At 40.5% G+C, this 144,179-nt stretch overlaps 5 protein-coding genes, 1 long non-coding RNA gene and 1 other non-coding gene across 9 annotated transcripts; 3 read left to right on the forward strand and 4 right to left on the reverse strand.

The window, feature by feature from the left end:
- Window positions 1–5,735: 5,735 nt before the first annotated feature.
- Window positions 5,736–8,293, reverse strand: LOC147854155 (phenylcoumaran benzylic ether reductase IRL1-like). Its single transcript, XM_087332002.1, has 5 exons — window positions 8,078–8,293; window positions 7,436–7,570; window positions 6,834–7,071; window positions 6,210–6,413; window positions 5,736–6,104 (listed from the first exon to the last, which is right to left on the reverse strand). The coding sequence occupies exons 1-5, from the start codon at window positions 8,267–8,269 to the stop codon at window positions 5,941–5,943; spliced, it is 933 nt and encodes a 310-aa protein (XP_087188128.1). The 5' UTR covers window positions 8,270–8,293; the 3' UTR covers window positions 5,736–5,940.
- A 3,913-nt stretch (window positions 8,294–12,206) lies between these two features.
- LOC147854156 (ATP sulfurylase 1, chloroplastic-like) lies at window positions 12,207–15,955 on the reverse strand. The gene is made up of 5 exons (XM_087332068.1): window positions 15,319–15,955; window positions 14,407–14,812; window positions 13,820–14,080; window positions 12,909–12,995; window positions 12,207–12,765 (listed from the first exon to the last, which is right to left on the reverse strand). Exons 1-5 carry the CDS (start codon window positions 15,882–15,884, stop codon window positions 12,616–12,618), a joined length of 1,470 nt encoding a protein of 489 aa, XP_087188194.1. The 5' UTR covers window positions 15,885–15,955; the 3' UTR covers window positions 12,207–12,615.
- A 32,018-nt stretch (window positions 15,956–47,973) lies between these two features.
- Window positions 47,974–48,076, forward strand: LOC147854157 (U6 spliceosomal RNA). Its single transcript, XR_015531233.1, has one exon. It is a non-coding gene; the product is annotated as a U6 spliceosomal RNA (small nuclear RNA).
- Window positions 48,077–52,709: 4,633 nt separating this feature from the next.
- LOC147854158 (uncharacterized) lies at window positions 52,710–66,537 on the reverse strand. Of its 2 annotated transcripts, none has more exons than XM_087332618.1 (20): window positions 66,354–66,537; window positions 65,781–65,846; window positions 64,735–64,791; window positions 63,908–63,952; window positions 62,260–62,316; window positions 62,026–62,139; window positions 61,413–61,469; window positions 59,532–59,601; window positions 57,846–57,901; window positions 56,817–56,866; window positions 56,337–56,379; window positions 56,146–56,244; window positions 55,758–55,835; window positions 55,583–55,672; window positions 55,261–55,323; window positions 55,109–55,183; window positions 54,565–54,607; window positions 54,234–54,328; window positions 53,274–53,326; window positions 52,710–53,056 (listed from the first exon to the last, which is right to left on the reverse strand). In XM_087332618.1, exons 1-20 carry the CDS (start codon window positions 66,405–66,407, stop codon window positions 52,978–52,980), a joined length of 1,344 nt encoding a protein of 447 aa, XP_087188744.1. In that variant the 5' UTR covers window positions 66,408–66,537; the 3' UTR covers window positions 52,710–52,977. The 2 variants fall into 2 exon arrangements, with proteins under 2 accessions (XP_087188744.1, XP_087188743.1); XM_087332617.1 differs by having other exon boundaries at window positions 53,250–53,326; window positions 66,354–66,534.
- Window positions 66,538–67,226: 689 nt separating this feature from the next.
- LOC147854159 (uncharacterized) lies at window positions 67,227–68,700 on the forward strand. Its single transcript, XR_015531166.1, has 3 exons — window positions 67,227–67,341; window positions 67,841–67,906; window positions 68,645–68,700. It is a non-coding gene; the product is annotated as an uncharacterized LOC147854159 (long non-coding RNA).
- Window positions 68,701–73,225: 4,525 nt separating this feature from the next.
- LOC147854160 (uncharacterized) lies at window positions 73,226–75,126 on the reverse strand. Its single transcript, XM_087332391.1, has 7 exons — window positions 74,910–75,126; window positions 74,774–74,834; window positions 74,605–74,651; window positions 74,438–74,530; window positions 74,250–74,340; window positions 73,393–73,441; window positions 73,226–73,280 (listed from the first exon to the last, which is right to left on the reverse strand). Exons 1-7 carry the CDS (start codon window positions 74,997–74,999, stop codon window positions 73,256–73,258), a joined length of 456 nt encoding a protein of 151 aa, XP_087188517.1. The 5' UTR covers window positions 75,000–75,126; the 3' UTR covers window positions 73,226–73,255.
- Window positions 75,127–96,077: 20,951 nt separating this feature from the next.
- On the forward strand, window positions 96,078–105,198 carry LOC147854161 (uncharacterized). 2 transcript variants are annotated; one of them, XM_087332121.1, is made up of 16 exons: window positions 96,078–96,212; window positions 96,379–96,449; window positions 97,297–97,394; window positions 97,485–97,585; window positions 98,902–98,980; window positions 99,056–99,116; window positions 99,239–99,285; window positions 99,360–99,452; window positions 99,550–99,640; window positions 100,448–100,496; window positions 102,621–102,737; window positions 102,832–102,979; window positions 103,852–103,944; window positions 104,676–104,744; window positions 104,856–104,898; window positions 105,051–105,198. In XM_087332121.1, exons 2-16 carry the CDS (start codon window positions 96,392–96,394, stop codon window positions 105,149–105,151), a joined length of 1,248 nt encoding a protein of 415 aa, XP_087188247.1. In that variant the 5' UTR covers window positions 96,078–96,212; window positions 96,379–96,391; the 3' UTR covers window positions 105,152–105,198. The 2 variants fall into 2 exon arrangements, with proteins under 2 accessions (XP_087188247.1, XP_087188248.1); XM_087332122.1 differs by having other exon boundaries at window positions 96,102–96,212; window positions 96,382–96,449.
- Window positions 105,199–144,179: the final 38,981 nt, after the last annotated feature.

The raw sequence follows: 144,179 nt of genomic DNA on the forward strand, positions 1-144,179 counted from the left end.
GGTAAAATTCTAGAAGTGCTAATGCATGAAATAGAAAACATGATCAAGTCTATAAACGTTCATTGGTACAACTCTAGAAGTGCAAATGCTTTTATAGGTAAGTATACATTAGAGATGATTGAATGCACAACAAGAAGGGGAGGTAGGAAGAGGAAGCGAAACATTCGTAACACCTCGACCCTTGATATCTCTGATGTGGATATCATCATGTACGACTTCACACTTACAAAAGCCGGACCATTAAGGAAGTCAACAATAGATATAATAAAAGAAAAATTACCAGGTCTACAAGGTGGCTCCAGTCAAAGGCAAACGAGATCTGTTACATATAATCTAGAGTCAAACCATTTGGTTTATGACGAAGATAATGCACAGATTGGTACATCCAAGGATGACGAGGAGGAATCATCATTGTATATTAGTTATAATAGTGATTCTCCGTAAAGGAATGATCATGAATGTATTTTTGGCTATTAAGTGTAACTACATTCCGCTTGTAACAAATTGAGTAATATAAAAGCATGTGTTTTGAATTCTTATGATTTCTAAAAAATCATTTCTTATAAAATAACATTGGTTGTAAAGTTTGTGATATAAATTGAGAATGTAACTTTTTGAAATTCCTCTTTTTTTAGTTACTTCTAAATCACGAAAATAATGGATTTTTAACCTTTTTCATAGTATGTTTGAACATGTATGATACTGGTATCAATGTGTTTTGTAAAATCATTGAAAAAGCCCTAAAATCAACCAAAATTTTTCTTATCCTTCTATTTATGCGTGATCCTTGCACTTGTGAACGCGAACGTGTTAACAATTCTCTCTATGTTAGAAGCGATTCTGGAAGCTTGATTGTCATCATCCTATACATGGATGATCTAATCATTGGAGGTGAGCATCTAGTCGACATCAACAAGGTCAAGTCCCTCTTCTCTAGCAAATTCAAGATGACGAAAATGAAAGAGCTTCACTACTTCCTAGGTATGGAAGTAATTCGGACTCTAGTCGACATTATGATCTCCCAACGGCACTACATCCTCAACTTGTTATACAACTTCGGGATGACTAAGTGCAAATCTATGGCAACTCCTCTTGATCGAAACCTGAAACTAGATGTTGACTCCGGCATAGAAGAGTGTGAGCGAACTCACTATTGTCAGCTAGTCGGTAGCCTAATCTACCTCACCATTGCTCAACCCGACCTTAATTATTCGATCTAACATCTGAACCAATTCATGTACGCACCTCACGATATCCATCTGGACTGCTCGGAGCGAGTACTCAAGTATGTAAGTGGGACAATGGATTATGACATCCTCTACAAATCGGCCACACCAATTCGATTTGAGGGGTACACAGATGCCAACCGTGTCGGTTATAAGGCCTATAGACGATCGAACCCCGGATTTGTTTTCTCCCTCGGCAGTGGAGCAATATCGTGGAGCAGCAAAAAGCAGGTGACATTCACACTTTTTAAGCATTGAGGCCGAATACAAGGGGATACTTAAGAGGATGTGAAGTTGTATAGCTCAAGAGGATACTTACGGATCTGGACATCTCCATCAACAACCCAATCTTGCTCTATTGCGACAATCTCAATAGTGTCCATCTTGCTCGAAACCCCCTCTTCCATGCTCGGACAAACACATCGAGGTGCATTACCACTTCATAGAGGGTGTGTCCTTGTAGGGGATGTCGACCTTCAGCACATTAAGACCAATCTTCAGATAGCCAACATCTTCACGAACACTTTGGGTACCGACAAGCTTCGGCAATTTTCGACTGAGCTTGGTCTTTCGACCTATGCCTTGCCGAGCTTGAGGGGGAGTGATGGCCGACCTGACAACTGACTTAGTCATGACATGGTGGAGCTTGAAGGGGCAAGTTGAGAATCAAACTCAACCTAGTCTAATGTGTGAACAAACCCTTTGAGAATGTATGAGCATTTAAAGGTCAAAGGTCACCAGTGACCACTATGTGTCATAGAATCATATTCTATGACACATAATTAATGAGGTTCCACATTCCCCATGACACATGAGCTTCTATAGTTACTAGAGAGAGAGTGGTCGTTTTAATGTAGAGAGAGGGTGGATTTATATAAAGCACCCTCCTTCCTTTGTATTCGTTGGTTGTTTTCTATTGTATTTCTTCCTCCTTGTTAAAATTATTGTCAAAGTGAACGTGCGGAAGCGTTTGACAAACCGGCTCAACCGGATAGCAACAGAAGATGAAAGGAAAGCTCAATACACACAGAGAGTACGCGTACGCAAGAGAGACAAAGAGAGAGAGAGTAGAACATAAACTCAATTCAAAAAAATAACACTCTGAAAACTCTTTGTATATAGAATGTGCTCAAGGAGCACTTTTATACAAGTCCATAAAGGACTGACAGAAGTACTAGTAGGTACTTCAATGCTCATACGAGCGACTGTCACTGACTCCCAAAAATATGCCTACGTACTAGGCTGGATCTAACGGCCTACCGGTTTCATTCCGATCCGGATTCTAGTTCCGGATATCATCCGGACATCGATCCGGTTCTCAAATCCGGATACCGATCCAGCTCTGGCTTATTCAGCCGATCCGGATCCGGTTGACCTTGCTCGCTCAACAATTATACATTTGAGTTCTTTATTTCCTATCTGTCTTGTGTCTCTTCTCTCCTCTTTCACACACACATCTCTAATCTATTCCGCATAACATAATTACTCTAGCTACGCATTTACACATCTCAAGAGTTATTGATTTTGAAAATGATTGTGATTGATTGCAATAGTTCACCAACTTGCATGGAAGAGTCTATCACCTAAGCCTTAGTGCATCTTTTTGGTAAAAGATTCCACCTAGTCCCCCTTATGTATACTGCGCTAAAATTCCAACTTATAAATTGATTTGCTTCTATATTAAACAAATTAACAAAGAAATGTTTCTTTAGCCACGTCTTGTAAGAGGACTACCACAAATGAGACATGACTTGGTTGAACTTTCCAAAAGATGTCTAAGTTTAATGCATGATGATTATAAGCTAGATTCAATACATTTCAAAAACTAGCTAGATTCAATGTATTACAAATAGTACCTTGAGTCAACACATTTGAATAGTTACTGAGCATATGACACGTGCATCATGTTTAGTGATGACAAATATGTGATAATGACAAGAGACAAGAGGCACATTAAACAATAGGCATCTCATATATGTGTTCCCATCAACCAGAAATTATTTTAAGTCTTTTTATTGTCTTTGAAGTTTTGGTAGTGATATCAAAACATTGTGTGCACAACACGATGTTCAGTGTCAGTTTTCTAGATCTATGTGAATACCAAATATAATTCATCCAGTGATATGTAGTGTTTGTGTTTCATCAACCTCACTAATTTTAATATTCTTCAACTTTTGACATTCTTCAATAGCAAAGGGAAGATAAATAATTGTTATATTACATGGTAGGTGTCTTTTTATTGTAGAAACAACGAGAATATCAGTGTCTTGTTCATGACTTGCATTTTGTATCTACATGCAATAGTGAAAATATATGCTTCAAGAGAGAGGAAGGCTTGGGGGCGGGGGGAGGGGGGGGAGAGGAGAGCGAGATAAGTGGCAATTCCTTTTTAATGCATAGGAGGTTGCACATCATTGTCAAATTTTGTAAAACATTGAAAACAAATCCAACTCTTTCACTTTTTTATAAGGTAGATTGTGGACTCTCTTTTTTGGTCCTATGACATGCCCATCAAGAAGCACAATTTGAGTTTATTGCAAGAAACAAAATGCACAAGCAACTAAAAGAAATTGTATTGTTTAGGTAAATCACTCATTACTCATAACTTGCACAATGCTCTTATAGATGCAATAGAAATGCTCCTCCTTGCACATAATCTCTCAAATATCCGACAAGCTTATGAAAAAGGTCAACGCATGTCATGATACTTCAAAAATGCCATACAACATGGACTACCAATATTTGTTCTGACAAATGAAACCCACGAGCCAAGTAATTGTTCATCGTCTGGAAGTGTGTGCGGCATGCCTTAAAATGTGAGGATGCTATAGGTAGGCATGAACTTAGGGACAAATTCTAAAGGCTACTTTTGATGGTTTAAAGGGTGGGATATAAGAGGGAAACCAGATATCCAAATAAAACTTGGGACAAACCCATAGGAACCTATGAAACATGTGGCCATCTGTTGAGCCTAAAGAGTTGGGCAACATAATCAGTTTCTTGCTTTATAATTTGTCCATAAAGTTACGTTTATACTTCTTTTCATCTGACTCCTAATCCTCTCCTCTATAATCTTCATCAAAATCGTCTTTAAAGTCCCATTAGGTTGTTGTCTACGCCAACCCCTTGCCCTAAAAATAGTAGGTCTTACTTTCCTCGTTATGGCATGGTAGACTATTGCACTTGAGAAAAACTAGCATCATGTAGTTATCTAAGACTACTTAGATCTCTTCTATTTTGACCATCAATTTTGTGGCCATTTCCAATACTGTAAACATACTACATCACCTCACTTGACTAGCACACAAAGAATCTAAACCTCTCAATTTAGTTCATTCCGACTTTTGTGGACCCACGCCACATCAATGGTGCCTCATAATTCCTTACGTGTATCGATGATCTAACCTAGAAGGTGTTGGTCTACTTGATGAGGACCAAAGACAAAGCCTTTGCTTCTTCCTATATTATTTGCAATGGTTGAGAATCAGATAGACCGAAGTCTAAAATGCTTGCGATTTGATAATGGGGAAGAGTATAAATAAGATGGATCAATAGTTTTTTGCAAACAAAGAGGTACCCAATGTGAATTAACCACACCCTATAGTCCAAAGTAGAATGGCATCACTAAAAACATCAACCGAGTAATTCAAGAAAGAATTAAACATTGACATGATGAAGCACTTCAATCTATCTTATGTTTCTAGTATGAGGCTATACTCACTACAATGCACACAATTAACATCAAGATAACTTGCAAGAGCTCCAAACTAGTCTTAAGTACATGGCCATGTTAGACAGGAATACAACATCCATTTAACCATCAGTTTCATCTTTAGAAATTAGGAAGTCCTCACCGCTGAGAAAAAACCTGACTGACTACATGAAATTGTTTCTCTATGCGCCTACTTGAGGCCATTTAGACTCTTCTTGAGTTGGCAAACTAGATGTTCCTAGCAAGATGACGTGAAACCTTTTGGTGTGCACCTTATATATTTCTTTGTCTAGATCACCATAGAGGAAGGTCGTAGAAGAAGCTTCAAGTCCCCAACAACTAATAGCTCAATAAGAATCAACAGGTTGTCATTTTCACCACCTATGAAAAGATCTCCTCAAAATCGACTCTTGGGCATTGTGGTTCTAATTCCTTGCACCTTTGTTATGTACGTGTTAACTTATTATCTAATTGATGTCCCTTACCATTTTTAATGACTAGGATAAACAAGGTTGCATCTAACTTGTATAATGATTAAACTTGCATATGTGCAATGTGCAAAGAAGAGGTACACAATCTTCATATTATGAAGGCATAAATCTTGTGAAATTCGGAAGGTTAACACACTTTTGTACCTATGTAAAATGTAATACCTTTCGTATGCAACTCCCAACTTCACGATCGTACCATAATGAAAAAAGCTTTTGTGCCAACCCACAAATTAGGTCGTTCAACAATCAATGTCAATAAAGGTACAAGTAGGTTGTCCAAAATGGCTAGCATTGCTAAAGCACACAGACCAAATGATTGGGTATGTACCTTTATTTCATAAAGACTTCAAAAGTTCATTAAAAAGCTTTGAAACTACAAACATGGGGAACTAATCATTTATTCATAAGATGCGTACATGGATATATAGCATAATTGCACATGAGGGTGAGGCACATTTATATCTAGCAAGGAGCTTTAGAGAGGGATAAGGTATGAAATGTCTTGAAGATTTTAAACGAATCGGTCAAGATAGTCATCAGCAGAAGTATACTTGACATCAGGGTAGAGTGAGGTAGCCTCGACATCATTGGGTCCAAGATCGAAATTTGTTTGCTCCCCTTTGAAGACAATGCTATGCAAAATAGATGGAAAAATGTTCCCTGGGAATGGAGTACCTACAATGGGCCAACATCACGTCATTTGAACGTTTTACTAAACGGAAACACACAAAAGTGAGAGTAAAAAATTTAGAGAAAAAAAAAACGCGTTTAGGGGCATACCCTCGATCTTCTTCACATATTCTTCCTCAGTCACAGTTATTTTCTCCACGGTTTTTCCGATTTTCTTTTCCCACTTGTCAACCAGCTCGTTCAAGGTAACGATATTTGCCGATGGCCGAATGTGGAGGGTCTTATTCACGGCTCTCGGATCGAATGCAGCTTTGATTGTGTAGGTTCCGATGTCTTCCTCGTGGGCAGCAATAACTTGAAAAAGGAGTGAAGTAATAACATTGATATGAGATTTCTTACAAATAACATTGATATGCATGACATTTCTTAGGGCCATCCATGGATATTTCTTTCCTTCATACATACATATACATACATACATATAGATACATACATATACATACATACATACATACATACATACATACATATATATATATATATATATATATATATATATACATATTTCTCCATAGATATATGGAACTTCTTATTCAATAACATAGCTATCTATATGTATATGCCACTTTTTTGCCTCAGTTGATATGGGCATTTCTTCTTCTCTATGGATATAAAAGACAGATGGATTCTTTCTCTCTTAATAGGAGGTTGGATTTCCCATTTGTGGAAACAATTTTGACAATAAATGTGACATTTTTATTCTTTTGTTTTTACCTTTCACATCGCCACTTCCATAGATTGTAACTTTGTCTCTTGGAGGGGATGTATGGCCTTCCTGGAGGAGATTTGATAGGAAATAGCCGGCAAAGCCATTGGAAACAACATATGTGTAGGGTATGCCAGCATCCTCGATGCTCCTTCGGACTTCTACTTTCGCGTGGAACAGGCTTCGGGCAGGTTCCAAGGAATTTGTACGATCGACATCGTTGCCAAACTCCGATGGGAGAAACCTCTATGCCATCAATGTGAACCCCATTTAACAATGAAATTTGAGGACATCACATTTCCAGAATAAATGATACAATGGTAATCAAAGGCATAATGTTTAAAACCAATGTACAAACATTCAAGAGCACCAGAATTTCCAAATAGAATGGAGAGAAATCGCAATTCAAGCCCACACTGTAACAATATGTCATAAAAGCAATGCAATTCGAAGGCATAAAAGTTTTCCGAATGGGATTACAAGAAAGTGCAATTCAAAAAGTCCATACTTGCAATGCAATGCCACAAGTTTTCATAAAAGCAGTGTGATTCATAGGCATAAAATGTCTAGATATGACCACAAATAGCAATGAGCAATTCAAATTTCAGACCTTGATCGTGCCAGCTTCTTTGATGGCGTCAAGGACCTTGAGCTGATCCTTGAGCTGAGCTCCCCCAACAGCAGAGATGACCACATCCACTTGCTTAAATGCGGCTACAAGGCTCTCATGATCATCCAAAGAACCCTAAAAAACAAATCAGAGAAGAAAAAAGGGGAACATTAGGTGTTCTGTCTTAGGAACAACTCCGAAATAATGCTCAATTTTTGTCTTTACCCGACCATTTTTCACTGTTTCCACAAAATGCCTCAGGTCAAATCTCAAGAAGAAAGAAAGAAATGGAGATGATATTGTTTTCCATATGATTGCTTAGACAAGACAGGGGATTTAGCAAGACATGGTTAGGGGAATGTTGGGGAAGTAGATTCAATCTGTTCTATTAGATCTATGCGGAGCATGTTATGCCACAAAACCTTAAAGTACCAGAAAAGAAATGGAACCTATTTCCTCAGTTTGATCAAATATAAGAAACCTTAGGACCACAAAGGAACCCTCATGAAAGTAACCCTAGCTACCATCAGATTGGGATGGCATACTAGAAGAAAACAATCAAATGAAAAGAAAGAAGAGTGAGTGACTAACAATTAAAAGAAGGAATCAGAGATGCATGGTGAGAGGGAGGGGATTTGTTACCTGGAGGATGGTGATGCCTGCGGATTGGAGGGATTGGACAATGTCAGGTTTGGAGGCGATGGTGGAGGGTCTGATGAGGGCGAAGGTGGGATGGCCCAAGGATGCCCCTGCAAGGGCTATGAACTTCCCGATGTAGCCTGTGGCGCCCAGAACCAGGACTCTTTTGCTCTCCTCTGCTCCATCTCCTGCCATATCTCTCTGTCTCTCTCTGTCTCTGAGAAATCAAAGCTCAAGTCTCAGAATCAGAACACAGTGGGAGAAGAAGAAGGAGGGGGTATATATATATATATATGTATATATATGGGTATATATATATAATATATATATAAAGGCTAGATTTAGTTCTTACACAAATGAATGTATTTGTTTTAGTTTGTTGTGTGGAATACAAATGAATGAATGTATGTATCTGCTTTCTCCCCATGTTTTGTCTTTGTCTGAATGTTCGTCGAGGAATTGGGTTGTCTGCATTGGTTTCGGTTGTGTGCGTACGTACGTACGTGTGTCGGTTTAAGTTGTGTGTGTGTGTGTGTGGTCTCTGCGTCTCTTGGGTTCGGTCGGGTTTGGATCGGGCTGGTATACCATGTCTTCTTTCCCAAGTGCTCGTGTCTGACTTGCAATGAATCCACCTTTCTTTGTATGCTTATGGCAAACCTTTCCTCATCCAGTTCCGCCTTAAAATGTATCTACTTGGATGGGATCAGGGTGTTTGTACGCTAATTGGCTTGTCGTCATCACATTCGTGCTTGTTTGGAAGTGTGCGCGGCATGCCTTAAAAATGTGCGGATGTTATAGGTAAGCTTGAACTTAGGAACAAATTCTAAATGCTACTTTCGATGGGTTTAAAGGGCGTGATATAAGCGGGAAACCAGATATCATAATAAAACTTAGGACAAACCCATAAGAACCTATGAAACATGGCAACATACGGCCATCTGTTGAGCCAAAGGAGTTGGGCAGGAGGATAATCGGTTTCTTGCTTTACAAATTGTCCATGCAATTATGTCTGCAATGCTTGGATTGAGTTTATCATCCCGACTCCTAATTTGCTCCTCTATAATCTTCATCAAAATCATCTCTAAAGTCCCATTAGTTGTTGTCTACGCCAACCCCTTGGCCTGAAAATAGTAGGCTTACTTTCATCGTCTATAATGATTTCGTGTATGCTTGGTATCCCAAGTCTTTTTTATGTTCCCATAACTTCAAGAATGAGTTGGAAAAACCAAAGGGAAATTCTAGAGAGACAGAAAAAAGGGGAATCATACTATTGAATCAAAGAGAAACTCTTAGGAGCTTGTGAGGAGGAATTAGATATATGTGTAACCTAGCAAGGTGTCATGTCCATCATTTGCATTGGCGTTTTATCGCTTGGGACTATTTATCCCCATAATGCTAGATGCATCTAGATAGAGGTGAGGAGTGTCATGAGAACCCTCATCCCTCGTTGATTTTGCAGTGACCCCATAGTATATCATAGTCCATATGCTACTATATTCTGACTTTGTAATTATACATTACTATTTACGAAAAAAGAAAATGGTGACAATCTCATTTAAAGAGTAATCCTATTGTTCTGATTCTTTATTGGCGTGGATGTGTTAATGTCATGATCATAAAACAAATTTACAAGGAGCACATTCACATATGCATGACCACAAACAGTTACAATGAAGAGGTTTCATAATGAGCACAACATCAAACCAAGTGTTCAAGACTCAAATTCTATGAATGTTGTAAAGCACTCGGTTTGCCACTATGCCATCATGTATTTGAAACTTCATCATTTCAACATAGTCATCAAGGTGAATCCATATCACAATTTTAATTAAATGATCTGTTGGTTTCATAATGTGATTTGGAGTTGTTGTATTTGTTTTTTTTTTCCAAAAAAGGAGTTGCTTTCTCATTAGTTAGGAGAGATTTTTACAGAAAGACTATACAAGTATATAAATCAGGTAATCACCTCTCGATCAAGTTCAGAGAATATAAGACTACGTACATACTCTTACTTTCTACTTAATGTAAGTAGGTATCTAGAGCTGTAAACTAGTGGCAATCATTGTCGACTAGCACAAGCCAAATCCTCTGGCCTTCAACGAAGGGAGGGTTTACCTAAACCCTGCATTTGTTTTACTTCATGTCATGTCCCATAACTTTCTTCTTATATATTAACATGGTAATTCTACATCTCAAGAACTATTGATCCTGAAAATAATTTGTGATTGATTGCAATAGTTCACCCACTTGCATGGGAGATTCTATCACCTAAGCCTTAGTGAATCTTTTGGGTAAAAGATTCCAACCAGACCCCCTTATGTATATTGTGTGCGCGCTAAAATTCCAACTTATAAAATGAGTTGCTTTTATATTAAACAAATCAACAAAGAAATGTTGCTTTAGCCACATCTTGTAAGAGGACTACCGCGAAGGAGACACGACATAGTTGAACTTTCCAAAAGATGGCTAAGTGTAATGCATTACGATTATAGGCTAGATTCAATGTATTTCAAAAACTAGCCAGATTCAATGTATTAGAAATAGTACCTCGAGTCAACACATTTGAATAGTTAGTGAGCATACCACACATACTGCATGTTTCGTGATGACAAATATGTGATAATGACAAGAGACAAGAGGCACATTAAACATTACGTATCTCATATATGTGTTCCCATCAACTAGAAATTATTTTAAGTCTTTTTATTTGTCTTTGAAGTTTTGATACTAATTTCAAAACATTGTGTGCAACAACATGGTGTCAAATGCCAGTTTTCTAGCTCTAGGTGAATACCAAATATAATTCATTTAGTGATATGTAATATTTGAATAGTTAATGAGCATATTGCACATAGTCCATGTTTCGTGATGACAAATATGTGATAATAATGAGAGACAAGAGGCACATTAAACAATACGTATCTCATATGTGTTCCCATCAACTATAAATTATTTTAAGTCTTCTTATTAGTCGTTGAAGTTTTGATAGTGATTTCAAAACATTGTATGCAACAACATGGTGTCAAGTGCTAGTTTTCTAGCTCTATGTGAATACCGAATATAATTCATCTAGTGATGTGTATTGTTTGTGTTTCATCAACCTCACTAATTTTAATTTTCTTAAAAAATTGACATTCTTCAATAGCAAAGGGAATACAAATCATTGTTATATTAAAGCTTAGGTGACTTTTTAATGTAGAAGCTCGAACGAGAATATCCATGTCTTGCATTTTGTATCTACATGCAATAGTGAAAGTATATGCTTCAACAAAGAGGAAGGCGGGGGCAGGAGAGCGAGATAAGTGATAGTTCCTTTTTTGTGCATAGGAGGTTGCATCTCATTGTCAGATTTTGTAAAACATCGAAAACAAATCCAACTCTTTCACTTTTTTATAAGGTAGATCGTGGACGCTTTTTTTTAGTCCCATGACTTGCCCATCAAGAATCACAATTTGAGCTTAGTGCAAGAAATGAAGAGTGCAAGCAACTAAAAGAAATTGTATTTTTCAAGTAAATCGCTCGTTACTCATAACTTGCACAATGCTCTTATAGATGCAATAGAAATGCTTCTCCTTGCGCATAATCTCTCGAATATCCGACAAGCTTATGAAAAAGGTCAACACATGTCATGATACTTCAAAAAGGCCATACAACATGCACTACCAATATTTGTTCTAACAAATGAAACCCACAAGCCAAGTAACTGTTCATCCTAAATGTCTTTTACATGTTTCCACAAACATAATCATAGTTAAAACCCTCACCATATTTTGTTCCCATCTCTCTACTTCTCATTATCACACCATGTTATTACACATACACGCACCCAATCTTCCAAGTATCGTCCCTCGACTAGTAAATCTTAAAAATGGGGCCTTCCCATTCTACACATATTTAAATTTTGGTGATTTTAACACCATAACCATTCTATAGCACAACTACCAAGCATAACACCATTATAAGAGGAGTTAGCATTGGCACAGATATATGTATGTGGTTAAAATATTGACAATATTTGACCTCCAATGAATCATATCATCTACGGTGATACACATCCAAACATGTACACAAACACATACCTACACAAATGAAATGTAGAAATGGTTTCTTATTCAAATTATTGCTTGATCTGGTAAAATCCCATAAACTGTATCACAATATAAAAGCTATGATCTTTAACTCAGCAGGTACTTCGAAACCCGTGAGAAACATTGGCCTCACATGAAAAGCAAGTAGTAAAAGCCGGATTCATTCAATAGTTCACCCCTCTACAACGATTGGGAGATAATCAGCCTCTACTAATGAAAGGGGGGAAACGATAAGGCATATATATGAGGTCAGAAATAATTTTTACACCAGTGGGGCATAGCTTCCCTCGAATCTCGAATACAAGTTACTTTCGCAAGAACATGAGAAAAATATAAACGTTGCACATATATATATATATATATATATCTCTATCGTGCATTTCCACCATAGCATGAAACTAGGGCCTAAGTACTTCCATCCAATACTACATATATTGTAGACCCTTCCAGAGGCTACGCACTTATTGCTTCCTTTGGTTGGCTAGTGACACCACCATTGTTGCTTGTCGACAAGCTTTGGTAATAATCTACTAAGACCTTCCATCCACCGGGGCACATAAACCCATCCGGAGGTTTCTCCCCTGACTTCGCAAAATTGCGCATCTACACAAATCAAGGCAAAGTTGATTAGAGTACCTATCAAATACATTATAAATCATTATGTTATTCTTTACCCACATTGTCGTAAAAGATTCAGTTCATTCTTTCCCATTATTGAGTTATAGATTAAGATAAGTCATGTATACCTTAGTGCCTGAAATGAAGAGAAAATCATCAGCCCGAGATGGATCAAAAAATGCCATCTTCCCTTGAGATTTGTCATAAGCCGCAACCTATGTTCATCCAAGTGTGTGCTCAGTACATTTCAAAACGTGGGTTATTCACGAATTAAAAAATCTTTTGACTTGCGAGCAAATTTTAAATAAAAATCAAGACTAGTTGCTACTGTGGTGTTTTAAGAAAACACTCTACTTAATTCTTAAATAATGTTGTTCCTTTTTTTTTCAAACATCAAGACACAAATGAGTTGTCTGGATCTGCCCTATTCAGGAGTACCACAAACTTTTAAAACATTTTCTTTTAGCTTGAAGATATTAGGATTATATTTTAATGTGAAAAAAAGTACAGGAAATTCAAACTATCAAGGCCACGAAAGTCCAACTAGCAGGCCAGCAGGAATTGCATGTAAGACTTTGCCATCCATCGAACAGATCCTTTACTGTTTTCTTTCTTTCATTCATTTGAGCGTATATGAAAGAAATCCTCGGCGTTCATAATTTTCTAACAAAATAAATGGACGACTAGAAATCACTTTTGTTTCTGCTTTCTAGGAGGAGAGAATAGGAGTTTATAATTTTCAAATAATTTTTGTTAGAAACAACCAAACTCGTCCCTTTGCACCGTTCTCTATCTCTCTCTAAATTTTCTAGAGTTTCTCATTTACAATTTTCCTTGGTAAACCAGGAAGGGATGTTTTGGAAATTTAAAAATCGAAGGGATTTTTTAGGGAAATTTCCCTAGATTAATTTCGATATTGTTTTCCTGCAATGATGTAAAAAAACATGTGTAGTTTCAATTTATGCATGATTTGGCACAATCACTATAAACCTTAGGATTGAACTATATCAAACATGAATAATGGGTTTGAAAAGCATGCCCGAAATGGTAGAATGTTGAGACGGTCGAGACCAGGAGCCATGCTAAGAACCAGTTTTCCATGGTCGGGATCATAAAGGTCCCGCTTCTGTGTTGGATGGCCCATGCCGGCCGGATCACGACCAACAATGTAGAAATCTGCACCTGCATTGATCCGAGCTTTTGCATGCCATTGCACTTCTGTAGGACCTGCATAATGCATTGGCGAAGGGAAAATCGCCACGACTGTACTCTCTGGGTCCAAAACACCTTCTTCGAGTACCTGTGCGAATGCAAAAGATTCAAAAAAGCTTCTTCCTTCAGCATAGATGACCACTCCATTACTGGCCAAAGAATTAAAAAAAGATTTCGTTCTTTCGGGTTTGGAGATTCCCATCATGTAGGAGGAAAAAGAAAACAGGCGATTCTGGAAATGCCGCTCTATTCACCAACCCATTTGCGAGAATGCCCAATCAAATCATCACATCTCAATGCAGGTGATGCGGACATCAAAATTAGAAGTATGGTGAAACTCGCAAATCTGAGAAAATAGAGTGCAACCTTCTTCGAAAATTATGCCCCGAAAATCAAAGAGGAATCATCCATCACCTTCTCGTGTTGCTTCATGCGCCACTCCAATGGGACATCGTCCACCTTGGTATAACCACCGAGCGGATGTAGAAGCAAGATAGGGTTCTTATAACCCATTTCAAGCAACCGCTTCCTGGTATCTGTCATCAGGAGAGCGTGACCATTGTGTACAGGATTCCTCAATTGGAAAGCAAACACTGCATCCGCTTCTTTTTCTTCAAAGATTTTGCGGAGCTGGGCTGGCGAGAGGCGATATTGATCAAGGCCATCATTGTATTTGATGGGTTTTAGTACCTCTAAATCACCACCCACAAGCCAGTTCCCGGAATTTGTTATAGCTTCTTCAACATAAGGCAAGCCAGGGGCAGTGGTGCCCCACGTCCTCGCGATCCTCTCCTCCTTATTGTGCTTGTAGAACTCGATGCTTCATAGGACATAGTGCTCCATCAGATTTGAGATATACTGAAAGCAAAATCGGACCAAACATAACATCTACACACAGACATACATACACATAGGCGTACGTGCATACATACGTAAGTACATATAGACATACATACATTCTTCTACGAAACGTGTGAGCGTATATATACATGCCATCTTCTCACATACATCCCATAAGTATACAGGTATACATACATTTCAGACTGTCCGCGCATAACTCTGCGTACATTACATCCTTCTATACACATACCACAAAGAAATGTATACGTATATGCATATTACATAGACATATAAGTACACATGGACGGAACATATACATACATTACATGATGGTGTTCTATAGGATTGTTTGTTACCATCCAACAGATACCAAAAAATCAACCAAATTTTCCAAAGGGGGACCTTAATTATACATACATACTCTTAATCATACATAACAACCGGGAGAGAACAGAAGGAAAACAGTAGATAAGACATGGGACTTACTTGCGCAAGATGGCTATGATGTGGTCACCTGAGGGCGACTCGAGGGCCAAGGACGTAGAGGACCCAATGGCTTCCTTCTGATCCTCATGTACGGCTAGAACAATGGGTACGGACATGTTGACGATGGAGCCATCAGGCATTCGCAGGAAATTGAAATGCAAAGTCTGCAGGTACTCGGATTGCCTCATAAAGCCTCGCAGAGGGCTTGCCCAGCCTTCGGCCACCACGTGGACCCACTCCCGGTCGATGGGCGAGAGCTTGACACGTGGCAGGGATCTGGCCTCCTCCACACGTGCCTCCCGCAGAGGGGGTGGGACCACTAGATCCACTAGATGGCCGCCATCTGGCGCGATGAGGGCCCTGCAGCCCTTCAACTGCCCAGACTTGTAGACGGCATTAGGGCGAGGAGCCAAGGAGAGGAGATGGCTGCGCACGAGCTTTGATGATGGAGGGGTGAACAGCAAGGATTTCAGAGAATTAGGGTTAGGGTTAGGGTAAGGGTAGGAGAAGTTGTCGTTAGGGTAAGGGGAGATGAAATGAGACGTGGGCGAAAAGGCGAGAGCCATGGATCTTCTGAGATAGGGGGAGGGAGGGAGGAGACGGGGAGCGATGGCGACCTGCCTTCTTCTTGATTAGGGTTTTTCTTTTGGTTAGGGGGTTGGGGGGGAGGAAGCAGCAGCAGCAGCAGCACCAGAACCTCTCCACCCAACTACATAGAAGAATCCACAGAGAGAGAGAGAGAGAGAGAGAGAGAGAGAGAGAGAGAGGAAATGGAAGAGAGAGAGATAGGAGGAGATGGAAGAGAGAGAGAGAGAGAGACAGAGAGAGGAGATGGAAGAGAGAGAGAGAGAGAGAGAGAGAAAGAGAGAGGACATGGAAGAGAGAGAGAGAGAGAGAGAGAGAGGACATGGCTTGACTGGGTTCCGGTTCGGGGCCTGACTCAAGTCGGTCGGTTCTTATGGACATGGCCGGTTCGGGGCCTGACTTGGCCGGTCGGTCAGTCCTTCCGAATATGGCTTGACTTTGTCGATCTGTCAATCGGTCGGACATTCTAGGCATGACCTAATCGGATTCTGGTTCAATGCTTGAACCCCCCGCCCCCCCGGGGAAACGCCTCTCTCCGCTCCCCTGGGCCTTTTCTGATCTCATCATGCATTGTCTTCTCGTCTCCTCATTGTCGGTCTCTCTTTGTGTACTCGATTGATTGTATGCAGTACATATCTCTCGTGGCATTCATTCGTTGCCGACCCACTCACTACCTTGCCTTTTGTCGAGTACTACATATCTCATGTCTATGCGCTCCCAACGCATAATCCTTGTTTGCATTATGTGTTGTATTGCACACCTCCCACCAATGCACATATATCCTTGGCACCACCGTGTAGGGTAGTGTGGTGTAGCACAATGTTGTGTGTGTGTGTGTGTGTGTGTGTGTGTGTGTGTGTGTGTGTGTGGTTGTGCACTATTATGTATGCATTGCCAATTATGTTAGCCTCTTTTATATGGAAAGTTCTTCGAGATGTTATGCAAGGTCATCTTGTATTGTTGAATCGAGCACCCATATCACACAATTTAGGTATACATGCATTTCAATCCATTCTAATAGAAGGATGAGCCATTTGTTTGCATCCCATCAATTCGTGGGGGGGTTTAATGCAAATCTTGAAGGAGATCAAATGGTTGCTCTCTATATCTTGCCACAAAAGGAACTGTTGGTATGTTTGGCCGATTGACTGTCCTTTTCCCCTATGATTGTCATGCCATTGTTATGTATGCATTGTAAATAGTTAAAATTGAATAAACCCTAATCTTTTGTATGCTAACAAGGCATCATGGTTGGGGATCGGGCTTCCTCAATATATGTAACTCAAAACAACTACCTAAGGCTTGATTTAGATCGAGTGATTTAACATATCATGAAGCATACTATGCATGTAGGTAAACAATATCACTCAATGGGCACGAGAGAAAGGAGGTGGCGTATCAATATTTTTTCACAAGAAACTAATACTCTCTTTGGATGTAGTTGCTCCATGCTTGCCTCTAGTTGCTAAGTTCAGCCACATATAACTATTTTCTATGTTCAAACACTAGAAGTTTGGAGAATTGTCACAAATCTAGTTCTATCGATGTTCACAAGGTTTACAAATAAAATTGTGTAGCTTTGCAAGAATTCTAACCAGGGGATGACTCGTTACTTATACAACTAAACCAAACATCGGAAGGGAGGATTTGGAATTATAAAAGAAACGCTAATGTGAGGTTCATACACCTAAAGAGGATGCTTGATTTTAACGTGTGACGGGGATCATTTTAGTGGCTACCCATTGGACAAATAAATTTTCATTTTTAGTGAACATAGACACCCAATACTTGGATCCTATTAATTGCCGTTTCATACTCAAGGTCAAGTTTCTACCATGATCATATCGGTGGCTACCCATTGGAGAAATAACTTTTCCTTTTTAGTGAGCAACTCGGGATTGCACATACACCATGTACTTGGATCCTATTAATTGGCGTTTCATACTCAGGATCATAGAACTCTGGATATCTACAATGATTGCTCACCACAATTAGTAAATTTGGAACGATGGAGTGGGTCACCCAAGACTAGGGGAATTCCATTAAGTTCCCAATGGCATCACTAAATGTCAGTTCATCGAATTCGAGCAGACAACAACCTCTTGTTATTTGGATAGGCTTTTTTGATATAATTGCAACTTCTTCTACAACCATACGATTACTTATCTTAGTTTTTTGTTTCCCTTTTGCATCAATAATTCAAAACGTTTTCGACAACACCAAAATTTAAAAAGGTACGTGAACTGTGACAGCGCAAATAAATTAAAAACAATGTTTCATCAAGAACGTATTTTTCTTATCAAGGGTACCCCACGCCGAAGCTTTATGAATATCATTTGATCCTATAATAGATCAATGACTAGACGTATCAATCAATGGCATGCAATATAGGACATTTGGTGCATCATGCATATCATTTACAAAAATAAGAAATCATAGTAACACCACATTTCACAATCACTTACAAAAATAGTCAATGTAGTCTAAATTCTCAGTAAGAAAGGTATATGAGGCTTCATGTAAAACCCATTGTAATCTAATTTTGTTAATAGTGAAAATGACAAAATTGTACACCCATTTCAACCAAAATAACAAAAGGAAATCTATAGATTTTAACTACATCAATTACACGATTTATGAAATGAAAGAATTCGTATTTGTATGTGAAATGCAAAAGAAACACAAGTTTAGATAAGTACATCATCTCCCAAAACATAAGGGGATTCTTTGGGTACAACGTAAAAATTTGAGTTCGAGAGAGATACTAGATAGTCAATGTGTGTGGAAAGTATTACAATATCGATGGGTTAGTAAAGCACTGCTTGGTTCTAATTTTAACAAAAACTTGAATATGTACAGAATATATGCTAAGTTGTACATCACCTAGAATATTTAAGATGTGATTTTGTCATCAACAATAGTTCTCTCTTTTTTCTACATTCTCAGCATATTGGATATTCATTCATCCCATTTGCGTACTTCGTTGATAAAAAATATGCATGCATTAGGTGGATTTTACTCTTATTTATTTACTTATCCTTTGACTTGGCTTGGGCGACTAGGTTCAGATGGAGTTTAGAGTGATGCTGACAAGATAGATTGATAAAGAATGGAGTGAGAAGGGTGGCCATATCCGTATAAAATTCTTTACAATTCTATATATAGAACCATTTTTGCAATTTTCATTCACCATTCTCTTTAATCCTAGTATATCGTGGAAGAAATATTACCCCTAGAATCCTAATATTTTCACTCATTGTATGGTGAAAAATGTAACCTTAGTATAGAGACATCATGATCTCAAACTAAAGTTATGAAAATATTTTAAAATGAATAATAGTAGGCAATGTCTTGTTAACATTGTTTGCTAAAAGGAAATGCTCATTATTCTCACTTGTTATTGTTATCATGGTAGACAGGTGTTATTGTTATCATGCTAATGAGTTTCAAATGTGTATGTCTCTGGGTGGAAGCTCTAGGATTTTGGGCTAGGACATGGATGAAAATATATTAGGAATGAAAGGTGGTTACAACATCATGAAACATATGCACTACAATGGATTTGCAAGCTTAGAAAATTGTGGAAAACACATAAATAAAAACTTGAGTAGCACAAATTAGGTAAAACTGAACCTGTTCCATATTGCTTAGATTGAGTTACCTACAATAATAGAAAGCTTTCTTGACTTCCCCATCTCTTGATGACTTTATAATGAGGTCCCATATATAGGGTTTCTCATGCGACAATGATGTGAGGGCTTGTTGTCCATTCTACCGCTTTGAGCTCATGCTTCAAACTAGTTTAAGTGCATGTATGTGCTTTAATTATTTTCTAAATCCATTGAATAAATCTTTCATGTCTATGATTGCTATCTTAGTGGTAGTCACAATACTTGTAATATATAGGTTGAAGATTTTTCCTTACTGGAATAGTCTCCTTCATCATACCCCTTTTGCAACCATTAAGGATGCTTTGTTTAGAGGCGGTTCACATTGCGTGCCATAATCAACAGGACATTGTGGGTTCTAAAGGATGACTTTGAGTGTTGGCAATTCATCCAAACTAACTATAGGGCCACACTCCATTGACTATTTCCTATTTGTGAGAGCAACAACCAATTAGGAACTTGATAAGGAGGAAGATGCTCCTTAATTTCAATTCAACACTTTTGCTAGCTGAGTAGTTGTTGAGGTAACAAACTCAACCACAAACTCCTTGAGGTATATGGGTGAATTTAAACGCACCATTGACTTTATGAATAGGAAATGCCTTTTGTAAGAAGATTTGAGTAGAAGGAGATTTACTAATTCAATGGAAACACAATAAAACAAACATTTTACACTTAACAATGATCACTCTTCATGACAAATCATCATGATATGAGTATTGGTTGAATGATGGCCCGCACTAATATATGTTTTACTCTTTATTGTTTTCTCAAGTTACAACCCACATACATTGAAAGGCACAAACAAGTTTGCGTATAGTAAAGGTGAAAACAAATAGCTAAAAAGAGATGGCTAGAGGCATGGCATACTACATACAAAGTAGCTTTTACGAAAATGCTTGGCATGGAAATGTTCTTTTCCAAGGGGACGGGGACTCATTGATTCAATGCAAATACAACACAACACAACAAACATTTTACAAGTATTATTGCTCATTAGAAATCATCAACATGTTAATCACATGTATTTACACATCATTCTTTTATTTAATGTCCCCAACTCTACTAGTGAGTCCATGTATTTGTGGAACCTCGAAGAGATTTCCATGTACTTGTAAAATACACACTTGCCATTGAAGATCGATTTCCTTGTCAAGGTGCTACAAGATTCCCAAGACGTGTTGCTAATAGACCAACCACTGTTGATTTCCCTTATATATGTGTCATTGCATTCTAAAGTATATTTGGGCGTTTTACAGAAGATCCAAGCATCCAAGCATCCATTTACCATGCATTCATACACGAAGAGCTTGTTGCATGGTGCCTTTGAGGCAGAATCCAACCATGTGAACGAGTTGAAGGGGGTGAGTTCGGCCCAAAATTGAGACCTTAACCATGAACTCTTTATTGCCCTAGTGTTGACTTCCATCAATGAGTTGTTTTACCACTATGGGCATGCCATTGACCATAGCTCCATGGATGATGTCATTGAAACCCACCACCACCCCCAAGTGGCTCCGAGAAACCACATGTGTTTTCGTGCATCTCTTTCCATGTGAATCGTTAGGGCTGTTAGAATAATGTTAATGTAGAAAACATATTACTATTATCTTATTTTAGTATTTTATTGTTAGGAAATAAATGTACCGCTTCATATCACTTTACATGAAGAGGTGCACATTTTGTAACCTTCAATATAACACATAACAAATAGCATACATTACACATTTTTGTGCTCTCTGTCTTTTTATTATTATCATCATAATTAGCTTACCCTATCGGTAAGTTGTTACACTTCAATCCACTATGTCTTAGGTTTAAAACCCAATTTTACTCACCTCTCTATTATATACTTCATACATATATCTTAATTCATTAGATGCCACTTCCAATTCTATAGCTTCAATATGGAAGACAATCAATCAATTAAAGGAGAAGTCCCCAATGAAAGATCTTGTACCTTTAGAATATTATCTTGGAATCAAGGTAACTCGTAATTGTATAGAAAGAACTCTAACCTTGACACAATGAAAAGTTGGTGGGGGATATTCTTCAAAAGTTTGAGATGGTTGATTGCAAGCCAATCTCAACTCCTATGACCTTCCATGCAAACTTTCAACAAATGATAACCTGATGTCAATTAAAGATGGAAAAATGATGGAATCACTCCTTATTGCTAAATCTTAGGCAGTATAAGGTATCTTGTGAGTTACATTCATCTTGATATTTCTTATTGTGCATGTTTTCTTTCCAAGTTTATGCAAAATCTTGGACTTGCACATTCACAAGCTCTTAGACGTGTACTATGGTATTTCCAATATACCAAGGATATGGGTCTCACATATCAAAGCTTCTTATCCTAGAATTCGTCATAATCTAGTGGATGGCTCAATACTTCTATAGTTGGTTGGATGAGTTTTGATTGGGGGGAATCTTGATACCTCTCACTCAACATCAGGCATAGTCTTTATATTCGGAGGAGCTAAAATCTCTTGGAAAAGCAAACGACAAGTGTTTGTAGCCCTTTTAAGCACTAAAGCTAAGTAAGTGGCAACCACTATAACTACCAAAGAAGGATTATGGATCAAAACCATAATTGAAGAGTTTGACATCCTTAAGCCCACAGAAATAAAGATATTTTGTGACAACCAATCGTGTATAAAGTTAGCAATGAATGCTAAGATCACTAATAAGGAATCTCATGAGTTATACTTTTCAAAGAATGAGATAACTAACAACAAAAGTGGAGGGTTGGAGTCCAACTAATGTCTCCACAAATGTGATCATCACTCGAGGGATTGAAAATGATGAATCACAATTTGACAACCAATATACTTTGGCCTCATTGGCCACAAGCCACCATTGAGACTCCAATGAAAATTGAAGATGTCATGGAGCATGTGGTTATTCTAGTTGTCAAAGACTCCATGATGGATTTAATGTCAACGAAATTCTATTAGAGGGGGTAATGATTGATTAACACCGCACATGGATGGATGAATTGGGTGGCTATTAAGCCAATGAAGGACCTTTGTGGAGCTTGGACGAATGATAAAGTGATGATTAAGAGCAAGCAAGTGGGATCGAAAAACATCCAGGATTTGCCATCCCATGCAATAATATCCGATGACCACTACAATATAGTGATCCCAAGGTCCTTGAGAATAGGTCCTGCAGCCAAATTCAAACTCAATAGAAGCCAAAACTAAACGAGACTCTCACATTGTCCTAATTATGTGTAAATTTGTAAAAGCTTATTCATAGGACAATCAATCTATTGAATTGGCAGCCTATGCCCCTCTGTCTATCCCCAGTTTCTGTGGAAAATAATAATAATTATAAGCAAAAAATTACTTTAAATAAATATTAGTAATAGTTATTAGTTCTTAAGAATACGGTTTCCTTCTCATGAAGCCGTATTGGTGGTGGTCTTATAAAGCCACCACCAACGTTGTAACCATAATAGGGCGTAATAATACAATATTGTTCTGTTTTCCCTCTCTCTCTCTCTCTTTGGTGAAAACACACAATTATATTAATAACTGTGTGTAAAAAACACTACTTGCAATAGGTGTGACAATGAAGTATGGTCACCCATTAACTACACTACACGGGTAGTGGAACATGTTGAATTGCCAATAGGCAAAACGAACACTCCACCAAAGAAAGAATTTCCACATGCTCCAATAAAGAAAATTGCCACATTAGTACTCCCTTCAATTTTCGTAGATATGCTTTCACTCCATGTCTATCGTCAAATACAAAAGCGTTGCGCATATTCCAATTATGACGCAATCCCCAATATCTCAGAAATAGAAAAACGATCTCCATCTCTAATTTTGGGTTAACTTGTGCAAATGGTGCAAACATCCACTATCTAGGTGTCAAATAACACCGTGATAAAACTTGCCAAATTTGAGAAATGTAACTCCAAATCTGACAAGCAATCAGACATTGTATAAATCGATGAGTACTATCTTCCATTTGAACAATGCAAAAGAAATAATTACCCGTTGCTAATCCGTGATGCTTTAGAGCTAATCCCAAAGGCAATCCTCCAATCAAAACTCTCCAAATGAAGACCTTTGCTACAAGTGGCAATTTAGAATGCCAACTACGTTGTAAGATTTGCCACCACCCATGATCAGATTTGTGTAATCTCCATTCTTCTTCAACCTTAGATGATAACCATCCAAGAGACTCAACAGAGCAATGATACAAAAGATTAGTAGTCACTTGTAACAATGACGTTTGACCCTTTAAACATCAATCAAGCCATGGTTGTTCTCCTATTTGTAGAGGTAAGGGACCTTGCATCAATGCAATATTTTGTAGTTGTTTCCAAATAAACCCATAATTAGGCGGAATACGTAATAATTGTCGCGCATCAGCAAACTCCAAAATTCTTTGAGATGGAGCCTCAACTATATCTCCCACCTCTTTGACCCCCAAACGAAACAAACGATTAAATTGAGAGCACAATCTCTTCTTTCTTGGCCAACATAATAACCAAGAAGACACAAGTAACTCTTTTTGCAAAGAATTACAATGTTCTCTACTAGATGATGGTTTCCATACACATAACAAGAGTGCTTCTTGCCATGAGGTAACCAAGTGTTGAACACATTAGAGCCCGGAATCCTAAGTGAAATACATCCATTCAGTAATTGCCACCATGAAGCCTTAATCGTTGTCCTCCCATGTGTTAAACCCTTGTTCTCAATGAAATATTGAACAATAGATATCCATGGTTGTGAGTTTGAACACATATCTTTCCATACACATAACAAGAGTGCTTCTTGCCATGAGGTAACCAAGTGTTGAACACATTAGAGCCCGGAATCCTAAGTGAAATACATCCATTCAGTAATTGCCACCATGAAGCCTTAATCGTTGTCCTCCCATGTGTTAAACCCTTGTTCTCAATGAAATATTGAACAATAGATATCCATGGTTGTGAGTTTGAACACATATCTTTCCATACACATAACAAGAGTGCTTCTTGCCATGAGGTAACCAAGTGTTGAACACATTAGAGCCCGGAATCCTAAGTGAAATACATCCATTCAGTAATTGCCACCATGAAGCCTTAATCGTTGTCCTCCCATGTGTTAAACCCTTGTTCTCAATGAAATATTGAACAATAGATATCCATGGTTGTGAGTTTGAACACATATCTTGTAATAATGAAAATCTACGAGCCATCATGTGCTTAGATAAGTTCTATATTCCAGCCCCCCCCAAGTGCTTAGGGGTTGCTAGATGATTCCATGCAACCCAAGTGATTCCCATCTTATCCCTCTTCTTCCACAACAAATATCGAAGAGGTTGCAAAATAGAATGCAAAGCCTTCTTTGTCCATGGCAACAATGGCAAGTAATATAATATCATGGGTTCCATAATACATTGTACAACCTTCAAGCGTACATGAAATGCCCAAGATTGTGACTTCCAATACATGAACTTATCCCTCAACTTACTAGACATCCATTCAATCAATTGACCATTTGTAACATTCATTCCTAATGGATAACCCAAGTGTCGAAAAATAAAGCCTTTCTTCACCACGGATCCTTGCCATCCTAAACATTCCAAATCCCTTTCAGTACATGATATGAGACTAGACTTTTCCTCCAATTAATATGTAATCCGGAAGCCAATGCAAATTGGTTCCATACAAGCATCCCCTTCTCAAGATTCTCTCGTGAGGCTTGTAGAAACATGAAAGAATCATCAGGCAAAGCTTGTGCTACTAGTTGCCCTCCATACGGAAGGTGTAGACCCACAATATCACCATTTGTTGCAAGCTTGGATAGTATCACTAACAAGGGATGAGTAACAATAGCAAACAACAATGGACTAATGGGGCATCCTTGATGAATGGATCTTGGGAGGAAAATATCTTATGTAACTCCCCCATTAAGCATTACTTGAGACACTATATCTTGTCCTAATAAAAATATGAGGCGAAACATACGAGGTCCAAAGCCCATTGTATGCATTAACCCAGAAACAAAGGACCAATTAACAAGATCATAAGTTTTCTCCAAATCTAATTACACCATAATCAATTCTTGATGAGTGTTTCAAGCACAATCCATGGCCATTTGAACATTCAACACATTATGCAATATATTCCTACTTGGAATAAAACCATATTAGACGAGATGTATCAACTTTGGCAAATACTTTTGTAATCTATTTGCCAAGACCTTTGTAAATATCTTATACAACCCCCCCATCAAAGAAATAGGTCTCCATTCATGAAATGACTTTGGAGATGCCACGTTTGGAATTAATTTAATTAGACCAACCTTCCAAGCTTGAGGCATACGACCAGAATCCCAAGAATGTTGAAACATCAAAGGTAAGGGCCCCTTTAAAATGTTCGAATATCGCTTAAAAACTTCATTTGTCAAGCCATCCCAACTGGGGCTCTTACCACTAGGAAGATGCCTTAAAACTTTGTCCACCTCATCCTCAGTGAAATCTGCATCCAATTCATGACTAATGAGGCCATGCATAGTACATCCAACCACATCATAAAACTCATGACGTGCTCTACTCACCTCATTTGTCATTAACAATTGTGGGCCAATCAACTCCTTAAAGTAATGAACACATATGTCAATTATTGTAGTAGGATCCACTATCCATTCATCCCCTTGCTTCACATGTACCACATTAGATCGAGTATAAGTAGGATGTAATGCTTGGAAAAACAAATGAGATTGACATTGATGATCTATGAGCCCATCCCTCAATTGTCGCATCTTTGCATAACGATAACTTTGGCATTACAACTGAGAAATAATAACATGCAATTGACTTTGGATATCCAAAAGTTCCTCATCTAATGGTGTATGTATTAATAATGCATTACACTTGGAGAGAACTTGTGAGAATTGTTGAAGAAGACCTCTTCGTCGTTGAGCATTAGTTACTCCATACATACGATGAATGATCTTAATGTTTCGTAATGTGATATCCCATGCTTTAACTCCTTGATACCACATTAGATCGAGTATAAGTAGGATGTAATGCTTGGAAAAACAAATGAGATTGACATTGATGATCTATGAGCCCATCCCTCAATTGTCGCATCTTTGCATAACGATAACTTTGGCATTACAACTGAGAAATAATAACATGCAATTGACTTTGGATATCCAAAAGTTCCTCATCTAATGGTGTATGTATTAATAATGCATTACACTTGGAGAGAACTTGTGAGAATTGTTGAAGAAGACCTCTTCGTCGTTGAGCATTAGTTACTCCATACATACGATGAATGATCTTAATGTTTCGTAATGTGATATCCCATGCTTTAACTCCTTTAAGATTCACTTCTTGTGAAAAATTTACCAAAATTTGCTCCATGATAGAATCAAAGTGAGGTTGAAGCAAAAGAGAAGAGTTAAAGCGTAATGGAGGCTTTCCAAGTAAAGACTTATATATGTCAATTGCATGACCACAAACCTCCAAACAAATAGGAAAGTGATATGAAGTTCCTACATCTTGTAAAATTGTCATACGAAGTGATGTTGGTAAAAAAGAATCATTGTGCATCACATCCATTCTATCTAACCGATTCCATGTTTGTCTATGTTAAGTGGATTGGAAAGTAAAACTTGGATCATTCCCATGCAACCATGTCCAAACATCCAACTTCAGAATCTCCATAGCCAATGAATCCCAAGCAAGTTGCTCATGATCATCCATGATTGAATGTTCAGACATAGATTGGGATGCATCAACACACATGTTAAAATCACCCATAAGTAATCTTGGACGTCCCACACATAGAGTTTGACGGAGTGAGCCCTATAATGCAATACGTTCAGTGGCTTGGTTAGGGGCATAAATCCCAACCACCCACACAACCTCGCCAAAAAAGTGAATTCTAGAACCAAAACGTGACCATAAGGAAACACGTTCGCGTTCACAAGTGGAAGGATTGCGCATTCCACTTGTAGAATCTTCTTGAAACGAAGCAAATACACCCTCTCTACAAAAATTGGATGCACTAGTATCACATGTTCCTCAACTTGATTAGAATTTGCAAATATAAAAATACATGATAGGTCTACGAGTGGAGATCATTAGAAATCATGCAAGTTTGGACGTGTTGATAAGTTAATGTAGGCATAATAAAGTTCAACAATGGCTCAATATGTCACTAATGTGCGACAAGGGAAACACTAAGTTAAAGGCTTATATTAATTTGGTAAGTTTTACAAAAATATGAGGTGTACTTGTATCTATACTAATAAAATGAGTTTTAATTTATACTTTGATCCATATGTGCATGTATATAATTGTGGACAATGTAGGATAATGCACTTTAGGATAATGTGATTGGAATAACTAACTTATTAAAGTATTCAATACTTGTATTTAAAGTTGATCTAATCTATTCCTCAGTTTGTTCATATGGGATCAAACCATATGTATATAATTGTGGACAATGTAACGCAGTGAACTTTAGGATAATGTCGTGGAAATAACAAACCTCCTAAGGCTTTCATACCTGTATTTAAAATTGATCTACTCTATTGCTTAGGTGATTCACACATGATCAAACTCCGAACGATAACGCAAGTGGAACTACAGGCGTATAAAAACATGCGGATAACGCTAGTGGAACCATTATCAACACACTACACAATCTAAGCAGCAATGGAATAGAAACATAATAGTTTTAACAATAGAAGACAAAGATCCATAATAACAACATGGACAGTCATGGCAACAATTGTAGGACCATATTATGTTAAGGTTAGCTTGGACCAAAATCAACCTCAATTTAAACTAATTCATGTTTCTCCATAAATTTGGTAGTCAGCTATGCACGCGGTGAAATCAATGTCATAAGTCTACTAACCAAGTATATAAAAATAAAATTGAAACATATAGAAGATTAAAAAGAATAGAATCCACCAAGTAAAACCCAAAATTTGTATTAATAATGTGAAATCCAAACAAATCGTCAATGTCATTTTCTTCATAGAGTCTATTACATAGCAATCAATTCATCAATGTCATTTTCTTCATCATCTTGTGTAGAACTCTCTTCGGCTATACGTGCATTGGCTTCCCCTGTTAGCCGAGCCAACGAAATATCTTCTATAAGCTCATCATCAAGCTCTATTAGCTCCCCCGGTTCGCCGGCTAACGGAGGAATAGGCTCTTGCGAAGCAGGTTGAAACCTTTCTGTATTAGCGAGGTTCTTTGCACCGACCTCCTCATCCTGGTCTGGGCACTCCCACAAAGCCTTAATCCTCATATTTATAAATATAACCTGCTCCTCGTCCTTCTCCAATGCAACTGTATTTCTAAAGAGCTTCAATGCACATGCAGACGTCGTTCCTGTGAAGAAAGTAACAAGAAGAATTAGTTGTCAAACAAAAAAGATTCGGTATTGGTTATCTCAAGATCGTTACCCTAGTTCGAGGAATATCTGTGCCAGAAAAGAGATCTAATATCCAGTCTCCTTCGATAGAAAACATCTCGATCAAGCACATCATAAGTCGCGAAGGTTTTTGATATGGGTTGACAAGTCCCCGTTCTGTCATGGTGACATGTCGCAATTTCCGTGTCACTGCTGGATATACCAGCAGATTTGAACCTCCCACTTCATTAGAATGCTCCTTGATTCTTTGTTTCTTAATTTCATCGAAGTAGCTAACCATGATGTATTCAATGGCATTAACGAACCGAAAAGTTGGCCCTCTATTTACATTGGTTTTTATCCTATAAAAAATAATACATCGAGTTAAGAATAGATTGAACAACCTTAAGAAATGCAATATAGTGAATGACACCTATAAATAATCCTTACCATGCAAGGTTCTTGATGCCATGGCAACGAGATCTCAAAGCTTGATCTACCGAGTACCCTTGGTCCATACTATGAAAGACAACTATTCACCACAAGGATGCAGTTGTTAGCTCAGCAAAATCCTTGACCATCTTCTCCAACTGTTTAAACCTAAACGGTTCATCGTCGTATGATGACCCAACTATTCGAAATCCGTAAGGAATATCCGCAATCATTAGCGTATATTCCTTCTTTGGCACTTTTTGGATCAGGTCGACGACATTGTAGTAAAGATCTCTCGTAATATCTTTTTTGTGGCTAAATTTTTTAAAGGAGCCATCATCCTCCATTTCGTACGCCTTGACTAAGCGATGATCCTTTTCTTTTCTGGCTTGCTCGAGATGTGCAAGGAAGGATGTAGGGAAATCGTGTATATCCTTAACTTCTCCTTGTTTCTTGCCACGACACGGTTTCTAATAGAAGGAATAGGACATCAAGTATTATTATACAAGCTCTACATATGATGAAAGCGTAATGAAAAACCACCAATACTAACCCAATCCTTGAATGCAATAAAATACTCCGATAACGCCTTATATGAAGACGTTAGAGGATAATCCTCGGTCACTTGTTCCCAAGTTATACATCCAAGTTGTTTCATCATAACTTCTTGGATCTTCATGTACACCTTATGACTGTAAAATTAGAAATCAAGATTAGAACTTTGAATTACACCATATAGACTTCAATATCAGTATTTGAAAGACTTACTTATTGAACTCAGTGACCATTTCTTCAAGGCTTAAATCTTTCGCCACAACCCTTGACAAAACAGACACAAGAAGCTGCTCGTCCTTAATACCTTGCATTGCTCTCCATAGAGACAACTTCATGTCGTCAGCCGCTTCTTCAATTGTCAAGTCAATTTTCTTGGCCGCTTGTGACTTTAACTCTAGTCGAGGGTCAACCTTACATTTCTTTTGTCGTTGACCCTTTACCTCCTTATTCTCCCACATTGAGAAGATTTGATCCTATAGGTCCCATACTTCTCCATCTCTAAAGGCTAGTTGAAACCAAGACTCATATTTTCGAAGACCATCGGAGTTAACATTATCATCTACCACAATTCCGACTTCATGCAGACATTGACGTCGTAGACCTGGATGTAGCTTCACACCAAACTTTTGTTTCACGTCCAAATACTTGTGGTGGAAGAACCTTATACGCTCAATCGACGACATTTTTTGCCTATAGTCATTATCATTGTTATGGTCCCATGCCAACAGCTTTGCCTCTTCAGTTGTGAGCCCCACGTAAATTTTGCACTCGGCATACTTGAAGAAGAAAGTCGTTGGATGTTCTCTCACAAGTTGCCGATGTGCCTCCGCCGAATGCGATCCACCAATGACAAAGTAATTATATTGATCATGCTTTCTAATATCAAAATCTTCAATGGTTTCACATTCTTCAGGATCTACCATAACAATAAAAGGCACCACAATGGCATGAGGATTAATTTTCATTTATTTCTTGAGATTTTGAACATGCATTCGGTGTGGCTCTCTAATCTCAAGTGGTCTTCGACCTGTTTTTTCATCAATAGGGGGCCGATGGATGTGTGTTATAGGCAAATTAAACACTCTCCTTATCTTATTCTGCTCGGATGACAACACACCCGATGCCAGCTCAGCTCCTAGCGTCCCCTTAGTGTCCTCCTCTTCATTTTCACTTGTTGAATCGGAGTCCGACATTTTGGTTGTCTTCTTCTTTGCTGGTCTTGATTGTACTTTAGATACCCTTTTTATGGCCTTCATTGGGGAGGGCACTTCCTCCCTTAGAGTTACATGGCCTTGTATATAAGGCCTCAAGGTAATAATAAGGTTTTGTGAGCTTTCAAGATCTTTTTTGAACGCTTCTGGCCCACAAGATTCCTTTACTAGAAGATCTTCTAAAAGGAACACTTTACGTACCCCCTTGGAGCACTCTATCAATACAAGTATGTTGGCCGAATCTGCATCTTCGTAGTCAAATCGTAGAATACGGCCATACATAAATGGGGTTTCCTTTCCATGCTGCCCCTCCCCCTTCTTCTTTGCTGTATACAATACGACTTTTTTCTTTGAGTCGACGTACTGCACACACCATTCCTTGTCTGTTAGATCACGGTCAGGAAGGTCTTCACCTCCAATAACTGCTACAAGTTTCTTTTGGCTAACCTCAATGTGAGGTCACGTAGATTAAGGTTGTATATGAAAATACAAAAAAGTAGATGAAGAAATAAACTAGCAGGCGATTTGTGGTGAACTATAAATATCAATCATGCATTCATAGTACATGGTAGTCCTATATTCAAAAATCTATTCTAGTTAGGGCTATTCAACTTAGAAAATATATATCGTAATAAGTATACAAGGTTATATATTGTCTTGAAGGGCATGTATGACTTATATTGATTCCATAACCATATTGTAGATAATTTGCATGTGATAGACTTGAGATTGGTATCGTAAAGGTAATTTGTGGGTTATTTTCTATTATTTTAAGCTATAATAGGTCATAAAACCCCTATAATTATGGCCCTTTTTAAAAATAAAGTAAGGCAAGTCGACATAAAAAAGACTGATTTTGATAGACTATTTGATATCTTTTCTCACAATACTAAATTGTTGCCCCAAAAACACAATATTCTTCTTTCAGGGTTTTCTTTTAAACACGTATCGAGTTCCTCTGTGTTCTTTGCTTTTTAAAAAGGAACTTGATACGGCATATCGAGTTCCTCTTTAAAACCTAAACTTTAAACAGGAACTCGATATGCCGTATCGAGTTCCTGTTTAAAAAGCGAAGAACAAAGAGGAACTCGATACGACGTATCGAGTTCCTCTTTAAAACCTAAACTTTAAACAAGAACTTGTTACAACGTATCGAGTTCCTATTTAAAGTTTAGGTTTTAAAGAGGAACTTGATACGCTCTGTGTTCTTTGCTTTTCAAACAAGAACTCGATACGCCGTATCATGTTCCTCTTTAAAACCTAAACTTTAAATAGGAACTCGATACGCCGTATCGAGTTCCTGTTTAAAAAGCGAAGAACACAGAGGAACTTGATACGCCTACGCCGTATCATGTTCCTCTTTAAAACCTAAACTTTAAACAGGAACTCGATACGCCGTATCGAGTTCCTGTTTAAAAAGCGAAGAACACAGAGGAACTTGATACGCCGTATCGAGTTCCTGTTTAAAAAACAAAGAACACAGAGGAAATCGAGTTCCTGTTTAAAAAGCAAAGAACACAGAGGAACTCGATATGACGTATCGAGTTCCTCTTTAAAAAGCAAAGAACACAGAGGAACTCGATACAGCGTATTGAGTTCCTATTTAAAACCTAAACTTTAAACAGGAACTCGATACGCTGTATTGAGTTCTTGTTTAAAAAACAAAGAAAACAGAGGAACACAATACGGCGTATCGAGTTCCTGTTTAAAAAGCAAAGAGAAAATAGGAACTCGATACGCCGTATCGAGTTCCTGTATAAAGTTTGTATTTTATACAGGAACTCGATACGGCGTATCGAGTTCTTGAGTGACGAATCATATTTACAAAAATGTCCACAATGTCAGAGGCCTACCTCGAGTCCTGGCGCTCGATTCTCTTTGAAGACATGGTTGATCTTGTTGAAGTGGAGGCGGAGATCGCGCTTTCGTGCTTCGTGCTCTGTGTGCTCTTGTATGCTCTTGTGCACTATTGTGATTGAAATATGACGAGGTCTTCCTATTTATAGGGATGACCACAATGGTTAAAGTAACCACAATCACCTTAACCAGGGTTGGTAAGCTTGAGGTTAGTTAGTAACCACAATCACATTAACCAGAGTAACTTATGATTGCATTAATGATTACAATGTTAAACTAACATATTGATGAATCTTTTATAGTCATAATAACTTACAATGACTTTAAAGGTCATGAAGGACACAATGATAGAGGTTCATGAATGAACCAATGATTGATTACTAAAATCAACATTTTTATGACTCTCAATTGCTGTGTATTAAAGATGTGGGCATGAATGAACCCAATGATTGATAAGTCTAATATTTAAAATGGTGAGCATTAATTAACCAATGACTGAGAAGTTCTATATCAAATATGGGTGCCATTAATTAGCTAATGATTTTAACTTTAATCCAACATATTTATGGCTTGTTAATGATTGGAATTATATTATACTTGATTTAACTTCATATACACCTGGTATAAATAATTATTGTTATTTTAAATACAATTACTATATTAAAAATAATATTTTTATGTATTGTATTAATATAATATTAAATAATATCGACATTATATTGAGGGAGCTTTTGTTTAGAAAGGAGTTTATGTTTAGAGAGGAGTATATGTTTAGAGAGGAGCTTATTAGTTTTTTGACTTAGCCTAAGCACATAACTTAAAGAGCCCTATCTAGACCTTAAGCCATAAGTGAAGATTCACCGTTCTCGATTGAAGAATATTGTTTGTCATCAGACTCATCGTTTTCTACCGAAGAGTATTGTTTGTCGACAGACTCACCATTTTCTATTGAAGAATATTGTCTGTCGAAAGACTCACCATATTCTATCGAAGAATATTGTCTAAGCTCATCTTCACCTACAGGGAATGTAAATAATGACACATGTGAAGAGTTCTCTATTGAAGAATACGATATTAATAAAGATACGGAGAATGAAGGTAGTGCCAATGAAACATCGAATAACATTGGTGATGGTCACAACAAAGAATTAGATTGTAACAAGGTTACACCAACCTCTATATAGGAAGAGAAATCTGGAAGCCCTATGCATATTAGAAGAATCCCACGAAGAATTCGTCTGGCTAGATTTAGCTTGGTGACATTAGATAAACAAATTGGATTTGATCTCAAAAAAATATGTTGGGCCCGTGGTTGTATGTCTATGATTGGAAAATCAAAGTTGCGAGAATTAAGGCGATACTATTTTTCGATGACTGGTGATGAGCAAGACACTTACCTCGGGTCACATATGCAACTAGTGTCTGACAAATGTACGGGCATCAAAGTATCATTCGAGTATTATATCTTCCATGCGCAACAGCTATGTAGAGTTGCATTCAAAATTGCATTATGTGTTAGTAACATGCGGCTATATAGAATACAACAACGTCTACTTAGCGGGGATCAGATGCTCAATTGTAAAGAGGTTCCAAGTATGAAAGGTGCAATTGGAAGACATGCTATTGGTTGGATGAAAAGTTACTTTCAGTTAAATTGTGAAGTAATGCCCACTACAGGTAGGATGCACCTCTCTGATAATTACACACGTCGGGAAGTTTATGATGTCTCAGCATGATGCTTTCACTTTACCTAAACTATTTGATGTCATTTGTGATGCATATACACCACGCCCAAAAGTGTTACACTTGAAGGAGGTATATGACTTTAAGAGATATATATCAGATGGGGGTGGTGGGAATGTTAAAGTGCTTGCCTAGTTAAAAATGATAAGTTTCAATCACATTTTTATGATAAAGAAAAATGAAATAAGTGGTTGCCAGTTATTACTTTGTATGTCGAGTACAATTGTCCATGGAGCTAAGCAAATGCCAATTGAGAAGAAATGACAGTTGTAGAGTGTCTTAGTATCGGAACAAAAACGGTCATGGCTCCAAGCCTTAGAAGAAAAAAGAAAGCATATTGAGGCCGTGAAGAAATATGCCGCACAACAAGACACGTCATGGTGGGATGTATTTTATAGTGATCAGAAAGGAATTATAGACAATTGTGTATTTAGTGATAATTGGAATTTGGAAACGCCATTCACATGGTCGCTGCAACATGATCGTGTAAATAGAACTCCGGAGCAACCACCAAATACGATTAATGACAACTTGGTCTATCCACAACAAAGAGACATTTATGTGGGACCAAGGATGACCAAAGTAGCCGAAGCTAGATGGCAAGGCAATTTGCAAGAGCTCACGGCGGGGATGTTGATTGCAACGCCGACTGATGAGAACTCACATGGCCACCAATTTTGGGTGGGTAAAATTCTAGAAGTGCTAATGCATGAAATAGAAAACACGATCAAGTCTATAAACGTTCATTGGTACAACACTAGAAGTGCAAATGCTTTTACAGGTAAGTATACATTGGAGATGATTGAATGCGCAACAAGAAGGGGAGGTAGGAAGAAGAAGTGAAACATTCGTAACACCTCGACCCTTGATATCTCTGATGTGGATATCATCGTGTACGACTTCACACTTACAAAAGCCAGACGTTTAAGGAAGTCAACAATAGATATAATAAAAGAAAAATTACTAGGTCTACAAGGTGGCTCGAGTCAAAGGCAAACGAGATCTGCTACATATAATCTAGAGTCAAACCATTTGGTTTATGACGAAGATAATGCACTGATTGGTACATTAGAGGATGACGAGGAGGAATTGTCATTGTATATTAGTTATAGTAGTGATTCTCCATAAAGGAGTGATCACGAATGTATATTTGGCTATTAAGTGTAACTACATTCCGCTTGTAACAAATCGAGTAATATAAAAGCATTTGTTTTGAATTCTTATGATTTCTAAAAAATCGTTTCTTATAAAATAACATTGGTTGTAAAGTTTGTGATATAAATTGAGAATGTAACTTTTTGAAATTCCTCTTTTTTTAGTTACTTCTAAATCATGAAAATAGTGGATTTTTAACCTTTTTCATAGTAAGTTTGAACATGTATGATACTGGTATCAATGTGTTTTGTAAAATCATTGAAAAAGCCCTAAAATCAACCAAAATTTCCCTTATCCTTCCATTTATGCGTGATCCTTCCACTTGTGAACGCGAACGTGTTAGGATCATTATGCACCACCTAAGGATAAGATTTATCCCGCACGATTAATACCACACCTGAATAATGATGATTAAGATGTCCTACATAGAATGATGAATATCCATGCAAATGAACTGTGGATCCTGCTAACTCATGACACTTATGCTCAACTACACATAATACATCTCATTCTTTACTTAACAAAGTTTCTCTCTCTCTTTCTCTCTCTCTCTCTCTCTCTCTCTCTCCCCTTTTCTTTCTATCTCTCTTTCTCTTCTTTTCCTATGAGCCAAACGACCTATAACCTATAGTCTATGCCTTTGCAAAATTACAAAACCCATGCCCTTATCATAATTTAACTCTTATACCCATACAAAAGGAGTCATATTCGTAATGTCCAAAATCGTCAAATAACGAAAGAGAATTTTGTGTTTTGTCGTGCGCTTATTTGAACACTCTATCAAACCGATGGTGGTGGTGAGTATATGTCTCCTGAATTTCAGACACTCTATCAAAATGAAGGCATACATCATAGAATATGAACACCACACACACCACAACAAAATGGTGTATCTGAAAGGAAGAATAGAACACTTCTAAATATGGCTCGGAGTATGTTACAATTTGCTCAATTATCGCCTCAATTTTGGGAGGAAGCGGTTGGCACCGCTTGCTACATTCAAAATCAAGGATTTCATAGATCTTGGGGCTCCAAACCCCTTATGAATTATGGCATGGTCACAAACCTAACCTAAGTAACCTTCGTATTTTTTGTTGTGATGCTTATTCTTTTGTGCCAATTGTTCAAAGAACCAAGCTAGATCCAAGAGCTACAAAATCAATTTTCATCGGATCTGGAGAAGCTTCAGGATCATACAAGCTTTACGATCCACAAAAGCAAAGAATATTCTTTGGTCGCAATGTGATATTCCAAGAAAATGGGTTTTCTACAAACTTTCTTCTAATCTACGTCCATTATTACTTACACTCATATTGAAGGAGCCAACATTGGCTCATCCTCTACTTCCACTATTTGTGTTGCTCTTCCATCTAATCACAAGGCAAAGGTCAATCCTACTCAACCAACTAATTCTTCTTATAATCTTTCCTCACTCCAATCTCTAGATGATTCTCTTCCTCATACTCCTTTAATTACACATTGTTTAACTCCCTGTAACAATACGAATAATGTTATCTTCTCCACTCCCTCTCCTAATTCTTCATCCCAAGCTTCATCACCGACTTCCCCACCTCCAAAGTATAGATCTCTAAATAGTATTTATGAACAACTTGATCAAATGGAAGCATATTTTGTGGACTTGGACCATGAAGCTTATATACAAGAAGAAGATATTCCAACCCTTAGCGATGACACAAATCTATCGGCCAAAGAAGCACTTTCCGGATCGGATTCTATCAAATGGAGAAAGGCTATGGAAGAAGAAATGAAGGCTTTACTTAAAAATGGTAAGTGAACCCTCATTGAGCCTCCAAAAGATCATCAAATAATTGGTTCTAAATGGATCTTACACATAAAGTGAGATAGTAATGGTAATCCAATTCGCTTCAAGGCTCGTGTTGTTGCTCAAGGATTTTCTCAAGTACTAGGTATTGATTTTCAAGATAAATTTAGTCCAACACTAAAAATATGTGGTTTTTGAATGCTCGTTGCTCTTGCCGCTCAACATAATCTAGAGTTACATCACTTGGATGTACAAATGACTTTTCTTCATGGAGATTTAGATGAAGAACATTATTTACAACCATAATTTTTTGAAGATCCAAGTCATTCGACACATGTTTGTCGACTCCATAAATCTATTTACGACCTTATTAAGCAATCTCCACGCATATGGTATCGCAAACTACACTCTTTTCTTATAAAAGTTGGATATCATTGTCTAAACAATGAGCCAAATATCTATGTTAAAAAAGCCAAATCCAAATTTGTTATCATAGGTATCTATGTTGATGACTTGCCCTTGATCTCTAATTCCAAATCTTATCTAACTATTGCAAAGAGGGAACTTGCATATGTCTTTCCTGTCACTGATTTAGGCCCTATGACACATTTTCTAGGCATCAAAGTAATTGAAAATAGAACAAGTCATATTATCTCATTATCACAATAAAACTATATTAATTCTATTCTCCAAAGATTTGATATGCTCCATAGTAAACCCATTAATACTCCTCTTACCTCTCCATGTAAACTTTCAAATATTGATTCTCCCAAGAATGAACGAGAAATTTCTGAAATGAATGATGTACCCTATAAACAAATCGTTGGGTGTATAAGATATTTGGTAAGTTGCACACGTCCCGATATTTGCTTTGCCGCCGATTTTCTTTCTTGTTTCATGGCTAATCCAAGACAAAGCATTGGATCGCGCTCAAAAGATTACTATGATACTTGAAGCAGACTCAACATTATGCGTTGACTTACTTGGCCACACAATCTGAGTCAACCACACTTGTGCAAGGATGGACAAATCCCTCTAGCCAACTAATTGGTTGGTCGGATTGTGATTGGGGGGGAGATGTGGATGATCATAAGTCAATAGGTGGCTATGTTTACACACTAGCTCGCGCTGCAATTTCGTGGAAGTCGAAGAAACACACTATGCATTGTCATCCACCGAAGCCGAATATGTTACCTCGGTTTTAGCGGCCATCGGTGATGGTTTTATAAACTTGCCACCACCAATGTTGTAATCACAATAGGGCGTAATAATATAATATTGTTCTGTTTTTCCTCAATCTCTCTCTCTCTCTCTCTCTCTCTCTCTCTCTCTCTTTTTCATTCTATCTCATTATTTCTCTTCTTTTCCGATAGTTTCACATGGCCAGTGGACAGATGGGACATCGCTATTTGGAAGACAATAACAATATGCAGTATAGAAAATAATAAATAAATAAATCATTTAAGGGAAATAAAAATATTTAATAGAAATAATAATTACTTTTTTACGAGAATGAAACCGCCTTGGTGGTGGTCTTTTATAAAGCCACCACCACCCATTGTAAAATCAGGGTTTTTATTTGTAAGAAGAGTCTCCCTCACTTACTGTTGGGAGACAGGTCCCTACGGATGGGAAGGAAGAAGAACAGTGCCGACGAACAAACTCGGCCGAGGCCGAAACAGTATGAGGAGTACCCGGCTACGGAGAGCCGGATGGTGCAGGCCCGGTATGAACCGGATGAGGAGTACCCGGCTACGGAGAGCCGGATGGTGCAGGCCCGGTATGAACCGGAGGAAGAGACATATTCGTAAATATGTTTCTGAGAGCCCATCGAGGCTATATTTGTAAATAGCCGAAAAGTCATATTAGTATAAATATGACTTAGGGCAAACCGTAGTGGTTGTTGTCATTCTTCCTTGTTGGTGCAAGAAGAAGAGAGAGTGCGTAACTGTACAGAGAGAGAGAGAGAGACGAGGTCGTTGCCTCTGTTGTAACCGCCGCCTGTGGCGAAGATTTGTGAGCACGAGGTCGGTGCCTCAGTGAACTCACTGTTTTGTATATTCATACATAGTGACAGTTTGCAGCTTGTGGGCTGCCGTGGTTTTTCCCCTAGCTTGAGGTTTTCCACGTAAACCTCCTGTGTACCTCTTCTCTCCTTTTTTTTGTGTCGCGTGTTTTTTTTCATTTCCTGTTTTCTGTGTAAGTAAAGAATCTCGGTTGCAGCCGAGCGTTGGACATAAGGAACGACAAGTTCCCGTCAAGTGGTATCAGAGCGAATTCGACACAAAAAAATGGACGAATCATTAGGCGGCATGTTCAAGCTCACCGGCTCCAACTATTCAGTATGGAAGTCGAAGATGAGGGACATGCTCGTTGTTAAAGACCTCTGGCTGCCAGTTCAGTTCGGGGACAAGAGACCGGACAAAATCTACGCCGCGATATGGGAGGTGATGCACATGAAGACAACGGCGTACATACGGTGCTTCATCGACATGAGCCTATACAACAACTTCAATGAAGAGAGCAAGGCTCATGAGCTCTGGGAGAAGATCGACATAATGTTTCAGAACAAAAATGCTGTCAATCAGGTGTCGGTATTCCGGAAGCTAGTAAGACTCCGGTACCAAGATGGCTCCAGCATGGCAGAGCACATGAATGCCTTCCAGGGGCTGATCCACCAGGCAACTTCATTGGAAGTACCTCTCGCCAATGAGGTACTTGCGCTACTCCTGCTCGGTTCCCTCCCGGATAGCTGGGAGACGTTGGTTGTCACTTTGGGCAACGCCGGGCCAGAAGGAAAGCGGTTATCCCTAGCAAGAGTAAAGTCGAGCTTGTTAGATGAGGAGGCGCGTCGGAAAGACAAAGATACGAGCTCCGACTCCAAAGCGCTCCTTACCGAATCGGAACGCGGTAGACATAGAAACCGTAGTCCCCAGAACCGGGAGAAGTCGGGGACACGGTCAAAGTCAAGGGGAAGGCCTACTTGCTTCTATTGCGGCAAGACGGGACACTTCCAAAAGAACTGTCGGCATTTCCGTAAAGACAAGGAAACCGACGGTACCGATTCGAAGCAAACCCCGGACCGGACCGGTAAAGACCGAAACGGTAAAGACCAGAGGGGGCCGGACCGGAAGGGAACGACGGCAATCGCGGCAAGTGAAGAAGAGTTGATGCTCATCACCGAGGAGAGTGAGATAAACCTTGCCTGCGACGAGATGACCTGGGTGGTATACTCCGGAGCGTCGTTCCACCTTACCCCGGACGAGAAATGCTTCTCATCCTACTCAGCCGGTGACCACGGCTATGTTCGGATGGGGAATGAAGGTACATGCCGAATTATCGGCATAGGAGACGTGTGGCTGTGAACACCAACCAGATGCAAGTTGCTGCTGAAGGATGTTCGACACGTTCCGGAGGTTCGTCTGAACCTGATATCAGCCGGTCAGCTAGATGATGAAGGCTACACGGGTAGCATCCGGAACGGGGTCATGAAGTTCAGCAAAGGGAGCCTGATTGTGGCTCGGGCCCGGAAGGTCAACACGTTGTACCTGATCAATGCCCGGTTGTGTCCGGAAGAAGTGAACGTGGCATCCGACACTGCCGGTGAGTTGTGGCACAAGAGGTTGTGTCATATGAGCGAGAAGGGGATGAAGAGGCTTGCAGACGACAACCTCATTCCAGTGAAGAACGTGCACTTAGAGAAGTGCACTGATTGTCTGGCCGGTAAGCAGAACCAGACCTCCTTCCGACCAAGGCCACCGATGAGACGTAATGCACTACTGGAGTTGGTGCATACGGATGTGTGTCAAGTAGACACGAAGTCACATGCCGGAGCGTAGTACTTCGTGACGTTCATAGATGACCACAGCCGGAAGCTGTGAGCCACACCACTGAAGACGAAGGATCAGGTGCTATCTGTCTTCAAAGAGCTCGACGCGAGAGTGGAAAGAGAAACCGGCCGGAAGCTGAAGGCGGTTCGAGCAGACAACGGAGGAGAATACCGGGGGCAGTTCGAGGAGTACTGCCGCTCGAAGGGGATCCGGCTCGAATTTACCGTGGCGAAAACGCCGGAACTAAACGGACTGGCTGAGAGGATGAATCGGACCATAATGGAGAGGGTCCGGAGTATGCTAGCGCATGCAAAACTACCCAAGAATTTTTGGGCTGAGGCACTGTCGACGGCGACATATGTGATAAACAGATCACCCTTAGTACCCTTGGACGGAGACATGCCACAGAGAGTATGGACCGGTAAGGAAGTGTCCTACCGGCATTTGAGGGTGTTCGGGTGTCTCGCGTACGTGCATGTTGCAAAGGACCGGAGAGGAAAGTTAGATCCAAAGACCCGGCCATGCATATTCCTCGGTTACGGTGACGATGAGTTCGGCTACCGAGTGTGGGACCCGGTCGATAAGAAGGTATTCCGGAGTCGAGATATTATCTTCATGGAGGACAAGACGCTCGCCGACTGGGAGTCGGAGAAGAAGATAATGAACTCCGAGTCGACCGGTAAGGATGTTCTACTGATCGATGAGGGGGAGCCGGAAAGCTTCGAAGAAGCGAAGGAAGACACCCACAACCGAAAATGGTTAAGTGCCATGCAGGATGAGATGGATTCCCTGCATGAGAACCATACATATGAATTGGTGGAGTTGCCGAAAGGAAAGCAGGCACTCCGAAACAAGTGGGTGTACAAGTTGAAACCGGGAGATGCCGGCAACCCCCCGAGATACAAAGCCAGGATCATGGTGAAGGGGTTCCAGCAGAAGAAGGGCGTGGACTTCAACGAGATATTTGCCCCGGTAGTAAAGATGACCTCCATCCCGACGGTGCTGAGTATAGCAGTAAGCATGGACCTCGAGGTAGAGCAGCTGGACGTGAAGACGGCATTCCTTCACGGCGACCTCGAAGAGGAGATCTACATGCAGCAATCAGAAGGATTTGTGGAGAAAGGAAAGGAGCACCTGGTATGCCGGTTGAAGAAGAGCCTGTACGGACTGAAGTAAGCTCCTCGGCAATGGTACCGGAAGTTCCACTCCTTCATGACTGATCAAGGGTACCACAAGACACAGGCCGATCACTGTGTGTTTGTGAAGAAGTTCGAAGGAGGCGACTTCTTAATACTACTCCTATACGTGGATGACATGTTGATCGTCGGACGTGACCAAGTCAAAATACGGATGCTGAAGAAGGCTCTCAACCGGACCTTCTCAATGAAAGACTTGGGTCCGGCAAGACAGATGTTGGGGATGCACATCATTCAGGACTGGTTAAAGAAGCAACTATGGCTGTCATAGGAGAAGTATGTGACAAAGGTGCTTCACCGGTTCAACATGTCAGAAGCGAAGCCGGTCGGATCGACACTTCCGGCAAACTGCAAGCTATCCGGCAAGCAAAGCCCGAAGACAAAAGCAGAGAAGGCGGATATGATGAAGATTCCATATGCCTCTGCCGTCGGGAGCTTGATGTACGCTATGGTGTGTACCCGACCGGATATAGGATACGCAGTCGGAGTGGTGAGCTGGTTCATGAGTAATCCCGGCAAGGAGCACTGGAACGCAGTCAAATGGATACTCTGGTATTTGAAGGGCACTTCAAATATGTGTCTCCGATTCGGCTCCAGAAAACCTCAACTGGACGGTTTCACCGATTCGGACATGTCGGCTGATGTGGATACCAGCCGGTCTACATCCGGGTTTGTAATGACATATGCAGGGGGAGCTGTTTCATGGCAGTCGAGGCTACAGAAGACGGTTGCATTGTCAACCACGGAGGCGGAGTACATGGCAGCTGTGGAAGCCGGCAAGGAAATTTTATGGATGAAGGACTTCATCGGAGAGCTCGGTATACGGCAAGAGGAATACCGACTCTACTGCGACAGTCAAAGTGCCATCCACCTTGCTAAAAATGCGGCCTACCATTCCCGGACGAAGCATATCCAGCGGAGGTATCACTGGATCCGGGAAAGAGTAGATGACCAGGAGTTCGCACTGACGAAGATCCACACAGCCGAGAACGGGTCAGATATGTTGACCAAAGTGCTGACACCCGACAAGCTGGATGCATGCCGGAAGAGAATCGGACTGGTAAGACACCCCATGCCGGAGTGAAGGGGGAGTTTGTTGGGAGACAGGTCCCTCCAGATGGGAAGGAAGAAGAACAGTACCGACTATCGGCCGAGGCCGAACCGGTATGAGGAGTACCCGGCTACGGAGAGCCGGATGGTGCAGGCCCGGTATGAACCGGATGAGGAGTACCCGGCTACGGAGAGCCGGATGGTGCAGGCCCGGTATGAACCGGATGAGGGGTACCTGGCTACGGAGAGTCGGATGGTGCAAGCCCGGTATGAACCAGATGAGGAGTACCCGGCTACGGAGAGCCGGATGGTGCAGGCCCGGTATGAACCGGAGGAAGAGACATATTCGTAAATATGTTTCTGAGAGCCCATCGAGGCTATATTTGTAAATAGCCAAAAAGTCATATTAGTATAAATATGACTTAGGGCAAACCGTAGTGGTTGTTGTCATTCTTCCTTGTTGGTGCAAGAAGAAGAGAGAGTGCGTAACTGTACAGAGAGAGAGAGAGAGACGAGGTCGTTGCCTCTGTTGTAACCGCCGCCTGTGGCGAAGATTTGTGAGCACGAGGTCGGTGCCTTAGTGAACTCACTGTTTTGTACATTCATACATAGTGACAGTTTGCAGCCTGTGGGCTGCCGTGGTTTTTCCCCTAGCTTGGGGTTTTCCACGTAAACCTCCTGTGTACCTCTTCTCTCCTTTTTTTTGTGTCGCGTGTTTTTTTTCGTTTCCTGTTTTCTGTGTAAGTAAAGAATCTCGGTTGCAGCCGAGCGTTGGACATAAGGAACGACAAGTTCCCGTCACTTACATCTCTCTCTCTCTCTCTCTCTCTCTCTCTCTTGGAGCATATTATTCATATTATGCATTTGAGAACACATGCAATCTTGGAGATATTAAGTGTTGGGTCCTCAAGAAATATCTTTTTGACACTTTGGTGACCCCGGTTCTTCTCTATGGGGTGGAAGTATGGGGCGGTAGCATCCCTAAATCTACGTGGAAAGAGTTTGAAAATGTCCAAAAACATTTTCTTACAAAGTTTCTACAAGTTAAGAAACAAACGCCCTACACCCTCCTCCTCCTTGAGACAGTGTCATGAAGATCCGTCACTACGTGCGGATCGTGAGGCGGAACCGCCGGGGTTCTGGATTGGACGGACTCGAAGTTTGCATTAGCTTTAGCCAGAAAGGATTTTAGATAGATTGAGAGAGAGAGATTGAGATTAAGATTCCAATTTTGAAATAGATTGAGAACGATTGAAATAGAAAGAGAGATTAAGATTGAACTCTTGATTTTAGATTTGAAGAACAAGATTGATACATCAATTGGATAACGAGTTTCTTATTTTTTAATTTCTTGATTAATACATCACTCTCGTTTTTCTTCTTCATCCCCTCTTTTATAGACGCTCCCATGCATATGATGCATGTGAGGGTACAAGACATGCATACAATGCATGGAATGCATGTGATGCATGTTTGTCATTTGGCGCTCATGCATTACATATGATGCATGATAACCATGACACTCAATCAAGCTCTAATATAAGAATTTACATGTAAAAGAATAATGATAGGAAAAACATTTCTAAGGAAATCACTAAGCCTAGTGGTAAGTCTATTGCTTCCTATCTTGGAGGTTCGAGGTTCAAGCCTTGCTTGCATCCCTTTGATTACAAATTTCTAATAGGTTTTTTAGTCTAGATGATTTTGTTCGTTTCACACCGAAATCGTCGTGATCAACCTATCCGATCGATCCGTCTATTTGGTCCACTTCTGACCCGGTGATTCGGTTTATCCGTTCTGGTTCCAGCTCCGTCCGTCCGGTTCCGGCTCCGTCGTCGTCCAGTGTCAGTTTTGGCTCCGTCGTCGTCCGTTCGGTTCCGGTTCCGACTTCGTCACCGTCCAGTGACGGTGTCGGTTCCAGATCCGTCGTCGTCCGTCCATCCGGTTCCGGCTCCGTCCAAAACACTATTTTGAATAACTTGGTCGCATCCATATATCCAAGTTACACAACCCAACCCTTCTGTGCTCCTAGCACTTAGATAAAGTATAAAGAAATCTGGCTCTACTTATATACTCTTACATCCTAATGTTGTCCTATCTATGTGGGATATCTCAATTTAGTTTTTCTCTTCTTCTTCTCAAACTTCACATTCACATAACTTGACACTAACTTGTCCATTTCACATGTAGTAAAGTACATTCAGAATCTCTTGAAGACCTCCCTCTTCCCCTACCAAGATATTAAGCTAATCTAAAATATTATCTTCACTATCATTGTTTCATGTCTTGTGTGAAGAACCACACTCGATTTTGGACATTCCTCGCAATTTTCATACCATTGCCGAAAATCTTCACAACAACGGGATCGCTTCCCATTGAGATCATGGCCATGGAAAGGGTTGTTGAATACATGCTTAAGGTTCAAAGAAGCCCCTCACATCGACTTTCTAGAATTGCATGGGAAGCAAGAAAAAAGATCCAAAAGACGCATCAGAGCAAATTTTTGTGTTCCGGTTGGATGCAAGATTTAGAAAATTGGTTTGGTAGATGGGATGCAAGACACTTGCTTCATGATGCGTCACTAGATTCCTTTGTAAATGAGGCCTTTTTGAAATGTCAATGTATCATGACATGGGGAAAATGTGGTGGCTCATGCTTCACACATTATACTAAAAATGTTGCACCTAATTACAAAACCATATTCTTCGCAGAACGGGGAAGTCGTACACATCGATACATGTTAGATCCCATCCCGATATCTGCCATTCCAACCATTGCTTCCATGCAACTTAGCTCGCACACATTGAGATGTGAGACGGGGCGTTGGGGCACAAGTGATGAGAGTGGTCGACTATGCACACTTTGCCCTAAACAAGTTCGAGAATCTGAGTATCACACTTTGATACAATGCTTTGCCTTTGATCATATTCGACCATGCTTTCCACATCTCTTCGATCAATCCCAATCCTTGCACGAATTTCTCTCACAACCACGATGTGCACTCTCGATTGCAACATTCATTGGTAAAGTTCTTGAACATTGAGAGTCGCTACTCACCTTCACACGTATCACGTGAAATGTAATATTTTTGGTCTCATAGGTCATATTTGACCTCCGAAGACGATAATATAATCTATCTCTCTCTCTCTCTCTCTCTCTCTCTCTCTCTCTCTCTTCTCTCTCTCTTTTGGTGAAAACACACAATTATATTAATGAATGTGTGTAAAAAACACTACTTACAATGGGTGTGACCATGAGGTATGGTCACCCACTAACTACACTACACTACACTACATGGGTAATGGAACATGTTGAATTGCCAATAGGCAAGACGAACATTCCACCGAGGAAAGGATTTCCACTTGCTCCAATAAAGAAAATTGCCACATTAGTACTCCCTTCAACTTTTGTAGATATGCTTTCACTCCATGTCTACCATTGAATACAAAAGCGTTGCGCATATTCCAATTATGACGCAATCCCTAATATCTCAAAAATAGAAAAACAATCTCCATCTCTGACTTTGGGTCCACCTGTGTAAATTGTGCAAACAACCACTATCTAGGTGTCAAATAACATCGTGATAAAACTTGCCAAATTTGAGAAATGTAACTCCAAATCTGAGAAGCAATCAAGCATTGTATAAATCGATGAGTATTATCTTCCATTTGAACAGTGCAAAAAAAACAATTACTCGTTGCTAGTCCATGACGCTTTAGAGCTAATCCCAAAGGAAATCCTCCAATCAAAACTCTCCAAATGAAGACCTTTGCTACAAGTGGCAATTTAGAATGCCAACTACGTTGTAAGATTTGCCACCACCCATGATCAGATTTGTGTAATCTCCATTCTTCTTCAACCTTAGATGATAACCATCTAAGAGACTCAACAGAGCAATGATACAAAAGATTAGTATCCACTTGTAACAACGATGTTTGACCCTTTAAACACCAATCAATCCACGGTTGTTCTCCTGTTTGTAGAGGTAAGGGACCTTGCCTTAATGGAATATTTCGTAGTTGTTGCCAAATAAACCCATAATTAGGCGGAATGCGTAATAATTGTTGTGCTTCAACAAACTCCAAATTTTTTTGAGATAGAGCCTCAACTATATCTCCCACCTCTTTGACCCCCAAATGAAACAAACAATTAAATTAAGAGCATAATCTCTCTCTCTCTCTCTCTCTCTCTCTCTCTCTCTCTCTCTCCGGGGACATATGATAAAATTGGAACGATACATAGAAGATTAGCATGGCCCTTGCACAAGGATGACACACAAATCGAGAAATGGTCCAAGTTTTTAATTATTTTATTTTATTTTTATTTTCGATGATTGGGTACACACCCTATTATGTTGTAAACTAATTGTCTCATGGGCCAATTTTGGTCTTAAAAGACGTTAATATATATTTCTTTCTCTCTCTCTTTGATGAAAACACACAATTATATTAATAATTGTGTGTGAAAAAGGCTTGGTGGATAACCGAAGTCGAACACCAATCCGGCTACGAACTAAAAACCTTCCAATCAGGTAATAGAGGAGAATACACCTCGAAAGCCTTTGAAAAGTGATGGGCTAGAAAAGTCCCACTCTACCCATTGTATGTTCTTAGTGTCAACACTCCACTTGGAGTTAGGGCTTAGTTACCCCAATTATAAATAAGAGGGAACTAAGTCTTGTAACAAAGATCGACGGAGTTTGAATAACAATTGTCTCTTGAGCTCTCAAATTGTGTAACTGTCTTTTCTTGTTTTTGTTTTTCTCTTTGATCCTTGAGTATAATAGTGCACCATTCCATTCTACCTACTTCCTGATTGCCAACTCCATTCAACAAGGTCCATACATGTTTCTGCATCAGTCGGCCAACCTCACACATCATAGCCGACCAAGACACATGTCTAATGTCAACAAGAGGTAGCTATTCGAGAGAGGATCCGACACCAATGAACCGCTCCCTACACCCCGATGCAGAATGGTGTAGCTGAACACATGAACCAGATGATCCAAGAAAGAGTGACGAAAATTCTCCAACATGCAAGATTAAAGTCAAAAGGTTGTAGAAACAACCGTCTTCATTGTCAAGATTAAAGTCGAAAGTCCTTCGACGGTGGTGAAGAAGGTTGTTTACTTGATTAATCTCTCGCCGTCAAAGGCCATCAAGCTTCAAATGCCACAAGCACTATGGTTGGGTATACAACCGACCTACGACCAACATTGCATTTGCCCGCATACCAAGGGAGAACCGATCAAACCCCCCATTTGAGAAAATGCATCTTTCTTGGTCATGGGACAAACGACATTTTTGGCTTTTGGCTTTGGGACCTTGAGCACAAGAAGTTGATCAGGAGTAGCGACATAGTCTTAAATGAAGATTCAATCAACTTGATCCGAAGGCAACCTTGAACTGGCAAGAGAGTTAGTTTCAACTATAATTCTCCAATTGAGTCAGAGGTCGAAATGTTGAATGTTGAATGTTGGCCTAGAGTATGTTCCGGACAAGTAATGTGGATGGGGACGAGTCAGAGTATAATAATATAAATAATAATATAATTATTAGTATTAGTAATATAGAAATGGACATATCTGGATAGTTGTACCAATCCGGATCTGCACGGATTGATAGTTGGTAGCCGGTAACGCACCGTTTTGTAACTCATGCTGAACACCTATAAAAAGGGTTTGGAATCAATGTAAAGGTTAACGGAAGTAATATGAGATTAGTGTTTTTCTATTCTTAATTGGTATAGCTTGTCTACTTGTCATTCGATGCTTAAACTCTTAATCTTATGTGTGTTATAATTAATCAGTTGCGTAATAAGTAATCCAGAAGACATCCAAGGATAGTCAAATCGAAATCGGATAGATTCCAGATAACATCCATATCCTAACCACCCCTTTGGAGAAGTGTCCCGGAACGGACACCTTGTGTTTGTGATTAAGTCCAGCCCAAGATAAATACTGTACCCGAATTGGCTAGTGAGTCAACCAACAAAATTGAACATGCTAAAGAGTTGACCACTAGGACCGAATCGGCTAAAGAGCTGACTGACCAATCCGAACCAACGACGACCCAAATGAGTTGGCCGAATACTCTCGAGGTAGGGCTTTAGGGGTAGATTCAACACAGACGCAAGGAAATTGCAATAGTGGATCCCAATAAGATCTCCATCAAACAGGGGTTCACACAATGCCAACTGGGCACCCACCCCAGATGAAGAAGTTGAACCGACTACATCGACACCAAGGAGATTGAGACGAGTCTGAAAGCCAACAGTTCTATTAATCATGCTTGGACTACGTCAACTATATGAACATAGGCAAAACATGCTCATACGAAGAAGTTATAGCTACATCAGATGTCGAAACATGGAGTAAAGCCATGAAAACCGAGATGGACTCTATCAAAGAAAACGACATATGGGAGTTGGTTCCACTACTAGCCGGCAGAAAGCCATTGCCATGAAAGTGGGTTTTCAGATACAAATTCGTATCTAGTTTGTACCAACACAAGTACAAAGCTTAGCTTGTCCCAAAGGGGTTTAAGCAGGAACATGAAGTCAACTACAATCAAATCTTCTCACCAATAGTCAAGATAATGACCCTTCGGCTCCTACTAGGAGTCGTCACGATAAAAGACCTAAAGCTTGAGCAAATGGACGTCAAGACGGTCTTTTTGTACGGATAACCCCTTCCCTCATGTATGTAGCGGCAGTTTAGGCTCCAGGGCTACCACCTTTCATGTGGACACAATTAGAGAGACCATTGGTGATTATATTATCACGTCAACTCCAAAGCAAACCAAAACTATGACATGAGTTCAGTTATACTAGCTCTTGGTATAGCACTGTGGTAAGTTGGCTTTTTGCAAACAACCTAAACATTAATAACCTACATCCTCTTAGGTACAACTACGAGACCAATAAAACTTTAATCTCTCATGAGGACCATTATAAAGTGATACGCCAAGAAATATGGCAAATTTACACTCAACATAAATGTATCAACATAGTAGAGCCACTCCCATTTAAAATGTTGTATTGTAAGGAATATTTCATGCATTTCTCTAAGTTAGATTTTATTATACTACCAAAATATTCAGATACATTTTTACCAAATGCACTAAGGGTTGCCATCGGATAACTTCACATGTCATCTCACCAACTTGAGATTGAAAATGGTTCTGCTAAAGGAAAGTATATGCAGTTTATGTCACATAGAGATAGAGGATGAGTATCACTTTACATGAAAGTGTCTAGCTTATGTCCAGATAAAGGAAACATACCAAGACATACGAGGACTAACTCCCATGTTCTTCCAACTATTGGATACCTTAGATATAAAGACAATAGATAGGTATATCTTAGAGCTAAAATAACATAGAGAGAATAAGCTACAAAATGTTAACCATACCTTTCTAAGATTCACCAATATGTAACCATCGTAGTTTTCAGGAACAATGGGGGACAATGAACATGGACACAATTGCACCACTTGTCATCTCCCTCGCTAAAGTTGAAAACCAAAGAACAACCAAACGCCCTCGGATACTGGGTCTCAAAGTCCCTCGTTATGTAGAAGCAATTAAGAAGATAAGGGAACATGTGTTACCCCACCTAAAAGTTATGGTTAGAATACCTTTTACATGGAGACCATGGGCCACACTCGCATCAAAACCCTTTGAACCCCCGCTCCTTTTTGAGAGACTTCGATAAAAATGAAACTAGTCTCAATACATAGCCATTTACATTATAGAATATGTTAAACCCCATACATCTTTTGTACCACACTAAAACTCTTTTATCTATGTTTATTTTATTTTTATTTTTGATAATTGGGTATACATCCCATTATTGTAACCAATTGTCTCATGGGTCAAATTTGGTCTTAGAAGACGTGAATACTCATGTTGGAAGAGTAAAATTCTCTCATCCGGTTGGGTAGTTGACATAAAAAAATGGCTCAAAAGATTGGATGTGGAAGATCTCCTAGAGCTTTCAATTGATGCTATGAAATATGTAGTTATCGAGGAAAGATTAATTGATCAATTAAGAAGTGCAGAGATACTAAAAGGATAAAATTAAAATATTACATTGCAAACATCAATCATGAAAGACATGAGCCCTAACATTCCTTCACACTTGATCACACAACCTAGGTATCAAAGGTAAGCAAGAAAGGGCTAGTAGAGAATGAGCATCACTTGCTTTTTACATGCTCTGCATAGACTGCAATTTGTAAGAGCTCTGATGATATATTAAGAGGGGGTTATGACTTGAGTGTCACACTATAGAGAACACCACGAAGGTTGACCTCACATGTGTATGCCTTATTTACACATCGAGACTTGGTGCTTCAAAGTACGAATATACCATCTTAGGAAAGAGACATCAAGATAATTTTTGTAATTAGTTCCCATGTTTATGTCTCCTTCCTTGTCTTTTCCAATATCTGTGGATCGTACTATTCTAAACATGTGTTTATTCTTAAAGAAAGAATCAAGAATCCATGCCAATCTAAACAACTCCAATTCTTTGAATGTACAAGAACACGACTGTGTTGATTCACTCTTTTCTCTACATATTGGTGTGACACAAGCAAAGAGTGCATGCTCAAAACACAGAACTACTTTAGCAAAGAGCTATCCAACTACAATACACAAGACTCCTGGAGAAACAAGTATCACATATGATCTACCAACAATCATGTGCCCAACAATTGCACACATGTATACGTTCACCTAACACTACACACATGTTATTGCAACCCTACACAACGCTTTATACATTTGTAGTCTTGCGTACAATCAAAACATTCCATGTGCAATGTTGCAATCTTGTTTACGAAACTAATGTGCAACATTGTAGTTTTGTCCATAAATCGACCATTTTACCCTAGCCCAAGTTATATAGATATGTAAATACGTGCCGAGCATCATAGTTCTTCAAACATACTTTTGATTCTCACATTAAGGAACCACATGCGTATAAGAATCATACTTTGCTAAATAGGGATCCATATGAAATTTCATAGTTATCTAAACAAACACCATTTCATGGTGACTGTGAATCCACCTTTTACACCATGTCAAAACTAGAGCTTGCTTTGTACATTTACAAAAGATAATTGAAGGCCTAACATATAATGGTAAATGACACTATGCATTCTCTATATTTTTAAATCCTAATCCTTCATGTACTAAAACTCAAGTATGGTTTTTCAAGATGTCACAAATCTTTTTATGCGTTGTCCACATTTTCTTTTGGCAAGGCTTGCCACAATACCTGCAAGAAAACATCCATTCATTTGAATCACATGTATGGAAACTAACATGGCCTATATTATGTGCATGGCATAAGGACAATTAATAGTCGGTTTATTGATGTTTAACTTGTTAGAGACAACATGGCCTTCGTTGTCTCAATTCACACTGATTCATACAAGTGTCATGTTCACAAGAAGTTTGAGAAAACCAACCATTCATATTTACACCTTGAGCACCTTTGCACTGCCTGACCTCCACATGATGCACATTTAGGTGCTTCCATGGATTCCTAGTAAAATGACACACACAGATATTGTCATGAGAAAACTTGTTTTATCCATTATTTGTGGATGAAAACAGTTGGGCAACATACTCAAAGGAAACAAGCACAGAAATCCTGACTGATTGTGGATAAGCAATCAGGGTTGGACATAGTCAAGAAGAGTATCAAGCAAGAAATTGTTGACAATAACTCTATGGCAGAGGTTGACAGTTGAGTATTATGCATTAAATTTGGATACAGGAATAATGAAATATTATTTATTAAAGTGTGGCTTGACAGTGAAGACTATATATATATATATATTAAAGCTGCATATATATTGTTACATGAGATTCTGAGGCATGTTTCTTGTGGATCCTCCTGTACTCTATTGATTACCTATGTTATCTTGCTCCCAGTGGTTCTAGATTAAGCAGGAGGATGGAAGAAAGGAATATATTTACCTGGTAGCGGCGATTATGGAGTATTCTACACTTGGAATTTCAATGCTAGAACAGGTTCACATCCCTGAGACATCTGTCATAATCCTGAGGTTCTATACAATCAAGACGATGATTCTATGTGAACCTCTCAACAGATAAAGCACTTTCCACTACCTATGGATGTCAATTTCTCAAACTAGGTTGCCAACAAATAGAGTCATTACAGCCAAAGGGTCAACATCCTTTCACCCCATCCCTATTGGAGCTTATCCTACTTGTTCTCAACTAGAGGGTTGTTATTTGTTCTACTTTCTTTAACATTTATTAATCTGTCATTTTTAAAGTTGTCATTCTAGGCTTTCGCTGCCATTAACATTATATTTAATTTCATTTGATCATTAAATTTGCCGAGTCTACAATTATGTAATTCAAAATGTAAATTCCATTTTTTTAGAAAATCAAGTAAAAGATAATTAAGAAAAACAAAATACCCCAAACTGAAACATTCTTAACATTTCCTTAATATGGCATGGTGACGATTCTGACGTAGAGTACGTTGACACAAGTTGCATTTCCGCAATTCGATCTAATATTAAACAAAAAGATATATTTAGTAACCTGGAGTACAAAAACTAATTATAATTAACGTATATGAAATGAACTTTACAATTCTTCTCTTACATATCAAAGCAGAATAAATTCACAATATCTCTTAAGTAAGTAGTATTAATAATAATACTTACTTAAGAGATAGGAGGGTTTCACTATAAACACTTAGGATAAATTGGCCCTTTCCATTCAAGATAGGAGAGTTTCACTCACCCCAATTTCTAGACGCGAGCAATTTCTCTCTCAATACAGGAACCTGCATGTGTAAATTCAGTTCAGGAATATTTCTCTCTAAGGAAAAGATTATGTATGCTATTGACCATGAAGAGGATGGCCACAGATGACTATTTCATACTCAAACCATCAAACCTTAACCAATATCCGGAATACTTTTTCTGGGCTATTTCTAATTAGTAAACCATGAAGAGGATGGCCACAGAAGACTATTTCATACTCAACTGTCAAACATAAACCAATATCAGGAATACTTTCTCTGGGCTATTTCTAATTAGTAAGAAACTTCAGCTAGTTTCAGCAACAGATCAATGCCATGTGTACGCATGTAGAATACATACATCTAAATAAGAAGATATGGAACACAACTCTCCATGCCTAGCATAAATACATTATAAATTATTTATACATAATTATTATTAAGTCTATGTCGATTCATATAGTACACAAAATTGAAAGCATCTTTAATATGCACTTTATAATGTGCTTGTACAAAGTCGACTCCAAAATATTTTCTAATAACCTGTTCCAGAATTAAAGAGCTTATTTGCTTCTCTTCAAATTTGGGCTTCACATTGAGAGAAATCTCTTCTAGAACCTACAGTTAATTCAAAAATATTTGTTCAGTTACGGTAAACTAAAATCACCCAAAACTAATTTGCAAGAAAGACATACCCATTGAAGTTCCTTTAAAATTGGAATCTGATCCACAAGGACATCATTAAGATGCTTTTGCAACTATACAGATAAAACATATATTAGTGGCAATTATATTAAGCCTGAAACAGAAAATCTTTTACACAGATGACAAAGAATAAATAGGACATTTCCATATTATTTGTAATCACTGAGCTCAAAAAAGGGCCTTTCTACCATTTCTTATTAACATGCAATATTTCTTGCATTTATGGTTCCAGTTTGTTACAAACTACTCTATCTGCATTGATAATTTCTATTTCCTTCACAACATCTAAGAACGCCTTTCATTGGCTTCTACCTTAACAACTTGATCACGATGAAAATCGTTGTACTTATATCGAGATCGGCAATTGGGTTCCATTATGAGGTTATAGATGGCTAGCCAAACCTGTAATTAGGGTTAGATTCTTGTAATAAAGCATATTATTAAAAGTACTAGAAAAAGGCAATGCACTATTAGACTTTATGTCGACCTGTGCGTCAGATTTTGTGACCTTGAAATAGTCTTCTTTTGAAACTTGTAACCATTTTCCTTCAGCATACTTCTCGATCTAAAAGAAGCAAAAAATAATCATAATTTATATATAACATAGATATTTACTTTTCACACAAAAATACAGATTTCCATGGGGTAAATGGTATTATATATCAGAACAAAAATCATATTTACCCCATAGTCATACAGACATTCAGAAACAGGAAACAACAAAAGGTGATGGGATCAAAATGGTTGTTCTTGACAGAGTGCTTAGAGAGTGGAACAAGAGATGGTTTGTTTCCATGTCAACATAGATTGAAACGCATACTTGAAAACAAGAAATAAACAATAATGCTTTAATTCATAAAAAATGAGAAGATTACCATGAGCGTGCTTCCTTTCCAATACTCTCTCCTCCATGGAGGATTTTCAACTAATGGGACAAGGCTCATGATAACATCATGTTTGTCTATAAAACGTGCCTGAAGGAAAAATTAATATAATCATATTAACTTGGATCGCTAATGCTACATAAACATTAGCCTCTAGAGTACGAAATGAGACACAAGCTTACCATTATGCACAGTGGTAAAACATTGATGTAATCCGTTAGATACCTAAAATGAACGATACATTTAGGAATCATAAAGTTCTAATAGTCTCTTGAAAGTGTTGATTTGGTATGCTTTGAATGTTCAATCTGTTTCTACATACAATTTAATATTTTGGTTCATTTCCAAACAACGACCCTTTGTAAAGTCTACTATCAATTTATTTTTAGGAAGGTCATACAATTATACGCAGAATTATTTTTTCATAATACAATTAGAGATATCAACAAAAAGAGCTACAGATGATTGCAAACTGCGCCACTGATACTATATACAAGAGATTTGATAGCTTGCACTAGGCAACCACCATTGTCTCATAATATATGTAAGGCATGTTACACATTGTCTCATAATCAGTTCACCATTTAAGCCATGCCTGCATTTATATACCGAGAGTAAATTTTTATATCTAAGCTAATTGTTATAAACATAGAGAAAACTACCGTAATATTGTCAAGGCACACATGCTTGTCTGAAATCGTGTGAATGATACCTAAAAACATGCCCATGAATCACCATAAGCAGTTGTAATCTTTGTTAGATCTCATGTCTTAGTGTGATCTTTTCAAGATGTTAATGAATATTTAACTTTATTTTATGTTACACTATCTGTAAGATTTATGGAGTTGAGAACTATAGGACTACAATTACTGGACATAATTGTGCCTAGTTGTATGAGTCACTTCAAGAACGTGAGCTAAACCAAATCGGCTCACCAACATGGGGGTGAGAGCTAGAAGCCAGAAATAGTTGAAGTAGACTCTCATACCTTGACAATTTGATGGATCATTAGAGAAGGTAAAGCAAGGCAGGAGATTTTTCAGATTTTCAAATAAATTAGCACCATCGAAATGAAGGAAGATTTCCCCCATTGGTGTTCTTTATTCTTTACATCAATGACATAGAGTTATATAGTGCATGAAATGGGGGAAGTGAAACATATCAACAGAACAAAGTGATTAGGTTGTTCGATTGGAGACATTATGGCTGCCACTGTAAATTTCTTATTAAATAAGGGGGAGATACTAGTGCCACTTTTAACAGGGTTTTGCCCCACTCCTGAAGGTAATGGAATATGAACAAGGATGTTTTCGGATAAGAACAATGTCACCTGACACTGAAGATGCTTTCCTTTACTTCAGAGATCTCTTGATCTTAGATTGGCCCATGTTGGATATCTTTCGAATGCAAAAGTTTCAGTCAATCTAAGCTCATAACATTACATGCTTCACTAAGGGGAATATTTGGTATCTTGGGCCGTTTTCTAATCTAGTTAAATTCATTGGTTTGTAACATTTTCAGTGCTAGCACACTTTTCCATCACAAGATGTACCAAGACATTTTTACAAGGAAAATTTGAAATTGAGTTCATAGAGAGGTTAACATATTTTTCAATTGAGTTGATTTATTACTTAGATTTTTATCTAATACATTCCATCAAATCCACATGTAATATTTCATATACAATATACCTTCTCTTCAAATTCCTGTTGAATAGTCATGTTGACAAAATCTTTAGCTTTTTTTTCTAAATCATAAGACAACTACTTGAGTACGGTTTGTCTCAGAACAATTACAAAACAGATTGTACCGAAGTAAAGAAATGTCAAATCGAAATTGTTAAATTGTTAAACAGATGTAGGTTTCACAATGAATGTTTACAAATAATAAAAGATGGAATCAAGACAAGCTTGTATAAGGATCGCATTAACTATAAATGCACTACCACCATTCCAACATAGCTTTGAATGTCCACACTTGGACATGACCAAAATAAAACTAGAAAACAATAGAACAAGTGATCCAAACTGATATCATCAGCAAGGAGATGGTGCACTCTAAGACCCTATTTTTACATGACAATGGATTTATCATAAGGTCCTCTCATGTGGATGTGCATCTATCTTATAAATTTCGCAGTTTGATAGGGTAAGTCAGGACCCTTCACCACATTAGAGATTGAGAGAGGCAGATGTGCACACAAAAGTATGAACGGATTTGCCAATTACGCCATCAGGATGTGGAATTTAAAGAACACTAGTTTCGTTATTGTACTATTTTTTATAAAATAAGGGAGAGGTACCACTACCTCTTCAAGCAAGGCGTTTGTCCACTTTGCAAGGTAATGAAATACAAAGACCATGATGGCACCCTATAAGACTCACTTTGTACACACATCAGAGGATGGATTCATCATCAGGCCATCTTATATGGACATACATCTATTCTACGCGCTGCACAATTTGATAGGGCAGCTGCAAACTTCATCATATCAGTTAGAGATTGCGGTAGGTAGATATGCATAAATACCTCTACAAGAAATAATTTGCCAATTGTGTCATTAACGAGTGGAATCTGAAGAACACTATGTTTATCATTGTAGAGTTCTCTATAAAATAAAAGGGAGATACCATTTCCTCTTTAAGCAAGGCTTTGGCCCACTATGCAAGGTAGTGGAATATGAGGACCAACGGTGCTTGGACACAACGGTTCTTGATAGAGCTCAAGAGACACAAGGAAAATTTATTGAAGGACAATAGTAGAACCACATGCTCATCAACAAAGACTAATCACAACTTTCTTTAGCCCCATCACTCCTACGCATGCTACAAGTCAATCAAGGGTTACACAAATGGGCTCTTGACCAGGACATAACAAACAGGTTACAATAGATTGGGCAACAGAAATTTACCGTGCACATAGGACCGGCCTCAAGGACCACAATCTCACCAACCTTGTCATCAACAGATAAGGGCCATTATGTCCGACCATCAGAAGAGAAGTGCTACATTCGATCCAGAGACCTCTCCATTCTGGATCAGCCTATGCTAGAGATCTAACTTGAGAATCTTACATGTATTAATAATAGCAGGATTCTTTAGTCTCTGTTTATCTTATTTACTTTTTTTACTCGGTAACATTTATTTTGCTTTCTTGTTCTCAAAGACGAGACCACATTGAAGATGTAATCTCTTGTTGGTCTTATAGGCCATTTTGGCCTCTAAAAAGATGTTGGCATATCTTTCTTTCTTTATTTCTATGAAATAAATAAATAGAGCATCAATTTTTTGAATAAAATGAAATAGAAGATTACCCCCGATTTACAGCAGTAAGGATGTATTTAAGGATGAAAGATTTATTTCAGAAAACAAACAGACCTTTATATGTGACATCTTCTTTTCCATTTGTATTGAGATACAAAAGCTTGCGATAGCAAAAATCAGCCAGCTGCACAATCAAAATAACTTGAAGTAAGAATCTAACTGTTGATTAATACAAGTATGAAAACATCCTTCACTAGAGATAATATTGAGATTCATTAGCAGGGTACTAGAAATAGATTTATTGTAATTAATGTTATTAAGGAATGACTATGCTATAGTTTAATTCAATATTCCTCTATGACAATATAGAACATCATTAACTTTGGAAAGCCAGACAGGCAGGTTTCCAAAAGTGTTTCACAACTTTGGACTACACATTGACCCCCAAGCCTTTATTGAGGATGCAAGAAACCATAAAAGGAGAATCTATTGTTGCTTTGTGGATGTCTGGAAGCCTTCAACACAACACAACATGCTCAGCTCATTCAGCAACTAGGTTCACTTGGAGTACTAGCAGATATGCAATGGGGAATCTATGCACTATACAAATCAGAGTCACAAAAAGTATCACTCCTATTGGTTTGTCAGAGATCATGGCTAGCAAATTTGGAGTAAAACAAGGATGTCCACCATCACTCACTCCCTACAATATTTATATATAGATGAGATATCTAAATTCATAGAGAGACTGGATGGTTCAGGAACATGGTTAGCAGGAGCCGCCAAACTAATACTACTATATGCCAATGACATTGCGTTGATCTCCAACTTTCTGGAGGGCTACAAATACATCTAAATGCTTTAAAGTCATTTTTATGGATAAATATTTGTCAGTCAATCTTGCTAAAGTATGGATAACTATATCAAAACCAGAATTTTTCTTGAGAGAGGAAAAGGTGTCATACACTTAGTTCCCCTGTTTCTATTTGAGACATGTTTCCATAACTGCACATTCTGCTCTAGTCATGTGGAAGATTGCAAACTCAAACTTCTCAAGGACTAAATCCAATTGCTAAACAGACAAACACACTGACCAATATGATCCTGATGGAACGACATTTCTTTCCAAACATATAATTGGCAGAATCTGTTTATGCAGTAAATCATTCTGCTTGCTGCTCCCTCATGCCTTAGTTTTGATCTGCACCAGATAACTTTGACGACATAGACTGGCTGGAACCACAACAGATCTTACATCTGCACTAACACATTCCTGATTTGATGCTTAATACATCTATGAATACGTAGCATTTTCTACTCAATTCAGGTGACTGCATGCCTGGTGCATGTGACAGCAGAAGCTACAAATGTGTAGCTTTTTCCTCTTTCCCAGTCCAACTGACTGGAATTCAAAGTACCATGATGTGTATAATGGTGTATCCAACAAATCTTATTACTTCCCCATTAGAAAGAGGAAAGGGGCACAATACAAAAACAAATAAAGAAATAATCAAAGTCATAAACTAGATCACAAATTCACACATCAAAGAAATTCCATCTCAAGGCGCATTAACTTTTTAGACTGCCATATCCAAAGCATGTTACTAAATGCACCATCCCAAGGAACAACGCAACATAGATGTATTTCAACCACCCACAGCATAGCATCGACAAAACACTCCATTGCAATGAGAATACACTGAATGATCGATCATAAGGAACATCAATATTTTTCAACCACTTCATTCATAGAATGGACTAGATGTCATCGTATCTCTACTCAATACGATGATTTCTCTGGTATCATTTAAAATCCAATAAGATATCATTTTAATTCTCAACGACCCAATTTCTCTAGTTAGGTTGACTTTGGATTTCAGTTTAAATGGGTGAAATGTCTAACATTTAGCTTCAAAACCAAAAAATACATTATGATTTCAACTGTGCACGCAAGATGCACCATAGCTACGAAGATAAAATTAATGAGAAAAATACCTCAAGAAGTGCATCTGATCCCATTGCCTCACATGCATCTTGATGATATAAGAGTACCTGAGATCAATTTGCATCATTCCAAGTCAAACATCTTGGTTGGATATTATCCCTTGAATATAGCTACACATCCTACAATATCAGCAGAGTGAATGTTGCACTTGTTATGTATAGCATAATTTTTCTGCTTGATTTCTTTCCCACAGCATTGTGAAGCCTTTTGTGGATGAACTTTGGCATTTACTAATTAGGAAAGTTATTTGTGCATGTTGCATAATGATTACATAAAGGAATACTAAGGGTAATTTTCCTTTGTGTTTAAATATTCATATGTTAAATTCAATTCAATTGGGAAGATATATGACCCTTCATATGAAAACCTTGTCATATGAGAAAACACTTTATTTCTCAGGTGGAGATAGGTAATGCATATCATATGGCTGATCGAGAACCTTTGGCTTTTGGACATCAACTTTACAAGGAAAACTTGTCATTCCATACTTGATTGGTAAGAGTATTGGTTTACCATATTTGGGCTGCAATGTTTTAAAATAGGTGGTCCACTACAATACATATGAATATATAAGATGAAAGCCTAAATCTCCAAGTTTCATACCTCCAGCAAGTTGGTTATGGAACCTTCATGGTAGATACTCAATGTCAAGTGAACTGTTGAAAAATCACTTGTAACCTTTTGAGCAATTTTAGGAAATACTTTCGCCAGCCATATCTAAAAAAGATATTTTTGTTAGTTCTGTTTCTTATGGGCATGTAGAACAAACACTAAAAATCAAATGCACCTACGAATGGAGCTTAATACTGTGAAATAAATGAATATCCTATTGAATACCTCTATGACCAAAAGCTCATGAATCAAAAGTCCAAATTTGTCATGTGATATTAGTGCCTGAAATGAGTAAATTCAGCATTGAATTATTAAATTTAAAATGTTTCTTCATTCAACAATCAAACTGTTACCACTTGAGCTGAGTAAGAAAGAAAGAAAGATATATGAACATTTTTTAAGAGACCAAAATGGCCTAGAAGACCGAACAAGAGAGTGCATCTTAAAATGTTGTCTCATCTTGAAAACAACAGGCCAAAATAAATACAACTATATATAGGTTACTTAGAATCTAGTGATGTAAACACCTAAGATTCTAAATTTAGGTAGACCGAAATGCTTTCCTTTGAAGAATCTCCAACATGAACCGCTCCAAAATGCAAAGAATTCCAGAGCAAGGAAATCACCTTCAGTGCAAGGTGAGAGTGGCCTTTATTTGTCAATGACAAGGATGACAGAGCTGTGATTCAACTGATTGTGGCCTGCTATTACCCAATCTATCCACCTGAACCAATGATAGAAACTCTACGGAATAACTATCAAATTTACATTTTTCACTTTTGGTGTAAAGTCCATATTCCTGGAGTTCGACGAGGACTAGATAAACATGTTGGGTGCGTTCCCCCAGTTTTGGTGAGAAGATTAGGATGTCATTGAGATAGACGATGACCAACTGATCTAAATACTCTTGAAAGTTGTCATTCATCATATGTTGGAAAACAGCAGGTGCATTTGTGAGCCCAAACAATTGCCATATATTCAAACTACCCATAGAGTGTTTCAAAAACCTGGCCTTCCATTCACCACCAGGCTTAATAGGAACCAGGTTGTAAGCACCTCAAATATTGACTTTGGAGAATATACGTCCACTTTGGAGCCGGTCGAAGAGCCCACGAATCAACGGTAGCAGGTAACAACTTTTGTATGGTAACAATTTTAACAAACAAGTAGGGGCACCAGCTAGAGATTTTGAGTGTCAAATAAACCCTTTGGTGTTACTCGAAAGGGGTATATACTCGAAAGATTTTACAGATACTTGAGGGAATCCATCAAGACCTAATCACAGAACTGATCCATGTCCAAGAATGACACAAAGAAGAAACCTATTGCCAACAGCCTACTGCCCTGACTTTCATGGACAGAAATAAGCTCTCCCTTCTACATTGAAACATCATGAAAACATGCTCTTTGTGTTAAGTTGGTCTACAGGCACTTAGGCCCTTTCCACATCAAAGAGCAAGTTAACCCAGTGGAGTTTTAACTAAACCTCCCTATGCATTTTTGGATCCACAATGTTATTGGAATCTTACATGAAACAACAATCTGCAGTTGCCAACCAAAGTGGCAAGTCCATTCATGGCCTCCAATTCATTTCACGTTTTTGGAAGCATTTCTTTCAACTCCTCAAACCCCAAAATTTTGTGGTTAGGTTCTGGGAACCTAATCTGAAGTAAGATTCATAAAGCATCCATGCAATGCAACTTGAGAAGCTGATTATTTCTCAATGTGTGTGAAATGATCTGGCTCTCAAATTTTGATTCTGATTTTGACCTCCCCTACTCTATCCTCACAGCAAAAAGACTATGAATGAGTAAAAATAAAGAAACAAATACATGATGTACCTATTTAAATATTAATAATACATGGTACTTACTCCCATCACAAAATCATCTGAGTGTGTCATGGTATTATAGTGTGCCTGAAAAATGAAACAGTACGAAAGATGAGTCATTTCCCAGACATTTAATACATAATTGCAGCTCATTTGAAGTCATGCATGCACATTCTGCATTTTGCTTCTATTTTCAACTCTAAGATTGTCTATCAATTAATAAAGAATAATGCAGTGTAACTGTCAATCCTTACCTTTTGGAAGAGTTGGTAATACTAGGAAGAATGTTATGGGATTAAATGATCCTACATAGAATGTAACTCGACCACATAATCAATGAATGCAGTGAAAAAGGGGCATGGGACTTGTTACAACATACAACCAACTCACTGTTTGCCAATGGATACAAAGTTAGGAAAGAGAAACTTGTTACTATTCAGAGATGTGGGACAGTTCAAATCATAAATAGGATCCCAAATTCCTAACTTCCAATTCTAGAATGTGGCACATGGAAGAATATTCATTCTATAACAGTGGTGAGGTGCAAGTAATCTCTGGTATTTTTCCACAATGCAAGTATAGACATGGTTAGAAAAGAGAACCCTGTTTACTATATATGTCACTTGGGACAGCTCAAATCAGAAATAAGGCCCTCAATTCCTATGTATCACAGTCTTAGGAATGTATCAGCATTACAAAAGACTTGTTAGTTGAACCCACCTGTAATATGCCCATTTTTAATTTTCATGCAGTTCCTTTGAAGGCATCTTCCTATCAAGAACTAGAATACATTACAGACTTTTGATGATAAGTTTCAAATATTAAGATTGTAATGTATTAATATTCTTAAATAGTTATTTGCAAGATACCTGAAGATTGAGCTTCTCTATAATCTCATGTTGGGCCATCCAATCTGCATCCCCAACCTTCTCAGAAAAATTATAAGAATTCAAATTCTACAAAATATGAGAGTCTAGTTGAACACAAATAGTAAATACTCAGTTGCACATGCAAAAGAATTAACTTGAATTAGAAAATTAGTCTATAAAACTTTGAACACTTTATAGTCAATATAAAAGCAATGTGAAAATTTGATCTTGGAAATTGTTACATAAGGAAAAAAAAGATCATGCGGCTGTTCTAGATATTCCACTTTAGGGCTAATGTATTCCAATTTGCAGTTTCACCATCACTCTTGTTTTCATGCAAATTATATTCCCTTGTTGCGAACCCCGAGTAAAACAAGCATAGCCTAAAGTGGCAGTATCTCCTGGATACATTAGATATTTGTTAAATATCCAATAAACTCCTACAAATTGGTTTGCATGGATACAATTTGATTTTCTATTAAATTGCTATAAACATGCATTGGTTTCTCGTCAATTTCTACCCTATATACATGAATATATATCATTTTCTTAACTCCATTCCTATCAATTTTGTCTTTTTCTCATGATTTCGAATCTTCCCTTGTTGCGAACTCCGAGTAAAACAAGCATAGCCTAAAGTGGCAGTATCTCCTGGATACATTAGATATTTGTTAAATATCCAATAAACTCCTACAAATTGGTTTGCATGGATACAATTTGATTTTCTATTAAATTGCTATAAACATGCATTGGTTTCTCGTCAATTTCTACCCTATATACATGAATATATATCATTTTCTTAACTCCATTCCTATCAATTTTGTCTTTTTCTCATGATTTAGAATCATGATAGCATCCAAGAAAAGCAAATTTTTTGCCAATAAGTAGGAAAAAGGTTTCCCAGCATGCTGCCATACGAAACGCCAAACAAATTTTTATTTTGAAAATCAGGTTTTGCAGTGAGCATCGGTACAGAATTTTGAGTTTGCAAAACCAAATGTAAAACCAAAACAAATCTTGTTACTATTCATATAGACATGTATTACCTGTTCGATGTCAAAGATTCGAAGATTCTCGACCATGTAATCAGCCTCATGACTTGTAAGGAGAACCTAGAATGATGAACAAAGAGTTTAAAGGAAATCAGGCACAGATAAAGCACTCAGAAATATAAATCAGAAAATGAAAAAATATCTTTACATGAAATTAGAGCTAAGCATTTTAAGGTCAGATAAATGAACAACGATTTGAAGTCAATTACACAAAGATTAAGCAAGCATATTGAAATCAAATAAAGCCATATTAAAACATCTAGAATTTGATGGACAATAGGCAAAGATTAAGCAAATGGATAAAGATCATGAAATACATAATGAGAATCTGGACAAAGATTCAAACAAAATGAAGCAGGCATATTATAGGATCAGGCAAATGAATAAAACTTTAAAGGAAATAAGACAATCATATTAACTAGCCTTAGTCACATGAACTAATATTTTATGGAAATTAAGCAAAGATTAAGCAAAGCACATTAAGATCATATATAAACATAATACCGACAAATGTTGATAAGAACTCAGATAAATGTTAAATAAGCAAATCAAGAAATGCCGGCTTACTCCATCTTCAGGCTTCAGAAATGCCGGTCTTTCTACTATCTGAGCAGAGGCCATGGAGAAATTTGACGTTCCTTTATCCTCTTCTTCTCCTTCTTCGTCTTCTGTCTGTTTGTGGTTGGTTACACAGAAGGAGACGAGTGAGATTGGTTACACAGAAGGAGGCGAGTGAGATTGTTACACAGAAAGGGGGCGAGTGAGATTGATTACACAGAAGGAGGCGAGTGAGAGAGTGACATTTTCTGCAGTTCTTGGGAGGAGGAGCAGGAAGTTCTTGCAAAATTCTTAGTATTTTTTTACTTATTTGATCTCTCTCTCTCTATATATATATATATATATTTTTTTCTAAACGGTTTAAAGGCTTTCGAGGTTCAGCTTAAATTTTCTAAACGGTTCAGTTTTAAACGGAAATGCCACTATAAAACGTATGGGTTGAACCCATAGTCATTTTAAACGGAACCCATGACTATGGTTTCAACTCATACGTTTTATAGTGGCATTTCCGTTTAAAATGACTATGGGTTCAACTCATACGTTTTATAGTGGCATTTCCGTTTAAAACTGAACCGTTTAGAAAATTTACAAGTTTAACCGAGCCGAACCACGACAGCATTTAAACTGGACTCATGGGTTCAACTCATACGTTTTATAGTGGCATTTCCATTTATAACTGAACCATTTAGAAAATTTAAGAGTTTAACCGAGCCGAACCACGAAAGCATTTAAACCGTTTAGAAATATATATATATATATATAGAGAGAGAGAGAGAGAGAGAGAGAGATCAAATACGTAAAAAAATATTAAGAATTTTGCAAGAACCTCCCAAGAACTGCAGAAAATGTCACTCTCTCACTCGTCTCCTTTTGTGTAACCAACCACAAACTGACAGAAGACGAAGAAGGAGAAGAAGAGGATAAAGGAACGTCAAATTTCCCCATGACCTAAGCTCAGACAGCAGAAAGACCGGCATTTCTAAAGCTTGAAGATGGAGTAAGTCGGCATTTCTTGATTTGCTTATTTAACATTTATCTGAGTTCTTATCAACATTTGTCCGTATTATGTTTATATATGATCTTAATGTGCTTTGCTTAATCTTTGCTTAATTTCCATAAAATATTAGTTCATGTGACTAATGCTAGTTAATATGATTGTCTTATTTCCTTTAAAGTTTTATTCATTTGCCTGATCCTATAATATGCCTGCTTCATTTTGTTTGAATCTTTGTCCAGATTCTTATTGTGTATTTCATGATCTTTGCTTAATCTTTGCCTACTGTCCATCAAATTCTAGATGTTTTAATATGGTTTTATTTGATCTCAATATGCTTGCTCAATCTTTGTGTAATTGACTTCAAATCGTTGTTCATTTATCTGACCTTAAAATGCTTCGCTCTAATTTCATGTAAAGATATTTTTTCATTTTCTGATTTATATTTCTGAGTGCTTTATCTGTGCCTGATCTCCTTTAAACTCTTTGTTCATCATTCTAGGTTCTCCTTACAAGTCATGAGGCTGGTTACATGGTCGAGAATCTTCGAATCTTTGACATCGAACAGGTAATACATGTCTATATGAATAGTAACAAGATTTGTTTTGGTTTTACATTTGGTTCTGCAAACTCAAAATTCTGTACCGATGCTCACTGCAAAACTTGATTTTCAAAATAAAAATTTGTTTGGCGTTTCGTATGGCAGCATGCTGGGAAACCTTTTTCCTACTTATTGGCAAAAAATTTGCTTTTCTTGGATGCTATCATGATTCAAAATCATGAGAAAAAAACAAAATTGATAGGAATGGAGTTAAGAAAATGATATATATTCATGTATATAGGGTAGAAATTGACGAGAAACCAATGCATGTTTATAGCAATTTAATAGAAAATCAAATTGTATCCATGCAAACCAATTTGTAGGAGTTTATTGGATATTTAACAAATATCTAATGTATCCAAGAGATACTATCACTTTAGGCTATGCTTGTTTTACTCGAGGTTCGCAACAAGGGAATATAATTTGCATGAAAACAAGAGTGATGGTGAAACTGCAAATTGGAATACATTAGCCCTAAAGTGGAATATCTAGAACAACCACATGATCTTTTTTTCCCTTATGAAAAAGTTTCCAAGATCAAATTTTCACATTGATTTTATATTGACTATAAAGTGTTCAAAGTTTTATAGACTAATTTTCTAATTCAAGTTAACTCTTTTGCATGTGCAACTGAGTATTTACTATTTGTGTTCAACTCGACTCTCATTTTTGTAGAATTTGAATTCTTATAATTTTTCTAAGAAGGTTGGGGATGCAGATTGGATGGCCCAACATGACATTATACAGAAGCTCAATCTTCAAGTATCTTGCAAATAGATATTTAAGAATATTAATACTTAACAATCTTAATATTTGAAACTTATCATTAGAAGTCTATAATGTATTCTAGTTCTTGATAGGAAGATGCCTTCACAAATTACAAAGATGCTTGTTGCTCTCACAAATTACAAAGATACTTGGATGTAGAAAGGTTTTCCTATCATCGTTACCTATCTTCTCGCAAGGTTGTTGGAGGTAATTCCTAGCACTATTGGAATAAAAAACAAGTATGACCATTATCGCCCACACTCTTCAGTGTTTATATAGATGAGATATCTAATTGCATAGGGAGATTGGGTGGTTCAAGATCATGCTTAGCTGGGGTATCATACCTATATCATTATTTATATAGATGAGGTATCTAATTGCATCGAGAGATCAAGTGGTTAATTGGCGTAGCCATACCTATATCATGATATACCAATGACATTGTGTTGATCCTCGACTATTGGTTTGAATCTCATCCCGTCATAAGTCTTCCTAGTCATCTCTTCAACCTTACCTTTGACTTGTCATTATATTGAGTGTGACACTTCTCTTCGCGTGAACATACTACATCACAACATTTGCCCCCACCAAACCTGCATAGTATTCAGTATGTGCCAATCATGGTCTGGTTGATGTAGTCATCCTTCACTTTCCTCACTCTTTGAATCTTGTTCATTATCATACTCATTTGCCGCATGGTCCTCAAGGTTCGACTCCTCTTGTCGTGTCTTAAAGATTTTAACTCTCTTCTCCACTATCGGGCTTGTGAACGAAGTCTATTCCCCACATTTGGAACAACTCTAATGGTAGGATCGGTTGATGTGGGAGCTTCACCTGTGTTGTCCGTTGACTCATCAACGGACACAAATTGCACTCCCGGTAGTGCTTTGCCGTGTTTGCCACCAAACGCCGCTTTGCCAAACCTTCCAAGCTGTGACATCCCTTGCGTAGTGTCCACCGGCTACTCCGCAATGTGCTTCCCTTAGTATTGCTGGCTTTTCATCACTCCGGACGCACTGCCTCCAAACTCCGTCTGCCCCTTTGTGGTATAGTATGTCTTTGATCAAGCAAAAGTTCCGGCTTTTCACTGCCAACTGTTTCTTTTCATCTCTCGGCATTCCCTCCGATGGCAATCCAATACTGAGGAAATATGTCATGTCGATCAGCCACTTGCCTTCTGGATCCTCCATTGTCTCAGCCAGTTCGGTTGCTATTATCATAAATAATTGATCATCCGAAAAATCATCTTTCACCCCATCGCTGGACTCTCCGGATTCTAACCGGCTTAAGTAGTCCGCTATTGCATGATGCACTCCAGGTTGGTGGTATATGTCGAATTCGAACTCTTGGAGCAACACTGTCCACCTCGCCAATTTCCTGGTCAAGGATGCCTTGGAGACCAGATATAGGAGAGCCAAATGGTCCACATGGAAGGAGAATTTCAGGCCTAAAAGGTAGTGTTGATTACTTGTTCACGCTACAGACCATTCCCAAGGTCACCCATTCTAGATTTCCATGGTTGTACTTCAACTAAACGCGTCGGGGGCTTACCCGTTGCTATTAGGATGACCTTGGCTGAAGACAACGCATATTAAACAAAATTGGCAAAAGAACGCGATCAGCTTCCGGAGAGGGAAGACCAAGATCCGGGTGCCAACGTAGAAACGAGCGGTCACAAAAAAGGACATGACACTGCTATATGCGGAAGGGGTCCATATGTTGGACAGATTGGCGACATCCATCCTCCGTTTGCTGCCTCTTGTAGAACCACGTGGTCGCCAAGAAAGTGTTATGAGAATGGTGATGAGGTAGGGGGTGGCGCCTAGAATGGATCCACCCCCCTCCCAAGGGGGTTAAGACGAGGGAGGGAGAGAGAGGGAGAATGAGACGTGAGACAAAAATGTGAAAGGAAGCTTTTTCTTTTAATTATCCTTCATGCCCCATGTGGGGGTGCATACACCTCCATCCATTCACACACATAATTCTCACACCCTTTTATATCTATCCACATGCACACACATGTGCATGTGTTCATACAAATATATGTATATACTTACACTCACACTCGTGCACATAGTTTTGTTGTTGTGTATGTGCAAATGTGCACGAGTGTGAGTGTGCATATATCCGTATTTGTATGAACACATGCACATATGTGTGCATGTGGATAGATACAAAAGGGTGTGAGAGAGTTGTGGGTGTGAATGGATGGAGGGGTATGCACCCTTATGTATCTAACCTTCATTGTACTATTTAACCCCCATATGGGGAATGAATGATAATAAAAAGAAAAAGCTTCCTCTCTCATTTCTCTCTCACGTCACTTTCTTCCTTCCTCACGTTAACCCCCTTGAGAGGGGGGTGGAGCCATTCTAGGTTTCCCCCGCCCCATCACCATTTTCATAACACCAATTCCACCACATTGATTTCGAACAATGGCACCAATTTCGGATTTTCGTCCAAATACTTGTCGACTTCTTCGTCTACCAGGCCTTCCATCATATTGATGCTTTCGGCGTACAATGTGATGATTTTCTTTTTTCTTGACACCGGGTCCTGAGTTGGCACTCTTACTCTTGCTTTTACTATTCGGAAGTTGATGATGTTCTTCTGCCAATTCTGCTTAATGTGGGCAGTCCTTAGCGATGGTCACCCCAATAGGAGTGGGTAGGATCCTGTTGCATTTAATTCAAGTAAAACCACTAAAATGTGAAATGGGTAACCCCCCATTGATATTACTAGATTTCTTATTAGTCCAAGGGGTCGAACCGAACTAGTGTTGGCCTTTCCCCCCATTGATATTACTAGATTTCTTATGAGTCCAAGGGGTCGAACCGAACTAGTGTTGGCCTTTAGCCAGAATGGGCACACCTCATATTCCTAAATGTCGAGTTGCTAGCAGGTCGCTGCGCTTATGACATTGACATCTGATCCTTTGTTGATTATTGCACTTGGCACCTCTATGCCATTTATGATTACCTTAACTGCCGGATTTTGCTCATCCAACACAGCTGGTTCAGCAAAATTAATCGAAACTACCGGTGGTTCTTCCTCTGTGAGTATGGCCATTAGGGTTTCTTTGAACCTTGGTACTAAGTTCAGCAGTCTTGCCAATGGCAGAGTTATTTGGCAGCCAGCTAGGGCTTGCCATCTTGTGTCTTCCATCGCCGGTTGTTCCTTTGTCTCTTTGTGCATCTTGTCGGCATTCTTGTGAATCGCTTGCTTGACCCAAAATTTGGCTATCTTTCGTATGTCATCCCAAGTCACCCATTCTGTCAGTTTTGTGTTGCCTCTTGTCGTGACTTGTTGAACCTCTGTTGTCATCATAGCGATGGGAGGTGTGGGTTTGGAGAAGGATCCTAGAGTGTACGGAATTTATTTACGAGGGTTGGCCAGTTCGTGCCTTTGTTGCACCTTTTTTGGGCAGTCATTAGCGTACTGGCCCTCATTCCAGCAATGATAGCATGTTGGCTTAGCCGGTTCACTGGGCTCTCCTCTCTCCATCACTGGTTGTTGAGGGCCAAAACGCAGTTGCTCTGTTTCGTTGTGACTTCAGGGGTTGTATTGGAATTATTGTGTGCTCTGAGGCTTCCTTCGTGTGCGCCCTTGATATAACTCCAATAACTTTGGCCCACAAATCTTGTACTCCCAAGATGAAAAGTTGTTCCGGTCTAGCTTCTCACTAGGGAACGAGCTACCCATTTGCGTGTTCATGTTGATGTAGTGTCTTCGTTTCGGTTTTTCTTCCTTCAATCATGTACATGTGCTACGTAATGGCACTGCGGTAGTAGATAACCATGGTTATCATCAGTGTCTCAAACACACAATCACAATGAGGTAGATGGGCTTAGTGGATATACAATGAGGCAAAATGATGATGGGGTAGGGGGTGGCGCCTAGAATGGATCCACCCGCCTCCCATGGGGGGTTAACGCGAGGGAGGGAGAGAGAGAGGGAGAAAGAGACATGAGACAAAAATGTGAGAGGAAGCTTTTTCTTTTAATTATCCTTCATGCCCCATGTGGGGGTTAAATAGTACAATAAGAGTTAGATACATAGGGGTGCATACCCCTACATCCATTCACATAAAATTCTCACACTCTTTCATATCTATCCATATGCACACACATGTGCATGTGTTCATATAAATACGCATATATGCACACTCACACTCGTGCACATTTGCACATACACAACAACAAAACTATAGAATTTCACCCTTATCCATCCCCGTACCTCTCGTACGGGTAACACATGGCACACCCTTGGGACAATGCATTGCACGTCGAACCCACTGAAGGGATGCCAGAAGACTGGAATGATTTACAGAAAGGTCAAGTGATGGATAATTGGAAGAGGGGGAGGGGTGTTGATGTGAACAAGTGCCAACAGATCCCCTGAACCATGGTTAATGGGTAGGTGATTCTAGAGTTAAGGCAGTAGCTGATGGCATCCTAAGGATTTCAAGCTTGTATAAGTATAACAGACTTAGTTAAATGAAATGGATGATGTGGGGATTCTGTTTCTTCCTTTCATGTTCCATGTCAGTCAGTCACTCTTTATCATGCAGTTCCTGTCGGCGCACAGTTTTAACAGAATTATGCTACAAATGCATGACAATAGTAATGAATTTTATTCATTAATGGAAAGATTGACAAGATCCAGATTGCTATCAAAAAACTCACTTGGTTGTTAGCTGAAGTGCTTCAAAACTTGAGACTCTCCGAAGTGATGCTGTCAAAATGGACGCATCAACTCAGAAACTTTTTGGCAGTAATTTTTCAGAAGTCCATCATAACTTAAAGTGTGCAAACAAAAAAATACAAATTAAACAAGTATACTTCTACAGTCACAGGCCTATGAGACAAACCATGTACAGATGTTTATATTTTCTGGGTATCCAAAAGAAAAGAAAATAACAAGTTAAAAAAGGTAATAATATGTTGTAGAGAGAATCTGAGCACTAGGGAAGTGAAGGTGGGGGGCTCTAAACCTATCCACTCATTTATAGCCTTTCTACATTTTGCACTAGCCAGAAGTTAGTGTACTAGATTATTCTCAGTACCATTGTCATAACTAGCTAGGCCTTGTTAAAATCAGGTTTCAATTAGCTGAATCAAGCACAATTAAAACAATGTGCTAGGCTGTGAATGGAACAAATGATTTTCCTTTGTTTTGTCAAAAATGAGCCCAGACTTGGCTGCCAGATCTGTCAAATTATGAAATTATGACATTGAACCCTCTTCCATATGTATATTCACTCATTATAACCTCTCTACTTTATTACTGGACAATAGTAATCATACTAGACTATCACTTTTCAGTATTGAAAGAATAACTAGCTCAACTCTCCTAGATGCTCATGTTTGATATTTTCACTCTCTTGTTCTAGATTGGATGTCCTGCATCTAGATTCAGATCTTCACCAAAGCGACTAGCAAAACCCATAAATGTGTAGAAAAGCAACCATACATTCACAATCAGAAAAGATCTTGTTTATTATTGAAGATGGCCCAAACTAAGACATTCAACAAAGGCATACCATGGTCTTTCTTTTGAAATGCAACATCTTGGATTGCTGAGAAAATTTCAGGACTAAAAATGTACACTCCACAATTTATCCATTCACTGACCTGCAGAAACAGAACAAATCAAAGCCAGAAGGAAAGAAGAGTTAGATAACCTGAATTTTGAATCAGCTAAAAAACATGTGACAGAAATTATTCTCACGAATGTCTCAGGCTTCTCAGCATAATGTAGCAATTCTCCTGTATCTGCATCTGCTACTAGCTCCCCAAACTGACTTGCTGACTCAGCAGATACCTGAACTAAGGTATTATTAATCTGCTTAAGATCGAGTAAAAACTAGCAGTTTTTCAAAAGATTTGTTCCATTACCTTCTTCACAAGTAGTGTGCCAATACCCTTATATCTAGAATGTGCCGCTGTAAGACTCAACACGAGAAGTCCCACACATATTAGACATTAGTTATTTAGAGAAACAATTTGCAATGGTTCATTGTAACTACACAGAACTTTCTTCAGATATTTATGAAACAACAATTACCAAGCATTTCAGATAAAGGGAAACTGCAGCAGACATCACAATTCATGACAATGATATTGCTCTGTCGATAACAGATGATCAGTTAGTTGTATAAAGTAACACTCTCCTGAAGCAACAGATTCAAAAAATATCATACAGGATCATCCTCCATAAGTAGATGTTTAAAATTGTACAGACCCCCTGCTGAACCATGAGGTTTATCTTCCCGCAAATACCTAAAAATCATATTTCCAGTTTACAATCCAAATATACAATAATTTAGAGAACATTTTGAGTGAATATCTTCTACATGAGAAAATAAAACAGATGTTATTGGATCATTCGAATCCGGATTTATTAACCTTTAGTATGGTCATGAAATACACTATCTTACAAGGAATCTTGATCAGCGAGTGTATGCTTTAAATGCATGCCATACACATGTTGAGCAAAGAATGATATAAATTAGCAGGAAGCAGACATTTCATACTATGAAGTGGCTTTTATAGCTAATACTACAGCATTTCTATTTGCATGATACAGTGTGTGCGGCAGGGGATACAGTGAATTGGCCATGATGAAGGCCCAGCCACTTACAATCTGTCCTGGATACCACATATTTCCCTAAACCCTAAACCCTAAACCAATAAATGTTATGCCTATAGTCCATCAGAAATCTTATATAGCTGAATTCTGATGACAATACAATACTTAAGTGTACAAAGCCCAGAATAAAGGTGACTGGGATGAGCTGTGTAATGCCAAAAACTGTTCTCTAGTAATTTCCCAATGCCCTAAAACTATCTCAGTGAGATGACTATAAGAGCCCAGACAAATTCACTGAGATTCATAGACCTCAATACCCGTGCATCAAGAGTTATTAAGCATGCATTTTTGTGCTACTCAAACTAGACTTCTTAGTAAACAATTATTCTAATATCAACAGATATGGTGTACAAGGGGTAGATTTTCTCTATTAAGATGTCCAATAAAATACTTCTATAAGCATTGGAAAATTCTTCAAGCTGATAATCATCAATGGCTTCCCATTTACACCTCACCAAGAGTAAGTTTAAACCATTCTACTATCCTGGATAATCATCAATGCTATAAGGACAGTGCTGAAGGGTATGTGAGCAGATTACCATCAATGTTATAAAGAAACTTTGAAGAGTAAGAAAATAAAAATGTCAAAAAAAGGCTCATGAAATATGGTTTCATTTTGTAGCACCTCACTGAGAGTAAGTTTAAACCATTCTACAATTCTGGTTATCTGAATGTATCCATGATTTATATGCATCATCCCATAGCTCATATCGATCCACAGAGGAAGTAAATATATCATCATCATCTCTTCTTTCCGTCAGATGACTATAACCCACGCATTGTGAATGTTAAGCATTCACTTGTCAAAGAAAGATTCATTTTGTCATTACTAAGCATTCACTTAGGAGCAGAACCTGTTGCTTCACTTGCTGCTGCTCGTGCTCTGCATGTGTATGCGTATGTGTATGTGTATTTGTATGTGTATTTGTATGTGTATGTGTATGTGTATGTGTATGTGTATATGTATGTGTATGTGTATGTGTATGTGTATGTGTATTTGTATGTGTATGTGTATGTGTATGTGTATTTGTATGTGTATGTATATGTGTATGTGTATGTGTATCATAGTTCCTAATATTCGCGTACGTCCAGTTTACTTGACATACGCGAACGTTTGCAAACGTACGCGTATGATACGCGATATTCGTTTGGCTTCTTTTTTTTTGGGGTTTTTTATTTCTGATATTCATCGTTCTTTGCAAATAGAAGTGACGTTTGACACACACACACACACCCTCTCTCTCTCTCACAGGAGAACTGACAGATCTCTCTCTCTACAAAATCTAGATATCTAATATTCACATTCCCTCACACAGACAAACACCATAGCTCCTCTCTCTCTCTCTCTCTAGAGTCTAAGCATACACTCAAACCACTCTCTCCTCACACATGCAAAACAGGGCTTCTCTCTCTAGACCACACACGCTCTCTCTTTCTCTCTCTTTTTTGGTAAATCTCTCTCTCTCTCTCTCTCTCTCTCACACACACACACACATGTCAACACACACACACACACACTATATGTACACCATATGTATATATCTATGTACCGCGTATGGATTTCAATCATACTCGAAGCCTTTTCACGTATGAGTATGATACGAATATTGGCGTTTGAGTATGACACGAATGGGACGTATGGCTAGAACTATGATGTGTATGTGTGCTCGTGACTAACTACTACCAAATATTTAAGAGGGCAAGTGAGGGAATCGCGGAGAGGGACGATGCACATCGCACCACTGATGGTGTGTTCGATCTCCACCGTCCAAGATGGATAAAAAGCTGACAACATCTGTCACCGGGAGCCCGACTCTCTGACATACTCTGTGAAAAGGAGCCCGACTCTGTCAAAAGGAGCCATGTTGTCAAATAACCTCTGTACGCAAGAGCCCGATTCTATCAAAAGGAGCCTCGTTGTCATACAACCTCTGTACGCAGGAGCCCGACTCTGTCAGAAGGAGCCTCGTTGTCTGACAACATTAGTAAGAAGGAGCCCCGCTGTTTGACAACCTCTGTCATCAGGTGCCCGACTTAAAAACAAACATCAAAAACTCCAAAAAATAGTAAGTGTACAACAAATATTTGCCATGAAAATGATCATAAAATTTCTCAAAAAAAACTAGAGATTCAAATAACAAGTCTTACATAAAATATTAAAACGTCAAACGTTGACAACCCTAAAATGAAATATGAATATACACATTACATATTACGATTATAGCTCATGTCAGGATGATTGCAAGATGCAACCACAATTTTTACAACATGTAACGTTCGAGTCCCTTGAAGTCAAGGTCAACCCATCGCAACGCAAAACACCGAACCTTCTAATGGTCACCTATTGGCAATCGCCTCCTAGCCCGACTTGCACCTCTTTGTAGTTTTCCGGAGTGGGATTTGGAAGTGTTTGGGGAGCTGCCAATAAGTTCTTGCGAGATGTCTATTGTTGCACTTCTTTTTTGGCATCGATTTGTTGGTTGCGACTTATTGATCTGCCATCTTCTTCATTGGTTGATTTTGGTGCACCAATGCGATACACCTTCTCAGCCACATCTTCCAATGTTTGTATACCTTTGACAATAGTTGCACGGTCGAAGGTTCCTAACCCTTGCTCGAGACAAATGCTTTCACAACCGTTTGTATTTTGGACTTGAATGATTCAATCTCGGATATTGTGGGGTTTGTCTCCTTGACTCGTTCTACCTCTGCCTCCACTTCTATTTTTGTATTATGGTCCATTCGCATTTGGGTTGCGTGATCTATAAAAGGCAATGAGCCACATAAATGTGGCATATGCCTCTCAATAATCATTCGGATACCGAGTAAATGCTTACATTTACTCGCAATGTCTTGGCAATCACAATACGAACATTGGAGTGAGACATTATACCATAGAGTGGGAGTTGTCATGCTCAAGATTCTAAACCAATATCGGGCCTTGTCAACAATTTCTATTGTGGAAGTATCGTCGACATACCTTTCCAATATTCTCTCCGCTTCTTTAAGTCGGGACCTTTGATCCGTACAATTCGCACGGCGTGCAAACCGACCACTCTCACATATTTATTGTCGTTGCTTGTACCACTGTATTACCGTTCCTCCTATGCAAGTGCCAGTTTCATTGTCCCCGATTAAGACATGCAGAAGGTCGGTAATTGATCGGTTTATTCTTCCTCTCAAGGCAATATACTTGATAAACTGCCAATGTCTTTCCACAATATTGGTAGTGTCAACGTGTCCATAGTTGAAAATTCTAACAAACTTGGGCTAGAGTTTCCTCCACACACATGTCAAACCACACCATCCTCCTTCTATATATTGCTAAACATCGGGCTTGTCTACATATTCTACCTTTAACTCCTCACACATCGCATTGAATGCGGATTCAGTAATGCATTGCATTTGTTGGCACATTCATTGATAAAGATGGCTTCTGTGAGTTGCACTTACTTTTGGCAACAAGTTGTCCACCCATGACTTTTTGGCGTGAAACTAACACCATAGAAGTCGACAATGTGTTTGTGACCATTGCCCATTTACAACAATCCAAGATTGACGATGTCGTGAAGATTTTCGGCTATAGTGTGAAACCGAGGCGGAATAGGGCAAGACGGTGGTGTGCAATATGTGCACATGTGTAGTAGGGAACAATGTATAGAATAAAGGGGGAGTATTTGTCCCACATTGTAACGCCCTCCCCTCCTTGGTCCCTTGTTTAAGGGTTGCCCATTTTGAGTTGTAGCGGTATACCATTTTTGTTGAGGGTCTTTTTCTTAAGAGTTTTCTAGGGTTAGTAACTTCCTGTTCTTCTCCTTCTTGAGAAGTCGGGCGCAACAGCCATGGCAACAAAGCTGTTAGGGCTAACTTCTTTTCTTCTGAGCGTACTCGGCTCGAAGCCAAGGTTGTATCTTTCCCCTTTATAATATAAACACTTATATCTGTTTGTGCATATTGGTGTATTTGGTGGTGTCGGGAGCATAGCCCCTTTCGTTTCCTGTGCATAAGAGTCGGCGTCGCGCACATGCCCTTTCTCTCTCTCTCTCTCTCTCGTGTTCGGTTGCCTCCGGGTCATGTCCGGAGTCGGTTTTCTTGGCATCCCTTTTGTCCCTCGTCCGAGACCCCCGTGGTCCCGCCCCTCTACATGCACGCGCGCAATAACGCGACATCTTTGGTGTACCCAACGTGAAGGGCGGCAAGGGAGAATGGAGTTGGAAGAAGACGACTTCGCACAACTTTTTGTCGATGCGGTGAGGGAGTTTGGAAGAGCAACAACAAGAAGAGAGACGACGCATCAAGCTATTGAGAGAGTGGTCGATAGAGTCGGCCGTTTCAACGGGGACAAAGTCCCATTCTACTTGGAAGCCTACAATGCAGAAATGGAGGAGCGAGATGTAGACGAGGCGTTGAGGCTGGAGTTCTTCTGTCGGGTCATCGCCGTCCATATGCACGTAGAAGATGAAGGAGCTCCGAGAAGCTCATAGTTCGTGGGAGGCCTTCGAAGAGGCGTTCCTGCAGGCATATGGAGGACGGCAGAAGAGCCGGGGACGTTGTGACTTCGACCAATTGGTGGCGTCGGCGAAGACCCACTGGAGCGCAATGAAGGCGTTCCGAGAGTTCAAGCAACGGCTTGCTCGGCTCCTGAAGTGGGAGCAAGGTTTGGTGGGGGCGGACAAAGCCTTGTTGTTCGTTAGGTCGATCGACCTAGTGGAACGGGAGGCCATCGGGATTGAGCTCGAAGACGATGACGGAGCGAATAGCCTTACGGAGGACTGGTCGAAAGTCGAAAGGGTATGCCAATGGCTAGATGACGAACGGGCCAAGAAGGCTAGGAGGAAGGCGCACGACGGCGCGCCATCACAATGGGAAAAGGTTGAACGGCAAAGAGAGTTGGCAAGGCTCGGCTTCGGGGCCAGGATTGCGTAGGCGTACGCAGCTCTCGAGGCAATGCTCGAGAAAGAGGAAAGATCGAGGCCGTAAACTGACGCCGAGCAGACGGACCTGGCCAACGAGAAGGTAGAAGATTGGTACAACGGTACCACGAGAGAGGGTGCGAAACAAAACGCCCTCTCAACTTGCGGAGATAGAATAGCCAAGGACAAGGCCGAGATACCATTCACAAAATCGGAACATTGGGACTGGCGGTTTCGAGCACGTCAGCCCGGAACTCCAGACATTGGATTGGGACAAGTTAAGGTAACATTGGAAGCATTACGTGATGTCGCGAGGGGAGCACCTCTTTCACTTCATGCATGGAGGCGCATGAAGAGTCGTCTCATACTCGGGAATGAGAATGCAATTTACCTTAAAGCATCACCTAATCTTCAAGTATTATACGTTGAGAAATGGAGGGAAGTAGTATTAGCGTCACATCACACGTTTTCAAAGACTCTTACAGAGTTAAAGCTAGTTTATGCGACTGATGTACGTGACTATGGCATCCCGCCGAAGTACGTAAAAGCACTCATTACAAGTTGTGGTTGCCAATGGTATCGAAGGTCGACCCGATAGAACGTTTGGGATCAAGCATGACCAAATATAACAAGAACCTACCCATAGAAGTGATCAAGGTAGAAACCCACCAGTTAGATCAATGGATGTTGGAAATGTTGGAGTGGTTGACCCTAAACAACTCTTGGGCAATCGACTTGACATTTAAAACAAACCAATTCGGGCTACCATTATATGCATCAGTTGCCCCCAATGCCATGGGAATTGGGATCCCATTATGGTACATGCTTTGTAGTTTTGATAAGGGGTCAAACCATGAGCAAGTCGCATTAGAAACTTGTTTGAGAGTCATATTCGCAAGGATGCCCACGGTGAGGCCAAATGCAATAGTGATTGATAAATGTTGGACATCATATAATGCCATAACTAATGTGGTTGCAACTGACCGTTGTCGCGTTATTGCGCATGTGCGTGTAGAGGGGCGGGACCACAGGGGTCTCGGACGAGGGAGAAAAGGAATGCCACAAAAACCGACTCCGAACACGACCCAAAGGCAACCGAACACGAGAGAGAGAGAGAGAGAGAGAGAGAGAGAGAGAGAAAGGGCATGCGCGCGACGCCGACTCTTATGCATAGGAAACGAAAGGGGCTATGATCCCAACACCACCCAATACACGAATATGCACAAACAGATATAAGTGTATATATTACAAAGGGGAAAGATACAACCCCGGCTTCGAGCCGGGTATGCTCAGAAGAAAAGAAGTTAGACCCAACAGCTTTGTCGCCATGGCTGTTGCACCCGACTTCTCAAGAAGGAGAAGAAGAAGAAGAAGAAGAAGAGGAAGTTACTAACCCTAGAAAACTCTTAACAAAAAGACCCTCGATAGAAATGGTATACCCCTACGACTCAAAATGGGCAACCCTTCAACAAGGGATCCCTCCCTCCTTTTATAGACCAAGGAGGGGAGGGCATTACAATGTGGGACAAATACTCCCCCTTTATTCTATACATCGTTCCCTACTATACATGTGCACATGTTGCAGACCAATGTCTTGCCCTATTCCACCCCAGTTTCACACTATAGCCGGAAATCTTCACGACATCCACCCCCACCAAATCGCACATCCACTTGTATGTGCCAAGAAGGAAAGGGTGAGAGATTTCGGCAATGGTGATTAACCGGGTCCTCCGCCTTACCGACTCCCGACCGTCTCGTCGGCTCCTTACCGGCCCCGATTCGTCTTTCCGAACGTCGCCGCCGATTCGGTAACCCCTCCTTTGTCCGTCGCGTATGTTCTCCGATTAGACCCCCGGTTACTTCGATTGCTCGTCGGATGCCACTCCTCGCGTACCGTGTGTGTTCCATATCCGTCTCGACCTTCTCCTCACCCTGAATACCTCGTGCCGACTCCTTCCATCCCGCGCTCGCCTTCCGTAGGCCCTTTCCGTGTGTCGTTGTCGTCCCCCGAATGCGTGCTCGTTTTTCGGTCCTTGGGTGATCCCCAATACGTGCTCCTTGTTCCTTCTATGGTCGTCGTGCCGTGTGGCGCCTTTCGCCTTCCCTGTTTGGCACCGCTTGTGCCGAACACCATCCCGTACCCGTGCTTTTGCTTTGGCTCTTGATAGCCACTCGCACGCCTCTTGTTCCGCTCTAAGCTTACCCCTCACCGGCTTCCTCCCGAAACCGTAACAGGCCGGTAAGGGTTCGGCCCTCGTCAACTCCGACCTTGCCGGCCCCCGGCCCGCTCTTCCTGCATTGCCGGTTCCCGTTTCATGCTGCCACCATCCTTCTCACTCGGTCTAACGTTGCCATGTCGGCTTGAACTGCCGGTGTCTCCGGATCAGTGTGAGGTTCCCATAGGAACTAACAATCGGCAACAGTTTGGTTCGGTTCGATTTGAGAGGGTCCAAACCGAACCGTTTAAAAATTTTGAAACCTAAACCAAATCGAACTGAACCATGAAACCATTAAACAATTTTTAAACCGTAAAAACTGTGGTTTCGTGGCTCGGTTTCAATTTTCAACATAGGTCAAAATTTTAATTCTTAATTCTTAATTCTTAATTTTTTTTAAATTTATAATATTTCATTATTTTTAATTTTTAATTTTTTTGAGATGTTCCTAAAATGTGAGAATAAGGTCTAAAAATGTCGGATCGCGCGCTTGAGATCGGGACATCCAGGGAAGGCACTTGACAGGTCTGCAACATTGGGGGCTAGAACATTAGGAAGGCGCCACATGCTCATGCCACATTCCCCAATCAACGAGTGTGGCGGTAATCTTTTGGAGATGGATATGGCTCAAGCTTCCTCCAACGTATATAGTTGGAACAGGTATGGATTCGTACCCCCCAGCTGAAATATTAGGTACAGGTATGCATCCAGACCTGCAAAACGAGGAGTAGATAGGCGAGGAGCTGACCATGGCACATTCCGAAATGAACATCAAGGAAGGCTTGGGCAATGTCATGATAGTAAAGGAGAATAATGACATTGGCCAGGTTCAAGAGAAGTCGGTGGAGGAGGGCATTGATGAAAGAAAAGGGATCGAGCTTTATCTTTCTCCGGCAGAGAATCGAAGATTGATGGAAGAAGTGGGCCAGTTGAAGTGTTCATCGTTCATATGTCGGCTGCTAGGAGGACGACCAAGTAAAGGGTTGCTAAGAGACATGTTGCAGGCAACCCTTTTGGATAAAATGCCACTAGAACATTTTGAGAATGGGCCTCAACTATTACCATGTGATCTTAGAAGAAGGCCATAAGGTGCAAGAGATTCTGGACCACAAATGGATTACACTCAAGTATGGCAAAGCCATGATTTTGGAATGGAGTCCAAACTTTGATGCAAAGGAAGAGAATAAAAAAGCGGGCACACCGATGGTCATTACAGTATGCTTCCCAGACCTTCCCTTCCAACTCCACCATTTGATCCCAAAGCTCGCACACATTATAGGGATGGTATGTACACCGAAACCTTCATTTGCAGATAAGGTAGCCGAAATGCCCAATATTAAGGTGTTGGTTAGAGACATTAACAAACTACCATCGGAGATTAGAGTCCACACGGAGGACTTTGGCCTAAGGGTAGTGAAGGTTGGTTATGAAGGCTTGCCGAGTCAATGCTTTGCATGTAAGGAGATGGGCCATATGGCCAAATAGTGCCCTCTATATGGGAAGGCAAGAGCGGATAGGGGACAGCAAGGCATCAAGTTGCCGAATATCCCAAATTCAGGGACGGCAGGCCAGATGGTCCTGGTTTACAATGGGAAGCAAGTAGTAAGGGAAAAAGGACAGATATCGCCGAGGAAAGTGGCCAAGCCTGACCTCCATGGTCTTATTGGCCCACCTACAAGTGGAGGCTCCATTTCGAATAGATTTGACATCCTATCACAAATGGAACCCCAAGAAGGCGAAATAATTTTAGGAACTCCATTTGATTTACTACCGCGAGTCGAGACCCAAAAACACTCGTAGAGCCCTCCGGGGGTCGTGGCAATGGATTTTCATCAGACCTGAGAATGGTTAAGGCCTGGATCAGGAAAGGGAAGGACAAGGAAAGTGAAGCGGACATTAGGAATACTGAATCGCAAAAAATGATCGCACAAATTGAGGTTGGAAATCTCTCGATTGTGGGTGTTGAGTTTGTGATGTTGCCAGAATTGAGGATGCAAGTTATGCAGGTACCCAAGATCGTGGTGAACATTGGTAATCCAAGGGGAAGAGTGCACGAGTGGACTAGAGCAGACATGGTCCTCATCAACAGCAACTCAGGTAGACCGGAGACCCGTTGTTTTTTTTACTTGGAGCCTGATTTGAAAGATGAAAGGGGAGAAGACTCATCCTTGAAGTCGTTTTGTAACAAGGCAGCATTATGTTTCAAGTACCTTACATCTGAAAATGAGGTTGTGGGGCTGCAAACATTATGGAAGAGCTCCCTGATACAAGGGGAGCTTATGGAACTTGCTCAAGATGTTCCAGTGGTTTGCATATGCAAGGTACAAGATCTAGGGATGAAGCCTAGTTTGTTCCACTTCCATTGTGTTGAAGTAACCAAGAATCAAGAATGGAAAATAAGTATGGAATGGGATGGAGACATATTTGTCGAGCATGGGAGATTCCCCTTGGCTTTTTTTGTGAACTCAAGTCAATGAGAATTTGTTCTTGGAGGGTCACAACATCACTAGAGAAGTGTTGGTTTAGGAGAGAGTGGGAAGTTGATGGCCTTTGTAATACGATTGATATTTTGCTCTTACAAGAGCATCACCTTGGCCAAGAAAGAACAAAACTTTTCAAAGACCCGTTGCCAGGGGATTGGTACACATGGTGGGCTCTTGCTCACGACGTGTTAGAAAGGAGAGCTGGAGTGTGTATTTCGGTGAGGAAATCAGCGAATATCACTATCTTGGATCATGGCATATTGATCGAAGGTAGAGCCATGTTCTATTGCCTGGAATGAAGGAATGTAAAATTTGGGGTGCTGAATGTCTACGCACCGAACATTAGCAATGAGAGAACCTCATTTTGGAGACTACTGGCAAACAAAATTCCCTCCTTCGACAATTGGATAGTGGCGGGGGATTTTAACATGACAGAGAGAATGGAAGATTGTCTTGGGGCTCATTCGAACTTGCTACAGGGGGAGGAGCTTAGAGTGTGGGGTTTCTTAATTTCTATGTTGGGAATCTGGGATTCATGGTATTCTAGTATGGCGGTTGAGGCGAATTCCTTAAGGTTCTCACAATTTGGTTGGAAAGAGAGTGAAGGATGTCACTCTAGATTGGACCGTATCTATGTGAGCCCTGGGATAGAGGAATGGAGTGGCTACTCATCCATTCTAGTTGGTTTTACATATTTGGATCACCTTCCAGTATCCTTGACTCTCGATCCTATTTATAAGAAGAAGAATGAGAGCAATTTGAGGATTCCTCCGAAGATTTTTGGTATCCAGAAGGTTAAGGATGCAATGAATAACATTTGGATGACATCCCCATCAGCCCACGACCCGGTACAGGTACTGGAGGAAAAGATTATTAATTCTTCTTTGGTTCTTCAGAAAGTGTCTAGGGAGGAGTTGGTAAGGTGTCAATATCGTATGCAATGCCTGAGGAAGGCAGTCATCTCAGCTCAAAAGCTCACGCAAGTGGACCCATGTTGTGCTTGGGTGAAAGACAGGATGCAGGAGGCCACTAGGGTGATGCAGGAGGTTAGACAACAACGTGAGCAATTCCTCTTCAGAAAGTCGGCAGCATGGTGGGCTGTCAAGGGAGATAAAGTTAACAGGGAGTTTTTTCTTACCAAGACTCCAAAACTGAGAGGAACGCATATTCACAGTCTCAAACGAGAGGATGATTCGATGACATTTGATCAAGAGGAAATCTTGCAAATTGCAACTAATTACTACAAAGGCCTTTTAGCTCCAACTTGACAAACGACCCTCTAAGTAACCTGATGCATGATGTAATTACATGCTTGAAGACCAAGATTGGAGAGGTAGCTAAAGTGCAGTTGTCAAAAGCCATAGAGGAGGAAGAGATTGTAGCATGGCTAGACAAGATACATAGTATGGCTTGTCTTGGTGCTGACGGCCTTCCCAAAGCCTTCTTCAAGGAGTTTTGGGAGCAAATTTTTCCAAGCTTGGAAGCTGAACTGCAAGAGATGTGGAGAACGGGACGAATGTCGAGCAGCTTCAATGAAGGCTTGATCTACTTGATTCCAAAATCGGAGACTGCGTTGCACGAGATTAAACAATGGAGGCCCATTACAATTTTAAATCTAATTTATAAACATTTTGCTAACATACTAGTGCAGAGAATCAAGCCCTTCCTAGGAGATATCATCCAATCCAATCAAACCGGTTTCATGGAGCATCGATCTATTATGGACAACGTGATTTTGTTTTGGGAGGTTGTTGCAACGGCGAGGGAGACCAATCAAAACTTAGCCTATTTGATGTTGGACTTCGAGAAAGCCTATGATTGAGTGTAATGGTCTTTCCTAGAAGAAGTGATGAAGGTCATTGAGCTACCATTGGAATGGAGGTGTGTTGCCTAAGCCTTATATAGGAATGGCTCGAGTAAGGTGTTGATTGCAAGGAGGAAAGGAGCTCAAATCTTTCTAACTCAATCCATCAGGCAAGGTTGTCCTCTTGCCCCCTTTCTATTCCTTTTTATTATTGAAGTAATGTCTGCCTTTTTTAATAGTCAAGGGGCAAATCTTCATGGTCTTTCGATCCCTAACTCAAGGAAGTCCCTGCTGGACTCGGAGTTCGCAGACGATACGATGTTATACCTCCAAGGAAATGAAGTGAATCTTGAGCAGGCACGGAGTGCTATTGATCTCTTTTGCAAAGCATCGGGAGCCTCCATCAATTGGAATAAGTCCAAGAGTTTCTAGATCAGCTTGGAGTCCAAGCCTGTTTGGAAGCCAAATGTTGAATTCAAATGGATTGCAAACGGGGAAGCCACTAGGTATCTGGGAACGTGGATTGGTGTAGATATCGACAAAGGAATTCAGTTGCAACAAATTCAAAGTAAAATCTGTGACAACATTCGCAACTGGTCAGGGATGAACTTATCATTGGCTGGCAGGATCATAGTAGCTAACCAAGTGCTCTTGTCTACGTTATGGCATGTAGTTTCAGTGTGGATGTTTGACAAGCAAGCTATTCGTACTGTTAAAGCGTGTATTAGGGGATTCCTATGGGTTGGGATCAGGAAAGACAATGCGGTAGCCAAAGTATCATGGTCTACATTGGTTCTTCCCAAGAGTAAGGGGGCTTTAGGATTGATTGACCCTAGATTGCAGAGTCGGGCATTGTTATGTAAGGTATTGGTAAGGAGCTTGCTACCTGATAACGAGTTATGGAAAACATTGATACATAATAGGAGCATTTTCTGGAGTCCTAGATTGGGTGGGCAATGGAAGTCACACAAAGCATGGCTTTTTTGTATGGACTTAAAGTTGAGGAAATCTAACCGGTTAGCTAATCGTACTTGTATGTCATTGATGCAGGCATGAAGTATGTTTCGTGAGCATCTAAGTTGGAATTGTCCAAGTACTAGTGTTGAATGGATGCGCCAACCCGTATTGTGGAACGAGACCGTACAATCACCAGAGGGAAAGATGCTTGGACAAAGCAAGCATATGTCGTGGGCTATATTGTATTGTCTAGGGATTCACTCAGTGGCAGATTGGATGCGGTTGTCTGGTAGTAATCATGAAAAATTATATGAAGACGTGGGAAAGGTCAGAAATGGCAGAAAGATGCTCGACCTAGTGAATATAGTTGTCTACTCGCTTCCTATTGGTAATGAGGAAGAGGGTGAATGGTCCAGACAATGTGATGATTCCGGAAAAATTATCAATGTCAGGGTTCTAGGAAAGAATGGGAAGATCGTCCAGTTGGGATCAATAGATGAAAGTGCATGCTGGTACCCAATTAGAATTGTGGCAAGAGACGGAAAGAAATGGAAGGTGAATCCACTAGTCGAAGAGGTTGAGGAGGACTAGATCTTGTACGTGGTTGAAGGCAAGCCTCTTGAGTGCTTAGGATGGGATCCCGCTAAATATATGTGGAAGGGAGAACAAGATAAATCATTAGGTTTCTTCGAATACTCCACGTGCTTGGGGAGAAAGTTAGGTTGTTATTGTGAGAAGTGTGCCAACAAGTGGGCCCATGTAGCTGTCGATTCAGTCTTCGTGGATAGAACCAGGAGCAGGATATGGAACTCATCCCGTCTTGAGTGGTTCAAAGTGTATTTCTGGTTAATCACCCATCGGGCTGTTCCAACGGGAGAGTGGCTTGGGAATAGACATGGCATGAGTAGTTGCAAGGCCTGTAGTGCGAGCTTGGAGGACATCGCACATTGTTTGTGGTGTTGCCCACAAGCCCAAGAAATTTGGCTGAGGAGCTTAAGAATCTTGGCTCGGTTCAGGGTTGAGGTTCATGTATTGAGCGCAACAGTCACTTGGTTGGCCACTGAATTGGCTTCGTGGTTTCAAGGGTGGAATGGAAATAGTCCTTCTTTAAAGGTGATGCAAGGAACTGTACAACCAACGCAAGGAGGTTCATTCTTCTTACATGAACGCTACATGGACATATGGTTATTAGTGGTCGGTCTTACGGTTTGGCAAGTGTGGGTATCTAGGTGCAAGGAGACTTTCGCAGGTAAGCGAACCCCACCGACTGAGAATTTAATGATGATCTAGTTTAATCTTATTTCTACGTTACGAGGAGAGTTTGAAAGTCTTCAAGGACCCTCTGATGCAAGTGAAGAAGCTAGAGCTCGGTTCCTTCTAAAATGGAGCAGTTCGTCGATGCTACAGATGGTGGATGGTAAAGCGAAGTGGAATTATCAACCACCACGATGGTTGTTCCCTCCGAGTGTACCTAACATCTAGATGGGTGCTACCATGACAAGTGAATGGAGGACGTCTATGCTGAATTCGGGTTGTATGAGGCTCACATGGAGAGTATGCGTTCGGGTAATGCTATGCGCATCGAATGATGTGGTGTTTTGGAGTTGTTTTTGTTGTTTCCTCTACACATATTGTTTTCTTTTGACATGCAAGATGGCTTGCAAGATATGAGTTGTAAATTATCCTATGTACATTGCCTTAACTAATGGAAGTACTTTTTTTTTGGAAAAAAGAAAAACCGAACCGAACCGTTTTAAAAAACTTGAACCGAACCGTTGCCAATTGTTGCCCATGACGTCTTGGTCTCCATTGGGCAACCTTACCAATCCATCCAGGTTTCTCTTTTTTTCTCATCAATTCTATTTGACCTATCAATTGATGAATTGGAAGAAATGGTTGTCAAGTTTGTAAAGGAAGAAGGCATTGAAAAAGTTGTCATTGGGAATATAGTAATTATGCTTTTGTTATATACAAATAATATAGTGCTTTCTGCAAATACTTTAGACAATGCACAAAAGCTTATGAAGGCCTTGGAAATTTTTTGCATGCATGCTACATTAAGTGTCAACAACTCTAAAACAAAAATTATGCTTGTGATGAGCAAAAACAAAACAATAAACCATGCATTTGTATAATAATGAGCATCTCGAATGTGTGGAAAGCTTCAAATATTTTGGCCATGAAGTTCCGTCAAATTATAGATGGAATGAATGTGCTACGCGTTGCTTAGAGGCGGGAAAGAGAGCATATTATGCATTTGAGAACACAGGCAATCATGGAGATATTAAGTGGTGGGTCTTGAAAAAATACATTTTCAACACTTTGGTGGTATCAGTGGTTCTCTATGGGGTGGAAGTATGGGGCGGTCGCATCCCTAAATCTACTTAGAAAGAGTTTGAAAATGTCCAAATACATTTTTTTACAAAGTTTCTACAAGTTTAAAAAAAATGTCATACACCCTCCTCGAGACGGGATCACTTCCCGTTGTGATCATGGCCATGGAAAGGGTTGTTGAATACATGCTTAAGGTTCAAAAAAGTCCCTCACATTGACTTGCTATAATTGCATGGGAAGCAAGTAAAAAGATCTGAATGACCAATGAAAGCAAATTTTTGTGTTTCGGTTGGATGCAAGATATGGAAAAATGGTTTGGTAGATAGGATGCAACACACTTGCTTCATGTTGCATCACTATATTCCTCTGCAAATGACGCCTTTTTGCAATGCCAATGTACCATGACATGGGACAAGTGTGGAGGCTCACACTTCACACATTATACTACACATATTGCACATAAGTACAAAACCATATTCTTCATAGAATGGGGAAACCGTACACATTGATACATGTTAGATCCCATCCCATTATCTATCATTCAAACCACTACTTCCATGCTACTTAACTCACATGCATTGTGATGTGAGACAGGGCATTGGGGCACAAGTGATGAGAGTGGTCGACTATGCACACTTTGCCTCAAACAAGTTCAAGAGTTTGAGTACACACTTTAATACAATGCTCAACCTTTGATCATATTCGACCATGTTTTCCACACATCTTCGACCAAGCCCAATCCTTGTACGAATTTCTCAGATAGCACAATGTGCACTCTCAATTGCAACATTCATCACTAAAGTTCTTGAACCTCGAAACTCACTACTCACTTTCACATTTATCATATGAAATGTAATATTTTTTATTTAATGGGTCATATTTGACCTCCAAAGACGATAATAGAATCTATCTATCTCTTATTTTTAGGTAAAAGCACACAATTACATTTATGTATGTAAAATCCACTTGTTACAACACTTCTTAATCTCCTCTACCTACCTATCTTATCCTATGTAAGGAGAGGGGCGTCTTGTAACGCCACTAGAAAACCTTAATATGCATTTGAATAAATAATCCTCACATGATGTAATATCTAGAAATTCCACATAAGAATACCCTCCAACTACTTCATATAACTTTCACCCTATGTCTACTATGAAATATAAAAGCATTACACATATTCCAATTGTATTGTAGTCCCCAATATCGTAAAAATTGGAACAATATCTCCATCTTGTTATTTGGACCATTTTGAACATGCTAAGAAAAAACCCATTGTTGAGGCCTCAAATAACAACAGGTTAAAACTTGCTAAATGTTTAATAAATACTTCCAAACGATACATGCTATAGGACATTCAATGAACCTATGTGTATTGTCCTCCAATGGAATGATGCAAAAGAAGCACATGCTTGACCCTGGTCCTCATCTCTTTAAGGCTAAACCAAATGGGAGCCCACCAATCATGACTCTCCATGTGAATATCTTTGCATGAAATGGCAAATGGAAATGTCAACCACGTTGTAATATTTGTTGCCACCTTGCATTCGACTTACATAGATTCCACAACTGCTTTAGGATATAACCAAGATAATATCATGCCATTGCATGATGATACAAAATGTTTTTAGTGACTTGGAACAAAACACATATCATCCTGTAATCGTGAGTCCACCTAGGGTACAACATTTGTTTTTGATGGCAAAGTTCCATGCAACAATGGTATATCTTGTAATTTCTCCCAAATAAATCCATAATTTGGGGGAATACATAACCATTGTTTGGCATTTTCAAATTCCAACAACCCTGAGATTCATTATCAACCACATCTTCCAAATGTACAACCCCCGATCAAAATACATAATTGAACTGAGACTTTAGCTTCTCTTTTCCATGCCAATATAACACTCAAAAAGTCGGGCTCCTTTTCACAGAGGATGTCAAAGAGTCGAGCTCCTGGTGATAGATGTTGTCAGCTTTTTATCCATCTTGGACGGTGCGACATGCACTGTCCCTCTCCGCGATTCCCTCACTTGCCCTCTTAAATATTTGGTAATAGTTAGTCACGAGCACACATACACATACACATACACATACACAATCACATACCGTGGTGTCTAAATGCCACCAAAAATTGAAGAGGGCAAGTGAGGGAATCACGGAGAGGGACGGTGCAGGTCGCTCAGTCGAGGGCACATGCGATTTGCATCGTCCGATGTGGGGAAAAAAAACGCGCGAAGAAATCATCACTTATTGGGGGGCCCGACTAGGAGCCCCGCTGTCTGACAACTTTTGTAATTAGGAGCCCGACTGTGTCAAAGGGAGCCCCGCTACCTGACAACCTCTGTCACTAGGAGCCCGACTCTGTCAAAAGGAGCCCTGCTCATTATTAATGAGCATTGATTATAAAAACCCTGAATCACTCATTTTGAACCTATTTTGAAAAGAGAGTTTTAGGGTATTTGGAGGGAAGAATCAAAGAGGAGCACCACTTTCCACCAAAATCAGAGAGGCACAACACTTTCCGCCAGAATCCGAGAGGAGCACCACTTTCCGCCATCGAGCACTTCCCAACCACCTACATTCGATCTGCAAAATGAAGGCAATAATAGGTATGTATTTTCATGGTTACTTTTATGTTTTACATCGTTTAGGGTTTCTTTTCATTTACATTTGATCACATGGTTCCATATTCTAACATGGTGAGAGACTTAATTGTTCCATTTTTCAAATGTATCATATAAATGCATTGTTATAATTTCAACATCAATATGAAGAAATGTTGAGGAGAAGCCCAATAGTCTATGGTGACCCGTTGAATAATCCACCAATGGTCAGCTTGAAGACATTGGGTGATTTGGATCAGATTCAACAGATTTTTGTAAGTATGGCCCAAGTATTGAATAATGGCATTTGTTATTGTAAGAGCTGCAACAAATGTGTGCATTGGTGTAGGGTAAGGAGCAGTGGTTCAGATTCGAAGATGTGGGTCTCCTTCGAAAACGTTGGCAAAATGGGCATGCCGGATTTTGGGCTTTCCCATATATTAACCAAAGGAAATGTTATACTTCGTAACATAAAATATATGATATCGGTGTATTATCAAGCTTTTTTGTATCAATTTTTTGTAACAATGTTGTAAATCTTTTTAGTACGTTGGAACCAAGGCTGCCAACCTTTTTTGCATATTGTAACCAAGGCAACTTGAATGATTGTGGCATGTTGTAAATGGTTGATTTTGTAATATGGCATCTATACGTCTTGTGTATCTTCTTCTTGCCTCTTATTTGTAACATGGATGTAAACCTTGTTTATATGAAATTGTTTGTATACATGCTGATGAGTTTTGATTCTGTTTAGAGGATGAAGTTTTGATTTTTCGGTTTTTGTATGCAATGGATTTTGTTTAGAGGATATGATTAATTGACAACATGAGTAATGCAATGGATTTACTTATGATACACTCTTATGCTAATGGATTTACTTATGATCTACTCTAAGGGTGATGATCTACTTTTGTATAACCAAAACTGATGATGATGTATATGGATTTTGTAATATCAAAATCAATATTTGAATCTCATTTTGGTTGTATCTGACTCAATGTGGAGTCAGATCTGTTTTATAGTTCTATGTTTGGTGTTCTTTAATAGGAAAGTCCAATAACTTCTGCCTTTATATATTTGCCTTTATTAAACATTAAATTGAGTAAGATCTTGAGGAGTTTGAGATATCGGATTAAGCCTTCTATTTGATTATCACTTTATCATACTTAGTTTGTGATACATATTGTTAATATAGTCTCACAGGTTATCAACCTCTATGCATAAAAAATGTCACTAGATCTCCAATGACATTAAGTTTCAAGTTTCAAATTAGGGTTAATGTTGAAAATTCTGTTTGAAATCCTCAAAAATCATTCTGTTCTGTGTATATGTTTTTTATACAAGTTTGTATCTATGAACTAAAACTACATATTGGGGCATCTTTATATGACACCTTTTTGCTCATTTTTTCTCACATTGTTATATTTCTTTGTGAAACGAACATAAAATCACAACTTTGTTATGTTATACATGTAGCTGCACTGAAAAGGCCATCATGGTAATATCTCAATGTTCTTATATGAATAGCCATTGATTTATTGTATGGATCTTGGGTGTGTTAAACCAAGGATTTTCTGTTCAATGCTAAAAAAGGGTCACAATTCAATATTATAGACAATCCTACAAGAATACTTATATATGAGTTCAATACATGCTAAACTTGTCCTATTATCATGAGATATTGTAGTTGAGGAATGTTAAGAGAGAATGGAGTATAATAGAATTTATTCTTATTTTCCATTCAGCAATTAAACATGTCATCATATATGTGATCCCTTGTGAAGGGGGTTTGCTATTTTGTAGTTAAAAATTGTGTGAAGGTAATTAATGTGCTTATATGCTCATCCTTCTTGGTGGGATTTGAGTATCATGCTTCTCTAGTACGGCATCATACTTATTGCATCCGATGAGCATGTGAGAATGATATTCACCATCCGCAAGGTTTTTTCTATGCATACCTTGTATATATTCAAAATTGGGTAGTATTATATTGATACTGGTACTCTAGAGGGATGTATGTATGGAAATTTATTTTTACACCCTAATAGGGAATCTTTCATGTGGAATTGAAATGTTACAAGTGCCACTGTTTTTTGTACTCTTTAGTAGTTGTTTGCTATGTATATTTAACCTTGGAAATTCCAAGTGGTGTCCAATGCTTCCTACAAGTTTGAAAATGTGAATGTGTTATTGTGTCATTTCTTCTTGTGTTGATTGATGATCCATAGGTAGTAGTATTCCATGGTAGAAAGTCAAAGAACCAAGAAAATGCCCAAATTATGAAAGCTAACTTTACATGGAACATGAGTGAGTTGCATACTATTGTAAATAGAGTGAATGAGTGAGTTTGAAAATGTGAATGTGTCATTGTGTCATTTCTTCTTGTTTTGGCTCATGATCCGTAGGTAGAGAGTATTCCATCGTATAGTCAAAGAATCAAGAAAAAGCCCAAATTACGAGAGTTAACTTAACTTGGAACATGAGTGAGTTGCATATTAAAGTGACAATCAACATAGCCCAAATGGTAAGAGCTAATTTTACTTAAACAAAAGTGTTAAGGGCAGGATGCGGATTAGAAGGATCATAGGGTAAAAGATCTACAATTGCAAAAGACAAGAATTCATCACGTTGAGACGAGAATTCAATACCACTATTACGACCCTTAAATGTAAATGAAGTGTAAAGTGACTAACCAAATGTTGAAACCCTAATAAAGAAAGTAATTGAAGAAGAAAAAAACCAAAGAGAAAGAATTAAAAAGAAGAAGGATTTGAACCATAAACCTAGCAAAACTTAGGGATAACTCTAACCATGATTATATGCTATATTATTCTTTATTAGTTTTACTTTTTTGAGAGTCAGGCTCCTACCCACAATTGGTCGGGCTCCTAGTGACAAAGGCTGTTAGACAGCGGGGCTCCTTATGACAGAGTCGGGCTCCTTGTGTCAGAGTCGGGCTCTTGGTGACAGATGTTGTCAGCTTTTTTATCCAGATTGGACGGTGGAGATCGCACGCGCCATCAGCTAAGCGACCTGCACCGTCCGCGCCTGCGATTCCCTCACTTGCCCTCTTTAATTTTTGGTAGTAGTTAGTCACGAGCATCACATACACATACACATACACATACACATACACATACACATACACATACACATACACATACACATACACATACACATACACATACACATACACAATCACAATCACAATCACAATCACAATCACAATCACAATCACAATCACATACACATACACATACACATACACATACACATACACATACACATACACATACACATACACATACACATACACATACACATACACATACACATACACAATCACATACACATACACATACACATACACATACACATACACATACACATACACATACACATACACATAGAGAGCACGAGTAGCAGCAAGTGAAGCAACAGGTTCTGCTCCCCAAGAGGCCGTGGAAGATCAACATCGCGAGCCTCTTCTTCTTCTTCCTCCTCCCTTTCCACTCTGGATCTGAGCGACAGGAATTAAGGGGTTTGTTTCCGTTTATATTTGCTCTCTTTGCCTCTTTATTTTAAAAAAAAATTCCATGTCTTGTGTCCAATTGTATCGTTTCTCTCTCTCTCTCTGGCCCATTTAACCTAATCTCACCAGATTTTTACATAACAAAGAATGGGACCTATTTTGTGTTGGGCTCCAGTAGTCCGTGTGAAATGGCAGTCAAGGAGATGGTTAATGTGGCGGTTATTATGGTTGGAGGTCCTACCAAAGGTATGTGTTGTGGAAATATGCATTTTTATTTATTCATTAGGAGTCAGAGTAAGGATAGAGATAGGCTACAATTAGCAAGTGGGTGGCTGAAGCATCCATCATTCATGATAGTCTGGATAGGACCTGGGGTTTCGATCTACATGTAACAATGAATTAATTACGTCAAATTAAGGCTAGAGATAGGCGTGATTAGTATGCATTTGGATCCAAATTAGGATTAATTATGCATTAGGAGCCAAATTAAGGCTAAACGATGTGCTCAGCTATGAACCTAGGGTTCTTGTGCATAAGGGGCCAGTTCCCCTTAATGCACTACTCTTCCATCATTATCCACTATATACATAAGGTTATGCATCATGGATCAGGAGTCAAATTAAGGCTAGATGTAGGCCCAAGTGGGAATATCTTGGCCTGTGGTCACCCATAGGACGGAGAACTATGGTTCTGATAGAGCCTAGGTATTTTCGTAGAAAGGGTTAGCTACCCTGGTTCATTTCTTCTTGTTGCCTCTCCTTTATTCACCCTAGGCATTACTAATCACATCAAGGAAAGAGATTGGATATGAATAAGCAATTAGGAAGCCCTTGGCCACCCATAGTGCGGAAAACTATCCATCCCTATGGTTTATGATAGACACCTCTGTGCATTTCTGGAATGCATATATGTGTCTTGTTGACTGATCAGGCCTCACAAATACTAGGGGTATTTTGTTGGTAGAGGGTTAGTACTCTAGCCTTTTCCCTGAGTACTGTTTACTTTAAAACATGCAAGAACAGGTTTAATTCTTATTATAATGCAACATTTGATTGTTGAATTGCCGCGTTTCCTCTTGCTTTCTATTCCTCAGGTACGCGGTTCCGCCCACTTTCTCTCAATCTTGCCAAGCCCTTATTCCCTTTAGCTGGGCAACCGATGGTGCAACATCCAATCCTTGCTTGCAAGAAGGTGGAATCAGACATTTATTGCTGCTTTATGTTAGAATGTGCAAGGCTCAAGTGTCACTCATGTTTATGAATATCATACATCTGTTTGCAGATACCAAATCTGGCACACATATACCTAATTGGTTTTTATGAGGAACGTGAATTTGCGCTTTATGTTTCTGCCATTTCAAATGAACTCAAGGTTCCTGTAAGGTATTGCCCTCATAAAAGTTGAACCTGTTTTAGAGCTCATATGAAGTACTGGTTTGTCTTGATCTCTAAGTGAATGCTTAGTAATGACAAAATGGATCTTTCTTTGATAAGTGAATATTTAGCATTCACAATGCATGGGTTAGAGTCATCTGACAGAAAGAAGAGATGATGATGATATATTTACTTCCTCTGTGGATCGATATGAGCTATGGGATGATGCATATAAATCATGGATACATTCATGGTCCTTGTCGTTATGTGTTCAGATAACCAGAATTGTAGAATGGTTTAAACTTACTCTCAGTGAGGTGCTACAAAATGAAACCATATTTCATGAGCCTTTTTTTGACATTTTTATTTTCTTACTCTTCAATAGTTTCTTTATAACATTGATGGTAATCTGCTCACATACCCTTCAGCACTGTCCTTATAGCATTGATGATTATCCAGGATAGTAGAATGGTTTAAACTTACTCTTGGTGAGGTGTAAATGGGAAGCCATTGATGATTATCAGCTTGAAGAATTTTCCAATGCTTATAGAAGTATTTTATTGGACATCTTAATAGAGAAAATCTACCCCTTGTACACCATATCTGTTGATATTAGAATAATTGTTTACTAAGAAGTCTAGTTTGAGTAGCACAAAAATGCATGCTTAATAACTCTTGATGCACGGGTATTGAGGTCTATGAATCTCAGTGAATTTGTCTGGGCTCTTATAGTCATCTCATTGAGATAGTTTTAGGGCATTGGGAAATGACTAGAGAACAGTTTTTGGCATTACACAGCTCATCCCAGTCACCTTTATTCTGGGTTTTGTACACTTAAGTATTGTATTGTCATCAGAATTCAGCTATATAAGATTTCTGATGGACTATAGGCATAACATTTATTGGTTTAGGGTTTAGGGTTTAGGGAAATATGTGGTATCCAGGACAGATTGTAAGTGGCTGGGCCTTCATCATGGCCAATTCACTGTATCCCCTGCCGCACACACTGTATCATGCAAATAGAAATGCTGTAGTATTAGCTATAAAAGCCACTTCATAGTTGGTAAACTAGTAAGAAATGTCTGCTTCCTGCTAATTTATATCATTCTTTGCTCAACATGTGTATGGCATGCATTTAAAGCATACACTCGCTGATCAAGATTCCTTGTAAGATAGCGTATTTCATGACCATCCTAAAGGTTAATAAATCCAGATTCGAATGATCCAATAACATCTGTTTTATTTTCTCATGTAGAAGATATTTACTCAAAACGTTCTCTAAATTATTGTATATTTGGATTGTAAACTGGAAATATGATTTTTAGGTATTTGCGGGAAGATAAACCTCATGGTTCAGCAGGGGGTCTGTACAATTTTAAACATCTACTTATGGAGGATGATCCTGTATGATATTTTTTGAATCTGTTGCTTCAGGAGAGTGTTACTTTATACAACTAACTGATCATTTGTTATCGACAGAGCAATATCATTGTCATGAATTGTGATGTCTGCTGCAGTTTCCCTTTATCTGAAATGCTTGGTAATTGTTGTTTCATAAATATCTGAAGAAAGTTCTGTGTAGTTACAATGAACCATTGCAAATTGTTTCTCTAAATAACTAATTTCTAATATGTGTGGGACTTCTCGTGTTGAGTCTTACAGCGGCACATTCTAGATATAAGGGTATTGGCACACTACTTGTGAAGAAGGTAATGGAACAAATCTTTTGAAAAACTGCTAGTTTTTACTCGATCTTAAGCAGATTAATAATACCTTAGTTCAGGTATCTGCTGAGTCAGCAAGTCAGTTTGGGGAGCTAGTAGCAGATGCAGATACAGGAGAATTGCTACATTATGCTGAGAAGCCTGAGACATTCGTGAGAATAATTTCTGTCACATGTTTTTTAGCTGATTCAAAATTCAGGTTATCTAACTCTTCTTTCCTTCTGGCTTTGATTTGTTCTGTTTCTGCAGGTCAGTGAATGGATAAATTGTGGAGTGTACATTTTTAGTCCTGAAATTTTCTCAGCAATCCAAGATGTTGCATTTCAAAAGAAAGATCATGGTATGCCTTTGTTGAATGTCTTAGTTTGGGCCATCTTCAATAATAAACAAGATCTTTTCTGATTGTGAATGTATGGTTGCTTTTCTACACATTTATGGGTTTTGCTAGTCGCTTTGGTGATGATCTGAATCTAGATGCCGGACATCCAATCTAGAACAAGAGAGTGAAAATATCAAACATGAGCATCTAGGAGAGTTGAGCTAGTTATTCTTTCAATACTGAAAAGTGATGGTCTAGTATGATTACTATTGTCCAGTAATAAAGTAGAGAGGTTATAATGAGTGAATATATATATGGAAGAGGGTTCAATGTCATAATTTCATAATTTGACAGATCTGGCAGCCAAGTCTGGGCTCATTTTTGACAAAACAAAGGAAAATCATTTGTTCCACTCACAGCCTAGCACATTGTTTTAATTGTGCTTGATTCAGCTAATTGAAACCTGATTTTAACAAGGCCTAGCTAGTTATGACAATGGTACTGAGAATAATCTAGTACACTAATTTCTGGCTAGTGCAAAATGTAGAAAGGCTATAAATGAGTGGATAGGTTTAGAGCCCCCACCTTCACTTCCCTAGTGCTCAGATTCTCTCTACAACATATTATTACCTTTTTTAACTTGTTATTTTCTTTTCTTTTGGATACCCAGAAAATATAAACATCTGTACATGGTTTGTCTCATAGGCCTGTGACTGTAGAAGTATACTTGTTTAATTTGTATTTTTTTGTTTGCGCACTTTAAGTTATGATGGACTTCTGAAAAATTACTGCCAAAAAGTTTCTGAGTTGATGCGTCCATTTTGACAGCATCACTTCGGAGAGTCTCAAGTTTTGAAGCACTTCAGCTAACAACCAAGTGAGTTTTTTGATAGCAATCTGGATCCTGTCAATCTTTCCATTAATGAATAAAATTCATTACTATTGTCATTCATTTGTAGCATAATTCTGTTAAAACTGTGCGCCGACAGGAACTGCATGATAAAGAGTGACTGACTGACATGGAACATGAAAGGAAGAAACAGAATCCTTAAAGGCTAATCGTCCACTCCTGTGCCCCCCTGCATCACAGTAAACTCTATCCTCATCAGCCTGTCACGTTGATTCCTGCTGTCTTCTTTTGATTCTGCGAATTCCCACATCATCCATTTCATTTAACTAAGTCTGTTATACTTATACAAGCTTGAAATCCTTAGGATGCCATCAGCTACTGCCTTAACTCTGGAATCACCTACCCATTAACCATGGTTCAGGGGATCTGTTGGCACTTGTTCACATCAACACCCCTCCCCCTCTTCCAATTATCCATCACTTGACCTTTCTGTAAATCATTCCAGTCTTCTGGCATCCTGCATCACAGTAAACTCTATCCCCATCAGCCTGCCACTTTGATTCCTGCAGTCTTCTTTTGATTCTGTGAATTCCCACGTCATCTATTTCTTCATTGGTACTCTTCCAATGAGATCAAGCATCAGTGCATATTTACGATCTGATCCACTGCATGCATTTTGCCATGCTTGCTCCTCTAACCTCCTTGAACTTCTCAAATCTTCCACCCAATCTTCAATCAGCAGGTTTGTGTGGCCTGCTTGCTGTTCAGTGCTCACCGAAATCATCTCTAATTTCCGGCTTTTGCTCCTGCTTCACTTCAATTTGGTGGTTTGTGGGATCAGTTACTTTTGATGTCTCAGATCCTCTGCTGTCCGGGGTATGTGGACCTTAATCCATTTCCACATCTTGACTGAGTCTTGCCTTTCCAGCTGGATTATAGTGTATAGGCCTGAGAGGAAGGTTCATTTCCTACATTTAGCATCCACCTTAGGTCTACACTTGTTAGGCATCTGCACATAGGCTATGCAACTGAGCATGCGATGTTATTGGCATAACCCTAAGGACCAACTCTATGGGTAGGATAATGTTATTGGCATAACCTTAGGGACCCATTCTAAAGTGAATAATTCCAATGGTTTAAGGGTAGGAGTCTTGTCACTGTCTTAAGATGCCATAAGAGGGTAACGAGTCTGATTCCTTAGGCTGCCAGACCATAGGTCCTTATGGGTTGGTCCCAAGTCCTTAGGTATGGGCCTAGTTCGGTTTCTTTGCCTTGGAACCAAACCAGAGCATTTATAGATAACAAAAACCAAACCAACCATTTATGAACTCCCAAGCCATTTAAAGCAAACCATTTAAGGAAAAGATAAACTGAACCATCTAAGTCAATTTAATTAAACAATTAAATAAATAAAAATATCATTAAATCAAATAAGCATTTAAGTTAAATTAATCAAACCATTAAATTAATTAAACTAACAAACCATCAGGGAAAAAAAGAATTAACCAAAACCCAATAAACCATCAAACCGAGCCACTTAAACCTACAAACAGATAAATCTGAGTTTTAGAACCAAACTAAACTGTTTAATTATATGTGAAAACCAAACCAAGCTGTTTAATTGTATTCGAACCAATAAACTGTTAAACCATGGTTTAATGATTTCGTTCAATTTGAGCCAAAACTATTCCCATAGCTACAAGGCCTAGAGTAACTGTTTTCCTGCTTATCCTACCCTTAAACCATTGAAGTTAGCTTCCCTGAATAGGCCACTACTGGAGTCATTTTCTCTGTGAAACTCCAGTTCAGGATGTAGAGTGCCTTAACTGCCATGGCCCAATAGGGTTCAGGCTGTTTACTCCTTTGAGCATGTATTGGCCCATGTAGATTATGATCCAATTCTGACATTCCGCTACCCTGCTCTTCTGAGGGCTAATGAAGCTATCATCTGCTTGTGAATCCTTTCTGCTACCATGGACTCTTTTGAGAGGAACTGCCCCCCACTCAATTCATCCAAGGACATTTCACCTTGTTTTCTGACTCCTTCCCAATCCATTGGCATTGTTGGAACTTCCAAGAATCAATGTATTAGGTGGTTATCATGGTTTCTAATTTCTTTATGCACATAATCTTTTTGTTTTTGTTGGGCAGGTCAGTGCAGACTGACTTTGTAAGATTGGACCAAGATATCCTCACTCCTCTAGCAGGCAAGAAAAAGCTTTACACATATGAAACACATGATTTCTGGGAGCAGATTAAAACACCTGGGTAATGAGTTTTTCCTTCTTATTTGTATTTAAACACATCTTGAACACTCTTTCAAATGTGTTGATGTTTACCTTTTTTGCCTTCCATATTTCAGGATGTCTTTGAGGTGCTCATTGTTGTACCTTGAACAGTACCGTCAAACCGCACCAGAGCTTTTGGCTAAAGGTGATGGGGTCAAAACTGCAACTTATGTTGGTGACGTTTATGTTCATCCATCAGCAAAAGTTCACCCTAGTGCTAAGGTTCAGTGACCTCAAGTTTATATCTTCATGCATTTTTGCATATTCCGCATCTTGATTGGAATGCGTAAGAAGCTATAACCACTCTAAAACTATGAAAGTATTGCTTCAACCAAAATATTTCTAAACTCATAAATGAAATCCAAATATTTTCACTGAAGAATACTCATGGAACAGATTGAAATAGATGTTTGTAAAAATAGGTCTCTATGTATTTAGGAATTTTCAAGGGATGTAGAGGAGATGTTGTAATCCTACCAATCATCTTATCCTGTTTTACATTTCTGAGTCAACATCATCCTTTAAATGCCTGAAATGTTGGAATGCCTGTTGCAGCCTGCCTAGCTTGATGTTTATTTTGTGAACATTTTGATAAAATTACGAAAATTCTTAGAGTATCATTTTAGTTCTTGGGTTGTCTAAAACATGCGTTGTGGATTTTTTCTCTTTGATTACTCATTTCGTATCAGATGGTTGACTGGGGATTTGAGCCTTTCCTCTATAAGCCACAAGCCCATCAGCCCTGATGGGATATGTATCTGTCTGTGTGTGCGCCTAAATGTATATTAATAGGGAGAATGACTAAAACATGCTTATATGTTTTAGAAATGCAGAAAGTATGCTTGATTATATGCAAAATTACGCATACATGCTTGGTTTCAGGCTCGTAATCGCATCAAAATTTGAAATTAGCTCAACCTGCAAAGCAATCTCGATTAATACAGTGTCTAATCAAAGCTGCTAATTAGAAATCTATTTGTTGTGATAATGTTTTCGTGCATTTTCACCTCAGAATAAAGGTTCAATGCGCAAATTGTAAAGTCTTATTACCTATATGTTTAGAGAATTCTAACATGAAATGGATGATAGAACAGGTGGGTCCTAATGTATCAATATCTGCAAATGCACGTATCGGTCCTGGGGTACGACTGATTGGCTGCATTATATTGGATGGTGTGGAGGTGAAGGTACGAGCTTGACCTTTAAATGTTTATAGTTTTAAGGAAAATAGTGATCAGCGTGGTCATTTCCTTGTAATTTTTCTTGTGGGTTTTTACAAATGTTGGGGAAAATATGGAGAGGAAAGAACGAAATGTATATTATTGTCTGTTAACAGGCTAAAATGGTCCTTGCGGCCAAATGAGATTGATTACATTTGAAGCAAACCCAAATAAATATAGGCAAACTAATAAAACTGCCCATGATACCCTGGCTATTAAGAGGAAGAAAGAAAGAAATACTATTTTATGTCTTACAAGCCAAAATCTGCCTATGTGACTAGTCAGGTGTACAAAAGGTGTGCATATCCATCTGCTACATGAGAAAAGAGAACTCTTTAATTGATAGATTAGGGAATCAGTTTTCAACCAACATATAGACATACTTTCCAGAAAATCAAGCATATTGATATAATATTGTGCATGATAACAAGCATCGAGGTGTTTTTCTTTTGAGAATGGTCAAGCATTTAGATATAATTTTGAGAAAGGTCAAGCATATAGATGTAAGTGTGAGAAAAACTGATTTTAAATTTTAGACAGATCAAACAGGCCCTTTTACTCAAGAATTAGGCACATATTGTTTGTTAATTTCTCACTACCCCGTTTTATGAAAAAAAGAAATAATTGGGGTACAAGCTCGACCTTTGAACTGAACGGAATGGAAGCATTTTATTGCTGATTTCATACTGCCTTTGTAGGAAAATGCTGTAGTACTCCACTCTATAATTGGATGGAAGTCATCCATCGGGAGATGGGCAAGAGTACAGGTGAGCAAAAAGAGACGGACGATGTGATGTTTTTTCTTTTTCTTTTTTTAGTTTTGAGTTTTTATAAGTCATTTGGAGGGTGTTTTACAGTCCTTTTTTTTAATTGTATAGGGTGGAGGTGACTACATTGCCAAACTGGGCATAACAATTCTTGGTAATACACATGGAGTAGCATGTCATTAATGCATTTTTCATCTATGTTTTCGATACTGTTTTGTGCATCTTACATTAACATTTCTTGAATGATCAGTAATCATTGGGAATGGTTTTGATGTGGTTAGTTCTCGCTATTGTTTTGCTAAACAGGTGAAGGTGTTTTAGTAGAAGATGAAATGGTCGTGACAAATTGTATTGTGCTTCCACATAAAACCATTAATTTGAGTGTCCAAGATGAGATTATATTATAACCACATTGAGAGGATGAGATTATATGTAGCATCAAAAAATTTTGTAACACTTAATTTAGGCCTTACTCATTAATTTATAAATCCATATATTTTACATATTCGAGATGTCTTATGTGTTTCTTCAGTAAGAGACTGATGATATGGTTGTTATCTCGATGTAGTTGAAAAGATTAGAAATCAGTGGTCAAATTTCAAGAAAATATGAATTTATTTGTCTTTGTCAATGATCATATGATGCAAGTTGGAAGGTATCATGATTTTTGAATGTTATTTCTCAATCCTTTTGACCTTTAAAGTGACAGAAGGATAACATGTCAATTGTGAGATTGCTTAAGTTAACTACACATGTTCAAGCACAACCATGCAATTTCCTATATTCTGTAGAGTAGATCGAGAAGACCCATATGGGAGTTGAACCCAGATAATCTATTGTATGTACATCAGCTAGTAATAGAGTTTAAGTTCAATTACATTGGGTGCTAGTCAAGATTCATGCTAATATTCCATCTCTTGTGGAAGAATTTCATTGTTATCTCAACAAGGTAAGTGCTATTATGTGCCTTGCGACTTGTGGAACTTGTTGAATGAGAGGGATAGTGTTATGAACATGCATACAAAATAATATATAGTCTTCTTCAAAGCCTCAAACCCATCAACTCCTTAATAAGAGCCTTCAATATTAGTTATTAGGTTTATCTTATTTTATAACATTGCATGTTTATTCCTCTATAAACTTTTGCTTTAACGTATCATTTTGTAGTAGTGATTGTATGATACTTTGAATGATAGCCATGTATGAAAAGTGTTTAAGCAATAACGATAAGCAAAATAGATTGAAGCTCACATTTTGATCTAGACATATTAATTAAATGCCAATTTCTCAATGTGCATAGTTAAGCATATGAATGCACATGACATTATGGAGGTTCCCAAACACAGTGATAAGCAAAGTAGACTGAAGATCACATTTTGATCTAGACATAGGAATTAAAACCTAATGCCACAATGTGCATAGTAGTTCATTAAGCATATTATTGCAAATGACATCATAGAGGTTCCCAAATACATACTTGTGATGACATAAGGTATAGATCCAAGGGCCACAAGGATCGTGTATGACATCAAGGAGGCTCTCAAAAAAATACATGCATAGTTGTAAGATGTACACCCATAAACATTATGATATGCTATTGTGGAGGTTGCAAATCACATGCCATAACATATGAACCCAAAAGCATTTAAAAAAGGAAATTATGGAGGATTGTAATGTCGTGATACATAAACTCATATGCATTGTGGAGGTGGCTAATCACATTACCATGTTGTGTCACATATAGAGCCATAAACATCATGGAATGTTCGAATCATGGGATGTTCGAATCATCGAAGCAAGACCCATTAGCATCATGGAATGTTCGAATCACAATATGTAACAATTGTGAATCACATGGACCTAAACACATGACCACATGCACACACACATTTCACTCTGAATTGATCATCATCCTTCTCCTTAGCATATTGATTTGTCATAATAAACACATGTAAAGATGAAAGCTAGAATATGCAAACTTCTTCCTTGTATCCCAGACCATTCCTTCATAAATAAATTTGAAATTAGGTCAAATTTTGAATAGACTTATGAATAATCATTATGTCGTATTATATAAACCTATAAACATGACAATGTGCCATGATATCCTAGAGTTTGTGCGTTTTAAATCACGTAACCATGAGGTCCAAACCACATCGTTTTCAAATATGGGAATGAATTCCTCAACATCATTGTTGAATATGTCCTCTTGCTAATGTCCATTTGAGTATGTACATGGTTGGTTAGAAGTAGCGCATGACGCTATTGCATGAGTTCAACTTTCATTCAACGATATTATTTGTGAGTTCACACGTTTAACATTGTTCACTATAGTTCATTCTTCAAACTTTTCAAATCCTCAATAAAAGATTGAGAATAATAAAAGTTATTTCAATAATTTCATTACTTTTAGGAATATTTTGGAATTTGATTCAAGTACAAGGATATTTACTAAAATTCCCTAAAGTAAAAAGAGTTATATGAATACTAGACCCAAAGAGCAATGCAGAAAGCATTGCCATGACGGGCAAACATGACATTATGATCATAATTGTAGTCTTTAAAGACTAAAAAAACCAAGTCTCGATAATGTTTAATATCAATGTCCTTTGACAAATGGCTTTAGAAATTCACTTTGAAGTTTGCACTACCCAACGACGTGAGACACGGCATTGCAAATTTATCACAATCTATTTTCCTCCGATTATGGCTTTTCAGGTTCACTTTGTACTACCCAAGAGTTCAAAATGTCTAACATCCTATGAACTAAAATTTTGGTTCGAAAAAAATACCAAGTGAAAATCCACTCCTCGCAACCAAAGGGTTTAAAAACAAAAATAAAAGAGTATGTTAATAAGCAATGTAGTTTCAACAATAACAATAATAAAAGATTATGTATAAACAAAAGGGTTTTATATGTCCAATAGGGTGTTTATTATACTAATCATGCATGTTTAAGAATACACACTCAATGTTTGCTCTTAAAAACATTGGTTGACATATTCACTTTCCACATCTAAGGGGTTGAAAATCAAACTAAATTCCTAGTTAACAATATGGTTTCAATTATGTTATCAAGAAAACAATAAATTCTAGCCCAAACGAGCCTTGTGGATGTCTTCTTTCATGTCCACTAACCACAAGTGATTAAGCACAATCGTACTTCAAACAAGCTATGTCTAACAAAAATCTAAAACCATTGCTTTTACACATGAGTAAGAAAATTATGATGTCCTCCCCAATTACCCAACTAATCATTGGGTACGTACCTAATTGAATGCTTAAATTAAAATATAGTGGTAAAGTTCATGCTTTGTGGTCTATAAGTTCTTTATACCTTTTTAAGATCATGCACATTAATATTGTCTCTTAATGACAACCTTACAATGCTTTCTTCAACTAGATGATTAAAATATTATCATTATCATTATGCAATGCTAAAAATGCTCGTAGTACAAAACATTTAAAACAATGGAATTAGGTAAATAAAGCAACAACACACTCAAAACAATGCAATTGGGTACTATGTATCTAAAGTAGCATGACAATTAAACAATGAAACTGGGTGTGTAAACCAATATCACACTTTTGATGATGCAATTAGGTATGTAAATTAACATCATATTGGCGACACCAAATTTCAACCTATAAAGCATATAGCTCATACCATGTCTTCAAACCATGAATATCATTGTGATTTGAATGCATAACGAGGAGCACAAAACATAACTTTGTTACAATTGGAACAATGTCAATTTTAGTCTAGAGCCTAGTATATTACATAAAGCACTGCAACACTTACAATTAAGGGATTAGGCTTGTAAAGCCCCACAAATGTCTCCTTCTAAAATGGAAAATGTATGAATATAATCTGTTCATGGTCCTTGCTTGAGTCAATATGGAAATGTCTCCTTTGTTCATACAAGCTCAATTAAAAATTCTGTTGTTGTTCCATCGCACTCGGGTTGAGTTTGTCACCGTCATCATTGTCAACCTAACTATTCAACTTTAAGCAATGAATTTTTCCACAAGTTTGTTAGTTTAAGCAATATCAAGATTTAATGGCACAAGAAAAGAAAAAGACATTTTCTAGATTGCCAAGTTTGTGGCTTCCAATTCTATTGATTATGATGTAGCCACCATTTAGTGTTGGGAACATGGAAAATCAGTTCACTTACCACGTGAAAGAACTTTCCAAGCAACATGATTCTTCCATGTCTTAATGATGTTTATCATTAATTACATGATATTGTTGGATTATCATTCATCCATTATTACCTTGATATTTCCCACTATTGCCTCTCAACATCAAAGTTTGAGCTGTGTATTACTATTTGTTGAGAATCAAGCTCAACATAGTGCAACGTGTGAACAAACCCTAAACCCTAAACCTTTTGTCGACCAAGGCTATTGGGGTTACATCAAAGGAGCACAAGAAAACCGATCCGACCCGAAAGACGCCGACTACGCAACATGGGAGCAAGCGGCAAGCAGAGTGATGTATTGCTTGGCGACATGTGTTCACGACCACATGCTCGTCTACATTCCAGAAGCCGAGACGCCAAAGGAAGCGTGGGAGAATCTACGAAAGATTTTCGCCGCCAACACAACTTCGAGAAAGCTTTAACTCCGCCAAGAGTTGAACAACATCCAACAAAGGGATATGTCCATCATGAGCTACACCTTGAAGATCAAGGAGCTTAGCGACTCACTCGGCTCGATAAGTGTCAATGTGGACGATGATGAGATGGTGCAAATATGCCTCGGCGGCCTTGCACCACGGTTCGGCGCGATGAGGACCGTTGTACTAGCACGGGAGAATCTGCCCTCCTTCTTCGACCTTCAATCCATGTTGTTGGTCGAAGAAAACCACGTTCGAACAAGAAGCAACGCCTCGAAAGGCCACATGCTTTACTCACACTCGGACGGAGGAAGAGGACGCGGCCGTGCGAGAAGAGGCCGATTCGGCCAAGGATGAGGTGTACGAGGCCCGACTTATGAAAACAACTCGCAATTTCGGCATCAAGACGGAAGCCATCGAGGAACCTTCGGAAGAAGGGGGAGCTTCCATTCCGGTCCAAGCCAACAAAACTCGGTCGAATGCGGAAATTGCGGAAAAATCGGTCACCACGAAGAAGAGTGCCGTAAGAAGATACGTGAGTCGGCTTTCACTAGCCGACAACTCACCAATTACGCCTCGGATGCAAAGCTTACGCATTTATCCCCAGGGAGAAAAGGACCAAGTTGGCACCCCATGCAACAAAATGCATATTTCTCGGTTATGGAACAAATGGGGATTTCAGCTATCAGCTATGGGACCCGGAGAATCGGAAATTGATATGAAGCGGTGATGTGGCCTTCAATGAAGACTCTATCCTCTCTAAGCGGAACCAATAGAAAATAGTGGGCAAAAAAGACCCTTTCGAAATCAACAGAGAAGTAATAGAAAGACCAACCCACCAGGCCGAATCGGAGATTCGACAAACAGTCAAACTCGACCAAGCCAACAATACACCTGCCGATTCCAAATCGGTAGGAGGTTCACTGGTCAAACTAGAAGACAAAGCCGAATCAACAAGAGTTGAAAAAGGAAAAGTCGACAAGGTGCAAGTCGGAAACAGAGTGGACCCAACCGAGACACCCAAGGCCAAAGGGAAAAACAGATCCGAGTCAGCTAAGTCTCTCAATCCTGAAGCAGGGGAGGATGAGGTGACATCGCCGAAATACTATCACAGGGGCGAGTCATCTGGAAGGACTCCTAACATAAGTGGTTCAACAAATGCCGGTCGGCTGACATAGACGATCGAAGGATCTGAACTGATCATTACAGCAATCAGGAGATTTGGACGAAATTGAAGGCCGACAAAGTTCTATCAACCGGGCCGGCCTTGACTACGTCAACTACATGGATGCAAGCGAACCTATCACATACGAAGAAATTATAGCCGCACCAGATGCTGATACATGGCTCCAAGCCATGACGTCTGAGATGGACTCGATTCATAATAATCGGACATGGGAGGTGGTCGAACTACCAACCGGAAAGAAGCCACTGCCATGTAAATGCGTTTTTCAGTACAAATATGTATCCGATTCGGAAAAACCGAAATACAAAGTTCGGCTCGTCGCGAAGGGCTTCAAGCACGAACATGGAGTCGACTATGACGAGATATTTTCTCCAGTAGTCAAGATGACCACCCTTCGACTCCTACTCGGGGTCGTGGTGGCAGAGGACTTAGAGCTTGAGCAACTCGACGTAAAGATGACATTCCTACACGGACGGAGACTTGGAAGAGGACATTTACATGTCCAAACTGGCAGGCTTCTCGGCAACGGGGGAGGAAAGTCACCTTGTATGCCAATTGAACAAAAACCTATACAACTTAAAACAAGCGCTGAGGATGTGGTACCAGAAGTTCGACTCCTACATCTGACAACTCGGTTACAACTGGTCCGACTCGACAACTAGCCGACGAGTCCAGGATTTATCTGATCCTATATGTCGACGACATGTTGATTGTAGGGAGCCATCAAGCCGAAATTGGAAAGCTAAAACAGAGGCTTCACGACAAGTTCGTGATGAAGGAACTTGGACAAGCCCGACACATATTGGGCATGAGGATCAAGAGAAAACGGAAGACGAAGACTCTCCAACTCTCCCAGTCCGACTACATCCAAAAGGTGCTGAGACCATAGTTCCTAATATTCGCGTACATCCAAGTTGGTGGACGTACGCGAACGTTTGCCTACATTCGCGTTGTCGTGTAAATACGACAAGGATACGCGAACTTGAGGCAGGACCCCGGGGCCTCCGACCAGAGGATATCACATTCATGCATTTATACTTTTAATAATTAAGAGAAAGGAGAAAATTAGTAATTTTTCATTAGCAAAGGAAAAGAAATTACAATATGTCCCAAGATTAGGATTCAAAAGTTTTAGGTTTATTGAGATTAATAGAAAAGAAAAATTAGGGGTTTTGAGAGATATGGCTTCCGTAGGGAAAATTAGGGTTTTTGAGTGGTATTGTTTCCGTAGCGAAAATTAGGGTTTTTGAGTCTTATGGCTTCCGTAGGGAAAATTAGAATGAGGTTATATGAGAGATAGCTTCCGTAAGGAAATTAGGGTTTATGAGTGTTATGGCTTCGTGAGATAAGGGAACCGAGAAGGAAAAGAAAAATAATTGAGAGCGGCCTTTGTTTCTTCGCCACCACCTTCCATCTCTTGGGTCTTACATCGGTTAATGCCCAAGTCTCAAGAACTTTTGTGGGGAAAGTCTATTCATGATCATCGTCTACCCTCTTCATCTTGATGTCTCCCTCTTCTTCTCATGTGTTAGCTTCGGCCTTCACTTCCTCGTCGCCACCTTTCGTCTCTTGGGTCTCACGTTTGCTTTCCGACATATCTGCCCAAGTCTCTGGAACAAGTGTGGAGAAAGTCTCGACACGGCCATCCGCCATTGACTCATCCATAGACACCTTTGACTCGATGTTGTTTTTCGTGGCTATCTCCTCAATCATGTCGGCCTCACACTTTTTATCTCCCTTGATCATGCAAGCTTTGCTCATGCTTGCACCTTCATCACTTGATGTTTCAGACACAATGCGTGTTTCGAAACATTTGTCTTCGCTTGAAGTGGCATTCGCCACCCTCGATTCATTTGTTTCATTCTTCATCATTGTTTCTTTCCAAGATGAGAAGGCGTTTTGTTCCACATCTTCTCCCATGGTGTGGTCATACTGAACTCGGGCCTTCGTATTCGACGTATCATTACTCCACCTTTGTTGGGAGGTCCCTTCTTCCTTAATCACCATTTTAATCGGTTTTGGTTCCATTATAAGATTCTCTTTGGCCTCGACTTGCACCTTTAAATTCTCATATGCTTCGTTTATGAAGGCCTTTATGTCGAGTACCATCGAACCTTCTCTCTTCAAGCTCTCTTCTTTAGGTGGTAGTTTGTAGTTGCGTCCTGTCCTCCTTTCACCATTCGTCATGGGTTGTGTTGTTGTCGATGAGAATCTTGTCTTCCTCTTATCGTGTAGTTGACATACTCTTTCCACTTTCATCCAATCCTCGGTGAGGCCATTTGCACCATCGTCATCCTCAAGTCGAATTCCAATGGCTTTCCTTTCCTTCAGATCTATTGATTTCACGAACATTCAGACTTTATCCACCCCCACCTACTTTGATCCCGCTCTGAGAGTTGTGTGAAGCAATACTCGAACTCAACGAAAGCATGCATGGCACTTTGGTGGGTCTTTAATGATGATACCCATTGGTCGAACTCGTATAGGCTCCATCTCTTTGGCTCTTTGTATCTATATGCCTCCATGAGATATCCTCCTGCCGCCTCGTTTCATGTCAAGTTCACCAAAGATGTCGCATAAATACGACAAGGATACGTGAACTTGAGGCAGGACCCTAGGGCCTCCGACCAGAGGATATCACATTCATGTGTTTATACTTTTAATAATTAAGAGAAAGGAGAAAATTAGTAATTTTTCATTAGCAAAGGAAAAGAAATTACAATATGTCCCAGGATTGGGATTCAAAAGTTTTAGTTTTACTGAGATTAATAGAAAAGAAAAATTAGGGGTTTTGAGAGATATGGCTTCCGTAGGGAAAATTAGGGTTTTTGAGTGTTATTGTTTCCGTAGGGAAAATTAGGGTTTTTGAGTCTTATGGCTTCCATAGGGAAAATTAGAATTAGGTTATACGAGAGATAGCTTCCATAAGGAAATTAGGGTTTCTATGAGAGAGAGCTTCCGTAAGGAAAATTAGGGTTTATGAGTGTTATGGCTCCGTGAGATAAGGGGCCGCTCTCCATTATTTTTCTTTTCCTTCTCGGTTCCCTTATCTCATGGAGCCATAACACTCATAAACCCTAATTTTCCTTATGGAAGCTATCTCTCACAGAAACCCTAATTTCTTTACGGAAGTTATCTCTCGTATAACCTAATTCTAATTTTCCCTACGGAAGCCATATCTCTCAAAACCCCTAATTTTTCTTTTCTATTAATCTCAGTAAACCTAAAACTTTTGAATCCCAATCTTGGGACATATTGTAATTTCTTTTCCTTTGCTAATGAAAAATTACTAATTTTCTCCTTTCTCTTAATTATTAAAAGTATAAACGCATGAATGTGATATCCTCTGGTCGGAGGCCCCGGGGTCCTGCCTCAAGTTCACGTATCCTTGTCGTATTTACGCGACATCTTTGGTGAACCTGATGTGAAACGAGGCGGTAGGAGGATATCTCATGGAGGCATATAGATAGAAAGAGCCAAAGAGGTGGAGCCTATACGAGTTCGACCAATGGGTATCATCATTAAAGACCCACCAAAGTGCCATGCATGCTTTCGTTGAGTTTGAGTGTCGCTTCACACAACTCTCAGAGCGGGATCAAAGTAGGTGGGGGTGGATAAAGTCCGAATGTTTGTGAAATCAATAGAACTGAAGGAAAGGAAAGCCATTGGAATCCGACTTGAGGATGATGATGGTGCAAATGGCCTCACCGTATAAGCTCTTCTTCAACCGGCACACCAGGTGCTCCTTCCCTTTCTTCTCAAATCCTTCCAGTTGATGCATGTAGATCTCTTCTTCGAGGTCGCCATATAGGAATGTCGTCTTGACATCCAATTGCTCTACCTCGAGGTCCATGCTTGCTGCTATTCTCAATACTGTCCGGATAGATGTCATCTTAACTACCGGGGCAAAAATCTCATCGAAGTCCACTCCCTTCTTCTGCTAGAAACCCTTCACTACAATTCGGGCTTTGTATCTTGGCGGGTTTCCGGCATCTTCCGGTTTTAGCTTGTACACCCACTTGTTCTAGAGTGCCCTCTTTCCTTTCGGCAACTCCGTCAGTTCATACGTGTGGTTCTCATGTGGGGAATCCATCTCATCCTGCATGGCACTCAATAACTTGCGGTTGTGGGTCTTTGCTTCTTCGAAGCTTTACGGCTCCCCCTCATCGGTTAGCAACACGTGTTTTGCATCCGGAAATCTCTGGGGGGGCTCTTCTCTCTCTAAGAGGATATCTTCGTCCTTGGTTTCTGACTGTCGGTTCCTCCGTTTTTTTCGAAACCAAATCCGATTTGGGATCTTGTTTGGTTCCGGTGTCTTCTTCTTCTTCTTCTTCTGTCAATTCGGTTTCTTGTCCGTATCCAGCCGGTTCTTCGAGTGTCATCCAATTACCAGCTAACATCCGGTTTTCAACTGGGTATATCCTTGTGTCCTCAAGCCGGTTTTCATTGGATGATCCAGAGTTCATCACCATCTTCTCCGACTCCCAGTCGGCAATGGTCCTATCTTCCATGAAGACTATGTCCCGACTCTGGAACATCTTCTTATCGACCAGATCCACACCCGATAATCGAACTCATCGTCGTCGTATCCAAGGAATATGCATGGCCGAGACTTCAAATCTAGCTTTTCTCTCTTGTCCTTTGCAACATGCACATATGCGAGACACCCGAACACCTTTAGATGCCGGTAAGACACGTCCTTACCAGTCCATACTCTTTGCGGCGTGTCTCCGTCCAAGGACACTAAGGGTGATTTGTTTGTCACGTAGGTCACCGTCGTCAGCGCCTCAACCCAAAAACGTCTTGGGTAACTTTGCATGTGCCAACATGCTCCAGACTCTCTCCATCACGGTCCGGTTCATCCGTTCGTCCAGCCTGTTCAATTCCGGCGTCTTCGGCACGATGAATTTGAGCCGGATTCCCTTCGACCGGCAGTACTCCTCGAACTGCCCCCGGTATTCTCCTTCATTAGCTGCTCGAACCACCTTCAGCTTTCGGTTGGTTTCTCTTTCCACTCTCGCGTGGAGTTCCTTGAAGATGAATAACACTTGATCCTTCGTCTTCAATGGTGAGACCCACAGTTTCCGATTGTGGTCATCTATGAACGTCACGAAGTACTACGCTCCGGCATGTGACTTCGTGTCCACTTGACACACATCGGTATGCACCAACTCAAGTGGTGCATTCCGTCTCATCGGTGGTCTTGACCAAAAGGAGGTTCGGTTTTGCTTGCCGGCAAGACAATCGGTGCACTTCTCAAGTTGCACGTCCTTCACTGGAATGAGATTGTCTTCGGCAAGTCTCTTCATCCCCTTCTGGCTCATATGTCACAGTCTCTTGTGCCACAACTCACCGGCAGTGTCGGATGCTACGTTCACTTCTTCCCAGTGTATCCGGGCATTCATCAAGTACAATGTGTTGATCTTCCAGGCTCGAGCCACAATTAGGCTCCCTTTGCAAAAATTCATGACTCTGTTCCAGATGCTACCCGTGTAGCCTTCATCATCTAGCCGGCCGGCTGATATCAAGTTCAGTCGAACCTCCCGAACATGTCGAACATCCTTCAGCAACAACTTGCATCCAGTTGATGTCATCAACAACACATCTCCTATGCCAACAATTCGGCATGTACCTTCATTCCCCATCCGGACACAACCATGATCTCCGGCTGTGTAGGATGAGAAGCACCTCCGGTCCGGTGTTGGGTGGAACAATGCTCCAGAATCGACAACCCACATTGTCTCGTTGCCGACAAGGTTTAACTCATTCTCTTTGGTAATGAGCATCAGTTCTTCTTCACTTGTCATAATTGCCGGTGTTCCCTTCCGATCCGGGCCTCTCCGGTCCGAACCATTTCAGTCTGAACTCTTCTTCGAATCGGTAGTGCCAAATTCTTTCTCTTTCCGGAAATGCCGAAAATTCTTCTGGAAGTGCCCCGGCTTCCCACAATAGAAGCAAGTAGGCCTCCCCCTTGACTTTGACCTCGTCCCCGATTTGTCCCGGTTTTGGGAACTCCAATACCGGCCTCTTCCCCGGTTGTGGTCATCTTCCGTGACCAAGGCCTTCGGATCAGTTCTGGACTCCCGGTCCTTCCGGCGAGCTTCTTCATCTAGCAATCTTGACTTGACTCTTGCTAGGGACAAGTGTTTTTCTTCTGGCCCGGCGTTGCCCAACGTGACAACGAGCGTGTCCCAACTATCCAAGAGGGAACCGAACAGGAGTAATGCGAGTACCTCATCGGCAAGAGGTACTTCCAACGAGGTTGCTTGATGTATTAGCCCCTGGAAGGCATTCATGTGCTTCGCCATACTTGATCCGTCCTGGTATCGGAGCCTCACTAGCTTCCGGAATACCGAAACCCGATTAACAACATTCTTGTTCTAGAACGTAATGCCAATCTTCTCCTAGAGTTCATGAGCCTTGCTTTCTTCATTGAAGTTGTTGTACAGACTCATGTCGATGAAGCACCGGATGTATGCCTTCGTCTTCATGTGCATCACCTCCTACATTGTGGCGTCGATCTTATCCGGTCTCTTGTCCCCGAACTGAACCGACAACCAAAGATCTTTAACCACCAGCATATCCCTCATCTTCAACTTCCACATTGAGAAGTTGGAGCCGGTGAGCTTGAACATGCCACCGAACAATTCTTCCATTTCCTATGTTGTTCGCTCTGATACCAGATTGTGAAGAATAGCGCGGAATATTGCTCGGCCACAACCGAGTCGTGAATCACAGAAATGGGAAGTAGAGGGTACACATAATATTTATGTGGAAAACCCTAATAGGGAAAAACCACGGGAGCCCACGGATTCCAACTATCACTATATGAGAGGAAATACAAAGTGGAGACACAAAGGAAGTGACCTCGTGCTCGCGATCTTCGTCGAACGGCGGTTACAACAGAAAGTGCTCATAGCTACTATCTTGCTCTCTCTCTCTCTATATATATATACAACAGTTATCTCTACAACAATATGACAACCCTCTCTGCACATGTCATATACAAAGTGATTGCCCTAAGTCATATTTATACTTATATGAACTTAGGGCTATTTACAAATATAGCCTCAATAGGCTTACTCAAAAGACATACTTACAAATATGTCTTCTCTTCTGGTTCTCATCGGGTCTGCTCCGGTTTCCGTATGTCTTCTGGTTCTCATCGGGTCCTCTTCATTCATAACTGGATCCCATCCGGAGGGACCGATTTCCAAACAAGGTCAAAGCTCTGAGAGTGCACGGCCTTGTCGATCATAGAGGCCTACTACATAGCATTGTCAAAGGCAATGAAGGAAGCAATCTAGCTGCACCGACTAACTACCGATTTTTCGGCTACAACCCGAATCGATCAACTAGTGCCGACCATCTATTGCGACTCACAGTGCACAATACACCTCATCAACAACCAAGTCTATCATGCGAAGATGAAACATATTGAGGTTCGGTAGCATCACATCTAGGAGCTAATAACCGAAAAGAAGCTTGAAGTCCGGAAGATCGACACTGAAGTGAACATTGCCAATTGTCTGATGAAGCCACTCCCAGATCAACGTTTTGGAACATTGAGGACAAAGATGGGACTACGACAAGAGACCGAGCAAGAGAAAACCGAACGAGGAGCAGAAGGGAAGTCGAAAATCGACCCGAACAGATTCACAAGAAGAGGAAATCAACACGTCCGGAAACACAAGGGGATGAAGAAATAACATTGAGCGAGGATACCAACTGGAAAAGAAATGATCGAAAGGCGAACGAACTCAGATACAGATGGAGGATCTAGTGAGGAGCACAGGAACAAAAACAAGCGAGCTACGAACAATCGACATAAGGCCAAAGTCGAGAATCGGACACAAGCCGACTTTGATATTCGGACCAATTCGAACAAAAAACGATTTGAACAAGTCGATTCGGTCAACTCGAATCGACTTAACCTTGACGCTAGCTGAACTAGGCTAAACACCAACTTTACCCTTACCAACTCGGCTTTATGCCGACTGACTTGTAATATAAATGTCGAACTATGATAGATTAATTTAGTAATCGAGGTTTATGAGGGAGATAACCCCAATCACTTGTACATGTAGGAAAGAGTTATCCTTTTACGGGGTAGTTTGTTGGCATAAAAGTCCGGCTCCTTCCACTTTGTATCCTAGTGTGTCCACATGTCCAAATAGTTGCGGCTTAGTATATAAGCAATAACCTAACATTGTATATCTGGACTTCTTGTATCTTGAGTCACTTAGAGAGAGAGAACAATGAATAATGAAAGCGCCTCCATTAGAGCTAAAACTGTGTCTACATTTCCATCATTTCTTTTGTCATATTCTCTATGTTGTTTGCCGAGCACATAACCTACAGGTTCTTACTTACTTCCGCGCATTCATTCCATCGCGTCCTGTTGAGAATCAAGCTCAACTTGGTCTAGTGTGTGAACTCACCTTGAGAGTGAAGAGACACACCAACGGTCAAGACTCACCATTATGTCACCACTTTGTATTCTAGCATTTAGTATGAGTCATAGAATCATATTCTATGACACATAACTTATGAGCTTTCACATTCCCCATGCTCCATGAGGCTTGTAGTTAATGAAGAGAGAGGGTGACTACATAAAGCACCCTCCTCCCACCTTGTATAATGTTGAGTCTTTCTCCTTTGTTAATATACTTTTAACCTTGCATATACTCTCTCTCTCTCTCACACACACACACACACACACACACAGTTCACACCTATTCCGCTTCACAAGAATCCATCTCTTGGTTCTTTACATGGTATCAGAGCGATTTGGTAGCTCGATCTAGCCCATTCGCCTCATCGTGATCGTGTGTTGTGCTCCACACCGACGACCAAGAACCGGCTCATCGCTAGTGTAGCTTCGCGACATAGCTCGCATTCGAAGAGAGAAGAAGAAGAAGAAGAATCGACATAATGAATACTCAAATGGGGAGTGCTCTCCCTACCGAGAAGTTGGATCGAAACAACTTCGCATCTTGGGAGTACAAGATGCACCAATACCTTGTCGGACAAGGCTATTGGAGCTACATCAAAGGAGCGCATGAAGACCGACCCGCCGAAGCGGCTCCCGGATACGCAACATGGGAGCAAGCCGCAAGCCGCGTGATGTATTGTTTGGTGACATGTGTTCACGATCACATGCTCGGTTACATTCAAGAAGCCAAGACACCGAAGGAAGCGTGGGAAAACCTACGAAAGATTTTCGCCGCCAACACGACCGCGAGGAAGCTTCAACTCCACCAAGAGTTGAACAACATTCAACAAAGGGATATGTTCATCACAACATACACCTTGAAGATCAAGGAGCTTTGCGACTCGCTCGGCTCAATAAGTGTAAGTATAGATGATGATGAGATGGTGCAAATATGCCTCGGCGGCCTCGCACCACGGTTCGGCGCGATGCGAACCGCCATTCTAGCACGGGAGAAATCTCCCTCCTTCTTCGAGCTCCAATCAATGCTATTGGTCGAAGAAAACCACGTGCGTACAAGGAGTAATGAGTCAGAAGGCCACATGCTCTACACGCACTCTAATAGAGGAAGAGGACGCGGACGAGCGAGAGGCCGATTCGGCCAAGGACAAGGCGGACGAGGTCTGACCTACGACAACAACTCCCAATTTCGGCCGCAAAACGGAGGCCAACGAGGAACCATCGCAAGAAGGGGGAGCTTCCACTCCGGCCCGAGCCGTCAAAACGCAACCGAATGCGGATATTGCGGAAAGCTCGGCCACCACGAAGAAGAGTGCCGAAGGAAGATGCGTGAATCAACTTCCACAAGCCGACAACTCACGAATTACGCGCACAATTCCAACTACGAAGAGTATAGCGGAATGTACGGGCACAACTCCAACTATGAGGATCGTGGCAGAATGTACGCATACAAGTCCGACCGTGGCGGAATGTTCATGATGAAACATAGAGCAAAGTCTATGTCGGCCTCTACCTCAACTAGTGCCCTCAATCCGGAGGACGTATGGTTTGTTGACTCCGGAGCCTCAAACCATATGACATCCCACAAAGAATGGTTTCTCGAACTTTGAGAGCCGGAGCGACCCGTTATGTCGAAACCGGAGATGACACTACACACCCGATTCGGCACATCGGCAATGTTCCGTTCGGCGAAAGAGGTAAGCAAACATACATTAAAAATGTCTTGCATGTACCCACCATCACAAAGAATTTGGTCTCGTTCGGCCAAATGGTTGAGCAAGGGATGCAAGTACGATTCGACCAAGAAGGGTGCTTCATCGAAAAAGAAGGCCGAATTATCGCACGCGGAAGAAGAGAGGGCCGGATGTTCATTCTCGATTCGCACGAGATGAAATCCGCCATGTTCGCGAAAAGCACGAAAGCCGACTCTGACATAGAGCTATGGCATAAGCGAATCGGCCACATCAATCTCAACAAACTCAAAGCAATGCAATCGAAAGGAGTCGTCATCGGACTCCCGACATTTAAAGAGAAGGAGATTGAAGGTGTATGCGAAGCGTGCCAATTTGGCAAGCAACATCGACACCCATTTCCGAAGGAGCGGAATGTGAGCAAAGGCGTACTCGCGTAATTCATTCCGATGTATGGGGTCCGGCTCAAACGGCGACATTCGACGGATGTCGATATTACATGCTCTTCATCGACGACTTTTCTAGGCACACTTGGATCTACCCGATGCGGCAAAAGAGCGAAGTGTTCAGACACTTCCAAGATTTCAAGAATGAAGTCGAGAAAGCCACGGGCCGACATGTACGATGCCTTTGATCGGATGGCGGCAAGGAGTACTTCTCGGACAATTTCACGGCGTATCTCCGAAAGGAAGGAATTCGGCAAGAATTCACTTGCCGACACACTCCGCAACAAAACGGAGTAGCCGAGCGCAAAAATCGGCACATCGGAGAAATGTATCCTCGTAGGATACTCACTGGAGCAAAAGGGGTACAAGTGCTACAACCCCTCAACTCGAAAATCTCAGGTAAGTCGAGACGTCGTCTTTGATGAGTCTGCATCCTAGTACGCACCAGAGACAACTTCAACTCCGACCCCGCTCAACCCGGAATCCACCGAACAAGAGATAGAGGATGAAGATCACCTTACGCGCATGTTCGAAGAAAGTCCGATCATGACCCGACCAAGCGGACCACAAGAGCCTTTGAGCGATCAAAGCACATCATGGCCTAGCCCGAAGATGGACAAAGGCAAGGCGAAAATGGCGGAATATGAAGACGATCGCTTCGACGACGATGAATCGACTCACTCACTCGACAATGAGTTCGGCGGTTTCGAGGTACCAATCGGATCCAAGAAAGCCCTCATCTCTGCGAATGAAAAGCTCCATAGATCCACTCGTGAAAAAAACCCCGTAAGCCGATTCGGCTACAACGATTATATGGCGTACCATTACGCCTTTATGATGAAGGTAGCGAAAGTACAGGAGCAGGAAACCTTTTCAGAAGCCGCGAAGGACCCGCGATGGATCGAAGCAATGAACGAGGAGATGCAAGCACTACGGAAGAACGAGACGTGGGATCTTGTTCCCACCTCACCACACAAAAAGGCGATCGGATGCAGATGGATCTACAAGGTGAAGTATAACGCCGATGGCTCCGTAAACCGCTACAAAGCTCGACTCGTAGCGAAAGGATACGCTCATACGCATGGCGTCGACTACGAAGAGACCTTTGCCCCGGTGGCAAAGATGACGACGGTCCGGACCGTAATTGCGATTGCCGCGGCGAAAGGGTGGCACCTCCATCAAATGGATGTCAAGAACGCTGTCGTGGCGTGGCTCGCCTAGAAGCGTAGCGTTGCGTAGACAAAAGATATCGTGAAAGTGAGGAAGGAATCACTGGGATTATGGACGGAAGAGACGAAAGAGTAGAGATAGATAAATAGTGATCAACAAGATATGACAAGATAGGATATAGAATGATATTTGAAGCAATAAAAGAGATTTATAATTATTTGATGAAAGAGTTACAAAAGTGGTTGTTCACGTCGTTGAACCTCCGAACTTTGTCTTGCAAGGTAATCGCTCTTCTCTTTCTTGATCGTAGACCACTACAATCTTCACTTCAATATTTTGATGAAGATAAGGCTCGAACCGCCTCCCTCTTGTTGAGAGTTGACCACCACGACCGCCAAGCTAGAGCTCCACCTTTCTCTTGAACTTCTTCCTTTCTTTCTCTATTTTATGGTATCTCTTATGTAATACATAATTTGATTGATATCTCATACATATCTCCCCTTTGATCTTCTCTTTCACCATTTAAATAGGTGCCCCCATGCATATGATGCATTGGAGGGTACAAATCATGCATGTAGTGCATGAAATGCATGTGATGCATGATCGCCATTTGGCGTTCATGCATTACCTGTGATGCATGATAAACATCTCGCTCATTTGAGCTTTTATGTATGAAACAATATATGCAATAACAATAAACATGAAAACATAATCTTAAAGAGAAAGGGCCTATCCTAATGGTAGGTGTGTCAACTTTGATGTATGAGGTTGTGGGTTCGAGTCTCAAAATGCTATTGAATACAACATACAACTTTATTTTTATATCATGAAGCAAATCCTTTATGTAAATATAAAGTATATATAAAGTATGCTTTATTTTATGTATATTACTAGTATAGAGTAAATGGTAAGATTTGAGAGTCATAGGGTGGGGTTATTGGTTCAAGTCCTCTCTTGTTCGTGTAATATAATATATTTATCTATATATATATATATTATTTTTCTTTACATATATATAATATTATCATATGTGTTGTTAATATTATATAAAACATTATCAAATGTTATTTTAGTTACGTATTTATCTTATTGTAGACTTTTAATGTGAAGCTTTCGTACTTCACGACATCCACCCCCTCTAGACCTGCACATCCTCCGGCATGTGCCACTATCTTTCATCTTCATGTTGATCTATTGGAGGAGGTTCAAGCTCAAACCTTTTCTTAAATACTTTTATCCTCTTTCCAGCTACCACGTTTAGGATTAGTGTCCCATCCAATTCACTAAGCTTATAAGTAAAGTTATCATATACTTTTCTTACTATATAAGGCCCAAACCATCTTTCAGCGAACTTGCGGACGGTGCTATGTTGATTATCTAAACTGCTATCATACACGAGCACCCAATCTCCTTCTTCTATTTTCTTAGGTCGAATTCTATGACTTTTATCAAAACGGATTTTATTCTTTAGTCGAGCCTCCTTCAATCGTTGGGCTGCTATTTCTATATCTTCAGGTCGACGCTCTAATTGTTGAATTCGCAAAGCAAGCAATTCTTCTCTGCTCACCTCTTCTCTCCATGGAATAGATATCCATGACATAATTGATTCTTCTATCGGCATGATGGGCTTTTGGCCAAGTATCAATTCAGCTGGCATGTACCCTGTTACTGAACTATGAGTTGTTCGATCCGCCCATAGTGCATAAGGTAGCATGCGTGGCCAATCTCTTATTTTACCTTTACAGCTTTTCACGATCGCCTTAACTATTGGGCTATGTCCTCTTTCAATCTTTCCATTGGCTTCTGGATTATATGCAGTTGTAAGTGATAATTTGACCCCTATTCGGCTGAAGAATTCTCTAGCTTCATCAGAGTCGAGTTCTCCTCTATCTGCAATTATTTTACCAACACACCCATAACGACATATTACATCTTCTAACAAAAATTTACATACAGCTCTAGTTGTTTTTTGTCGTAGTGGTCTTCCTTCTACTTGGTTTGTAAGGTCTTCTCTTGCTAGTACTAAATATCGCATTTGACCTTCCCCAAGTGGCATTGTCACTAGATCGACCATCCATTTATAATGCATTGATGATGAATATGTTGGTTTTAGCTCATCTCGATACCGGATAGTTGAATACCTCTGGCAAACCTCACAGATTTCCACAAATTTCGTTACATCTTTATACATATGTGGCCACCAATACTTTTCTTTCAACTTCATAAATGTCGCCCATATGCCTCTATGTCCTGCCCACAAACTATCATGGAATTCATTAATTAATTTTCTCTTAATGTCATCCTTACAAATGACTCGAAGAGGATTTTCGGTTGGCCTTTTTGGACGCCTCCATAAATGCCCTTCATGTAAAAAAAACTTGAATGCTCGTCTTCGAAATTCATTTAATTGTTTCTTCGACCATGATGGGTTGGCTTCTTGAGTCTTTAGAAAATTTCCTATTTCGAACCATTGACCTTCATACTCTGTGTCTTTGAACATTATACTTACATTAAACTCATCATGAGGCGTAATAGATTCTTGATGAGCAAATTGATGGCTTGTAGTTGCCCAGTTCTTATATTCAGTTTGCATCACCTTTTCATTTATGAACCTTGCCCTTGACAGCATATCTGCAACTGGGTTGTCTTTTCCCTTTATATGCCGCAATTCTGGGTTTATGGTTCTGATGTATGCAATCCACCGAAGCATTGCAATATCTGGTGTCGTGCAACTTGCTATCATTCCAATGAGTGGCAAACAATCTGTTTCAACCACTACATCTGCTCCGATCAAGTAATCTCTATCTGTTTTTAATGCAGTAAGCAAAGCCCACAATTCTCGTTTAACTTGTGCATAGTTTCTTTGTCTTTCATTTAATATCTTTGCTCCAAATCTAATAGCATATCGATGTTGGTCTTCATCTTCTTGGTTGATAACCCAACCGATCCCGATTGGGCTAGTATCAACTGTTACTATAATTGGTCTTTCACCTTTGTAGTCTGGTTGGCGAAGAATTGGTGCTTTCAGTAATGCTTCTTTCAGCTGTTGAACAACTTGTGTATGTTCATCAGTCCAAATAAACTTCTTTCCTTTTCTTAAAAGTTGGTAGAGAGGATCTGAGACATGTGCAAAGTGTGGTAACCAAATATGATAAAACACACATGCACCCAAAAATCTTCTCACCTCTGTTACCGAGTCGCAAACTTCCTTCATATTTTGTATTGCATTAATTTTGATCGGTGAAGGCTTCCTCCCATACCACCCACACATATGACCAACTATTAGAACTTCGTTTTGCCCAAAGCAAGACTTTGTTCCTGATAGTGTCAAATGTACCTGCTCAAGCTTATTTAAAATACTTTCACAGTCATTAATGTGATCCATCACAAACTTTCTGCAACCATTTCCAACCATAGTCTCATCTTTCTCTCTTTCTAAGCATCCCTTAATAGGAATATCATCTAAAAATGGCATAGTTACCTTTGGGATGTACTCATGTAGAACCTTGTTCATTGCATTCATCATATGAGCAACTGAATTTGTCGCACCTTGAGGTAGAGTGCACATTCGAACCAACCCAATTGGTGTTTTCATTGTTGTGATGTTGCGACTATCAATTGCTAGTTGAAATTGGTCGTATCCTGAATATAGGTCTCCCACAGAGTAAATCGCTCTTCCAGCAAACGCTTCCGCAAATTCATCAACGATCGGTCCGATTCCCGCATTTCGGATTGTGACCTTGTTGACTGGTTGTAGATCTTGAATGAATCTTAGAGAACCATCTTTCTTTGGAACTGTGAACCATCTATTGGAGTATGGTGCATTTGAAGGCTCTAAAATCTTCATCTTGACTTTATCCTTCAGCAGCTCCAACAATTGAGGTAATCGAGCTCTCGGTACTGCAATAGGTTTAAAATTCCAAGGAATATGAGGGATAGTAAATATTACCATTGGCGTCACCATCTTTGGATTTACACAACCAATCTCCTCAGCTTTGAATGCGAACGCTTTCCCATGCCTAAAGATCATTTCTTTGAAAGTCGCGATCTCTGATTGCAGAAGAAATTCACCCCTTCCGATTCTCAAGTTATTTATTGTCTCCGAAGTGAAGTGATGTCCAATCTTCTCTATTGGTCGAAGCATAGGCTCAGTTGCTGCTGCCTCCATCTTCTCTTCACTACCAATAGGTAATGGTATTGCAGCAGGTTTGACCTTTTTATCTATTGTTTTGTATTTTGTATTACATAAACTTTCTACTTCTTCATATTTACAATTATACCTATCAATCTCATAATACATATCAATTGAGTTTACATGTATCTTTCTAACATTCTCATCATCTTCTTTCAAATACATTTCTAACTCTTCTAAAGTATTTGCAAAAGAAATTTCTTCCATAACACTTTCAATCTGCTCTTCCATTTCAAGTACTCCATTATCCTTCAATGCCTGCTGAAACAGATTAGCATTCTTTTTCAAGTTCCTCTTGCATTCATACATCCTAGTCACACATATAGCACCACTTTCAGAAACATGAAATGACTTATTCATATGTTGTAATGCCCTATATGAGGGTCTTTTAATAATGGGACTATTGCAACCCTCACTCGCAACAGTCCTAGTCAAAAACCTGATTATCAAAATCATCACAGTCTTTTGGTATTAAATGATCACGAAGCTCTTGCTTGTTCCTCTCATGATTTGGGCGAACTGTCATAAATTGTACAGTTCGTCGTCCATCTTGGCTACGGATTTTCGCATAGGCAGAACCATTGTCGAGGACTTTGGTCTCCATTCGTACCGCTGTAATGTATGGTTGCCCTAGGATTATTGGATAGGTAGATCCTTCCTGCACAAAGAAATGTTGATCTACCTCTATATCACCAATAGTAACCTTTACATTTGGGCATGCACCAAATAAATCTTCCGTGACTGATGTGGCAGCTTTTACTCGCCAACCATGTTGAGTATCAATTGGCCATCTACCTTTCCTGTAAAAATCAGCACTCATTATATTTATTTCAGAACCATGATCAATAAGTGCCATCACGGGGTCTGGAACATTTCCAATCTTCACATGATGCTCAGTAGTGGCTCTTGCCCAACATTTGAGAGAGTAATGGCTTCTTACATCTGTTGAATTTATCATTGAGGTTGATGCATGTTGAGAGTCAACAACAATATTGTTTGACTCGTTGCTCACCACTTCATATGCCACCTTCGGATTTGTCTCTTTAACCTGCTCATTTACTTGCTTCTTTCTTCGCACAATATCAATTATTTCATCATGAAATTCCTTTTTTGCAATACCTAACACTTCTCTTAGTGTAAATTCTACTCGACTGTCTAGTATTCTTGTTTCTAAAACTTTCTTTAAATCTGTATCCTTTTCAATATCAGACATTAATTTGAATGAAGGACCAGATTTACCTTTTTCAACTTTTGCGTCCATCTCTTTTCTTTTGCTTTCTCTTGTTTCATGCTTTTTGGTTGAGCCAATCTCATCATCCGATCTTTTCCTTTTTTCTTCCACTATCACCTCATGCTCTTGGTGTTCTGCCATCTGAGCATAGACCGTCATAGCATCTACTGGAACATCCCATCCAGTGTTTTTCCTTACAGAATCTCCGGCAACACGAAGGTCTTCCATCTTCATCTTTTGCTTTTGTGCGGTACTTACAACCTTCTCCCAGAATGATGATCGGGATGGCATGTCATCGAGGCGCATTCCTGCCGTTGCCGAGTAATACATTGCGGAAGCCTTCTTTGCTTCAGCTTCTTCAAATTTAACCTTAACACCACCATCACCAAAGTTCTTTGTAAGCGGAGTTCTAGTTTCAGTTAAGTAAATGTTACCATTTTTCCAATAGACCAAGTCCCGATTTTCCATGTCTTTATATTCTTCACAATCACGTAGACGATGTTCGAGACTATCACACCACATGCATCGAGGTCGAAATGGTTCCCTTGACCTCGAAGTCTGACCATTCTCAAGTTTTGCCACTTTAATTGTTAGATCTTTCATACTTTGAACTAAATCATCAAGCAAAGACTCACTCTTAGTTTCGATCATTTCTCGTGGTTGATGGACCATTTCGTGTGATGGTTCTCGACCAAGTCTTTGAACTTTGATGTTTTGCTCAAGCCGATTTGTGATTCCCACATGTGGTATTTGTAGCATTGCACCATTCCTTTGCATTCTTTTCATAAATTTATTACAAGCATTTGTTACCTCATTCCAATCTGCAGTTATACCATCCTCGGTATTTGGTACTTCAAGCATGAATTCCAATTCTTTTCTATATCTCTTGTCAACTGCCTGCAAAAATAAAGCAACCTTTTGCCAAGACAAAGAATTTCTTTCTTCTGGCTTTAAGTGTCCATACATCCTATCAAACTCTTTTTTTATGTCAGCCACAGATAACCCTTTATCTTCTTTTAAGATCCATTCATGAAATGAACGCATAGTAACTCGAGAGAAATCCTCATGAGCATATTCAGACACAAGTGCTTCTTTGAATGCATTCCAATCCAAACTATGCAATGCTTGTATTTCACGAATTCTATCTCTTAATTCCATTTCTACTAATTTATAAAAGTTTGCTATCATATTGACATCATTCACACCAAACATTTCCATTTCATCATAATATATATTGACATACTTTGAGATATTTGTGCCATCAAACACACCAATCTTCTCTCGGACTTCTCGTAAGGCATGAAATAATTGATCCTGATTCAATTTTTCAATAAATAACCTTACCGGATCCATTGTACTTGTACTTGCCATATTGATGTTGATCTTTACTTTTGATGTCTCTTCTACTTCCCCGTTTCACGTCGGGTTCACCAAATTGTGTCGTGGCGTGGCTCGCCTAGAAGCGTAGCGTTGCGTAGACAAAAGATATCGTGAAAGTGAGGAAGGAATCACTGGGATTATGGACGGAAGAGACGAAAGAGTAGAGATAGATAAATAGTGATCAACAAGATATGACAAGATAGGATATAGAATGATATTTGAAGCAATAAAAGAGATTTATAATTATTTGATGAAAGAGTTACAAAAGTGGTTGTTCACGTCGTTGAACCTCCGAACTTTGTCTTGCAAGGTAATCGCTCTTCTCTTTCTTGATCGTAGACCACTACAATCTTCACTTCAATATTTTGATGAAGATAAGGCTCGAACCGCCTCCCTCTTGTTGAGAGTTGACCACCACGACCGCCAAGCTAGAGCTCCACCTTTCTCTTGAACTTCTTCCTTTCTTTCTCTATTTTATGGTATCTCTTATGTAATACATAATTTGATTGATATCTCATACATATCTCCCCTTTGATCTTCTCTTTCACCATTTAAATAGGTGCCCCCATGCATATGATGCATTGGAGGGTACAAATCATGCATGTAGTGCATGAAATGCATGTGATGCATGATCGCCATTTGGCGTTCATGCATTACCTGTGATGCATGATAAACATCTCGCTCATTTGAGCTTTTATGTATGAAACAATATATGCAATAACAATAAACATGAAAACATAATCTTAAAGAGAAAGGGCCTATCCTAATGGTAGGTGTGTCAACTTTGGTGTATGAGGTTGTGGGTTCGAGTCTCAAAATGCTATTGAATACAACATACAACTTTATTTTTATATCATGAAGCAAATCCTTTATGTAAATATAAAGTATATATAAAGTATGCTTTATTTTATGTATATTACTAGTATAGAGTAAATGGTAAGATTTGAGAGTCATAGGGTGGGGTTATTGGTTCAAGTCCTCTCTTGTTCGTGTAATATAATATATTTATCTATATATATATATATTATTTTTCTTTACATATATATAATATTATCATATGTGTTGTTAATATTATATAAAACATTATCAAATGTTATTTTAGTTACGTATTTATCTTATTGTAGACTTTTAATGTGAAGCTTTCGTACTTCACGACAACGCCTTTCTACAAGGCGAATTAGAAGAGGAGGTGTACATGATCCAACCACCTGGCTTCAACTCGAGCACCCATCCGAAAGCGGTTTGTCGACTCAAGAAGCCACTCTATGGCCTCAAGCAAGCACCGTGTGCTTGGCATTCGAAGATAACGCAATATCTTCATCAAATCGGCTTCCGTATGTCAAAATCGGACAACTCCCTCTACATACGAAGCGATTCCGCAAGTCCGACCGTTATCATCTTATATGTTGATGACCTAGTCATTGGAGGTGAGCATCTCGTTGAAATCAATAAGGTCAAATCCCTCCTGTCCGACAAGTTCGAGATGACAGACATGAAGGAACTCCACTACTTCCTCGGCATTGAGGTAATTCGAACTCCGGCCGGAATCATGATCTCTCAACGACACTACATCCTCAACTTGTTATACAAGTTCGGGATGGCTGAGTGCAAATCCGTGGCAACCCCGCTTGAGCTTAATCTCAAACTAGATGCGAACTCCGGCACCAAAGCGTGTGAGACGACTCAGTATCGGCAACTCATCGGGAGTCTCATCTACCTCACGATCACACGACCCGATCTCAATTATCCGGTTGGTCTCCTTAGCCAATTCATGCAAACACCGTGTGATACTCACTTGGATTGCGCTAAGCGAGTTCTACGCTACGTGAGCGGCACAATGGATTGCGGCATCCTCTACAAGACTGCGATGCCAATACGACTCAAGGGGTACACAAACGCCGATTGGGCCGACTACAAAGCTGATAGAAGATCAACCTCTGGATTTGTTTTCTCCCTTGGCAGCGTAGCAATATCCTGGAGTAGCAAGAAGCAGCCTACCATCGCTCTTTCGAGTACGGAGGCGGAATATAGGGGCACAGTCGTAGCTGCATGTGAAGCCATATGGTTCAAGAGGATTTTGAAGGATCTGGGCGTACCCATCAAGGATCCTACTTCCCTTTACTGCGACAACATGAGCAGTATCTATCTGGCTCGGAACCCGGTGTTCCACGCGCCGACAAAGCACATCGAAGTGCACTATCACTTCATCCGAGAGCGCGTTCTGGCTGGCGATGTCGACCTACAGCACATTAGCACCAATCTTCAAACGTTCGACATCTTCACTAAAGCCTTAGGAGCCGACAAGCTATGGCAATTCATGACCGATCTCGGATTGACGATCCCTGACCTGCCAAGCTTGAGGGGGAGTAATGAAGACACTACGCAATAACGCGTGGATTCCGCAACCACGCAACGAAGCAGCAAAGAACCGATCTACCGCGCAAAGCCGCGAAGAACTACGCACGCAAGCAAAAGCACAGACTTCGCACAACGCAAGCTGGAGCACGGATTCCGCAACTCCGCATAAAGCGAGCCGACGCGAGTCGACGCGGTCTTCGGAACGCGAGTTGAAGCAGATTTTGGATACCGTATGAAACCGACCCGACTTGAGCTTGAGGGGGCGTGTTGAGAATCAAGCTCAACTTGGTCTAGTGTGTGAACTCACCTTGAGAGTGAAGAGACACTCCAACGGTCAAGACTCACCATTATGTCACCACTTTGTATTCTAGCATTTAGTATGAGTCATAGAATTATATTCTATGACACATAACTTATGAGCTTTCACATTCCCCATGCTCCATGAGACTTGTAGTTAATGAAGAGAGAGGGTGACTACATAAAGCACCCTCCTCCCACCTTGTATAATGTTGAATCTTTCTCCTTTGTTAATATACTTTTAACCTTGCGTATACTCTCTCTCTCTCTCTCTCTCTCTCTCTCTCTCTCTCTCTCACACACACACACACAGTTCACACCTATTCCGCTTCACAAGAATCCATCTCTTGGTTCTTTACACGTCCATCATATTGTATTGCTAATTGCCCCCAAGAATCATATTTGATGGGTTGATCCATGTAGAGTGAGTCAAACCTTGTTTGACAAAAGTAATGATTCAAGAACTTGACATCTTTTCACGATATAGGTTTTCATAAACAATCATTCTATGTTGGAATTTTCGTCTTGGTTTGGCTTTGCTTTGGTATAAACTCTATCATAATTCTAAGCAAATAAGCTAAATCTTTTAGTGGGAGTTTCACTCACGAACAGAAAGTGTGTGGTTGATTGACATGGATCATCACCATCTAGCAATTAGAATTGGCACCTATATTAACCTCTAGTACTTCACATGAAGACTTGTAGAATATTACAAATTGAGCCTCTCTTTCCTCCAAGTCTAGCATTAAAGGCATATGCAAGCCATGGCCCGAACTTAGATCCTATGAATTTAGGAGTGTGGCTGTTCTACAAATGACCTATGTTTTCTATAGGTTCTTTCTAATGGTATATGCCAACTTTTTAAATTGTGTTTAATCTTACTCGAGCATTGTCCATATGTTCAGATGAGCAATGACTCTTAATAGTGTAAAGAATCGGGTATGATTCTTGTGTAGCGGAAGAGATGTGTGTTATGTGTATGTGTGAGAGGAAAGAGAGAAGAGAAGAGAAATACAAGATAGATTAGAAAAAGGAATACTCAAGAAGGTGTATATTCACAAGTAGAATAGCAAATACAAAATGTAGCATTACAAGGAGTCATAACTGACTTGGTATGAAGTATGAGGAGGGTGCTTTATATATAGTCACCCTCTCTCTTCATTAACTAACTACAACAACCACTCTCTCTTGGGGATTGTGAAGACACATAGTCATGGGGAATATGTAACTCATTAGTTATGTATCATGGAATATGATTCTATGATGCATAGTTAATGTATAGAGAGTAGTGGTGTGACTCTTGACCTTTAAGTAATCATAGATTCTCAAAAGGTGTGTTCACACGTTGCACTATGTTGAGCTTGATTCTCAACACGCCCCCTCAAGCTCAACTCGGGTTGGTTCCTTTCGATTGATGTCCGCTTCGGTTGGTATCCGATTCAGACAATCTCCGGTGTTCGCTTCGGCTCGTACCCAGTTCCGACGGTATCCGGTTCTCGCTAGTACTCCCCCTCAAGCTTGGCAAGTCAGGGATCCTCAATCCAACGTCTAACATGAATTGCCAAAGCTTGTCGGCTCCTAGGGCCTTGGTGAAGATGTCGGTTGTCTGAAGATTCGTGTTGATGTGGAGAAGATCGACATCTCCGACCTGAACACGCTCTCGAATGAAATGGTAGTGCACTTTGATATGCTTTGTGCGTGCGTAGAACACTGGGTTCCGAGCCAGATATATACTACTCATGTTGTCGTAGTAAATGGGAGTCAGATCCTTGATGGGAACGCCCAGATCCTTCAAACTCCTCTTGAGCCATACGGCTTCACATGCAGCTATGGTTGCGCCCCTGTATTCGGCCTCTGTACTTGAAAGTGCGATGGTAGGCTACTTCTTACTACTCCAAGATATTGCTCCGCTACTGAGTGAGAAGAAAAATCCAGAGGTCGATCGTCGATCAATTTTGTAGGCGGCCCAGTCGGCATCCTGTACCCTTTGAGTTGAATTGGTGTGGTCGATGCGTAGAGCATGTCATAATCCATTGTGCCGCTCACATATCGTACTACCTGCTTAGCATAATCGAAATAGATATCTCGCGCGGTCGCGTTGTTACGCACGTGCGTGCAGAAAGGGCGGGTCCACGGGGGTCTCGAACTGGAGAAGAAGGGGAGCCGAGAAGACAATTCCGGTCGCGTTCCAGAGGCAACCGAACGAGAGAGAGAGAGAGAGAGAGAGAGAGAGAGAGGAGAGGGAGAGTGTGCGCGCGACACTGACTCCTTTGCACAGGAAGCAAAGGGGTTGTGCTTCCGACACCACCAAGTACACCGATATGCATAAACAAACGCAAATGTGTATATTACAGGGGAAATAATACAAATCCGGCTTCGAGCCGGACCAAGGTAGGTTACAGCCGCAGTCGGTTGCCAAGCCGTCGGTCGGGGAGCTCACGGGTTGTCGCACCGAGCGGGGTCTTGCATAGAACCGAGCAGAAGCAAACCTCAAACGGGGGGGGGGGGGGGGATACAACCACGGCCCGAGCCGGCTATGCACAGAAGACGAGAAACTAACCTAACAGCTTGCCATCATAGGTATTGCTCGACTCCTCGAGAAGGAGCAGAAAAGAAACGAAGAAGAAAGGAAAGAATGTCGCTAACCCTAGAAAGAAACACAAAACAGTATACCTTTACGACTCAAAATGGGCAACCCCTTCACAAGAGGCACTCCCTTCCTTTTATAGAACAAGGAGGGAGATGCGTTACAATGTGGGATAAATCCCTTATTACATGGGACCCTCTGTCCCGACTTAACACCTATTATTACAAGGGTAAGTACACATGGTGCACACCGCCGATTCTCACGATATTCTTCGATTCCGCCTAGGGACGGTTTTCTCCACGACATCCGCCCCCACCTAACCGCGCATCCACCGGCATGCACCAACATAGACCCTTGTCGGAGAAGACCGGCCCGTGCTTACCCTTCGTCCTCCGGATCGCCATTCGCTTCAAACCGGTCGTCCTCACTATCCAAGTCGCTCGGGTCCGGTTCATCCTCCTGCGCTTGCCTCCTCGTAGGCTCGTTCGACCCGTCGATAGGTCAATTGTCGCGATTCCGTAATACGCGTACTTCGTTGTTGGTCCCCCCACTTGGCCGAATGCACGCTCCGCTATCCGCCGCAAGTCCGGGTCCTCTGCTTGAGGAGCGCCCGTAACGGCCCACTTGGCGTCAGTCCGTTGCCGCGTTGTCTTGGTCGTTGTTATCGTTTGTCACTCTCGGTCTCACACGGGCTCTCGGGCCGGATGCCGGAGTCTCCAGAGTCGGTGCGTGCGAATTCCCGGCACCACCGCTTCCCTTTCGCCTGCGGGTGTCCTCTACGTCCGAGGAATACCCGTACTAGCCGTCTTGGCCCTCTTCCGTCTTGCGCCGTTGCCGCCGCCGGGTTGAAGCCTTTCGCTCACCGTCGTCCCCTCGCCCCCACCAACTTGTCATCTCGGGCTTGGCTTGCCACGCTGACTAAGCGGCCGAGATCTCCGAAGCGGGCGTGGAGGATCCTTCTCCGGCCTGTACATCTTCCCGGTTTCTAACCCGAGCAGTTCGTTACGCACCCCCCCTTTCGCGTTCCCGGCACCACCGCGTCTGTGCCGTCCTTTAGTCGTGCTCTGATTCGGCCCTCGATGGCCACTCGCACGATTCTTCTTCCGCTCTGGATGTGCCCTTCCCGGCTTGGCACACCGCCTGTACTTGCCCTTACCGGCTCCCTCGGAAACCGTAGCCGGCCGGTAGGGGGGGGTTTGCAATTAGACAGCTTCCGTCTTGCCGACTATTGTCGATGTTGGGTCTCGTTCCCTGCCGCCACCATCCTTCTTTCTCGGTCTTACGTTGCCACGTTGGCCGAACAGCCAGAGTCTCCGGATCGGTGTGAAGATCCCATAGGACCGGTCTTCGTTTCGTTGCTTGCCGAAATTCGGGTGTCTTTCGTTTGAGTCCCTCCCAGACTCTCCTCGTGTCTCCCGCGTAGTCAGGTCCCGCTTCCCGCCGCCACCAGCCTTCTCTCACGGTCTCACGTTGCCACGCTGGCCGAACTGCCGGAGTCTCCGATCTAGTGTGGGGATCCTGTAGGATCGGACTTCCTTATGCCCATGACCTTGCCGATAGGTCCGATTTAGTTCGTAGCCACTTCGCCGGCCTGATACCTTCTTGCTCTGCTTTCCGTCGTCCGATCACATTCACCTGCCGCCACCGTCCTTTCCTATAGGACTCACGCCGGCTCTCGGGCCGACTGCCGGATCGGTGTGAGGATCCTCGTGGGACCTCGGTTTGCCCGCCTTGCCGCCGCCACCGTTCTTCCCTCTAGGTCTCACGCCGGCTCTTGTTGCCGGCCGCCGGAGTCTCTAGAACCGGTGTGTGTAAGGTCGCTGCAGCACCGCTCGCCGTCTTCGCCGTCCTATCACGTTCACCTGCCGCCACCGATCTCTCCTATAGGACTCACGCCGGCTCTCAGGCCGACCGTCGTATCGGTGTGAGGATCTTTGTAGACCGCCCATCCGCAATTCTTTGCCTTAGTCCCCTCGCTGCCACCGATCGTCACTCTAGGTCTCACGCCGGTTCTCGGGCCGACCGCTGGAGTCTCTGGAACCGGTGTGAAGGATCCTCCTTGGGCTCGTTTTATCCCAGACCCTTATCCCGGGTCGTCTTCGTCCGCAAGTCAAAAGGGTGGCTTGCTCCACACCCTCTCCCGTGGTACCGACGTATTGATCTTCCCGGCCTCTTCGTAGGCCTGCTCTCTCCCCTCTTCTGGATCGATTATCCGGAAGTCCGCTCCGCCTGGTTCTCATTTGGGCCCGCCTGTCATTCTCTGGATTTCCGGGTCCCATTCTCCTATCGCCACCAGTCTCTCCTATAGGACTCACGCCGGCACTCGGGCCGACAGCCGGATCGGTGTGAGGATCTACGTAGGACTGGTCTTCGTTCTTCTCTTCATCTTTTGTACTTCTCCCGAACTCATCGTCGCTCTCCTCGTTGTGCTCCTGCCTCCATCTTCCAACTCTTTCGGTCTCACGTTGCCACATCGGCTGAACTACCGAACTCTCTGGACAAGATGTGGGGTAACCGATTTCGCAACATCTTTCGACGACTCGTCCAGGGCCATCGACCCTTTCAGTGGTGTCGGTCGAAAGCATCCGCTATGTGATCAACCAAGCCCCGCCTGGGCTTGATTCTCCAGTGTCCGGAGTTTCGGCTCTGATGCCGACCTTGCCAGACTCGAGAGGGTGTTATGTTCCGTACCCTCTCCCGTGGTACCATCGTACCGATCTTCTGCTATCTCGTGGGGCAAGTTCATCTCCTCGGCCTCGGCTCGCAGCCTCGATCTTTCCTCTTCCTCGAGCATCGCCTCGAGAGTGGCGTACGCCTCTGCAATCCTGGCCCCGAAACCGGCCCTTGCCGACTCTCTTTGTCATTCGGCCTCTTCCCGCTCTAATGGCCTTCCTCTTAGCCTTCTTGGCTCATTCGTCATCTAGTCGTTGGCATACCCTTCTGACCTTCGACCAGTCCTCGGTAAGGCCATTCGCTCTGTGCTCGTCTTCGAGCTCAATCCCGAGGGCCTCCCGTTCCGCTCGGTCAATCGACCTGACGAACAACAGGACTTTATTTGCCCCCACCAAACCTTGTTCCCGCTCCGGGAGCCGAGCAAGCCGTCGCTCGAACTCTCGGAACGCCTTCATTGCGCCCCGGTGGGTCTTCGCTGACGCAACCCACTGGTCGAAGCCGCATCGTCCCCGGCTCTTCCGCTGTCCTCCATATGCTTGCAGGAGCGCCTCTTCGAAGGCCTCCCACGAACTATGAGCTTCTCGGAGCTCCTTCACTTCCGCGTGCATACGGATGATAACGACCCGACAGAAGAACTCCAGCCTCAACGCCTCGTCTACGCCTCACTCCTCCATTTCCGCGTTGTAGGCTTCCAAGTAGTATGGGACCTTGTCCCTGTTGAAACGGCTGACTCTTTCGACCACTCGCTCAACCGCTTGTTGCGCCATCTCTCTTCTTGTTGTTGCTCGTCCAAACTCCCTCACCGCTTCGACAAAAAGTTGTGCAAAGTCGTCTTCTTCCAACTCCATCCTCCCTTGCCGCCCTTCACGTCGGGTTCACCAAATATGTCGCATTGTTACGCGCGTGCGTGTAGAAAGGGCGGGACTACGGGGGTCTCGGACTAGAGAAGAAGGGAAGCCGAGAAGACGATTATGGTCGCGTTCCGGAGGCAACCGAACAAGAGAGAGAGAGAGAGAGACAAAGGAAAGGGAGAGTGTGCGCGCAACACCGACTCCTTTGCACAGGAAGCAAAGGGGTTGTACTTCCGACACCACCAAGTACACCGATATGCACAAACAAACACAAATGTGTATATTACAGGGGAAATAATACAAATCCGGCTTCGAGCCGGACAAAGGTAGGTTACAGTCGTAGTCGGTTGCCAAGCCGCCGGTCGGGGAGCTCATGGGCTGTCGCGCTGAGCGGGGTCTTGCACAGAACCGAGCAGAAGCAAACCTCAAAGGGGTGGGGGGGGGGGGGGGGGATACAACCATGGCCCGAGCCGGCTACACACAGAAGAAGAGAAACTAACCTAACAGCTTGCCGTCATAGGTATTGCTCGACTCCTCGAGAAGGAGCAGAAAAGAAACGAAGAAGAAAGGAAAGAATGTCGCTAACCCTAGAAAGAAACACAAAACGGTATACCCTTACGACTCAAAATGGACAACCCCTTCACAAGAGGCGCTCCCTTCCTTTTATACAACAAGGAGGGAAATGCATTACAATGTGGGATAAATCCCTTATTACATGGGACCCTCTGTCCTGACTTAACACCTATTATTACAAGGGTAAGTACACATGGTGCACACTGCCGATTCTCCCGATATTCTTCGATTCCGCCTAGGGACGGTGTTCTCCACGACAGTGGAGTTTGAATGAATTGGCTAAGGAGGCCAACCAGATAGTTGAGGTCGGGTCGAGTGATCATGAGATAGATGAGGCTCCTGATCAGTTGTCGATATTGAGTCGGCTCGCACTCGTCTGTGCCAGAGTCGGCATCTAGTTTGAGGTTTCGATCGAGAGGGGTTGCCACATATTTGTACTCTGTCATCTCAAACTTGTATAATACATTGAGAATGTAGTGCCATTAAGAGATCATAATGCCAGTCCGAATCCGAATTACTTCGATGCCTTGGAAGTAATGAAGTTCCTTCATGTCCGTCATCTTGAATTTGTTGCTGAGGAGGGATTTCACCTTGTTGATGTCGACTAAACTTTCTCCTCCAAAAAACAGATCATCCACATATAGGATGATGACAATCAACCTTCTAGAGTCGTTTCGTACGTAGAGGGAGTTGTCGGATTTCGACATTCGAAAGCCGATTTGATGAAGATATTGCGCAATCTTCAAATGCCAAGCACGCGGTGCTTGCTTGAGGCCATAGAGAAGCTTCTTCAGTTGGCATACGGCTTTCAGATGAATGTTGGATTCGAAGCCGGGTGGTTGTACCATGTACACCTCCTCTTCTAATTTGCCTTGAAGAGAAGGCGTTCTTGACATCCATTTGGTGGAGGTGCCACATTTTCGTTGTTTCCCGATGACGACTCTAGAAGCCCGAATGTCGGCCGAGTCCTTGAATTTCGGGAGCCCGATGACGACTCCTTTCGATTGCATTGCCTTGACCTTTTGGAGGTTGATATGGCCAATATGCTTGTGCCATAACTCTATGTCGGAATCGGCTTTCATGCCCTTTGCAAACATGGCCAAAATTGGCCAATTTCATCTTGACATCCATTTGGTGGAGGTGCCACATTTTCGTTGTTTCCCGATGATGACTCTAGAAGCCCGAATGTCGGCCGAGTCCTTGAATTTCGGGAGCCCGATGACGACTCCTTTCGATTGCATTGCCTTGACCTTTTGGAGGTTGATATGGCCAATATGCTTGTGCCATAATTCTATGTCGGAATCGGCTTTCATGCCCTTTGCAAACATGGCCAATTTCATCTCGTGCGAGTCGAGAATGAACATTCGACCCTTTGTCCGTGAGCGATGAGTCGGCCCTCTTTTTCGATGAAGCAACCGCCTTGATTAAATCGTACTTGCATCCCTTGCTCAACAATTTGGCCAAAGGAGACCAAATTCTGCGTAATGGCTGGTACATGCAAGACATTTTTAATACAATTTTGGTTACCTTCTTTGCATAATGGGACATTGCCGATGTGTCGAATCGGATGCATAGTGTCGTCTCTGGTTTCGACATAGCTGGGTTGGTCGAGCTCTCGAAGTTCTTGGAACCATTCTTGATGAGACATCATATGGTTCGAGGCACCGGAGTCGACGAACCATACGTCTTCCAGACTAGATGCGCTATTCAAAGTAGAAGCCGACATAGAATTTGCTCTATGTCTCATCACGAACATTCCGCCACGATCGTCATAGTTGAAGTTGCGAAGTCTTCCATAGGTCGGTTGTTTGCCTGGCCATAGTGCTTGCTTTTGAAGGTGGTAGATTTATCAAATATATTGTTGTCTGCAATGCTTCAACCCAAAACTCCAGCTTCAATCCGACTTGTTGGAGCATTGTCGTCACTCACTCTTGGATCGTTCGGTTGATCCGTTCTTCCACTCCATTTTGCATGGATGTGTAAGGAACGGTCTTTTGATGCTGGATCCCTTTGTTGGGCAAGTACTGCTTGAAGGGTTAGGAAGTATATTTTCATGATATGGCATGGTATGGCTTCAAAAAGATTTGAACCCATGACCCTGTGTTACAAGGGTTGAATCCTTACCATTAAACCATGCATTGTAATACAAAAGATATTATTTCACTATAGGAAATTCATGTATATTCCAGATTATTCTGGAACATTCTAGAAACTTCAAGAGTACTCCTGACAATACTATAAATAGAGGCACATGGAATTATTGAGAACCAATTTGGTTCAACACCAGTCTTAAGCCTCCTAGCTGTTCTTGTATCTTTCTTCATATAATATACTTCTTGTTGTCATCATTCTCTCTCGCTACTCTCTCTCCCTCTCTCTCTCTCTTCCCCTCTCGTGATTCTCACACACTCTTTCCCTTCTTAGTACTAATCCTAATTATTCTGCTCTATCTTTAGTACTAATTCTCCTTGCCTCTAGTACTATCCCTGAAATACATTTGCCTCCATTTTCGGAACAACATGTCTTCACTCTATGTCCCGATCGGTTCTCCGTTTCGATTAACCATTGAGCGAAGATCTCGAGCGCTTCATCTTTTGACCTAATCGAATAGTTCCAAACCTTCTGTGTACAATCATCGACGAATGTGATGAAGTACCGGGAGCCACCTAGAGATCTTTCAGGCATCGGCCTACATATATCTGTGTGCACGAGCTCTAGGGGTTGTCGTACCATCTCATAATGAAGAGAGCGCAAATTGCGTGTCTATTTCCTGTTTGTTTCCCATATCGACAATGCTCGCAGAAGTCCGTCTTTGCTTGAAGTTTCGAGATGTAGTCGACCATCATCAGCCGAACGAGTCCGACTTGAGACATATGGCCAAGTCGAGCATGCCATAAGTTCGGGTCGGTCTTTTCGGCTCAACTACGTTCACGAACCCTTCCGGATTGATCGTTATCATTGGGTACAAGTTGTTGTACTTGTGCCCGCTTCCGATTCTTAGATTTCCTCAGCTGATCATCCATGCCGACTCCTTTAGAGTCGTTCGGTGCCCATCTTCGGCTAACATGCCGATGGAGACCAAACTCCTTTTCAGACTGGGTACGTGCCGAACTTGATGTAGGGTGATCATGTTGCCATTCGACAATTGGATGGGGAATTTTCCGATCCCTGCGAATAGGCACTCCTGCCCATTGACGAGTCGGACTATGACATTGGCGTCGGCCGAATAGTTTGAAAAGCATTCGATGTTCGGGGTTACATGAAATGTGGCGTTGGAGTCCAACAACCATGTGTGCACGTCTTGCACATTGTAGAGGACTTCTCCGATCATCGAGTCCTCTAAGGAGAGGATTTCTCCCAATCCGGTGTCGACAACATTGACTTGGTTGCTGACTAGAGAGTAATTTGAGTCGGATCGTCCTCGATTCCGCTCAGATCACCGACCACTCTCTTTCCTCTTGATCGACCAGCAATCAGAAACATTATGACCGGCTTTTTTGCAATGGCTGCAGAATTTGCCTGATCAGCTCGTTCTTGACTTCAACCGTTGTTAGTCCCCCCTCGTTTTTTATCAACTATGATTTCGACCAGTTCTGTCGGCTTGTTCTCTCGATCGACTTAGTCAAGTGGTGGGCTTCTGCCGATTCGTCGATGGTGATTCCCATCGATTTTCGTCAAATATCCTTGGTGAGGACTTGGCTGATCGTCTCATCTAGATTTAGGATCAGACGGCTATTGGCAAATGTCATGCAGAATACCTCACAACTCGCCGGCAAGCTCGATAGGAGGGCAAGGGCTTCAACTTCTTCTTCGAAGTTAATCCCTTGGGAGGAGAGTTCAGACAACACCCGGCTGAAGGTGTTGATGTGGGAGGTTGCAGGATCTTACTCTCTCATCTTCATATTGAATAGCTATCGAATCAATATGAGTTTTGACGTGGACTTCTTTTCGTACATTGCTTGCAACTTCTCCCATAACGAGAAAGTTGTTATCTCATTGGCCATGCTAAAGTAGACATTTTTGGTCAGGTGCATTTGGATGGTGGAGCGCGCGATTTTGTCTATGGATCTCTACTCTTCTGCTATCATCGAAGCAGGTTTTTCACTATGTCAAATGGCTTCGACTTTTCCTCTGATGATCAACACATCCTGCATCATCTCCTTCCACAAGGAAATTTTTTTGCCATTGAACTTTCGGATTTCAACTCCTGTTCCTGATGTTGAAGCCATATTCTTTTTCAAAAGTGAGATATATTTTTCTAACCTTGTCTTCTTTTTCAGCTTCCTCTGTTGCTTTCGTTGCCGCCGAACAACAGGTCACTCTGATACCACTTGATGGAATGAATGCGCGGAAGTAAGGACATGTAGGTTATGTGGTCAGCAAACAACACAGAGAATATGACGGAAGAAATGATGGAAATGTAGACATAGTTTCAGCTCTAATGGAGGCTTTCGTTATTCACTGTTCTCTCTCTCTCAGTGACCCAAGATACAAGAAGTCCATATATACAACATTAAGTTATTGCTTATATACTAAGCCCTAACTATTTGGACGTGTTCACTCACTAGGAGACAAAGTGGAAGGAGTCGGTCTTTTATGCCAACAGGAGGAACCCTAGGTCATTCTTGGATGAAGGTGGTATTTGAAATATTTCCAATTTTTGATCCTATGTAAGGTGGTATACCGTAGGACTATAATGACTATATGAAAAATAAAGGGAACCAAGAAGGGTTATGTCGTGCAATCAAATTGAGCATCCCATTATTGAATAAATATTTAGTTGAATGAAAATTGTTTAAGTAAATTATAGAATGGTATCCCTAAGACCAAGCTTGCATTATATGCACATATTTCATCCTAATCCATCAACAAATGGATGGCATTATCCTTTGCAATATTGGAAACAAATGTGTAATCTTCCGAGTATCCTTGAATCTGGAATCATTGGCAAAACACCTTTTCAATGAATATTTTGTGGTATTTTCGTACCCTTAATGATGTTGGATTTACCTATAGTAGAGGGAACTTGGTGGTACAAATACCAATCACATGGGGTCAGACATGGCCTTTGAGTGCAAAGGCAAAAGGGAGGTTGACTATAAATTTTGTACCCGCCCATTTTGAATAATATCTCATTGTTGTCGTGGGTATTTGCACCTACTTTGTCAAATGTGAATAGGACTATTGGAGTCCTTAACCAAGGAAGATGGGTTGAAGAATATTTCTTTAGAGTTTGTTGAAGTCAAATGTTCAAGGTGTTATGAAGGCATGCACTTGATTGATTCCCCCTTCAGTAATCATGGGAGCAATTAGAGTTTCCCCGTGAGAATGTGTTCAAATGGGTGGGTGCACATGAATTAAGGTTCCCACTTTAATGTGTGCTTGTATGGCAAAATTTGAAGTTTGTGGGAGAGTTGCCCAAGAATGTGTGGGAATTATATGTTCACAAATGATGCCCACATTTGTGTGATTGTATGTGAATTTTCACTTTGAGTATCTTGTCTTGATCTTGATTCTTAACTTGTGTTACATGTATCAATGTGTCAAGCAGGCAAATGCATGATGAACACTCTTCGGTGTATGGAATCTTTATGCGTATATGGGTAAATTTGTGACAACTTATCTTTTTTTGTGCATGTGTATGTGTATGTGGATCTTTGGGGGGAGGGGGCGGGTGTACTTATAAAGTGAATGTTGGGAGAGGTATGGATTGGGGGGTGGTTAAAA

The sequence above is a fragment of the Azolla caroliniana genome, unplaced genomic scaffold (genome assembly GCF_043228905.1).
Source record: "Azolla caroliniana isolate FFs.n. ecotype wild unplaced genomic scaffold, voAzoCaro1.0.p SCAF_16, whole genome shotgun sequence".
NCBI lineage: Eukaryota > Viridiplantae > Streptophyta > Polypodiopsida > Salviniales > Salviniaceae > Azolla > Azolla caroliniana.

What these genes read in the sequence shown, in the direction of transcription:
- LOC147854155 (XM_087332002.1), bottom strand. Translation starts at nt 8,269, where the DNA reads ATGGCAGGAGATGGAGCAGAGGAGAGCAAAAGAGTCCTGGTTCTGGGC. An exon ending in TGGAAGTGGCGATGTGAAAG is followed by an intron (nt 6,414 to 6,833) that starts GTAAAAACAAAA and finishes TCCTTTTTCAAG; the next exon opens with TTATTGCTGCCCACGAGGAA. An exon ending in ATATGTGAAGAAGATCGAGG is followed by an intron (nt 6,105 to 6,209) that starts GTATGCCCCTAA and finishes GGCCCATTGTAG; the next exon opens with GTACTCCATTCCCAGGGAAC.
- LOC147854156 (XM_087332068.1), bottom strand. Translation starts at nt 15,884, where the DNA reads ATGGCTCTCGCCTTTTCGCCCACGTCTCATTTCATCTCCCCTTACCCT. An exon ending in ATCATAGCCATCTTGCGCAA is followed by an intron (nt 14,813 to 15,318) that starts GTAAGTCCCATG and finishes TGTCCTATGAAG; the next exon opens with CATCGAGTTCTACAAGCACA. An exon ending in GCATGAAGCAACACGAGAAG is followed by an intron (nt 14,081 to 14,406) that starts GTGATGGATGAT and finishes GCATTCGCACAG; the next exon opens with GTACTCGAAGAAGGTGTTTT.
- LOC147854158 (XM_087332617.1), bottom strand. Translation starts at nt 66,407, where the DNA reads ATGGCCTCTGCTCAGATAGTAGAAAGACCGGCATTTCTGAAGCCTGAA. An exon ending in AACAGGAATTTGAAGAGAAG is followed by an intron (nt 56,867 to 57,845) that starts GTATATTGTATA and finishes GCATGTTTTTAG; the next exon opens with GTATCATTCACACGATTTCA. An exon ending in TCAAGGTGTAAATATGAATG is followed by an intron (nt 53,057 to 53,249) that starts GTTGGTTTTCTC and finishes GTTTTCTTGCAG; the next exon opens with GTATTGTGGCAAGCCTTGCC.
- LOC147854160 (XM_087332391.1), bottom strand. Translation starts at nt 74,999, where the DNA reads ATGATTTTTAGGTATTTGCGGGAAGATAAACCTCATGGTTCAGCAGGG. An exon ending in TACTTATGGAGGATGATCCT is followed by an intron (nt 74,835 to 74,909) that starts GTATGATATTTT and finishes TGTTATCGACAG; the next exon opens with AGCAATATCATTGTCATGAA. An exon ending in CCCTTTATCTGAAATGCTTG is followed by an intron (nt 74,652 to 74,773) that starts GTAATTGTTGTT and finishes TGAGTCTTACAG; the next exon opens with CGGCACATTCTAGATATAAG.
- LOC147854161 (XM_087332121.1), top strand. Translation starts at nt 96,392, where the DNA reads ATGGCAGTCAAGGAGATGGTTAATGTGGCGGTTATTATGGTTGGAGGT. An exon ending in CAATCCTTGCTTGCAAGAAG is followed by an intron (nt 97,395 to 97,484) that starts GTGGAATCAGAC and finishes ATCTGTTTGCAG; the next exon opens with ATACCAAATCTGGCACACAT. An exon ending in AAGTTCACCCTAGTGCTAAG is followed by an intron (nt 102,980 to 103,851) that starts GTTCAGTGACCT and finishes ATGATAGAACAG; the next exon opens with GTGGGTCCTAATGTATCAAT.